The 144,179-nt window shown below is 48.6% G+C and overlaps 1 long non-coding RNA gene across 1 annotated transcript; it reads right to left on the reverse strand.

Moving 5' to 3' along the window:
• Positions 1–27,280: 27,280 nt before the first annotated feature.
• LOC140422746 (uncharacterized) lies at positions 27,281–116,797 on the reverse strand. The gene is made up of 4 exons (XR_011947577.1): positions 116,694–116,797; positions 56,496–56,550; positions 40,998–41,047; positions 27,281–27,461 (listed from the first exon to the last, which is right to left on the reverse strand). It is a non-coding gene; the product is annotated as an uncharacterized lncRNA (long non-coding RNA).
• Between the last annotated feature and the right edge of the window lie 27,382 nt (positions 116,798–144,179).

Here is a 144,179-nt window from a genome sequence, read left to right on the forward strand (position 1 = left end):
AACCAGGACCCGGGATCTGTCAGCCAATGACATCACGGCTTCACAGTCCCCCATGACCCCTAATGCATACTACCACACCGGGGGTAGCTCAAACTTCTCCTCCAGTGCCCCTAGGCTCGCAAATGTCCCGTCGATGAACAGGTCCCCCATTCTTCTAATCCCCGCCCGGTGCCAGCCCTGGAACCCCCCCGACCATCTTCCCCGGGACAAACCGGTGGTTACCCCTGATCGGGGACCACACCGAGGCTCCCATTGCACCCCTGTGCCGTCTCCACTGGCCCCAGATCCTTAACGTTGCCGCCACCACCAGGCTCGTGGTGTATTTTGATGGCGAGAGCGGCAACGGTGCCGTCACCAGCACCCCCAAGCACGTTCCTTTGCAGGATGCCATCTCCATCCTCTTCCATGCCGCCCCCTCTCCCTCCATAACCTACTTACGGATCATTGCCACGTTTGCTGCCCAGTAGTAGCTCCCTAGGTTTGGCAGCGCCAGCCCTCCTCGGTCCCTACTGCGCTCCAGGAACCCTCTCCTTACCCTCGGGGTTTTGTTCGCCCACACAAACCCCATAATACTCCTACCTACTCTCTTGAAAAAGCCTTTGGTGATCACGATGGGGAGGCACTGGAACACAAACAAAAACCTCGGAAGGACCACCATTTTTACCGACTGCACTCTACCCGCCAACGAGAGCGGCAACATGTCCCATCTTTTGAAGTCCACCTCCATTTGGTCCACCAACCTCGTCAGATTCAGTTTGTGTAGGGCCCCCCAGCTCCTGGCTATCTGGATCCCTAGATACCGAAAACTCCCCTCCGCCCTCCTCAGCGGTAGGTCCCCTATCCCTCTTTCTTGGTCCCCTGCCTGTAGTACAAAAACCTCGCTCTTCCCTACATTGAGCTTATAGCCCGAGAACTCCCCAAACTCCCTCAAAGTCTGCATAACCTCCACCATCCCCTCCATTGGGTCCGCCACATACAGCAGCAGGTCGTCCGCATATAGCGACACCCGATGCTCTTCCCCCCCCCCCGCGGACCACCCTCCATTTATTAGACTCCCTCAGTGATATGGCCAAGAGGGCACTCCTGCCTCGTTCCTCGGTACAGCTGAAGGTACTCCGACCTCCGCCGGTTCGTCACCACACTTGCCACCGGGGCGCTGTAAAGGAGCTTAACCCAGCTAATAAACCCTCCCCCGAACCCAAACCTACGCAACACCTCCCAGAGGTACTCCCACTCAACTTGGTCAAAGGCCTTTTCCGCGTCCATGGCTGCCACTATCTCCGCCTCTCCCTCCTCCGATGGCATCATTATCACGTTTAAGAGCCGCCGCACATTCGTATTTAATTGCCTGCCCTTTACAAATCCCGTCTGGTCCTCATGTATCACCCCCGGGACACAGTTCTCAATCCTCGTGGCCAGCACTTTTGCCAATAGCTTAGAGTCCACATTAAGGAGCGAAATCGGCCTGTACGATCCACATTGCAGTGGGTCCTTGTCTCGCTTCAGAATCAAGGAAATTGTCGCCTCCGACATTGTCGGGGGCAGGGACCCCTCCTCTCTTGCCTCGTTAAAGTTCCTCACTAGTAGCTGGGCCAACAGGTCCGCATACCTTCGATAGAACTCCACCGGGAACCCGTCCGGCCCCGGGGCCTTCCCCGCCTGCATGCTCCCCAAACCCTTACTCAGCTCCTCCAACCCGATTGGTGCCCCCAAACCAGCCACCTCTTGCTCCTCCACCCTCGGGAACCGCAGTTGGTCCAGGAATCTTCCCATCCCCTCTTCTCTCCCTGGGGGCTGGGATCTGTACAGCTCTTCATAGAAGGCCTTGAATACCTTGTTTATTTCCGTTGCACTCTGGGCCATGGCTCCGCCACCATCTTTGACTCCCCCTATTTCCCTCACTGCCACCCTCTTACGGAGCTGGTGTGCCAGCATCCGACTGGCCTTTTTCCGTACTCGTAGGTCGCCCCCTGCGCCTTCCTCCACTGTGCCTCCGCCTTCCCCGTGGTCAACAGGTCAAACTCCGTCTGGAGCCGTCGCCTTTCCCCAAGTAATCTTTCCTCTGCGTATCTCCTGTCCACTCGCAAAATCTCCCCCACTAACCTCTCCCTTTCCCTGCTCTCTGTCTTCTCCCTATGAGCCCTGATGGAGATTAGCTCTCCCCTGATCACCGCCTTCAACGCCTCCCATACCACCCCCACTCGCACCTCCCTGTTGTCGTTGGCCTCCAAGTACCTTTCTATACACCCCCTCACCTTCCCACACACCAACTCATCTGCCAACAGTCCCACATCCAACCGCCACAGCGGGCGTTGGTCCCTCTCCTCTCCCAGCCGCACTTCCACCCAGTGCGGGGCATGGTCCGAAACGGCTATGGCCGAATACTCTGTCCCCTCCACCCTCGGGATGAGCGCCCTGCCCAGCACAAAGAAGTCTATCCGGGAGTATGCCTTGTGCACGTGGGAGAAGAAAGAAAATTCCCTGGCCTGCGGTCTTGCAAACCTCCATGGCTCCACTCCCCCCATCTGGTCCATAAACCCCCTGAGCACCCTGGCCGCCGCCGGGCTCTTTCCCGTCCTTGATCTGGAGCGGTCTACTGCTGGGTCCAGCACTGTGTTAAAGTCCCCTCCCATTATCAGTCCTCCTATCTCCATGTCCGGGATGCGCCCCAACATGTGCTTCATAAATCCAGCATCATCCCAGTTCGGGGCGTATACATTTACCAACACCACCCACGTCCCTTGCAACCTACCACTCACCATCACGTATCTCCCTCCATTGTCCGCTACGATAGTCTTGGCCTCAAATGACACATGTTTTCCCACCAGAATTGCCACCCCTCTGTTTTTCGCGTCCAGTCCCGAGTGAAATACATGTCCTACCCATCCCCTTCTTAACCTAACCTGGTCCGCCACCTTCAGGTGTGTCTCTTGGAGCATAGCCACGTCTAGTGCGCGAACACTCGAGCCCTCTTCACTGGTCCGTTCAGGCCCCTCATGTTCCACGTTATCAGCCGGATTGGAGGGGCTCTCAAACCCCCCCCCCCCCCGCCCGACTAGCCATCTCCTTTTCTGGGCCAGTCCCGTGTCCGCGTCTCCCTCACCTCCGTCCCGGCCACCTCTTCTGTGTCCCATTCCCTTTCGGCCAGTGCAGCAGCAACCCTTTTTCCCCCTCCTCCCCCCCCTTCCCTCCCCCCCGCTAGACCCCTGTCTAGCTTTTTTGCTCCCCCCATATCACTCCCGTAAGTCAGCTGACGCCTGCTGACCCCGGCTTCCCCTGCCATCCCTTTGACCCCCCCCGTGTGGGAATCTCCCCATCAGTAGACGTTCCTACGCTCCACCTCCCCCTTTTCTTCCTGCGCGCGGGAGAAAAACCCCGTGCTTTCCAGAGCCTGCCCCGCCCCCCTGACGCAGCTTCTGTTGGGGCCTTGTCTCTCGTCCCCAGCCCATATAACATTCCCTGCGCGTACTTGCCCCCCTATATACAACCGCCATCATACTTCAACCCTCAAATACCCCTCACCTTCACAAACCCTCAATTAGAGTCCAACTTTTCAGTTAATATAAAGGTCCACGCCTCTTCGGCGTTTCGAAGTAGTGGTGTTGGCCGTTATATGTGACCCACTGTCGCGCTGGCTGCAACATTTCAAATTTCACTCCTTTCCGATGCAGCACCGCTTTGGCCCGGTTGAAACCCGCTCTCCGCTTAGCGACCTCCGTGCTCCAGTCCGGGTATATTCTAATCTCAGCATTGTCCCACTTGCTGCTCCACTCCTTCTTGGCCCATTTCAGGACCCTCTCTCTACCTGTGAACCGTTGAAATCTCACCATCATCGCCCTTGGCGGCTCGTTTCCTTTGGGCTTCCTCGCCAGCACCCGGTGCGCCCCTTCCAGCTCCAGCAACCCCGGGGGGGCCTCCGCTCCCATCAGCGCCCCGATCATTGTGCCCGCATATGCCGCGGCGTCGGCCCCCTCCACTCCTCCTGGGAGACCCAGGATCCTCAAATTGTTTCTCCTCGACCTGTTCTCCAGGTCTTCGAGTCTTCCTGCCCACGTCTTGTGTAGCGCCTCGTGCCGCTCCACTTTCACCGCCAGGCCCAAGAGCTCATCCTCATTCTCACTCACTTTGTCCTGGATCTTCACCTCGTGGGCTTTATGGGTTGCCCCAAGTCCTTCAATTATTGCCAGCAACGGCGCCACCATCTCCTTGCGCAACTCCTCGAAGCAGCGCTTGATGAATTCTTGCATCTCTTCTTTGTCCCCGGCCGCCGCCATTTTGTTTATTTTACCCTTCTTCTCCCGCTGCTCCAGTGCTGTTTTTTTGGCCATTTCGCTGCGGGTCCGGTCCATTCAGGTTAGTAGGGGACCTCTCTCCTCTCTTCCCCACGGGTTGGCTGTGTGAAAAGTCCCGTTGGGGCTCTTCTATCGAGCCCGAAAGTCCATCTTCCTGGGAGCTACCGATTCGTGAGGCTTAGCTCCGCATGGCCGCAACCGGAAGTGTCAGAAAGAGAGAAGTATTGATCACAGCTCAGGGAATAATTTAGATTAGAGAGAAGTATCACAAGTACATCATTAGTTAATATTAGATTATAGATTACTGTATTAATAGTTATAGCTCTGTAGAGTGTACAAACTCTATTTAATTTAATCATTATTCAATAAATTAGTTTTGCTTCAATCTAAAGATTGCTGGTTTCTTAATCATCAACTCGTCAGACAATCCTGGTATCACAAGGCAAAGAATAACAACATATTACCACAAAGTGTAATATTACAGGCTAAACTTAGTTTTAGTTTGCTGGAGAGTCTATTTTCCTCTGCTGTTTCAATCCCACGCCATTCCCTTCTGGCCTTTTCACAGGAAGGGTTGATTTTAGGTGATAAAGACATTCCCATCTCTTCTGAGGTTGGGGCTGCCATTGTGTGGACCACAGGAAATTTGAATTTCCTTCCCCACTCTGTTTCTGTGTGCTGGAATGGGCTTTGAAAGCCCCCCAAAATGAACTTCCTTGAGGGAGTTTGCAATCACTGGGGAGAACTGGCTGAGGAGTTAAGAACGTACTGACAGCTAAGTGTTAAATGTTTTGGACACCTTCAAATATTATTATATTTGCAGCATGGAAGCACATTGGTTAGCACTGTTCCTTCACAGCGCCAGGGTCCCAGGTTCGATTCCTGGCTTGGGTCACTGTCTGTGCGGAGTTCTGCACATTCTCCCCGTGGGTTTCCTCCTGGTGCTCCAGTTTCCTCCCACAAGTCGTGAAACAGGTGCTTTTAGATGAATTGGACATTCTGAATTCTCCCTCAGTGTATCCGAGCAGGCGCCATAGTGTGGCGACTCAGGGATTTTCACAGTAACTTTGTTGCAGTGTAATTACTAAATGCTCTATTACAGTCTTTTACAAACTCTTTTGCCCGGGACTTGTCATAATATACACCAGTATATCATGGTGCAGACACACACTGATGGACACATAGTGGGACCAATCAACATACACAACACCGCAGCCAATCACCAGTTAGAGCACACGTACTATAAAGACAGGGGGCATCAGAGTTTCCGCTCATTCGAGTAGCAGCTAGCTAGGAGGACAGAGCTCACAGCCTGCAACACAGACATAGATCATAGATCATAGAATTTACAGTGCAGAAGGAGGCCATTCGGCCCATCGAGTCTGCACCGGCTCTTGGAAAGAGCACCCTACCCAAGGTCAACACCTCCACCCTATCCCCATAACCCAGTAACCCCACATCACACTAAGGGCAATTTTGGACACTAAGGGCAATTTATCATGGCCAATCCACCTAACCTGCACATCTTTGGACTGTGGGAGGAAACCGGAGCACCCGGAGGAAACCCACGCACAGACGGGGAGGATGTGCAGACTCCGCAAAGACAGTGACCCAAGCCGGAATCGAACCTGGGACCCTGGAGCTGTGAAGCAATTGTGCTATCCACAATGCTACCGTGCTGCCCAGACATTCACCATGTGCTGAGTGCATCAATTGGTTAGGACAAGGCAAATGTCTTTAGTTAAAGCTAGTATACCCACAGTTCAAGTATGTTTAAATAGTTAACCTTTTAATAAAATAGTGTTGCACTACTTCAAGTGTTGGTGACCTGTATGTGATCCAGAACACCCAACACATCAGGACCCATTTTTACCAATCGGCCATCCTTCGGAACCCACGCCGGCTGACCTTTGCGACCCACGCCAGCCAACCTTCGTGACCCACCATTCTCACGTACATTTAATGTGACAGGTGAGCCTGCTTGGTCCTCACAACCTCATTTGCTTTGTTATTCAATGTTGCATTTCTGATAATGACTTCAGCTGATGATTGAAGATCTCACTGCATCCGTTCAAAAAAATCAAGAGGTTTATCCTCAAACTCGCCATGTTTAGCCTTCAAATGTCTTTGACATTTTGAGGGTTTTAAACTTTCATTTGCCAGTACTTCCCGGCACATAACACACATAAACTTTGAATGCTGATTTGCAGTGGGGCAATTAATAACCATTACCTCTTTATGCTGCTTTGTTCCTGTTTTCAGCTTCTTCTTTGTGGGTTGTTCACCAGAGTCCCAGGGTTTCACACCAGCACTGCTGGCAGCTGCAAAATGGAGGAATCTCTCTTGTGCCCAGAGCACTTGACGTTAGCGTATGGGTTGTGTGACCTGCTCTCTGCTGCCGCTTCCGGCGGGAGGATTTCCATCGTTTGCTGAAAAGAACTGGCCCTGGACAGTGTACTGTTGTCAGGAGGGGGCGGCCCAACCCACTGGACTCCAGGTCTGCGCACTGCTTAACCCGCATGCATGTGCGGGATGGCCGGCAGTCTCAAAAGTCCGTCGCAGACGGCATTTTTGAAAGACAGAGTGCTGCAACCCTCCCGAAAGCTGCCTGTTACCCACCCGAAGATCACAAACCACCCACTTGGTGCATCAAAACCACATGAACCCCTTCGATAGGGTAGAGTGGGGGTACTTGTGGGAGGTGCTGAAGAGGCTCGGGTTTGGGGAGGGGTTTGACAGGTGGGTTAGGCTGTTGTACGAGGTCCCGATGGCGAGTGTGGCCATGAACAAGAGGAGGTCGGAGTACTTTTGGTTGCATCGAGGGACGAGGCAGGGGTGTCCCCTATCCCCCCTGCTCTTCGCACTGGCGATTGAACCCCTGGCTATGGCACTGAGGGAGTCGAGGAGCTGGAGGGGGTTGGTGCGGGGTGGGGAGGAGCATAGGGTGTCGATCAATGCGGACAACTTGCTGCTGTATGTGGCGGACCCAGTGGGGGGAATGCTGGAGGTAATGAGGATCCTCAGGGAGTTTGGGGATTTCTCAGGGTACAAGTTCAACATGGGGAAGAGTGAGTTGTTCGTGGTTCACCCAGGGGACCAGGAGAGGGGGATTGGCAAGCTCCCACTAAAAAGTGCGGAGAGGAGCTTCAGGTATTTGGGGGTCCAGGTGGCCAGAAGCTGGGGGGCCCTGCAAAGACTTAATTTCACGAGGCTAGTGAAAGCCTAGTGAAAGGCACGAGGCTAGTGAAAGGCACTTACCTTTACAGGAGCAGCCCTTTGGATTTCGGCGGCAGCGGTGCGCAGGGGCCTTCTGGGAGGTGAGTACTTACTTTAAAAAGCCTTGCCTTTACAGGAGCAGCCCTTTGGATTTCGGCGGCAGCGGTGCGCAGGGGCCCTCTGGGAGGTGAGTAGCGACGTTAAAACCACTTACCTTTACAGGAGCAGCCCTTTGGATTTCGGCGGCAGCGGTGCGCAGGGGCCCTCTGGGAGGTGAGTACTTACTTTAACAAGCCTTACCTGGTCCCGTGTCTGTTCTTCTTTTCTGTTTTATTTGTTTTTATATAAGGCGGGAGCCGGAAGTTCGACCCGCGGACCTCTGGGAATCCCCCCCCCCCCAACCAATAAATTCTGGTGGAGAGGAAACCCGAGACACTACACGTGTAGTGTCTCCCACCCGCCCTCCTCCTCTAACCTAATAATAAGACCCATTGGTATAAGGTAAGTGCCATATTATATTATTATTATATTATTAGCATTGTGCAGGTCAAGGTTCGGAGGTGGAGGAGCAGTCTCTGTCAGCGAGAGAACCTGAGAACATCTAAGGCACTCAGAAGGTAAGAAGGTAAGTAAGTGATTTTTACTTATTTTTACTTTTATACCTTTTTTCAAATTGTGTGTGTCGGGGGGAAACTGAAGTGACATCACAGAAAAGCTGTGGCCAGAGTGGCTAGTTGGGATTCTACCCTAAATTTAAAAATATTTTGAGTATTTGGTAACTAATTAAACATAATAACTTAATTATAATTTAGAGGGATATCTAAGCCAGAGATCGGAGAGTATTATAGTTAGCTATCGCATTTCTATTAGAAATCTAGTGCTAGGAAACAGATAGTTGACAGTAACTTTGAAATTTTTATAAAAATATTTTTAAAAAAATAAAAATTTTAATTTTAATTTTAATTAATTGACGCAATGTCAGTTAGAGGGGTGCTGTGCTCTGACTGTGAGATGTGGCAGGTCCGGGAGGCTTCCAGCGTCCCGGATGGCTTCATCTGCAGAAAGTGCACCCAACTGGAGCTCCTCACAGACCGCATGGTTCGGTTGGAGCAGCAATTGGATGCACTTAGGAGCATGCAGGTGGCGGAAAGCGTCATAGATCGCAGTTATGTAAATGTGGTCACACCCAAGGTGCAGGCAGAGAAATGGGTGACCACCAGAAAGGGCAGGCAGTCAGTGCAGGAATCCCCTGTGGTTGTCCCCCTCTCGAACAGATATACCCCTTTGGATACTGTCGGGGGGATAGCCTATCAGGGGAAAACAGCAGCAGCCAGAGCAGTGGCACCACGGCTGGCTCTGATGTTCAGAAGGGAGGGTCAAAGCGCAGAAGAGTAATAGTAATAGGGGACTCTATAGTCAGGGGCACAGATAGGCGCTTCTGTGGACGTGAAAGAGACTCCAGGGTGGTATGTTGCCTCCCTGGTGCCAGGGTCCAGGATGTCTCCGAACGGGTAGAGGGAATCCTGAAGGGGGAGGGCAAATAGGCAGAGGTCGTTGTACATATTGGTACTAACGACATAGGCAGGAAGGGGCATGAGGTCCTGCAGCAGGAGTTCAGGGAGCTAGGCAGAAAGTTAAAAGACAGGACCTCGAGGGTTGTAATCTCGGGATTACTCCCTGTGCCACGTGCCAGTGAGGCTAGAAATAGGAAGATAGAGCAGATAAACACGTGGCTAAACAGCTGGTGTAGGAGGGAGGGTTTCCATTATCTGGACCACTGGGAGCTCTTCCGGGGCAGGTGTGACCTGTATAAGAAGGACGGGTTGCATCTAAACCGGAGAGGCATAAATATCCTGGCCGCGAGGTTTGCTAGTGTCACACGGGAGGGTTTAAAATAGTATGGCAGGGGGGTGGGCACGGGAGCAATAGGTCAGAAGGTGAGAGCATTGAGGGAGAACTAGGGAATAGGGACAGTGTGGCTCTGAGGCAGAGCAGACGGGGAGAAGCTGCTGAACACAGCGGGTCTGGTGGCCTGAAGTGCATATGTTTTAATGCAAGGAGCATTACGGGTAAGGCAGATGAACTTAGAGCTTGGATTAGTACTTGGAACTATGATGTTGTTGCCATTACAGAGACCTGGTTGAGGGAAGGGCAGGATTGGCAGCTAAATGTTCCAGGATTTAGATGTTTCAGGCAGGATAGAGGGGGATGTAAAAGGGGAGGCGGAGTTGCGCTACTTGTTCGGGAGAATATCACAGCTCTACTGCGAGAGGACACCTCAGAGGGCAGTGAGGCTATATGGGTAGAGATCAGGAATAAGAAGGGTGCAGTCACAATGTTGGGGGTATACTACAGGCCTCCCAACAGCCAGCGGGAGATAGGGGAGCAGATAGGTAGACAGATTTTGGAAAAGAGTAAAAACAACAGGGTTGTGGTGATGGGAGACTTCAACTTCCCCAATATTGACTGGGACTCACTTAGTGCCAGGGGCTTAGACGGGGCGGAGTTTGTAAGGAGCATCCAGGAGGGCTTCTTAAAACAATATGTAGACAGTCCAACTAGGGAAGGGGCGGTAGTGGACCTGGTATTGGGGAATGAGCCCGGCCAGGTGGTAGATGTTTCAGTCGGGGAGCATTTCGGTAACAGTGACCACAATTCAGTAAGTTTTAAAGTACTGGTGGACAAGGATAAGAGTGGTCCGAGGATGAATGTGCTAAATTGGGGGAAGGCTAATTATAACAATATTAGGCGGGAACTGAAGAACATAGATTGGGGGCGGATGTTTGAGGGCAAATCAACATCTGACATGTGGGAGGCTTTCAAGTGGCAGTTGAAAGGAATACAGGACCGGCATATTCCTGTGAGGAAGAAAGATAAATACGGCAATTTTCGGGAACCTTGGATGACGAGTGATATTGTAGGCCTCGTCAAAAATAAAAAGGAGGCATTTGTCAGGGCTAAAAGGCTGGGAACAGACGAAGCTTGCGTGGAATATAAGGAAAGTAGGAAGGAACTTAAGCAAGGAGTCAGGAGGGCTAGAAGGGGTCACGAAAAGTAATTGGCAAATAGGGTTAAGGAAAATCCCAAGGCTTTTTACACGTACATAAAAAGCAAGAGGGTAGCCAGGGAAAGGGTTGGCCCACGGAAGGATAGGCAAGGGAATCTATGTGTGGAGCCAGAGGAAATGGGCGAGGTACTAAATGAATACTTTGCATCAGTATTCACCAAAGAGAAGGAATTGGTAGATGTTGAGTCTGGAGAAGGGGGTGTAGATAGCCTGGGTCACATTGTGATCCAAAAAGACGAGGTGTTGGGTGTCTTAAAAAATATTAAGGTAGATAAGTCCCCAGGGCCTGATGGGATCTACCCCAGAATACTGAAGGAGGCTGGAGAGGAAATTGCTGAGGCCTTGACAGAAATCTTTAGATCCTCGCTGTCTTCAGGGGATGTCCCGGAGGACTGGAGAATAGCCAATGTTGTTCCTCTGTTTAACATAGAACATAGAACATAGAACAATACAGCGCAGTACAGGCCCTTCGGCCCACGATGTTGCACCGAAACAAAAGCTATCTAACCTACACTATACCATTATCATCCATATGTTTATCCAATAAACTTTTAAATGCCCTCAATGTTGGCGAGTTCACTACTGTAGCAGGTAGGGCATTCCACGGCCTCACTACTCTTTGCGTAAAGAACCTACCCCTGACCTCTGTCCTATATCTATTACCCCTCAGTTTAAGGCTATGTCCCCTCGTGCTAGCCATTTCCATCCGCGGGAGAAGGCTCTCACTGTCCACCCTATCTAACCCTCTGATCATTTTGTATGCCTCTATTAAGTCTCCTCTTAACCTTCTTCTCTCTAACGAAAACAACCTCAAGTCCATCAGCCTTTCCTCATAAGATTTTCCCTCCATACCAGGCAACATCCTGGTAAATCTCCTCTGCACCCGTTCCAAAGCCTCCACGTCCTTCCTATAATGCGGTGACCAGAACTGTACGCAATACTCCAAATGCGGCCGTACCAGAGTTCTGTACAGCTGCAACATGACCTCCTGACTCCGGAACTCAATCCCTCTACCAATAAAGGCCAACACTCCATAGGCCTTCTTCACCACCCTATCAACCTGGGTGGCAACTTTCAGGGATCTATGTACATGGACACCTAGATCCCTCTGCTCATCCACACTTTCAAGAACTTTTCCATTAGCCAAATATTCCACATTCATGTTTTTCCTTCCAAAGTGAATCACCTCACACTTCTCTACATTAAACTCCATTTGCCACCTCTCAGCCCAGCACTGCAGCTTATCTATATCCCTCTGTAACCTGCTACTTCCTTCCACACTATCGACAACACCACCGACTTTAGTATCGTCTGCAAATTTACTCACCCACCCTTCTGCGCCTTCCTCTAGGTCATTGATAAAAATGACAAACAGCAACGGCCCCAGAACAGATCCTTGTGGTACTCCACTTGTGACAGAACTCCATTCTGAACATTTCCCATCAACCACCACCCTCTGTCTTCTTTCAGCTAGCCAATTTCTGATCCACATCTCTAAATCACCCTCAATCCCCAGCCTCAGTATTTTCTGCAATAGCCTACCGTGGGGAACCTTATCAAACGCTTTGCTGAAATCCATATACACCACATCAACTGCTCTACCCTCATCTACCTGTTCAGTCACCTTCTCAAAGAACTCGATAAGGTTTGCGAGGCATGACCTACCCTTCACAAAGCCATGCTGACTATCCCTGATCATATTATTCCTATCTAGATGATTATAAATCTTGTCTCTTATAATCCCCTCCAAGACTTTACCCACTACAGACGTGAGGCTCACCGGTTTAAGAAGGGTAGCAAGGATAATCCCGGAACTACAGGCCGGTGAGCCTTACTTCAGTGGTAGGGAAATTACTGGAGAGAATTCTTCGAGACAGGATCTACTCCCATTTGGAAGCAAATGGACGTATTAGTGAGAGGCAGCACGGTTTTGTGAAGGGGAGGTCGTGTCTCACTAACTTGATAGAGTTTTTCGAGGAGGTCACTAAGATGATTGATGCAGGTAGGGCAGTAGATGTTGTCTATATGGACTTCAGTAAGGCCTTTGACAAGGTCCCTCATGGTAGACTAGTACAAAAGGTGAAGTCACACGGGATCAGGGGTGAGCTGGCAAGGTGGATACAGAACTGGCTAGGCCATAGAAGGCAGAGAGTAGCAATGGAAGGATGCTTTTCTAATTGGAGGGCTGTGACCAGTGGTGTTCCACAGGGATCAGTGCTGGGACCTTTGCTCTTTGTAGCACATATAAATGATTTGGAGGAAAATGTAACTGGTCTGATTAGTAAGTTTGCAGACGACACAAAGGTTGGTGGAATTGCGGATAGCGATGAGGACTGTCGGAGGATACAGCAGGATTTAGATTGTCTGGAGACTGGGGCGGAGAGATGGCAGATGGAGTTTAATCCGGACAAATGTGAGGTAATGCATTTTGGAAGGTCTAATGCAGGTAGGGAATATACAGTGAATGGTAGAACCCTCAAGAGTATTGAAAGTCAAAGAGATCTAGGAGTACAGGTCCACAGGTCATTGAAAGGGGCAACACAGGTGGAGAAGGTAGTCAAGAAGGCATACGGCATGCTTGCCTTCATTGGCCGGGGCATTGAGTATAAGAATTGGCAAGTCATGTTGCAGCTGTATAGAACCTTAGTTAGGCCACACTTGGAGTATAGTGTTCAATTCTGGTCGCCACACTACCAGAAGGATGTGGAGGCTTTAGAGAGGGTGCAGAAGAGATTTACCAGAATGTTGCCTGGTATGGAGGGCATTAGCTATGAGGAGCGATTCAATAAACTCGGTTTGTTCTCACTGGAACGAAGGAGGTTGAGGGGAGACCTGATAGAGGTATACAAAATTATGAGGGGCATAGACAGAGTGGATAGTCAGAGGCTTTTCCCCAGGGTAGAGGGGTCAATTACTAGGGGGCATAGGTTTAAGGTGAGAGGGGCAAGGTTTAGAGTAGATGTACGAGGCAAGTTTTTTACGCAGAGGGTAGTGGGTGCCTGGAACTCGCTACCGGAGGAGGTAGTGGAAGCAGGGACGATAGGGACATTTAAGGGGCATCTTGACAAATATATGAATAGGATGGGAATAGAAGGATACGGACCCAGGAAGTGTAGAAGATTGTAGTTTAGTCGGGCAGCATGGTCGGCACAGGCTTGGAGGGCCGAAGGGCCTGTTCCTGTGCTATACATTTCTTTGTTCTTTGTTCTTTGTAGTGGAGCAAATGGAGGAAGAGTTGAAGAGGTGGGACGTGTTGCCGCTGTCCCTGGCGGGTAGGGTGCAGTCAAGATGACGGTGCTCCCAAGGTTTTTGTTCCTGTTCCAGTGCCTCCCCATTCTTATCCCGAAGACCTTCTTTAGGCGGGTCAACAGGAGCATAACGGGGTTTGTGTGGGCACGAGGGATTCCGAGGGTGAGAAGAGTGTTCCTGGAGTGGAGTAGGGATGGGGGGGGGTCACTGCCCAACCTCTGTGGGTACTACTGGGCCGCCAATGTGGCGATGGTGCGCATGTGGGTGATGGAGGGGGAGGGGGCTGCATGGAAGAGGCTGGAGACGGCGTCTTGTGAGGGTACGAGTCTGGAGGCGCTGGCAACGGCGCCGCTGCTGCTCCATCCCATGAGGTATACCACGAGCCCGGTGGTGGCGGCTACCCTCAAAATCTGGGGGCAGTGGAGGCGGCACAGGGGAGAAGTGGGGGCCTCGGTGTGGACCCCAATACGGAGGAACCACCGGTTTGTCCCAGGGAGAATATATGGAGGGTTTTCGGGGTGGCACAGGGCAGGGATAAGAAGGTTGGGGGACCTGTTTGTGGATGGGAAGTTCGCGAGCCTGGGTGAGCTGGAGGAGAAGTATGGGCTCCCCCGCCGGGGAACACCTTTAGGTATTTACAGGAAAGGGCGTTTGCCAGGCGGCAAGTGGTGGAATTCCCACGGCTGCTGCCACGCACAGTACAGGACAGGGTGCTCTCGGGGGTGGTGGGTTCTATTTTATTTTTGTTTGTTTGCACTGGGGGATCTGAGGGGGTGTATATATTTGCTATGTTTGCTATGTTAATTCGGGGTGTTAATTTATTATTTATGTATAGGGGAGGGGGGCACGGGGGTTGTTTTATTTTGTTCTGTATTTAATTCTATTGGGTTCCTTTTTCATTTTGTTGTTGATATTTTGTGAAAACCTCAATAAAAAAAAAGAAACCCCATGAACCACCGGTTTGTCCCAGGGAGAATAGATGGAGGGTTTTCGGGGTGGCACAGGGCAGGGATAAGAAGGTTGGGGGACCTGTTTGTGGATGGGAAGTTCGCGAGCCTGGGTGAGCTGGAGGAGAAGTATGGGTTCCCCCCGGGGAGCCCATACAGCATCTCCCATGCTGAGAAAGTATGGTCGTTACCAGAGTGCTGACAGGACTACCCACATGCACACTGTGACTCGAGTATAGAATTCCCCCATTCCCCCACTTGCCCCCACTTCACCCCTTTTTACTCATACATGCTGCATTTGAACTTCCAAACTGGTATACGTTGCCTGCCATTCTGCTATGCTTAAAATAAGAGGTAAAATGGAGTACATGTGAAGTGGACATATGATTTACTCAGGTAAAGAACAGGCAGATTGACCAGAACCAGGAAATTTGAAAGTATCTGCCAATCCGCAAATCCCCCCCCACCGGGATTACTAACCAGGATTGACCTTGGGTCTTTTTGGACCACTTTTCTCACTGAGAGTTTCTGTGGAACAGCCTTCCAAGGGCTGGCCAATTTATGAGCTAAATATCCAGGGCTGGATTCTCTGTTTGCGAGACTAACTCCCCAAGCCGGCGTGAAAACGGTGCTGTTTTACGGTCTGGTTTCAAAGCCAGCGATTTAGCCCTGTGCTAAACAGCCCCTCGGTTACCCGCCTTTGGCCGCTCGCGTGCCCAGGACTGCCTGCCCATAGTGCCCCGAGCCCCGAATGAAGCCCCCCTGCCCGCGGGTCGGCCCTCCCCGACTGTGGCGGTGCCGGACTGAGTCTGCAGCCGCCATGCTGAGTTGACAACGGGTGAGGCCACATGTGTCCCGTGCCGTCGGGAACTCGGCCGGAGGGGGACGGAGCATCGCAGGGCAGGCCTCAGGCAATGGCCTGAGGCCGTGGATAAGGCGTGCGCTTTTCAGGGGGCGGAGAATCACGAATGCGGCGCCACCCCCGATTTTGACGTCATCGGGGATTCTCTGCCCCCCTCGCCGAACGTGATTTTGGTGCCGGGGATAGGAGAAACCAGGCCTCTAACTGTGTTTCAAATCACAGCCTGGAGAGGTAATCAGCCGGTACAACCTGAATACGCTTTGAAACATTTCGTTATAAAGATTAATTGCAATCGTGTTTTATTCTCTCCGAGGCTTGAGCAAATAATCCAGGCCAGGGCTTCCCAAGTGTGGGGGGGATCGCGACCCCAATGGTTCGCGAACTCTGAGGCAGCAATGGTTGCTGTGGAGCTAACAGCTAAGAGGCCCTTTAGATCCTGACGTTTTTACATAATAGTGTGCATGTTTTAACAGGCAGATCGTTCAAGGCCTGGTTCCTGCTGCAAGCAAAAGACTGTCAAAAGGTAGTGCTCTTCTTTAAAAACTTGCACGACAAACATTTCTCGCTGTGCTCAACTGTCTCCTCGCTCAGCAGCTGCAGGGCACCTCATCCACCCACCCAGCAGCTGCAGGGCACCTCATCCACCCACCCAGCAGCTGCAGGGCACCTCATCCACCCACCCAGCAGCTGCAGGGCACCTCATCCACCCACCCAGCAGCTGCAGGGCACCTCATCCACCCACCCAGCAGCTGCAGGGCACCTCATCCACCCACCCAGCAGCTGCAGTCACCCCCCCCCACCCCCCCCCCCCCCCACCCCCACCACCACCTCCCATTCAACAACCCCCTCAAACTTTCACTATGTGATTAAACAAAGTCTGGGGCATTAATGTTGAATTACAACAAGGAAACACCAGGAAGCAATGATCAAGGTTGATTCTTCACTGGCATATACCGAGGCAGTGCTGCATTGTTGGATTGGTGTCTTTTGGATGAGACTCCACAACCCTTTCGAATGGACGTTAAAGATCCCATGGCCAACTTGGAACAAGATCGCATGAGTCCTGGCCAATACCTCAACTAATATCGCTTAAAAGGCGCATTTATCTTTGCATTATCGCAGTGTTTATGGGGGCTTCCTGTCCACAAATTGCCTGCAGTGCATCGTACATTGTGATGGTGACTATACTTTATGTGGTAAACCACTGTATTGTATTGTATTGTGTTGTTGCATGCCTGGGCTTGTCCCTGCTGGCTTCGCCTGTGGCTCCTCCCCTCGAGCTCATGTATAAAGGTGACTGGTCTCCGCCTCTGATCCAGTTCGGGAAGGATCCAAGATCTACTCATGCACAACAGTACTACAAACTAAACTATCTCTAACGCTAACGCCTATACTTAACTTCAGGTGCCCACTTAGTCAGAGGAACAATGGCCGTTGTTTGGATCTGAGGCTGTTGGGTTCGAAGATATACAGCAGAACAGCTAAGGTCGTCTGTCTGGTAGCGAGCGTTGACCTTGGACTTACTTGCTTCTGGTGATGCTGGTGGACGGGTCTCTCCGCTTTGAGAGCCAAGAACAAGAGAGCGAATCTCTCGTTGGGGTTCCTTCTTATACTTGGAGGGGCTTCGCGCGCTTTTAGGCGGGCCTTAAACTTGGTCCCAATTAATTGGGCCGCTTCTCGATAACTGTTATCGATCTTGACCAATAAAGGGGTGGGTGCCCTGATGGCTGGGCGTGTCTTAGGTGGCCGTTGGCCTTGCTTTGCTTGTGCTTTTCGGTTGGGGAACTGGCGCCGGGATGTCTGCAATAGTATCGGTTACCTGAGTGTCATTCCTTTGTTTCCCGGAGATGGGCCATCAATATGCTAATCGACCCATAGTTTCAATTCTGTCTGGGAGCTGTTTCCCAAATATACATTCAAACTACATGTGCCTGCTTGTTTTCTAGCATTGTCCACAGTTCCCTCTTTGCAAGCGTCCATTTTGTATTCTGGAAGTGACCATCCCTGATGCCTACACCACCCGCCATGTGCGACCCATGGGCGCCGCCATATTCGCCGTCATCTTCAATTTCGGCCGCCACTTGCGACCCATGGGGGCCACCATCTTTAATGCCGTTTTGTACTTCACCCGCCACATGCGACCCATGGGGGCCGCCATCTTGGGACCACTCCGTAGCCTCCCGGGAGGTCTGCTCACCCGATCGTACGCTGGCCGCCGCTACCTCCGACCGGTCTACCCATCACCTTTTGAAGCTCGCCCCCATCACGCTCGACCAGTCCCGGCCTCACCACCTCACAAAATCGACGATGACCATCAGGATCAACGGGCCTGCCTTTTCGACTCCGAGAGCACAGACAGCTTCATACACCCAGGTACGGTAAGGTGCTGCTCCCTCCCAATCTTAGCCGCGACCCAGAAAATCTCCCTGGCTTCCGGATCACATGCAGTAGAAATCTGGGGGTACTGTGTCGCGACCCTTGCTGTACAAGGCGTAGAGTACACTAACTTCAAACTCTATGTCCTTCCCCATCTCTGCGCTGCCCTATTACTGGGGCTCGACTTCCAGTGCCACCTCCAAAGCCTTACTTTAAAGTTTGGTGGACCCCGTCCCCATCTCACCATCTGTAGCCTCGCGACCCTTAAGGTCGCCTCACCCTCGCTCTTCGCTAACCTTACCCCGTACTGTAAGCCCGTCACTACTAGGAGCAGGCAATTCAGTGCCCGGGATAGGACCTTTATCAGGTCGGAGGTCCGGCGACTCCTACGAGAGGGGATCATTGAGGCTAGTGTCATGTGAGAGTACCTTTATGAAATGGGTGTTTAAGAAATGTACCTTTAAGAAATGGAGCTGCTCATGTTACTGGAGTGATGTCAGAGTGTGGGTGGAGTTGGGCTCTACTTCTGCTTTTTAGTTTCAGTTTGAGAAAAAGCTTGGGTGTGTCTGTGTTTTTCAGTGAGCTGCATCTGACGTTTAAACAAAGAGCTGTACAGTTGATCTCTGCCATCCAAAGACTATCTATGGATCATTTGGTGAACCCAGAATTGTAAAAGGTCTCAGTATTGAATGTAAACCTAATGTGCTCCTGTTTGAAGGTTTGTTAAGTCTTTTGGATGTTAAATGGACAGCTTACAGGTTTACTTAGTGTTGTAGTCTTTGGGGTTGTATTTGAATTAATGGTTGCTTAGATGTTCACTGTTTTTTTAAAAAATGGTTAACTTGCGTTCATAGAAGAAACATTGTTTTGTTATAAAGAAATATTTATCCATTTCTGCTGTACCACACCTGTAGAGTGAGCCGTGTGCTCCCCATACCACAATCTATTAAAAGTTGTGGGTCAGGTGAACTCCATGATGCACGTTCCCGTACTTAGATAATGTCACCGTCTGCGGCCATGACCTGCAGGACCATGACGGAAACCTCCGGCACTTCCTCCACACCGCTAAACTCCTGAACCTCACTTACAATAAGGAAAAATGCGTTTTCCGCATAACCCGCCTAGCCATCCTTGGTTATGTTGTGGAAAACGGAGTCCTTGGGCCCGACCCCAACCGAACTCCCCCTCCCCCACTGTCCCAAGGCCCTGGAGGTGCCCGGGGTTCTTCTCCTACTGTGCCCAGTGGGTCCCCAATTATGAGGGCAAGGCCTGTCCACTTATTAAATCCACCGTTTTTTCCCTGACGGCTGAGGCCCGCCTGGCCTTCAACCGCATCAAGGCAGATATTGCCAAAGCCGCGATGCACGCTGTGGATGAGTCCATTCCATTCCAGGTGGAGAGTGATGCGTCGGACTTTGCGCTGGCCGCTACCCTCAACCAGGCAGGCAGTCCTGTGGCATTCTTCTCCCGTACCCTCCATGCCTCCGAAATTTGAAACTCCTCCGTTGAAAAGGAAGCCCAGGCCATGGGCCAGAGAATGATAGGTCTGGCCCAAGAGTTAAAATTCTTAATTGGGGCAAGGCCAATTTTGATGGTATCAGACAGGAACTTGCAGAGGTAGATTGGGGGAGACTATTGGCAGACAAAGGGACGGCTGGTAAATGGGAGGCTTTTAAAAATGTGTTAACCAGGGTGCAGGGTAAGCACATTCCCTTTAGAGTGAAGGGCAAGGCTGGTAGAAGTAGGGAACCCTGGATGACTCGAGATATTGAGACTCTGGTCAAAAAGAAGAAGGAGGCATATGACGTACATAAGCAACTGGGATCAAGTAGATCCCTTGAAGAGTATAGAGATTGTCGAAATAGAGTTAAGAGGGAAATCAGGAGGGCAAAAAGGGGACATGAAATTGCTTTGGCAAATAATGCAAGGGAGAATCCAAAGAGATTCTACAGATACATAAAGGGGAAAAGAGTAACTAGGGACAGAGTAGGGCCTCTTAAGGATCAACAAGGGCATTTATGTGCAGAGCCACAAGAGTTGGGTGAGATCCTGAATGAATATTTCTCATCGGTATTCACGGTGGAGAAAGGCATGGATGTTAGGAAACTAAGGGAAATAAATAGTGATGTCTTGAGAAGTGTGCATATTACAGAGGAGGAGGTGCTGGAAGTCTTAAAGCGCATCAAGGTAGATAAATCCCCGGGACCTGATGAAATGTATCCCAGGATGTTGTGGGAGGCTAGGGAGGAAATTGCGGGTCCCCTAACCGAGATATTTGAATCATCGGCAGCCACAGGTGAGGTGCCTGAAGATTGGAGAGTGGCGAATGTTGTGCCCTTGTTTAAGAAGGGCAGCAGGGAAAAGCCTGGGAACTACAGACCGGTGAGCCTAACGTCTGTAGTAGGTAAGTTGCTAGAAGGTATTCTGAGAGACAGGATCTACAAGCATTTAGAGAGGCAAGGACTGATTCGGGGCAGTCAGCATGGCTTTGTGCGTGGAAAATCATGTCTCACAAATTTGATTGAGTTTTTTGAGGGAGTGACCAAGAAGGTAGATGAGGGTAGTGCAGTAGACGTTGTCTACATGGACTTTAGCAAAGCCTTTGACAAGGTACCGCATGGTAGGTTGTTGCAGAAGGTTAAAGCTCACGGGATCCAGGGTGAGGTTGCCAATTGGATTCAAAATTGGCTGGACGACAGAAGGCAGAGGGTGGTTGTAGAGGGTTGTTTTTCAAACTGGAGGCCTGTGACCAGTGGTGTGCCTCAGGGATCGGTGCTGGGTCCACTGTTATTTGTGATTTATATTAATGATTTGGATGAGAATTTAGGAGGCATGGTTAGTAAGTTTGCAGATGACACCAAGATTGGTGGCATAGTGGATAGTGAAGAAGGTTATCTAGGATTGCAACGGGATCTTGATCAATTAGGCCAGTGGGCCGACGAATGGCAGATGGAGTTTAATTTAGATAAATGTGAGGTGATGCATTTTGGCAGATCGAATCAGGCCAGGACCTACTCAGTTAATGGTATGGCGTTGGGGAGAGTTATAGAACAAAGAGATCTAGGAGTACAGGTTCATAGCTCCTTGAAGGTGGAGTCGCAGGTGGACAGGGTGGTGAAGAAGGCATTCGGCATGCTTGGTTTCATTGGTCAGAACATTGAATATAGGAGTTGGGACGTCTTGTTGAAGTTGTACAAGACATTGGTACGGCCACACTTGGAATACTGTGTGCAGTTCTGGTCACCCTATTATAGAAAGGATATTATTAAACTAGAAAGAGTGCAGAAAAGATTTACTAGGATGTTGCCGGGACTTGATGGTTTGAGTTATAAGGAGAGGCTGGATAGACTGGGACTTTTTTCCCTGGAGCGTAGGAGGCTTAGGGGTGATCTTATAGAGGTCTATAAAATAATGAGGGGCATAGATAAGGTAGATAGTCAACATCTTTTCCCAAAGGTAGGGGAGTCTAAAACTAGAGGGCATAGGTTTAAGGTGAGAGGGGAGAGATTCAGAAGGGCCCAGAGGGGCAATTTCTTCACTCAGAGGGTCGTGAGTGTCTGGAATGGGCTGCCAGAGGTAGTAGTAGAAGCGGGTACAATTGTGACTTTCAAAAAGCATTTAGATGGTTACATGGGTAAGATGGGTATAGAGGGTTATGGGCCAAGTGCGGGCAACTGGGACTAGCTTTAATGGTAAAAAACTGGGCGGCATGGACTGGTTGGGCCGAAGGGCCTGTTTCCATGCTGTAAACGTCTATGATTCTATGATTCTATTGTAGAAGCTGTCCGATATTGGAGGCATTACCTGGTCGGCAGGCGATTCACCCTCCTCACTGACCAACGGTCGATTGCCTTCATGTTCAATAGCACACAGCGGGGCCAGATCAAGAATGACAAGATTCTGAGGTGGAGGATCGAGCTCTCCACCTACAACTACGATATCTTGTATCGACCTGGGAAGCTCAATGAGCCCCCAGATTTCCTATCCTGCGGTATCTGTGACAGTGCCCAAGTAGACCGACTCCGGGCCCTCCACAATGACCTCTGTCACCTGGGGGTCACCCGTTTTTTTTACTTTATCAAGGCTCGCAACCTGCCTTACCCTGTCGAGGAGGTCAGGTCCGTGACCAGGGACTGCCAGGTCTGCGCGGAGTGAAGACCGCATTTCTATCGGCCAGACAGAGCGCACCTGTCAAGGCCTCCCGCCCCTTTGAGCGCCTCAGCATCGATTTCAAAGGGCCCCTCCCCTCCACTGACCGTAATGTGTACTTCCTCAACATTATTGACGAGTACTCAAGATTCCCCTTCGCCACCCCGTGCCCTGACATGACCTCTGCCACCGTCATCAAGGCCCTGCACAGTTTTTTCACCTTGTTCGGGTTCCCCACTTACATCCATAGCGATCGGGGTTCCTCCTTCATGAGCGACGAGTTGCGTCAGTTCCTGCTCAGCAAGAGCATCGCCTCCAGCAGGATGACCAGCTATAACCCCCGGGGCAACGGACAGGTGGAGAGGGAGAACGCGACGGTCTGGACGGCCATCCTCCTGGCCCTACGGTCTAGACGCCTCCCAGTCTCCCGCTGGCAGGAGGTCCTCTCCGATGCGCTGCACTCCATCCGGTCGCTCCTGTGTACTGCTACCAACGAGACTCCTCACGAGCGTATGTTTGCCTTCCCCAGGAAGTCCACCTCCGGGGTCTCGCTCCCGTCCTGGCTGACAGTCCCAGGGCCCATCCTCCTCCGGAAGCATGCGAGGAGTCATAAATCAGATACCCTCGTCGAAAAGGTCCTGCTCCTCCATGCCAATCCATAATATGCCTGCGTGGCACATCAGGACGGGCGACAGGACACAGTCTCCCTTCGGGATTTGGCACCTGCAGGTTCCCCAGCGACCATCACCACCACACCCGACCCTAACCGTCTCCACCCACCTCTACCCACCTACTTCAAGAACTGGCACCTGCAGGCCCACCGGCGACCATCACCGCCACCCCCGCCCATACACCCCCCCCCCCCTCCACCGACTCAACAACTGGGTCAAGAAGAGGACAACACGCTCCCGCACACTGGTGCCCACATCACAGCCGGGACTGAGGCGATCACGGCGGAAGGTCAAGGCCCCCGACAGACTTGATCTTTAAGCCCACTTCACCCCCGCTGGACTCTTTTTTTAACAGGGGGTGAATGTGGTAAACCACTGTATTGAATTGTATTGTATTGTTACATGCCTGGGCTTGTCCCTGCTAGCTCCGCCTGTGGCTCCTCCCCTTGGGCTCAAGTATAAAGTTGGCTGGTCTCCGCCTCTGATCCAGTTCGGGATCAGAGGCCAGGAGGCTTTCTGTTTAGTGTATTAAAGCTCCAGTTACGTTCGCCACTCGCCGTGTGTTCATTGATGGCGTATCACTTTATAAGTACTTTTCAGACTGCAAAGTGCTTTGGAACATCCAGAGATTGTGAAAGGTGCTATTGAACTAGAATTCCAGCACCATTCAACACTTCACTCTAAAAATTAGTGATCTATGTGCAGCTATTGATTAAAGAAATGGATATCAGTTCTATAGAGTCAGTGGAATGGTGTAGAGATTGAGCAAATGGGATGCAGATAGGAACAGGAGTAGGCCATTCAGCCCCTCGAGCCTGCTCTGCCATTGAATGAGATCATGGCTGATCTGTGGCCGAAGTCCATATACCTGACTTTGGCCCATATCACTTTATACCTTTGCTTAATAAAACATTATCTCTCCCATACTTAAAATTAATAACTGATCGAGCATCAATTACCATTTGTGGAAGAGAGTCCCAAACCTCTATCAATCTTTGTGTGTAGAAGTGCTTCCTAACATCTCCCCTGAATGGTCTGGTTCTCATTTTTAATCTGTGTCCCCCTCGTTCAAGAATCTCCAATCAGTGGAAACAGTTAATCTTTATCTGTCCTGTCTTCTCCTGATGGTATCTTTAAGGCTTCGATCAGATCACCTCTTAACCTTCCAAATTCTGGAGAAAACAGGCCTAATTTGTACAACTCTCCTCATAACTTAACCTCTGAAGTTGAGGTATCATTCTTGTAAACCTCCGTTCGTCACCCTCCCTCTAAGGCCAAAAAATTCTTCCTAAGGCATGGTGCCCAGATCGACTCACTATTCAAAGTGGGGCTAACCAGGGTTTTGTAAAGCTGAAGCATAACTTCTGCGTCCTTCTACTCAGTCCTCTAGATTTAAAGCCAGCATTCCATTAACCTTCTTGATTACATTCTGCACTTGTTTGTGGCATTTTAAAGATCTATGCACCTGTATTTCAGGTCTCTTTGGACATCCACTGAATTTAGCTTCATTACCATCAAGAAAATATCCTGATCTGTCCATTTTTGGTCCAAAATGGATAACCTCACACAGTGCTTACATTTTAAATCCTTTTGCCACAGTTTTCCCCATCCAGCAGGTCTACCAAGAGAGGGCCGGTTTGTGTTGCAGAGAAAAGCCAGCAGTGCAGATTCAATTCCTATACCGACTGAGGTTATTCATGAAAGCCTGTCTTTGCAGCCTTGCCCTCACCTGAGGTGTGGGGATTCTCAGGTTAAACCACCACCAGTCAGCTCTCCCCCTCAAAGGGTCATCTGGGACTATGGCAACTTTATCTTACCTATTATATCCATATCCCTTTGCAATTTTATTTCTGTCATCTACACTGTCTACAATAACACCCAACTTTGTGTCATCAGCACATATGACTTTCTATGCCATTATCCAAGTTATTAATGAATAATGTGAACAATTGAGGCCCTAACCCAGACCCCTGTGGGACACCACTAGTCACATTCTGCCAATTTCTACCCATTATCTCTACTTTCTGTCACATGCCACTCAACCAATTTACCAGCCAAGTCAGTAATTCCATGGGTTTATACCTTCGTTTAGTCTCTTATGTGGGACTTTATCAAATGCTTCTGGAAGTCCATATAAACAAGATTCATAGACATTCCCCTGTCCACTACCTTAGTCACCTGTTCAAAATATTCAGTGAGGTTTGTCAGGCATGCCCTATGTGCGATGAATCCGTGTTGGCTCTCCACGATGAACTGAACATTTTCAAGATGTTCAGTTACCCCATCCCTGATTATAGATTCCAACAATTTCCCCACCACCAATGTTAGGCTAACTGGTCTGTAATTCCCTGGATTTCCTCTTTCACCTTTCTTAAAAAGCAATTTTCTAATCCAGAGGGACGGCTCCTGAATCTAGGGAACTCTGAAAGATTATTGTTAGGGCATCTACAATGTGCTCCCCTACTTCCTTTAACACCTTGGGATGGACACCCTCAGGCTCTGGGGATTTGTCACTCTTTACTTCCATTAATTTCTTCATTATCAATGTTTTGCTTACATTAAGTTTATTTAGTCCTTGTCCGTAATCCACTCTCAATATGCTTGATCCATATGTGGCCTTGAAATTCTCGACATATTTCTGTTAATGGTTTCATGGCTTCATCCAAAAAGGTTGGAGGATCCTGCAAATTTATGATAGCAAATTATGCAACTGTGACAGGAAATCCTTCCTTAAAGTCACACAATGCTCTAATTACTTGAGTTAGTGTTCAGCAGGGGTTCTTGTCACTGATCAGATCTGAATGAAAGACCTGTAAGTTATCCTTGCCCTGCAAGTGATCGACCTCATTGATGCAACCTCACTATTTGATTTGTTGTTTCATTTCTATCCATTTAAGGTTTACATTTAAGTAGCTGAGCACTACTGTTAAATAACGGTATGCTGTCTGTACCCTCCCTCAATGTACAAGTAATTATTTTTCAAAGAATCGATCTTGTAACTTATGATTTAAGAATATAAATAATAATGACCACCACAAGATAGCTCCAGTACATATGATTGCAGCTGCTCAGCATTTACCTATACCCAGACCCAACCCCACAGTGACTATTACCATTCAGGGTGCTGGCTTTTTACAGACCATGGGAGATTTATATCGCTTATCTCTCAGTTAGTTCCACAACACGATAAAACAAGTTTTTCTATAGGTTTTTCTGTGCCTCTCTTATAAACACTTTCATTTGCCCACAGTCCCCACTATTTTTAATCACCCATATTTAATTTGGGCGGCCGATTAAATCTGACAAATAAAGCAAACTATCTGCCATTAATGTTAATTATAAACTCACTGTTTACAGTGTGTTAAACATGTAGGAGCAGGGATTTAGCAAATATTTGCACTTTGTTAATGTGAAAATCCCTTGCATACTAATCACCTTGAAGTAGGAAGGGTTTCATTGAACCTCTCAAGCTTGCCTTATTTGCACAAGTAAACAGGACCATTTGATAGGTTAAAGCAGACAGAAATGTTGAACATAAATAAAAGTCTCAAAACGTATGGAGCTGGTGGGGGGGGGGGGGGGGGGGGGGGGCTGGCCGGGGGACAGTACGACAAGGATTTTTTGAATTCTACATGTTGTGACTGCAACCTAATGGTAGTTGGTGAGGACAGGCCTTTTGCATGACTGGGGGTTGCTAGGGATTTGGATGTGTTGAAGTTCGGAAAGGGGGAAGCTTGAATGGAAACCTGGGGGTCACTGGAGAAGCTGAGTCCGAGGTAAAGGGAGGGCCAGAGTTTCAGCATCAGTCAAAGTGACCTCGGCCTATTGCTCATCCCACAGCACTCTACCACAGGACACAACGGTCGTCTCTACTGAATTGACCTTCTTAACTCTCCAAGAACAGGAAATGGGGCAACACCTGTTTAACACAATTCTGTATGTCCATCTTCCACTGTCATGGGCCACCCAACCCCCACTGCCGCCCTTCCCCATCACCCAGATGTGATCAGAAAGTTACACACAAAATTTGGAGCATGATACTTTCGCACCTCTATTAAATGTGCCAGCTGACTGGCAACACAACACCTCAGATCTTTGAAAGCAACGTGAGACAAGGTTGGAATAGCAATGTGATCGCTAATCATCTTTGTGCAATATATTTGGCTGATCTTTAAATATGAAATGTTAAAACATGAAGATGCTCACGTAGGTTTTGTTTTGTATACTTCCTCATTTGGCCTGAGGCTGGGTGGCCCATTCAGGACCGAAGGGAATAGTACATCCCTTTTTGAAGACTTTGTTCATTTATGAAAGAAAGCTCTACCATTTAGCTGGAGAGAGACAAATAAATCACATCTGCAAGAATAAAATAATCAGTCAAGAATTGCATTTATTTGAACCTGAATGCAGATTCTCAGGCAAGATGTAAAGATTGAATCACAGCACTCAGTTAATTTTTGAATATAATTACAATTTTAGATGTATAAGTTAAAGTTGTCCATAATTTGGGGCACTGCTGCTTCACAGCGCCAGGGTCCCAGGTTCGATTCCCGGCTTGGGTCACTGTCTGTGCGGAATCTGCACGTTCTCTCCGTGTCTGCGTGGGTTTCCGCCGGGTGCTCCGGTTTCCCCCTACAAGTCCCAAAAGACATGCAGGTTACGTGAATTGGACATGCTGAATTCTCCCTCTGTGTACCGAACAGATGCCGGAGTGTGGCGACTAGGGGATTTTCACAGTAACTTCATTGCAGTGTTAATGTCAGCCTACTTGTGACACTAATAAAAATTATCATTACTATTAATTTCTGATTCACACATACTGAGTACACCTCGCTTTCCCCCTGACCAAGGCATATGTGTCGGTGGGTCTTTTATTTCCACCCCAATCTTTCCATTGTGCTTTTCTTATTCCATTTTGCATCTGTTGCAAAATGAATACAAATGAGGGAGATCATTCATCCATTAAGATTCTGTTTTTTGTGCATGGGGTGTTGAACAGCAATGCAAGGAAGTCACATGGAGTGTGTGTAAATGCCGATTAAGCCACAGTTGATGGAAGAAAAAAAGAAAGACTTGAACAAGGGGATATCCTGATGTAATTAATGGCCAATGAAATACTTTTGACATTTAGCCGCTGTTGTCATGAGGAACCCAGTTAAACTCTTCTGGACAACTTGTTACAGAAAGAGTTTTTGAGCCAACGAGAGAGCATAGTGAGGATTCACTATAAAACTAGGAAAAAGGTATGAAACAAATTTGAAAAATTGGGGCTTTTTCACTGAAGTAGAGATTGCCAAGAATTTAAGAGAAATCTTTATCGTTCTGAAAGGCTTGAGAAAGCAAACAGTGTAGGATTTTTCTCAGTGAATTATGAATCATTAACAAGTCTGGCATGGACTGGTTGGGAAGAATGACCTCTTTTAGTGCCATATATCTTATGTACGATTTTCACTAAAAGGGTAAAGGGTTAACTTGGAGATTTTGATAATGTAGCATGGAATTCTTAATCACAAGTCAATATAATTCCTAGTAAAATTTTAAATTGAATTGATAATTTGAAAGGAAATATAAAAGTGTACAAGGACAAAGAAGTACATCAGAGCAGATATTTTAAGCTAACATCATAGGTAATACACCTTCTTTGTGGATGTAATTTTAATGTTTTTATGAAATCAGGTTCATCCTTTCACACAAACCTATATTCCTCAATAAAGCATCCAAGAGACTCTTGAACATTTCCCAAATGTACAAACATGCTCAATGGAACTATTGCTTGGACACAGAATTAGTTAGGAATGTGAGTGATTTTTAAAAAAAAATAATTGAAAGTTTTTTCCAATTAAGGGGCAGTTCAGTGTGGCCAATCCACCTAACCTGCACATCTTTGGGTTGTGGAGGTGAGACTCACGCAGACATGGGGAGAATGTGCAAACTCCACACGGGCAGTGACCTGGGTTCGATCCCGACCCTGGGTCCTCAGCACTGTGAGGCAGCAGTGCAAACCACTGCATCACCGTGCTGCCCACAGGGAATGTGTGTGATGAGGAGGATATAAAGAGGCTTCAGGACAATTTAGACAAGTTGAATGAGTTAGGAAATACATGGAAAATGCAGTATGTTGTGGATAAGTGTGAAGTTATAAATTGGGAAATGTTGATGTACAAAGGGATCTGGGTGTCCTTGTAGACCAGTCACTGATAGCAAACATGCAGGTATGGCATGTTAAGAAGGTAAATGGTATATTGTCCTTCATTGCAAGAGAATTTGAGTACAGCAGCAAGGGTGTTTTACTGCAGCTGTTAAGACCACACCTGGAATACTGTGTGCAGTTTTGGTCGTCCTACCTAAGAAAGGATACACTTGCCCACGAGAGAGTGCAGCAAAGGTTTACCAGGCTGATTTTGTCACATGAATGTTGCATTACATTCACCCCCCACCATCTGGCCTTGGCTTGCGAAATCCTACCAACTGTCCTGGCTTGAGACAATTCATACATCTTCAATCTGGGGTTACCCCTATGTCTGGATCGGTAAAGACTTAATTACCTGCAAATGCTCGCATTCAAAGCATTGTCTTGCATCTTTGACTTTGTCTATATATATATATGTTTCTGGAACATACCTCTTCATTCACCTGAGGAAGGAGCAGTGCTCCAAAAGCTAGCGATTTGAAACAAACCTGTTGGACTTTAACCTGGTGGTGTAAGACTTCTTACTGTGCTCACTCCAGTCCAACACCGCCATCTCCACATCATGACTTAAGTTTAAGATGAGGATAAAAATATTCACTCAGAGGGTGGTGAACCCTTGGAAGCCCAGGGAAGCCAAATCACTGAATATATTTAAGAAGGAAATAAATACATTTCCAGATAATAAAGGTGACAGGGATATGGGGAGAGAACAGGAGTTTGGAGTTGAGATAGAGGATCAGCCATGATTATGTTGAATAGTGAACCAGGTTTGAGGGGCCTAGTAGCCTACTCCTGCCCCTATTTTCTATATTTCTATGACCTCTGTTTCACACTTAAAATCTGGGGGCGAGGAAGGCTGATGAAACAGCCAACGACCCACAGAAAGACCTAGACAATAAGTGAAACCATGGAAGATTCAGTAAGCACAAGGTGTGGCATGGTGGAAGAAAATGGAGTACTCGCACTTACTCAGTGATGGTATTGAGGTGCAAAGAGATCTAGGAACGTTGGTAAACTCAGCACTTACTATCTCTGGCTATTGCAAAGCGATGATCAAAAGAGCACACAGAATGATATCACATTCTCAGATCAGTAAAGCATAGTTTCCATTCTCAAATTTTAATCTGTATGTTTCCCTGGCTTTCCTCAGGATTCTCAACCAGAAGCTGTAAGGGGCTTGATTTTTCAATTGCCTGTGGGGCTCAGTCTTCTGGTGCCTCTGGAACGCATTGAACGCGTTTTCAAAGTGAGGGCCTGGGGTGAATGGGGAGGGGAGCTGGAAACGCATTTGCTTCCAATTAACTGCTCTTTTAAGCTCCTTGAAGAGTTGTTAATGGCGCTGGGCGTGCCAGAACATGATTTTCACATTACAGGTTGATAAAAGCAAACAGTCTGGTGCATCTTAGCGCACAACTGTCAGTGTTACATTCTTCTGTTTGACATAAACGTACGAATGCTATGACAAGAATTGGTAAAGTGGTAATGCGAGTTCTATATTCGAAGATCAGACGATATGCACAGATAGAGTGAACTGAGAGGCTGAATATTCATGTCTGACTTCAATGACTGCTGCTGTAGACTGAGTTCAGAGACCTGGGATTACTTAATCAACCCGTCTAGGTGATAGTGATTAATCGCAGTTTGAAGATATACATCCATAAAGTACATTAACATCACCATAGCATTTCCCTTTCTTCTGAACAATCACACTGTTTGGATGAAAGCAAAAGAAAATAACGTTATATTAAAAGCAAAATACTGTGTGTTTTGTTATGCTCTTGACATAGCATAAGCTGCTTCCTTGTTGTACACTCTGACAAAGGAAGGTTCAGACTTGGAGATAGCTTTAACACATTTATTAAACTGTTAAAAATTCTCCTACTTGGATTCGACTCTCCTGTTAATTCTACTATAGCTATTCAGACTAACTAACCAGTCTGCTACAATCCACGTGGTGGGTGTGATGTGTTTCAATCGACCTGTACTCACTAAGTGTCTCCACTGGAAAGAGAAAGATCATGTGTGCTGTGTCCTTATATATGAGTTGGTGTAATGCCCCCCTGTGGTAGTGTCACGTCTGGGAGTGTCGTGACTGCCCATTGGTCGTGTCCTATCTTACTGACCTATTGGTTGAATGTCTGTGTGTCATGTCTCTGGTGCTCCCTCTGGTGTCTAGCTAGGTGTAGTGTGTTCACATTAACCCCTTGTGTATTTACAGTGATGCATATCACCACATCCCCCCTTTTTTCATGTTACATATTTTCTGTACAGTGTTAAAGAAAATTGAACAAAATAGGTAGATAAGTGATGACATATACAAATCATGATGAGTGATGATTATACAATAAGTCCAAATCATATCTATGAGTCCAAAGTTCAGTAATTATTATGGTCGAGTGGCTTTCTTGTTTGGTTGGTGAGTTGGTGATGTTGATGGTGGCATGTCCTAGTGAACACCGTCAGCTTCCCTGTGAGGAAGGAACCAAGAAGTGGTCAAATCACTTTGTTGTCTGATTTGGACTCTTGTTTTCTTTCGATGCTTGTGGTAGCGATATATGCAATCTGTGTCGTCCTGCCATGGTATGTCATTGTACTGAGCTGAGCAGTAACAGTGTCCCGCATTTGCAGAGTTGTACCATGTCATACCAGTCGGAATTCCATTGTTGTTGTTTTTGTTGTGCTTGTTGTCGACGTTGTTACCTTTGGTATGCTTCTTGCTATTGTCTTTGATGTTGTTGTTGTGTTGGTTGGTTTTTTTGTCGTGTTTGCTGCGCTCAAGGACCACACTCTGTAGATAATACGAGTCCTTCACACAGTTACTCGTGTCAGCGTCCTTTGTGGCATCTGCTGTTTCCTTGAGCGTGCCGACACTGAGTTTGCGGTGCTCCCCGTCTGGAGTCATGTCCGGCTTACTGGAATCAGCTTTGGCTTGTCGTGCTCCCCATCTGGAGTCTGGTCTTTTTCACCTGAGTCAGTTTTGGCTTGTCGATGCTCCCCGACTGGAGCCCTTTCTGGTTCACCTGAATCAGCTTTGGTTTCTTGATGCTCACCGTCCGGAGTCATTTCAGATTCACTTGAATCTTCTGAGGTTTCGTGATGCTCCCTGTCCGGAGTCAAAACATTCAGGAATGCATTTGCTTGTGGAGAGGCTCGAGCGAATGAGGTTTGAATTAACGTGGCGTCACCGGAGTCACCAGTAGTCTCACTGTGATTGTCGAGTGCCTCAGTACACACTAGCTGAGGTCTGTCATGTTGCACATCTGGTATGGGAAGTGGGATGCAGTCGTCACTTGTCGCACATACAGTGAGTTGAGCCTCAGTGTCTTCTTGTTGTTCACTTGAGCTGGATAGACTGTCAGAGTCTTCTTCTGGTGGCTCAAGCAATTTGAGTGGACTGTCATAGTCGCTTTGTTGTTCACGTGAACGTGGTAGACTGTCATAGTCTGCTTGCTGTAGCGTGGCAGACTGTCATAGTCTTTCTGTTGTACACTTGAGCATGGCAGACTTGCATTGTCTGCTGCTGGTTGCTCAGAGGAGGTTGCTAGACCCTCATGGTCTTGTTCATGCAAGGACTGCGCTCTGGAGTCTTGCGTTCCTTCCATCGTGGAGTCTGTCCACGAGGTCGCTGTGGATGCTTGTGTCACTTCCTCTGTGGAGTTTTGCAGTGTTCCCTGTGTGGAATCGTGCATTGGTCTCACTGTGGAGACTGTCATCACTTCTTGTTCATGCAAGGACTGCGCTCTGGAGTCTTGCGTTGCTTCCATCATGGAGGCTGTCCACGAGCTCGCTGTGGAGGCTTGTGTCAATGGAGTCACTTTCTGTGTGGCGATGTGCAGTTGTCTCACTGTCACCTCTTGGTCATGCAAGGACTGCGCTCTGGAGTCTTGCGTTTCTTCTATCGTGGAGTCTGTCCACGAGCTCGCTGCAGAGGCTTGTGTCACTGGAGTCACTTTCTGTGTGGAGACGTGCAGTTGTCTCGCTGTGGAGTCTTTCATCGCTTTCTGTGTGGAGGCTGGGACCCTTCGTGGTGCGTGGACCACTGTCTGTGTGGAGTCGGGGACTCTTCGCGGTGCGTGGACCACTCTCTGTGTGGCAGCAGGCCGCTCTCTGTGGGTTTGTACCGCTCTCTGTCTCTTGTTGTCAGGCCGCAGCATAATCCTGCACTCACGAGTCGGGATGTCATATATGCTGGGCTGAACATCCTCAAATCCGACGAACACATCCGCGTCTGTGTCGCATTCGTCACTGTGCAACACATCTCGTCGCGGTTCGGATTTGGTAGTGGGGTCGCCATCTCCAAAGATGAACTCATCGTCTGCGCCGTAGTTTTCAAGGCCCATATCATCTTCTCGGGCGGTGCTAACTGTTTGTTGCAGGGTTCTGCGGAGGTTACTGGTCGAAGATCAGGCATTGTGCTGTCATTCCAGGTGAAAGAATCTTGTTTTGAGGCTTTAAAATTGTTTTTCTTGTTTTGGGACATTTCCCCTTTAAGTGGGCATGGTCCGGGGCCTCTGACTTCATGACACTTGTGACATAGAGAGTAGGAATGGATTGCGCATGCGCAGATGGCTGTTCCTTTACTTTGCGCCCTTCTCTCAACTGCGCATGTGCGGCACCTTTTCCAAGATGGCCGCCAATCAAAATTGTCCTTCGCTGCTCGCCTACCTCGGCCTCGAGGTTAGTATTGGCGCCTCTTTTACCGTTTTCTGTTGATTTCTTTGTGTTTTCCTCGCAGAATTGTTCGAACTTGTCCAGGACTGTCTGGAAGTCTCTCTTTTCTTGCCCTCTGGAGTACTTGAAGGTTTTGAAGATTTGTTCTGCATTTGCGCCCGCAATTGTGTGCAGAAGCTCTGTCTTTTCAGCATCGGCCACGTCTTGTAGGTCGGCTGCTACCAGGGAGATCTCAAACCTTTGCCTGAATGCAAGCCAGTTTGCACTGAGATTGCCGTGGCACCTGAGCAGCTGTGGAACTGGAATCTCGATCATCTTGCTGGTTGTCACAGTTTTCGGAGTTGAAACCATATGGATTTAAACAGTCACTCTCTGGTACCATGTTTTGTTATGCTCTCGACGTAGCATAAGCTGCTTCCTTGATGTACACTCTGACAAAGGAAGGTTCAGACTTGGAGATAGCTTTAACACATTTATTAAACTGTTAACAATTCTCCTACTTGGATTCGACTCTCCTGTTAATCCTGCTATAGCTACTCAGACTAACTAACCAGTCTGCTACCATTCACGTGGTGGGTGTGATGTGTTTCAATCAATCATGTCTGTACTCACTAAGTGTCTCCACTGGAAAGAGAAAGATCATGTGTGCTGTGTCCTTATATATGAGTTGGTGTAGTGTCACGTCTGGGTGTGTCATGACTGCCCATTGGTCGTGTCCTATCTTACTGACCTATTGGTTGAATGTCTGTGTGTCATGTCTCTGGTGCTCCCACTGGTGTCTAGCTAGGTGTAGTGTGTTCACATTAACCCCTTGTGTATTTACAGTGATGCACATCACCACAGTGTGCATGCCGGATATCTGAAATGAAAACAGAAAATGCTGAAAAGATTCAGCAGGTCTGGCAGCATCTGTGCAAGTTCATGTTTCGAGTCCACATGACTCTATTTTAGAGCTAAACATGGGCAGACATGCGATGGATTATATATTTGGTGAGGGGCTGGGGAAGGTTGAGCAGAATAGAAAGTCAAGGAAAAGTGGGTGTTCAGAGATATTGACAAAGATGTCATGGGCACAAGACAAAGGGAGTGTTAATGATAGTGTTAAAGAAGGTGCTGGTAGTGGCTGGCCTGAGGTTTGATGTCCCAGGATGAAGGTTCTGGGAATAGCATTCCTACAACGCTGCAGAATCTATTACACGTGATGCATTACTGTCTGATGATTGTTTTACTTCCAAACCAGCTCTTCAACTGAAATGTGAAAGGTTGAGGCTGCCATACTTCTCAATCAAACCTTCAAAAAACACACTGCTGCCATGTTCGATTCTTCCATCTGATGTAAATATACTGACAAGACCATAAGATGCAGGAGTTGAAGTAGGCCATTCGGCCCATCAAGTCTGTTCCGCCATTCAATGATATCATGGCTGATCTGATATAATCGTCAACTCCACTTGGCCACTTTATCCTCATAACTCTTGATTTCCTTACTGATTAGAATCTGTCTATCTCAGTCTTGAACATACTTCACGACAAGCTCTCTGCATTAAAGGATTCCACCCTCTGAGAGAAGAAATTCCTCCTCATCTCGGTCTTACTGAGATCATATCCTCTGGTCCCAGACTCTCCCAGAAGAGAAAATCACGTGACAAAGATTGGTAAACCATCAATGTGAGTTCTTTATTTGAAGGTCAGGCTGTGGATAGATAAAGTTAGCTGCGAAGACGTGTATTTGTGCCTGACTTTGACTGCTGCTGTTCAGTGAGTTCAGAGTCATAGGACACCAAATCAGATGCTCTGCCCCCTCAAAAACGGCATCATCGCTGAGTACGCCACACGCCGTTGGGACGGCCTTGGGGCATCACCTGAGGCCTTCCTTCGATGCTCCACACCGAAGGGCCGACTTCCCGACTACGTTGGTCGCAGTTTTCGGGGACCTCGCGTGGCGGCTGTAGATTGTGTCCAGCGCCGCCACAGTTGGAGGGAAGGGTGAGAGCCGTTCCACTGGCCAAGGGGGCTTCGGCAGGGGCTGGGGGACCGGTGGGGGTTGGCGAGGGGCGTTATTATCTGGCAGGCCGGGTCCGCGCGCGGCCGGCACCATGTTGTACGGCGCGGCCACCGCAGGTCGCTACCGTGCGCAAGCGCGGCCACGGACCCGGCCATTCTCCGTCCGTATCTGCAGGTACAGCCGGGGGCTTTGCATGGTGTGGCTGCTAGCCCCCCTCCAAGCAGAGCATTGGCACCGGGGCGGCGCCAACGTTTTGGTTGTAAGACCAGACACTTCCTTCAGACATAGCTGCAAAATAGGAGAATCCAGCCCTTAGTCACAGAAACTGAGAATCTCACCCATGATTATTCATTCAGAGTGGAGTCCCTACCTTTTCATTGACTGCACCCATGAGGCTGCTTGTCCTTTGATCCTGTGCCTGCTTCACTTCATAAGGCAACAGCAAACCCAGTCATTGCTGCCATCTGCATTTGAGCAATGCATTCAGAGTCAGTTCCTGCCTCCTGGCAGCACCCAGCACCACAAACTGGGTGCCAGGTTTACCTCATGCAGCACGATAGGGTATCTGCATTTTAACCAAGCATTTCATCAGCGACACAGATGTGGCGTGGGATTGGGACTGGAAAAGACTTTGGCACTGTGTCCCCAACCCTGGACTGAAATTCAAATCCCAGGCCCCTCTCTGTAAATTGCCTGCTGAAGTTTGAGTAACTTCAGTTGGACAATTTCTCTTTAACTATAATCTACATTAACTGTTCTACGCCCACTCTGGCGGTTAAACAATTCAAATGTCCACCCCCTCTGTGAAAACCAGAATGCATAGAACTTTTATTTCTACCTGTGCTTTCTGTCAGTCGCACTTCAGACTTCAATCCTATTGCATAATGCAAATTCCACACTCGGGGAAAAAAAAATCCAGAAAGGCAAGTTGCACAAAAATTCTCAAGAAGCAAAAATATCAGAGCCACAGCTCTGCATGTTCACCCTCTCACAAGCAAAACCAGGGTTCAGATCTCCAACATGAACAGCAATTAACCTGCACGTGAACTCACTCAGTGTTTACTTAGCACCAGTTAGATGTGTGGCTTTAATTAGCTGAGGAATATTACATTGAGATTCACACCGATTAACATCTTGTCTTCACAAATAGTGGCTCCTCTCATATCTAAGAAAATATTGCCGCAGAATGATTTTCGGGTACCACTACTCAAAGGTTCCAGATATATTTATGAAATACAAACTCAATATGAATTGAGGCTGAATTTGTTTACCCATGACAAACAGAACAAAGACATAAGTCATAATGGAATCAGCCATCATAATGAGATGGAAAACCGCCAAGTTCATATTTCTCAGAGTAGCGATCCTGATCATTCAAATGTGTGCTCTAATTATAGGTTGTGATGGCCATTACAAAGTAAATAATTTATCAGTATAATTATATGGAGGTTAAATACTTATTTTCTTCGGAGTAATCTTACAAGTTGAAGACTTGCAATTTCCCTTCATAACATTCTATCATTTGTATGCATTAATAAATTATTGGCGTATAGGGCACAGCCTCTTGATCTGATTTAATTCAGAGAGAACCCAGTAGTTAATGAACCGTGAGTCATGCTGTATTTGATCATTTTTAGTGATGTTCCAAGGGAATGCTGTCTGGTGGCACAGTGGTTAGCACTGCTGCCTCACAGTGCCAGGGAGCCGGGTTCAATTCCGGCCTTGGATGACTGTGTGGAGTTTGCACTTTCTCCCCGTCTCTGTGTGGGTTTCCTCCGGATGCTCCGGTTTCCTCCCACAGTCCAAAGATGTGCAGGCTAGGTGGATTGGACATTTGAATTGCCTCTTAGTGTCTAGGGTAGTGTAGGTTAAGTGGGGTTATGGGATAGGGTAGGGGAGCGTGCATTTGTTGGGTACTCTTTCAGAGGGTCACTGCAGATTCGATGTTCCGAATGGCCTCCTTCTGCACTGTAGGGATTCTGTGATTAGAGGTGTTGATTTCAATTTAAACTCAATAATAACAACTTGCATTTTCTGGCCACTCCTACCCCAACCCCCAACCCCCCCCCCCCAAGCATATTTTTGGCGGCACAGGTGACAGAGCCGATTTAGCATTGGCTTCTGACGGGATATTCCGGTCCCACTGATGCCTATGGCGATTTGCGCGGCTCGCCCGCCCTACTGCTGTAGAACCTGTCACGGGAGGGGGTGGGTCATAGGCAGCAGGACTAGAAGATCCCACCGCTGGGAAGGGCCAGAAAATGTTGTCCGCTGTCTTCAACATTGTTACGCATCCCGCAGAAGGGGACATACAGGCAAGTTACATTGGTTAAAGAGGTAGATTTAAGGAGAGGCTCAAAGGAGGAAAAACATGGAAGAGAGGTAAACAGATGGAGAGGTTGATGCACAATCAATAACTCTCGAGACAAGGGGGGTCATCTCTAATCGGCTTTATTCAGCTAGAACTGTACCCAGCGGCTTTGATACAGAAAGTGAAGGCTGCTGGGATGGCATGGGTTCTTATACCCCGCCTCTCAGGGTAGGGCCATGTACGTTAGCCAATGGTAGACTCCTAGGTCTAGCCAATGGTCATTCACCTCTCAGGTACTGCAATACCTGGTATTACCACAGAGGTTTGAGGAGGTAAATCCAGAATGAAGGACGTAGCATCTGGAGGCACAGTAGCTGATGGTGGAGGGGAGGCGGTGGCATAGTGGTATTGTCACCTGACTCGGAATCCAGAGAATCCCACCTGGCAGATGGTGAAATTTGAATAAAATAAAAAAGTCTGTAATCAAAAGTCTAATGATGACCATGAAACGGTTGCCGTAAAAACCCATCTGGTTCACTAATGTTCTTCAGGGAAAGAAATCTGTTGCCCTTACCCAGTCTGGCCTTCATGGGACTCCAGACCCAATAGCATTGTGGTTGACTCTTAACTACCCTCCTCTCTGAAATGGCCTAGCAAGTCACTCAGTTCGAGTAATTAGGGATGGGCAACAAATGCTGGCCCAGCCAGCGATGCCCACATCCAAGAAATAAAGAAAAAAAAATGAACTTGGGAATTTGGAATTGGAAGAGGTAGAGATCTCAAAAGCTTGTAGGAGGTGACAAAGGTAAGAAGGAGGGAGTCTGTAGAGTGATTAGAAAACAAGGATAGGAATTTTTATACTGAGGTGTTTTGGGACCAGGGAGATGAACAGAACTTGGTGTGAGTTAAGGTACTGACGTCAGAGTTTTGGATGAGTAAAATTTTATGGAGAGTGGGCATTGGGAGATCTTCCAGGAGAGCTGCGGAATAGTGACGTCTGGAAGTACCAAATGCATGGATGAGAGTTTCATCAGTAGATAAGCTAATTGGGGGAAGAGACAGGCATGGTTACAAAGGTAAAATTAGGCATTATTACTGATAAATTTAGGTATGCAGCTGTGTAGTCAGCAACTCATTTCAATATCAAATGCACCACTGATCTTTGAATTGGTCTGGTTGAGCCCCAAACAGTTGGCAGGAAGAGGGGTGGATTTGGTTGCCAGGGAACAAAGTTGGTGATGGGAACTGGCTTTAGTTTCCCCCAATATTTAGTTGAAGGAAACTTATGCTCATTCAATTTTTGGTATTACCAAAGCTCACAACAATGAGGTTACAAGAGGTGATGGTGAAGTCTAGCTGGGTGTCATTAGTGCAACTATTGATGTATTTTGGAATGATGCCACTGAGGGGCAGCATTTAGATATAAAATTGGAGGGAACCAAAATCTCAGGGGAAATCCTGAGGTAGCGGTGTGGATAATGGAAAAGAAGATGATCTTTTAGCTTATATAGCTAAGAATGGAACTAGTTAATGAATAAATTGATGAAGAAATCTGGAATAAAATGCTAATTTAATTAATAATTAATTTGTCGTTAAAAGCCCATCTGGTTCATTCCCCATTCAGGGGATGGAATCTGCGGTCTTTACCCTCTCTAATCTATATGCAACTTCACACCCATAGTAATGTGCTTAACACTTGGCTTCCTCTGAAATGGCTCAAGTCACTCAGATGTAACAAACTCTGCGACAGAAAAGTCAAATAAAGAATAAAACTGAACTGACCACCTGGCACTGGAAATGCAAAATCACCCCCCCTGCCCAGTCAATCCTGAAAAGTTCTCCTCACTAACAGACAGGATTTCTCCAAAGTTGGGAGAGCTGTCTCACAGAATTTCCAAGTAACAGCCTCACATAACGGTGCTCACCAAATCATACCTTACAGATAATATCACACTCCGCCATCACCATCACTGGGTATGTCCAGTCTCATTGCCAAGACAGATGCACCAGAGGCAATAGCACGGTGGTATACAGTCAGAAGGGAGTGGCCCTAGGGAATCCTCAACATTGACTTCGGATCACTTGAAGTCTCAAGGCATCAGGGAAAGCATTTCCTTTGAACTACCACCCATTGCCCTCTCTCAGCTGGTGAATCAGTGCTCCTCCATGGTCAACACCTTGTAGAAGACGGAGCGAGGGTAGCAATGGCACGGAATGTACTCTGGGTGGAAGACTTCCATGTCCATCGACAAGGCTGACTCGGTAGCACCACTACTAACCGAAGTGGCTGAGTCCTGAAAGAAGTATCTATACCAAACGATGCTGTGAGATCACTTTAAGAAAATATGCAAATGAGCCAAGTAACCAGGGTGTAAAACACTATGCGGCCAGTAGCGAGTATGGTTCGTGGGAATTGCAACTGCGCTGGCACTGTGAGTAATGTAAGAAGTCTTACAATACAGGTTTGTTTCGAATAACTAGCTTTCGGAGCACAGCTCCTTCCTCAGGTGAATGAAAAGGTAGGTTCCAGAAACATACAGACAAACAAAGACAATGATACAAGACGATACTTTGAATGCAAGTCTTTGCAGGTAATTAAATCTTTACGGGTCCAGACGGAGCAACTGGAGAGAGGGATAATCACAGGTTAAAGAGGTGTGAAATGTCTAATGCCAGGACAGTTGGTTGGATTTCGCAAGCCCAAGCCAGATGGTGGGGGGTGAATGTAATGCGACATGAATCCAAGGTCCCGGTTGGGGCCGCACTCATGTGTGCGGTACTTGGCCATAAGTTCCTGCTCGGTGAGAGATCCCCTATCTAACCTCCACAGAGACCCCTCTAACTAAAGGGGCAGAGATCTCTTAACGCTTAACTAAAGGAACACCCCCCCACCCCCCACCCCCACACACACACACACAGACCCACCAGAAAAGAGACCCCTGTCTGAAAGCTCAAGAGAGGGGCAGTGAAAAAAAATATTATAACACTCACCTGGGCAGACACCTGCTGGTTCAGACAGAGGCAGCCATCCGTGTCCATTTCTGGAAAAGAAAAGCAGTGACCTGTGTTCAAACACTTAGTGACTGTGCTTCACAAACACAGCTGTGAGCCTTGCTTCATTCATCTCCCTTCATGGATGAGTATCTCTGAAGTGCTGGAATCACAATGTTTACAAACATCAACCACTTCAAAGAGAGTTAAATGCATTCCAATCACTCCCTTCACACTTGAGTGATTTTTTGAGTGCTGAGTTGGAAATTGACAGCACCTAACTTGCTTTGACCATAACAGAGTATCCCAAACAAAGAATCCCGGCCAAGGCAACCATCTTTATCCAGAAGTGCCAAATAGATGATCGATTTCATGAAAAAAAATAAGTTTAGAGTACCCAATCATTAAGGGGTAATTTAGCGTGGCTACCCTGCACATCTTTGGGGTGTTGGGGTGAAACCCACGCAATCAAGGTTGGAATGTGCAAACTCCACACAGACAGTGACCTGGGGCAGGGATCGAAGCCGGGTGCTCAGAGCCATAGGCAGCAGTGCTAACCACTTGTGGGACCTTGCCGCCCTTAGGCTGATCTATTTCACCTCCTTCAGAGGTCCCCAGCACCATAGATGCCAGTCAACAGTGCGATGAAGTGTCATTTACACATCAATAACTTGCTTCAAATGCTCAGTTCCAGACATCATTCTCGACTTGTTGTAAGCAAGAACAAAAGAGCTGAATTCCAGAGGTGAGTTGAGAGTGACTGCCGTTGACATCAAGGCAGCATTTAAAAAATATATATTTTATTAAGGCATATATGTAAACAACAAACACAAGTAAGAGCAGAAACAAAATTGTAGAACATAATAAATAACCAGCACATTCCCTCCCGCCCTTTCCCATCTTCCATCCTGCCTTCTCCATTTGAACCCCTTTATCCTCCCCCTCCCCCATCCCCCTTTCCCCTCTGTTGCCACCTCAATCCTCCTTAAAGAAGTCAATGAAAGGCTTCCATCTTCGGACGAACCCATCAATCGACCTTCTCAAGACGAACTTGATCTTTTCCAACCGCCAGGTCGCGCCCCCGCCAGCCCCCCGCTTTCGGTGGCTCCGAGTCCCTCCATCCAAACAAAATGCGTCTCTGGGCTATCGGCTCCCTCCTTTGCACCCCCTTCCCCCCTAGTTGCTGGTCACAAACAGAATTTTAAAGAGGATGGTGAATTGTTTCCATGTATGGTGGAGTCAGTCATCTGACACCCTAATTGCAAATTTAATTTTTTTTAGCTTTAGGAACTCCGCTAGGTCGGAGAGCCATTCTGAGGCTCTGGGTCGTGCTGACTGCCTCCATCCATGGAGACGTCTCCGCCAGGCAGTCAGGGAGGCGTCAGTCCTTCTCCTTATAAAGATATCTGGATGCTCCGGCACCTCGAAGACTGCCATTGAAAGGCATGGCTTCATCTTTACCAACACCACTCTGGACAAGGCCTCGAAGAAGGCCGTCCAGTACCCGCTGGGTTTGGAGCAGGATCAGAATATGTGGGAGTGGTTGTTGGACAGACCCCCCTGACACCGCTCGCACCTATCCTCCACCTTGGGGAAGAATGCGCTAATGCCTGTCCTGGTTAGGTACGCCCTGTGCACCACCTTTAACTGCACTAGGCTCAGCCCTGCACGAGGAGGTGGAGTTGACCCTGTGCAGAGCTTCGATTTAGAGACCTCCCCCTATCTCCATGCCCAGCTTCTCCTCCCATTTTTCTCACATCTCGTCTGGTGGGGGCCTTACCTCTTATAACAGTCGTCCATATATGTCACCACATTTACCCTAACAAGGTTGGTGCTTGTAGTCTGTCCAGTGGTGTGTGTCCGGATCTGGTGGTACGTCGTGGTCTGCTTGCAGAGGAAGTCTCGCACTTGCAAGTCCGAAGCTCGTTCCCTTTCGGGCCCCCCAGGGTCGCTACTCTACCGTCCACATACATGTCCCTCACCATCAGAACCCCTTGGTGCTCCCTCCACGTTTTGAAGGTGGTGTCCATTTTTGCTGGAAAACATTTATGGTTCCTGCAGATGGGGGCCACAACAGACATGCCTCTGAGTTTGAGATGGTGCCTGAGCTGGTTCCAAGTCCTTAATGTGGCGGCTACCATCAAGCACTATGAGTATTTGGCTGGGGTGGCTGGGAATAAGGTGGTGGCCAGTGCACGGAGGGTAGAAGCGGTCTCCTCTATCTGAACCCATTTTGCTTCTGGCTCTCCCAACCACCCCCACACCCTCTCTTTGTCCGCTGCCCAGTGGTAGAATGGCTTCAGCAGAGCCAAGCCCCCCATATGTCGAGAATAGGAAGAGGAACCTTGGCACCGCATTCAATTTTATCGTCTGCAGTCTTCCCGCCATGGAGAGTGGGAGCGAGTCCCATCTCCGTAGATCCCTCTTCACCTCCTCCACCAGGCTGGACAGAATCCACTTGTGGAGCTGCGTCCAGTTCGTGGGCTATCTGTATCCCCAGGTACCAACTTGGTTTGGGCCAGTTTGAACGGCAGCATCCCCGGTTCTGTTCCTCCCTCTCGGTGGTTCACTGGGAAGATTTTGCTCTTCCTCGGGTTCAATTTCTATCCCAAGAAGGCTCAGAACTCCCTCAGGAATTCCGTTACCTTGCCCATGCTGGCCAGAGGGTTCGACACATAGAGTAGCAGGTCATCCGCATGGTGTGAAACTCTGTGCTCCCTGCCTCCTCTCTGAAGCGCCAACTTCCCCACCATGACAAATCTATGTGTGATTAGGCTTTGTGTAAGTGGGAGAAGAAGTAAAACTCCTCCGTTGGGTGGTTGAATCGCGACGGGTCCACATCCCTCCCCCCCAATCTTCTCCAGGAAGGTGGTTAATTCTCATGCCATTCCTGATTTGGCTCCCATTCTAGGGTTGGACTTGTCTGTTTTTAGGTCCTGCACACAGTTGATGTTCCCCCCCCCCCCCACCCCCCACCCTCTGCCCCCCATGATAAGTTGGTGGGAGTCTAGGTCTGGGATTTCTGCCATTGTTTTCTTTATGAATTCAGCCCCATCCAGTTTCAGGCGTATATATTTACGAGCACCACCGGGGTCCCTTCCAGGATCCCACTAACTATTATGTATCGTCCCCCTGGGTCTGTCACCGTGCGCGTCGCTGTAAAAGCTACTTTTCTGTTAAATATGCCCACCCCCCCTCGCCCTTGTGTCGAAGCATGCCTGATACGTCTGTCCCACCCAACGTTCTTCACCCTCACCTCAGTCATTCTTTTTCTCTTAAATGTGTCTCTTGTAAGAAGACTACGACAACCCGCAGACTTTTAAGATGGATGACGATGGGCAGCATGGCGGCGCAGTGGGTTAGCCCTGCTGCCTCACAACGCCGAGGTCCCAGGTTCGATCCCGGCTCTGGGTCACTGTCCGTGTGGAGTTTGCACATTCTCCCCGTGTTTGAGTGGGATTCGCGCCCACAACCCAAGAGGTGTGCAGGCTAGGCGGATTGGCCACGCTAAATTGCCCCTTAATTGGAAAAAATAGATTGGGTACTTTAAATTTATTTTTAAAAAGATGGATGAAGACTCTGGACCCTTTCACTGCCCATTGAGCCCCCTGAAGTTCCAGGTGACTATTCTGATGGAGGGGGTTTCTGTCTCTCCCCTCCCCTGCTGTGGGGTCAGCCATACTCGGTTCTGTGCCCCCACGTGGGTCTCTCTGATCAGGGGTCAAGGTTTTCCAATCCCTGAACAGGATAGTTCTCCCAACTTGGGTCTCAGTCGGAGCAACTTGTGTGCCCAGTCTACCTCTGGGGGCTTGGTGAAGCCCTCCTCCCCGACCAACTTTCCGAGCATCGATTACATGACAATCCGTCGGAACTGCCAGCGGGACCTGTTTACTTGGTCATCAACCTACCCTTTTATCGCTTTCTGGATCGTGACCTACCTTCACCTGGGCTTCGAGCATGGCGATTCGCTGCCCTGGTCCGTGGCTGCCTTTTCTAGATCCTGAACCATTGCCTCTTGGGCCCACAGTCTCCACTCCGCTCTGTCCACTGCCTCCTTCATGGGGGCCAATGCGGACTCTATCGCTGACCTCACTGCCACCATGCGGCCCCCTTTCGCCGCCTTTCTGTGTTTCTGGAATTCCCTTGTGATGGGATTAGCTTCTCTATCATCGCCTGGGTCGGCGTTTGTGATCCCGTTGGTTCCACCATTTTCGGTCCTGGGCTGCCCCGCGGGTCTCTCTGATCAGGGATCGAGGTTTTTCTCTCCCTGCTCTGACTGTATTTGCGGCCTGATTTCTGGTTTGTCGGCATCCTGGCAGATGAAGCGGTGGATGGGGGTTTAAACTGGGAACCGTTTGGTGCCCGGTGGTGGCTTTAAAAGGTCTTATCAAAAGTTCCCAGGAGAGAGACATCTTTCGTGCGACCGCCCAGCTCATGCCCGCCACCGGAACACCGAAACAGTGTTTTATCAATGTTTATCATACCTCCCTTGCTCTGATACTCAATGCCTCTATTTATAAAGTCCAGGATCCCACATTGTTATATTTCTTTGTTGCCACAAAGAGAAAAGGTCTAGAGGTGCCGACACTCATGATTCTTGTAAAAACACAATGAGAGGTTTATTAAGGGTGTTGCTCATACAGACAAGATGGTGATCTTGTTTCTTATTCCGCGCAAACACTGCTGACATCACTACGCAGAACCCGCAGGAATATATCCCCAGATACATAACACATATTCCCTTTTAATCACTTTCTCAGTCTGCCCTGCCACCTTCAACAATTTATGCACATAAACCCTGGGCCTCTCTCTTCTTGCACTCCCTTTAGAATTGTGTCTAGTTTGCAATTTCTCCTTGCCAGAATGTCTGACCTCATACTTCTCTGCATTAAATGTCTCTTGTTCACCCATTCCACGAAACACCCTCTTTTTTTCTGTCACTATCCTGGAGAGGACGTGGAGAGGATGTTTCCACTAGTAGGAAAAACCAGAACCCGAGGGCACAGCCTCAGAATGAAGGGACGGTCCTAAGGACTGAGTTGAGGAGGAATTTCTTCAGCCAGAGGGTGGTGAATCTTTGAAACTCGCTGCCACAGAAGGCTGTGGAGGCCAAATCACTGAGTGTCTTTAAGACAGAGATAGATAGGCTCTTGATTGATAAGGGGATCAGGGGTTCTGGGACAAAGGCAGGAAAATGGGAATAAGAAACATATCAGCCATGATTGAACAGCGGAGCAGACTTGATAGACCGAGTGGCCTAATTCTGCTGCTATGTCTTATGAATATATAGCCTTATACTCTTCATGATTCAGAATTTCTCCAAGTTTTGTGCCACCCACAAATTGTGGCTTGTACCCTCAAATCTAGGTCGGTCATAAATATGAAGAAAAGCATTGGTCCTCATACTGATCTCTGTGGAACATCTACTCCCAGAAAGCCACTGCTTGTGTTTCTTGTCACGCGGTGAACATTTTAATCGAAGCTGCCACTTTCCATTTTGTTCAGTTTTGCTGATGAGCTTATTATATGACACTTGATTAAATGCCTTTTTGAAGTCCATGTACACCACATCAACCACCTCAGGTCATTTTATTACGTTCAAAGTGCCATATAAATGCAAATAGCACTTGTTGTTGTTTCCATGTTCTCTTAGGTTTGGTGTACTACCAAACACTTCTTCTCTTGTTTTAAATCCTCATTAACTTAAAGATTTTGAGGAGCATATTCCCTTACTTAGGGTGGGATCTTTTGATCCCACCCCAGCAAGAGAAATTGTGACGGGAAAGAATGCTCAATTTGGCGCGAGGCCAAATATCTGTTTCCCGACCTTGGGATGAACTGTTGGAATTTTGTCCTTGGGGCTTTAAAGGTGGGTTAAGGGTTGGTCGAGCTTCCCAACAAACAATGTCAGGAAGGAAGCCTTTTTGCATTCACTAGCATGCCATGCATATTCATGAAAAGGCCACCACATTGGAATTAAGTTCCCTGCCAAATGAAGTTCTCCACCTCAGGGAAATTAAAACGCTCACTTTTATTACTGTACATAAGTGCCGTACAACTGGCAAACTTCACTTCTTGCTTGATTTTTAGGTCATTAGGTGCTGCTTTGAGGGCTGCTCAAATCTTCACTGTGAGCTGCTGGTAGCACAAGCTGTGCGAAGGCTCAAAGGTGGGGATGGGGAGGTGCGTTGGGGGGGGGGGGGGGGGGGTATTGTGGAATAGTGGAGCAGAGACTGGACCTGGGAGGCAGACTAAAGGTGGAAGGGAGGCCGTCCAGTTGCCCCTTAAAAATGGCACCCAGACCCTCGAGGTCATGAGGTAACAAGGGGTACGGCAATGTCCTATCCATCCTGCCAGGAGATTCACTGTACTCTGCATGGATGCCTAAGTAATGAATTGAGCAATGTGCATCTTAAGCCACCTGCCCCCCATCGAAAATCACTCATACTTCCACGCCCACCACCAAAATTAGGCTTCAGATAGGAAGATTTTCCCTCAAGTGTTGAACTTAACAGTATTTGATGAGCGAAATTTGAGTTTCTGAAAATACCTTTTCCAAAAAAACATTTCTCGAACTCTGATGTTTCTACAATGACGTCTGTCCCGGGTCAACGCTGGACATCTTCTGATAGCGACGCATTGTCTCTCTCTATCCTGCTCCAGAACCTCCTGCAGCCTTTGATCAGGTTGATCACACCATCCTGACACAATGCCTCTCCTCTGTGTTTTCATATTCTTCAAGCTGCCCTTGCCTGGTTCCACTTCTCCTTATATAAGACCCAACATAAATGCACATTGTTTATTTTTATATGCCCATTTATTTTGCTCTGTATAAGCAATGGAAGTGACCATGAAGGTGGCCCTTTGATCTGCAACTCCATTACCAACCATGACATTGACTGATAAAGACGAGTGTGGCTTGGAAGCGATATTTCATCCAGCAGATTCATGGCCATTTGCTATCACTCGCCGTCATTGTTGATGATGAATCTCCTGGTGATGAATCTCAGAGGACCATCATCGTAACACTTCAAATGCTGAAACCTTTGACATATGAGCGCATTATAACATTTTCCAATCGATCACTGGGTCTGCGGCACTGATATAAGTTCTCTTTTTAAGTATGTAAAAAGATCTCTGCTACGATCACTGACAGAGTTTCTAGTGTCGAAGGAGACTTCATAATTTTTCTGCTGGGTGACCAGGTCACTGCTGGCTCACTTGGGATAGGGTCGAAGCTCCCGGCACATTTTTGGCACATTGGCTCCTCTTTCCCAGGGAGCCGAGAAAGAGAGAAAATAGTCAGGCAGACCTGAACCGAGGTAGGTGTAGTCAGAGGCACGGACAACCAGGGGGGCTGCACTCCCACCAGTTAATACGTTCTCTCCCGAACACCCAGCCAGCAAAAGTGTTTCAGGTCATGGTCAATGACAGTCAGGCTTCAGAGATCCTTTGCCTCTAAGACACTCCACTCCTGATGGTTGCCCCTTTCAGGACAGACGGGGGCATCGCAGGAACTGGCAGTGTTGCAAGAGTGTACCAAAAGGCCGCAGACACCCAGGACTTTTCTTGCCTTTAAAAACTCGAAGAGCAGCCGAACTAGGAATAGAAGTGGCCCAGCACTATCTAAATGGAAAAGCTTTATCAGACGGCTCAGCTGTTTCCTGGCACAATCTGTCACTTCCCAGCATTCTTCAAAATCCTTCCATAATTTGAGAGCTGGCAGGACGTTAAATCCTCTTATTCTCCCTCGTGAATAATCATGAGGAAGAGATTTAAATGCAGATTAATCCCCGTTCAAAGATTAATGTAAGGACTTTGCCTTGGATCGCATCCAATATTTTAAAGATTGAAATATAAAAGTGAAATCAGATCGGACTTACTGCTTTTGATATGTTTTTTGAATTGATGTAAATTAAGTATATCTTACGGGCTTGGGACTACTGATTTTAGAGTGAGGTATAAAAAAAAACTTAAGGTTCTCTTATATTTTTAGTAAAAGCTTTCTAACAAGTGTAAATGTCTACAGATAGTGAATTGGCTCCTTGCCTTTGAATTTTAACTGTGCAGTTTATTTTGCACTTACTGAACACATTCAGCCACTTCTAAAGTACATGTTGGAATATAATAAATGATAAAGCTTCTTATCTTTCCAGTGTGGCCTCTAGAGATGCTCTTGCCCATAGGAGGTTACATTCTATCCATATCCGCTCTATCCAAACCTTTCATAGTTTTAAATACCTCTATTAGATCACTCCTCAGACTTCTTTTATCAAGAGGAAAGAGACCCCGGCTTGTCAATCCTTTCCTAATATGTATAACATGTATAGTATATATAATATGTATAATATATATAACATGTATAGTATGTATAATATGTATAATGGTTTAGCACAGTGGGCTAAACAGCTGGCTTGTAATGCAGAACAATGCCAGCAGCATGGGTTCAATTCCCATACCAGCCTTCCTGAACAGGCGCCAGAATGTGGAGATTAGAGGCTTTTTACAGTAACTTCATTGAAGCCTACTTGTGGCAATAAGGGATTATTCTAACCACACATTTCTGACATCATCCTTGTAAACCGCCTCTGCAACTTTTCCAGTGTCTCTGTGTCCTTTCCGAAATAGGGTAGCCAAAGTGGCACCCAGTACTTTTAAATGTCGTTTAACCAAGGTTCGATGCAGGATTAACATAACGGGCTTGATTTTCCCAACGTGCTGCCGATCCCGTTGCGTCGGGTGAATAACGAGAGTGGCTAAAAACGGGATTTGCGCAGTGCACCAAACAGTTTGCTATTCATCCTGCCTGATCCCGGTGGTGTAATCAAGATCTTGCCCAGAAATGGCCAGAAGCTGATAAAGACTAATTTGCAGTCATTTCAATCTCATTAGCGAGATTGACGTTGAATGGCGTGGCCTCCCGGGGGGTCTCCCACCCCTCCCACCTCACAGCGAGAGGTCACTTAGACTTGTTAGTTGTGATAACACTTCACAGTCCCTGAACTCTCAAGTGCCTTCTCGAAAGATCAGGTGACCTGTCTGAGAGGATGATTAGTGTACTGGACATCCTGCAACCTTTGATGCCTCCACAGTGTGCCTGTACTCTAGGGGCGTCAGCACCATAGAGGCAGCTGCCAACAATCAAAGAGAGCAGGGCTCCACAACTGAGGACCCTCTTGTGGCTAAAGGGTAATTATCTGTATGAGTGGAGGACAGCTGAGCATGCCCTCCTTAATGCTGCTGGCAGAGATCTGGGGTCTAGGGGCTCCTGGTCTGCCCGGAGTGGGGACGCAGGGTGTGCAAGGTTGCCAGCACAACTGGCTCTCTGGATGGCACCCTGAGAGAAAGCATGCTATTCATGATACGGGTGGGGGAGGCTTGGGGGTTTCCGGTTCCCAGGATGGAAGACTTAACTGATTGTCGGTCACTCTCCATCTCCAAATCCTTCCAGCGACAAAAATGAATGTTGGATTCACGGGCAACACGGTGGCGCACTGGGTTAGCATTGCTGCCTCACGGCGCCGAGGTCCCAGGTTTGATCCCGGCTCTGGGTCACTGTCCGTGTGGAGTTTGCACATTCTCCCCGTGTTTGCGTGGGTTTTGCCTCCCCAACCCCAAAAGATGTGCAGGGTAGGTGGATTGGCCACGCTAAATTGCCCCTTAATTGGAAAAAATGAATTGGGTTATCTAAATTTATTTTTAAAAATGAATGTTGGAGTTGAACCCGTGGAGGTTGCCCTTGTTCTGCTTGTCGCAGCAAAGGCGAGCAGATGTCGTAAAAGGCAGAAAGGCCAAAGGAAGCTGGAGGCGCCACTACATGCGCAGGGGGCTCAAGACGTGGCCACCCAACAGGCTGAGGAGGGGCCAGAAGGCGAGACCAACAATGTTCCAGGGTGTACAGGAGTTGTTGGTCATTCAATGAGTTGATGGGCAGCATATGCTGCAGAAGACTCAATAGGGAAACAGTGCAGCACCTGTGTCACACCCTTGCGGACATTACACCCCGTGGAGGAAGAGGACACCCGCTCCCGATGGCCATGAAAGTCACTGCAGCCGTTGATTTCCATGCCACTGAGCGGGGACCTGTGTGGTATTTCGCAATCATCGGCCCACAGCTGCATCCGGTGGGTGACGGGTGCTCTGTATGCTCGGGCATCAGACTATGGGCGCGATCTTCCCCAAAGGGAACAAAGTTCCCTAGCGAACGGGTTTAGCCGCCTATTTCCCGGCACTCGCAGTGCGATAAACACGTGGTGCACAGCCGAGGTTGCACAATAGTCCCGTTTTTTACAACGGGGAGCTCAGCATGCCAGAACTGCCTGTTGTAGCGAAAGGTCGGGATTCCATTTTTTAATGGCGTCCCAATCTCCAAGGCTTCCCCCCCAAAAAAAACCTTCTTCCCTCCAGCCTGAACACAACATGGGAGGGTACCCCCGATCCCTTGTACCCCTAACACCCACAGTGGGCAACCCCAGACCAATCACATATGCACAAAAAATGCCATCAAGGAGGATCCTGCCAGCTGGCAGTGCAACCTGGGCACCTTGGAAGTGCCAGGCTGGTACCCAGGTGGCACTGCCAAGATACCCATGTGGCACCAACAGTGCCAGGCCACCACCCTGCCCAAAGGGCATGCAGGAGGGGGCCTCCAATCCCCTTGGTGACCCCCACAAGTGCCATTGTTTAGTTCCTATTTGTGGAGACCAGCAACAAGCAGCACTCATCCAAGGTCCCTGAGGCAAATGGATTAAATCCCAAAGACTCAGGTACCTTGGAAATCTGCACATCAGAGTAAGGCTAGCTGCTTCGCTGTAATATGCAGATTTGCCAAAAAGTGATCCCGCCCTTTGTGGGCGGAATTCCCCCGACAATTCCGCGAGGCGTTGTGAATCGGTTGGATCCCGAGAGCGGGGTCTCCCGGCTATCACCAGCCACGTTGCGTCGCAGCAAGATGCTTTTCCAGCGCAGTGTGGCCGGAAGATCGCACTCGATATCAACCTTGGCCTGGACCAGGCCCACCAAGATGCCCAGGCTGCAGGGTTCACCGCCATCTCCAGGCTGTGCCAGGTCCAGGGGGTAATCGATGGCACCCATGTCGCCCTGCGAGCACCTGGGCATCAGGGATTAATAGGGAGGGTTTCCACTACATGAATGTACAGATCCTGTGTGACTACCGCTTAAGGATCATGCCCGCTTGTTCCCACTACCCTGGGAGCGTGCATGACAGCTACATTTTGGGCCACTCAGAGGTTCCTGCTGACTTCGATGACAGGTTGGCTTGTGGGGGACAAGGGGTACCTTTTTATGATGCTTGTGTGGTCTGAGATTAAATGGAGACCCATTACAATGAGGCCTATGCTGCCATCTGTGCTGTCAATGAGTGGTGCATCGGGCTCTTCAAAATTCCGTTGCCTGGACAGCTCTGGTGGTCCCCTGAGGTGCCTGCTGTTCCCGCCACAACCTGGCACAGCGGCGGGGCGACATGCTGGAAGAGGAGGAGGAGAGAAATATGTGGCTTCATCTGATGAGAAGGCAGGCCAGGAGTATGGAGGACAGGTGGCTGCAAGGATCGGACATACTAGGTGCACAAGGAAGGCCCTCATCTCCTTATTCACATGAGATGAGGCTGTGTGCTGTCAGCTCTACCCCTCCTCCCCATCACACTGCCCCCTCCCTAACTACCCTGTTCACACCTCCAAGGGTATAACATCGCTCCAGAGGAGTTGGCACAATCAGTGGATCTGTATACAAGGCAGGAGAGTGATGATAGCTCTGTGAGGAAAGCTCTAATTCAGGTTCTAATTAAATCAGATGTCTATCTTTCTGTTGACAGTGCACTCATACCCATCTTCATGGCAGAGTCTGCATCGGGGGTTTTTGATCTTGGACCACTGTGGTTGGGGTGCAGGGGGAACAGGGGGTGGGTGTTTGAGCAGGCCCACTGTGAAGATTAAAATGACAGAGGGTGTATATGTTTCCGGTGTGAAATGTTTTACTGATGAACATTTTACTGTGGTAGACTTCCACGCCCTGTGGCCTTTGATGCCCTTGGCTTTCGTCCTCTGGAAAGCCTGGATCCGAAGGGCCCAAGTCCACTTTCCAGTGTCATAGACATCGCCGTGCCACTCTGTTCTGCTCACTGCCCTTGAGATACGCCGGTGTCAGGAGGGGGGATTCAGAAGGACTGGAGACCACCTTAGTCGCCTTGGCGGAAGTCTTCGGATGGGCTACAGCGCTTCTTCCACCCTGACAATGCCCGTGGGCCCTGGGTGACACTCCTGGGTGGGATGGAGGGCAGCTGGAGTGGCACGGCCAGTCCTGGAGGCTCCCCATTGTCTGCACCATGGTGTCAATGCCCTCAGCGATGCTCCTCATTGACTGGGTCATGCCTCAGCAATGTCCACCTGTGCCTGGGACATGTCCCTCAGTGACTGAGACATGATATTGAGGCCCTCAGCCATGAACCATGCCTTGGCTCAGATGTCATGCTCCAGGCTTTCCACTGCGGTCATCACCATTGCAGTGTAGGCCTGGGTGTCATGCAATGCCGGCACCATCTCCTGCGCCTGAAGCCTTTGGGATTCCTCCAGTCGGCTTTGCAGCAACTGGACGGTCACTGACAACCCCTCCTGCATCTCATGGCTCTGGCCTATCATCTGCATCAGCTCTGGGAGAACCCAATCCAGAGGCTCGGCACTGATTGGGACTCAACTGAGCCCTGAGATCTAGCAGCTGCCTCTTTTGGATGTTCCTGCCTCCACCTGATGTGCATCAGCAGATGTGTCGCGCTCACCAGATAGTGACACAAGACTGTCTGCTAATGTCACCCCCCAAAGGTATGTGTCTCTGCGCTGGGGGAAGGTGTGGGTGTTAGCTTTGATGCATTTCCGGTGTTCTCCTCTGAGCTCTCCTCAGAGGTGGTCTCTTGGGTGGCGGGGGGGGTAGTGACTCCGAATGGCGCGGCCTCATCAGACGGTGACCCTGCGCGGCAATGGACATGTGTTCAGTGGGAGGGAAGGATAAGTTTGTGGGCCATCAACAATTCACTTGAGACAGGTCACCTGGGTGAAGGGGCAGTGGATCCTCACTTCACTGCCGCAGGCCAATCTCGCTGTGGGTCACTGCTCCCTCCTTAAGCAGCCCTGTGATCTCGAGTGCCCTTACCTCATAGGGAGTGAGGACTCTTGCAGCTCCAGGATTCCGCCACCACCCACCTTCAACCTTTCCCTCTTACTATGAGTTATCTTCTCCTACGGGGACAAAGAGAGGGCACCACATGTGTGGGCACCGCACCTAGACATGAAGGAGTTGTGATAGTAGGTGAGAGGGGTTTCTGAGGAGCAAACACGGAGGCCGGATGTTGAGAGGGTGCAAGGTGTCAGTCAGTGGATTGGTGCTGGGGGTCCGGAGTCGAGAAGTGAAGGGTGGCAGATGGGACGGGACTGATGCCAGGAGAGAGGTGGTAACTTACCCTTGCAGCTCGTAGGAGGTTGTTAATTTCCTTCCTACATTGGATGGAAGTCCTCCTGGTCATGCTGCCCACACACACTGCAGCTGCCACCACCTCTGAGGCGGCATTGCTCGCTCTGCTGCTGGTTATCACTCACCCCCCTCCCCTCCCTCCCCCCCCCTCGGGTTACAGGGTGCCCAGCCTCTCCTCCATGGCATCCAGAAGCCTGGCCAGGTCGGCATCTCCAAAGCAAGGAGGTGGTCTCCGCGCTGCCATCCTTGTGGTTTGACTGGGAATGAGTGCTGAGGGACTGTTTAATTGCACCTCCCGCTAGTTGGCTGCGAGCAGCTGAGCTGCTAGTCGGGCCACTCAAACGCCTGGGGACACAGGCATGGTGAGTTTCGCGTGGGGGCTTATTTCTTGCACTAAGTGTGGGTGAATACCGATCTCGATCGTGCCATTACAACCGGCGTACATCACCCAGCGAATCCTGCCCAAAATGCCATAGTCATTTTTCGGGTCAATCGTGCATAACCTCACGACTATGCAATTCAATTCCTCTAGAATTGAAGCCTCATGCTTGGTTTGCTTGTTTTTTTAATGGCCTCGCTACCTGTGGCACAATTTTTAGCGAGCGTTGTACTTCCATCCCAAGATTCCTTTGTTTCTCTACCCAACCAAAACCTTCACCTTCCAATTAATGAGTGACCACCCCCTCCCCCTCCACCACCCCATTCTTCCTGATAAAGTGTACTTCCACACATTTATCTTTGTTGAACTGAATTTGCCAATTTTTTGCCCTTTCTGCAAGTTTATTAATGTCCCCCCGTAATTTGTTGCAATCCTCCCCAGTCTTGATGGTTTACCCGATTTGGTGTCACCTGCAGATTTAGAAATTGTGCCATTGATTCCAAAGTCCAAATTGTTAAGTTAACTTGTGAACTGCAGAGGTCCCAGCACTGATCCTTGTAGAACACCACTTCCCACATCCTGCCACCCTGAATTACCCTTTATTCCCACTCTCTGCTTTCAGTCAGAAATCCATTTTGTCACTTCTCCCCTTATTGCACAATCTCTGTCTTTATTCAGTAGTTTGCTGCAGGGAACCTTATCATTGTTTGCTCTTTCTCTCACCTTCTCAAAAAACTTCAAGAATGTTGGTCAAGCATGATTTTTCCTATGAAGTTCATGTATTTTCTTTTCTGAGGGCGGACCCCCCTTACTGCACCAAACTAACTTCTCCACATCATCAAGGCATCCCCGGGCCCAATCCCTGGCATGGGCAACCTGGCATTCAGGTACCTTTTCCCTGTCAGCCTGGCACCCTGTCAGTGCCCCTGCCAGCATGGCAGTGCCAACTGAGCACCCTGGCAGGCCAGGGTGGCACTGCCAGGGTGATGATGCCAAGGCGACCACCCATCCCAGAGCCCGACCAGTCGAGGGTCTCTAATGGCTTGGGAAGACCTCCCAGGTGCTGTTACGCTTGGTCCGCCTTTGTGTGGCCGAGTGCGAAAATGGCGCCCTGTCGAGGACTCCCAGGCGAGGCCATTTGTTCTCGGGCCCTGGCAGAATATGGCACAGACATCTTTGAAGGCGAGATCCAGAACGCGATGTCTTGCGAGATCTCGTTAAATCTCGTGAGGCATTTTGAGCGTTGCAAATCTCACGAGAGGTCTCTCGCGAGATTAAACGTCCTCGTCGCATGACCAAGTCGGGTGCAACAAGGCCAGTAAATTGCACCCAAGATGTTCTTCTATTTTCTCCTTTAGGAGGAATTCCATTATTTTTCCAACTTCCAATATCAAACAAATTGGCCTAGAATTCGCTGGACTTGTTCTGTCCGCCTTATGCATTGGAATTACATTAACTATCTGCCACTCCTCTGGTACTGCACATTTTACTAACAAATTGTTGAATGTATGGAATAATGCCTCCGCCATCTCTTCCCTACACTTTTTTTCAAAATACGTGGCTGAAATGCATATAGACCAAGGATTTATCCTCTTTGAGTTTATTCAATACATTTAAATTTTTTAAAATGCGCTCACCTAATTTCTCACCTCATCATTCAATGTTAATCCCATGTCAATCTGCTCCATCTCCCTGGTAAATAGCAAAGTGAAATAATTATTTCATACAAAAACAGAAAATACTGGACAATCTTAACAGGTCTGACAGCATCTGTGGAGAGACAATGGAGCTAATGTTTCGAGGCTGGGTGACTCTTTGTCAAAGCTGGAGAGAACTGGAAATGGGGTCAGATTTATACTGTAGTGGAGGGGCATGGAGCAGTGAGGCTGGATAGGGGACCAGCTATAGGTGGAGATTGACAAAGCTGTTGAGGACAGAGGACAAAAGGCGTGTAAATGGGATGAATAAGGCTCAGAAGGGTGTTGATAGTGGCACTTAAAGAGATTAGAATGTATGAATGGCAGAACACAGGTGAGCAGTGTGTCAAAGGCAACGAGGAACAGTTGGTCAAGTGGACTGGGGGGGCGGAAAAACAGGGGGCGTGAACCACTCCGGCGTTGGGCCGCCTCAAAGGTGCAGAATCCTCCGCACCTTCAGGGGCTAGGCCCGCCCCGGAGTGGTTGGCGCCCCGCCGGTCGGCGGGTTAGGGGCCTGGCACCACGCCAACTGGCATCGAAGGGCCTCCGCCGGCCGGCGCGAGTCGACGCAGCGCGCGCTGGCATCATCCCCACGCATGCGCACAAGGAATCACTTCCACACGGGGAATGGCGGATGACCACGGCCTCCACTGCGGAAGGAACAGAGTGCACCCATGGCACAGGCCCGCCTGCGAATCGGTGGACCCCGACCATGGGCCAGGCCATCGTGGGGGCACATCCTGGGGCCAGATCCCCCCACCACCCCCCAAGAACCCCGGAGCCCGTCCGCGACGCCAGGTCCCGCCGGTAAGGGACCAACTCTAATTTACGCCGGCGGGACCGGCATAGAACGGGCGGGACTTCGGCCCATCGCGGGCCGGAGAGTCCGGGCAGCCCCGGGGCCCATTGAGTCGCGCCGGACCCTGCCATTCTCCGAGGCAGGCAGCGCGACTCACGCCGGGCCGGTTTTCGGGGGGGGGGGCGTGAGAATTGGGAGCACGGCTGGGACGGGATTCACGCCGACCCCCGGCGATTCTCTCACCTGGCGGGGGGTCGGAGAATCCCGCCCAGGGTGAGGGAAAAACAGATCAATGGAAGAAATGAAAATAAATGGATAGAAATAAAAATGGGGTGAAGATGGAGGAGAGAGCCAGCCACTTCATTCAAAGAATCCTCCTCCGCCAGTTCCGCCAACTCCAGCATGATTCCACCACCAAACACATCTTCCCCTCACTCCCCATCAGACATCCGCACGGTGTTCCCTCCGGGATACCCGGGTTCATCCTCCATCACCCTCAACAACTCACCCTCTTCCCACGGCACCTTCCCATGCAATCGCAGAAGGTGTAACACCTGCCCTTTTACCTCCTTCCTGCTCACCACCTCAGACCCGAAACACTCTTTTCAAGCGAGGCAGCGCTTCATGTGCACCTCTTTCAATCTGGTCGATTGCATTTGCTGCTCCCAATGCGGTCTAGTCTACATTGGAGAGACTAAACGCAGACTGGGCGACCGCTTTTCAGAACCCTTCCAGTCCGCCTGCAAGCAGGACCCAGACCTTCCTGCAGCTTGCCATTTCAATTCTATGATTCTATTAGGCCCACTGCAGGCAAATGGGTTTAGCTTAGATGGGCCTTTTGGTTGGTATAGACCAGTTTGGGTCGAAGAGCCTGTACCTGTGCCGTAGATTCTATGATTCCATGAACTCACCATCCTGCTCTCATGTCCACATGTCCGTCCTTGGCCTGCTGCAATGTTGCAGTGAAGCCCAGCGCAAACTGGAGGAACAGCAATTCTTCCGATTAGGCACATTACAGCCCCCCGGACTTAACCTTGAGTTCAACAACTTCAGACTGTGAACTCGCTCCTCCTGGGTAGCAGGCATTGTCGGCACTGCCTCCTGCTCCTGCAGGCGGTTGAACTCCTCCAACTGCACCTGCAGGCGCTGGAAGGTTGCTGACACCCTCTCATGTAGACCCTGGCTCTGCACCTGCATCTCCAACATTGATGGGATCTTCCTTTCCAGAAGCACGAGACTCGACTGGCTCCCTGAGGACTGGTGGATAGCCAATGCTGTACCATTATTTAAGAAAGGTTGCAAGGATAATCCGGGTAATTATAGGCCAGTGAGCTTGACGTTAGTGATAGTGAAATTGTTGGAAAAGATTCTCAGAGATAGGGGGCGGGATTCTCCAAAATGGAGGCAGAGTGTCCACGTCATCGCAAACGGCGTCGCGTTTTACGACGGTGCGAACAGGCCGCTCCCACGTCGAATTCTGGCCCCTACAGGGGGCCAGCATGGCGGCTGGAGTGGTTCGCGACACTACAGCCGCAGATCCCGGCGCAAACTGGGCGCCGCGGGATCCGCACATGCACAGTTGCGCCGGCGCCAACGATGACATGCGCAGTGGCGCCGGTGCCAACCGACGCATGTGCGGTAACCTCGCGGAGCGCTCCGGCCCCTCACCAACATGGCGCCGGGGTTCTGGGGCCGGTCACGCAAGGAAGTAGGCCTGGGGGGGTGGCGGGGAGAGGCCGGCCCGCCGATCGGAGAGCCCCGATCGCGGGCCAGACCCCATCAGAGGCCCCCTGCGGGAACGGAGCCCCCCTCCCCCACCTCCTCCCCCCCCCCCCCCCCCACCCACAGCTGCTCCCCAAGCCTTTGTGCCGAGTACCTGCCAGCAGCGACCAGGTGTGGACGGTGCCGGCGGGACTAGGCCGTTTACGCGCGGCCGCTCGGCCCATCCGGGCCGGAGAATCGCCGCTCGCTCGCCGTTTCCGGCGATTCTCCGAGCGGCCCGGCGCGATAATGGCAACGTGATGGCAGTAAGACAAAGATTTGGTGTAACCTGCGCAACCGAAGCCGATCACTAATCACAATCCCGTCCCACACCCAAAGACAGGTGTGAGCCAATTTTTGAACTCACGTTTTCAACTTACTGACCACAATGGCGGTCAGAAGGGACCCAATGACTTAATGTGGGGGAAGCTCTTTCCATCTTCTGGTGTTGCAATGAAAATTAACATGTTGTTTTGCATTGTAATCGATAGATTGCGACATGACAAAGCGTTAATTTTAGGTGTATTCTGGGGTGGCTGCTGGAATTGATCATATGATCGAACAAGATCTAAAGTTGATACTGCGTACGAAGTTAGAGAGCTAAAGAACTGAAAGAATTTAATGCTCTAAATATTAATGGTGATTTTTAAAATCATTTGATCAATCACTGCACTTAGGAGACCAGAAGAGTAACTTTTCGGCCCCCCTTACAGGGACCTGCAGTTGGCAGGACAAGTGTATCTGATACAAAACTTGAATTTGCTTATTGTTATGACTTCATGGACGAACCAGCAGGAAACACAATTTACATACAACAAGCATCAGTTGCTTTGGAAGTCTAGCCAAAATTCAGAACAGCTTTGAATCTTGTTTTTTCTTCCCCATCCCTGATGTTTATCGTGTCGTATCTGGAGGAGGAGGAACAGCTGTAGGTTTAGCCACCGGTCTGGCTAATTTAAGCTGTGTTCTTTGTTTGCAAGAGGAGCATCCTGTTCAAGCTCATGTCTTTTGAGAGGTTGAGGCGCAGGGGAGGAGAAGATTCACATCTGTTGCTCTCAGTTGGTTTTGTGCCATTGCTTGGCATTCGGCGCTGCCACTGTTTCATTACCTCAGTCCATCTGCTCGCATTCTGCAACCACGGCCACCCCAGTAAACCTTTTCCTCTCTCTGCATTAATTTGGTCATCATGCTCCATTCTGGACAGAAAAGTGGTGCGTGAACTTTCATAACTTGCACTGCTGCGTTCTGTTCACAACCTCGTCTGACTTGGCTTCAGTAATCTGCCGTGCTGTTGCTTTGGTGATTAACTTAATATTGTGAATCCATGCGGGACTGTGGTTATAATCTCAAGAGTTATTATTTCTCTGTAGCTCACGACGGGCACCTCACATGAATACAGAAGCCTGAATGATACCAACGCGTGCAACGTCCTCACTTTCAATTGATGCTGCCATCATTTACCATCAAAATTCAAACAGCTGGGAATCCGCAGGCACCAGAGTTAGTCTCTTTCCGTCCACTCTGGCTCATCAAATGTTTAATTTAGCGTAAGATTCTTTGGCTTTTAATTCTGACCTTAATCTTCATTGCCTCTTTGCCTCACTTGCCACCATCGTTTTGACCAGGCTGTGCTCCACTTCAGTAAGTCTCTTCCTGCAACGCAGGGTCATAGAGTCATAGCGTCACAGAAGTTTACAGCATGAAAACAGGCCCTTCGGCCCAACTTGTCCATGCTGCCCAGTTTTTACCACTCCGCTAGTCCCAATTGCCAGCATTTGGCCCAAATCCCTCGATGCCCAGCTTTCCCATATAACTGTCTAAATGCTTTTTGAAAGAGAAACTTGAACTCGCCTCTACTATTGCCCCTGGTAGCTCGTTCCAGACACTCACCACCTCTGTGAAAGAATTGCCCCGCTCGACCCTTTTGGATCTCTCCCCTCTTACCTTAAACCTTGGCCTCTAGTTTAAGACTCCCCTAACTTTGGGAAAAAATGTTGACTACCTATCTTATCTATGCCCTCATTATTTTATAGACCTCTATAAGATCACCCCGAAGCCTCCTACTGGAAATAAGTCCCAGTCTATCCAGCCTTTCCTTATTACTCAAACCATCAAGTCCCAGTAGCATCCTAGTAAATCATTTCTGCACTCTTTCCAGTTTAATAATATGGTGACCAGAACTGTACTCAGTATTCCAAGTGTGGCCCTACTAATGTCTTTTACAACTTCAGTAAGATGTCCTAACTCCTGTATTTAATATTCTGACCAATGAAACCAAGCTTGTCGAATGCCTTCTTCACCACCCTGTCCACCTGTGACCCGACTTTCAAGGAGCTATGTACCCCGAGATCTCTTTGTTCTATAACTCTCCCCAACTCCCTACCATTAACTGAGTAGGTCCTGCCCCCGTTCAATGTACCAAAATGCATCACCTCACATTTATCTAAATTAAACTCCATCTGCCATTCATCGGCCCACTGGCCCAATTGATCAAATCCCATTGCAATCCCAGATAACCTTTTTCACTGTCCACTATACCACCAATCTTGGTGTCATCTGCAAACTTATTAACCATGCTTCCTATACGCAGAGGTTTGCAGCCTTACACTCACCCCATCTTTATAACCGTCTATTGTTTATCATTCCCCACTACCACTTTATTATTTATCCAAATGGCATGAATGGCTTCCATTTATCTTTCCCTTTGTTCTTTTTATGGTGTTGACATTGTTTCATAACCAATGTTTTGGTGTTTATTGTAATGTGGCATTTTGGTCCATTTATTGAATGATGTTGTGCTACCCAAGGTTTCACCGCAGAGTACTATGCAAGCTACTTTCAAACCTCTCAACAATCTTGCTGATCCTACACACATTCCTCTTAGATTGCATGGTAAATTATTTCTTGCTGATGGTGCAATCGGGTCTGCAGCACGATGCATGCATGTGGAATTATTTACAGGGGATCTTCTTCAGCGCTTCTGTGGATCCTTCGTCATAACTTCGGAAGACATCTGTTGGAAACACCACTTGTGCTTATGATCGCGCTTGTCGTTCAACTTCCTCCAAAGCTTCAACAACGGAGCGAGAGGAGGCCCGAGGAAATCTATCCCATTGTGTTATCTGCCAGAGAATTAGTCTGCATAGGAATAATAGGAACAGGAGTTGGTTGTTTCAGTCCCTGAAGATTGCCCTGCAGTTGACTGATCTGCACCTCAACTCCATCTCCCCACCTTTGCTCCACATTCCTTGTCCTCTTGTGTGATTGTCCCAGCATCCGTAGACTTTTGTGGGAGAGAATTCCAAATGTCTCTTTCTACAATCTTATTTTGTTTAGGTCCTGCATATAGTGGAAAGTTTTGTGCTCTCGCCTTCCCCTTAAGGATTCTCCCAAAACTTAACCTTTAAATGGGGAGAATTCTAAGACCATGTGGTCTTTTTTTACTTTAGAAAGATTCGATTATCTATTATATGTTATGAATACGCTGTTAAATCAGGAACACATTTCTATGGGAGATCAGGCTTTGTCGGATTTACAGTATTGTACAGCTTATTTTTACATATGACACAGTATAATCTCCTAAATAGCCATATACATCACTCTTCAGTATTTCAACTATACTTTCATAGAGAGTAGACTCCTCAAAGAAGGTCTGTCTCTCATACATAGATAGGCGATGTGAATGATGGGCAAGTTATGGACAGGGGAGAGAGACAAACTGTTCTTTATTTTCCTTATGTTTGTGTAATCAGTGGTCTTTCAATTTTTGAAATAGGCTGTGGTGTGTTTCCCCAAATCCTTTGTCTGTGAGGCCAATTTTTAAGCGATATGCAGCAACCTCTCTTTCAGATTAAATCAAACATGGGGGCGATTTTCCATCCCGTTATGGGTGGAAACTCGTGAGAGGACCATAGCGGGATTTGAGATCGGCGGATCCAGCGCGGGCGTGAACCTGATTACCATTAATTTACATACATTTTAATATTCAAAATCTTCCAGGAACACCGATGTTCCCAACCGCTGGCTTGTAATAACCTCACCGGGAATCACTGCTGGCCGGAGGCTAGTGTAGCCCCAGGTGGTCAGGGTCATGGCAGGAGAGGGGTTGGTGCCCCGAAGACCCGATGCCGGTGATTGAGGGGGTGTGGGGGGGGGGGCATGCCGTTGATGATTAGAAAGATGTGGGGCAATGCCGGCGATGATGGGGGTGAAGGGTCATTAACCAGGATTTGGGATTGAGGCACTCAAGTCTCGACACTCACAACGATGGCGCAAAACACGCCTCCCTTCTAAAAGATGGCAAAGTCTGGCAAGAATTCTCTGGGGTGAAACACGCTGGTTTTCAGCCAGAACCTGACACTTTGGTTGGAATTCTTTGGACCCGCTGCAGTGAATAGAGTTTTTGTTGAGTGCCAAATTCTCCGTTCTCACTGGCAGCAGTGGCGGGGCAAATGGGATTGGTGAATCCCAGCCTTTGCCTCCTTTTTGGGAAAATTCCGCTCATTACTTATTCATACATTCAAACCCAGGGGATGATCGTGGCACCTTGATCGCACACATGAGCGCAGAAGAAGGAATTAGGAAAGAAAAGAGTTTAACAACGAGGAATAACTTAAAAACAAACCAAAGATATGGACATTAATTCATGTGAATTTCAGAGGCTAGTGAGAGTTTATTCATGTTGGAGTTAAATTTAGGTGGATCAGCAGGAGCTTCAGAATTCCTTTAAAGTTGGTGATGCACAGAAAGCTGAGGTTGGTACCCAGAGATTTGGTCCACTCTTCAGAAAATGGCAGGAATCTTCCAGAGAACCAGGCTTCAAGGAGGTTTACACTTGAGGCAGGTTTTGTTGTCAGCCTGAAGTCTGACTTTGATGTTGTCAGGCTGGATGTTAACAGCAGACTGGGAGTCCAGGAATGTAACATTAAAACTTTCCAAACGGCAAAGGAGATAAGGTACTGTGGTGTTGCCCATTGATGACTCAGTTTCAGGTGAACAACCAGTTTCTACGTCTCTGATCAAAATCCATTCTTTGCCTTAGGAAATAGATGGTGGCTATTAGCACATCCTCGGGTATAACAGGTTTTGATGGTTCTTTTATGTCCAGGCTGGGGGTACAGTCTTTCTGCTGTTCGCTTATTTCATTGATTGCAATGGGTCCACATAATGATAGGTGTGAGATGCCACAAGGATAAGGTTTGTCCTGTAATACTGTAGGGCAGCACGGTAGCACAAGTGGCTAGCACTGTGGCTTCACAGCGCCAGGGTCCCAGGTTCGATTCCCCTCTGGGTCACTGTCTGTGCGGAGTCTGCACATTTTCCCCATGTCTGCGTGGGTTTCCTCCGGGTGCTCCGATTTCCTCCCACAGTCCAAGACGTGCAGGTTTGGTGGATTGGCCATGCTAAATTGCCCTTAGTGTCCAAAAAGGTTGGAGGGGTTATTGGTTTACGGGGATAGGGTGGAAGTGAGTGCTTAGGTGGGTCGGTGCAGACTCGATGGGCCGAATGGCCTCCTTTTGCACTTTTTGTTCTATGTTCTATGACATTTCCAGAACTGTAGCCAACTTGCAAATCACGTGACCTGTAGCAGCCATGTTTTTGATTCCGCAAAGTCAATTTTTAAATAAGCAGAAAGTAATGTTTGATTGAGACATTTTATGATCTCTTTCATGTCTTACGGGCATGGCAAAATAATATGCATTTCGGAGCTTTCTCAGGAGGTCTAAATTATTTTGCAAACAATGAGTTACATTTGAAGTCTATCGTTTTGTAGGCAGGCACATCAATTAATTTGCACACAGCAAGATTCCACAAACATCACTGAGATCATTGAGCCGTTCATGCAATGCGATACTTTGGATCTTTTATTTTGAACAATTGAGTTGAAATGCACCATTCAAATAGTTTTCTTATAAAATAAAGTACCTGACCCAGATTTTGAATTACAAAAATCCTTCAAGATCTTTTGCATGTTTCTCTCCAATTCCATCAGTCTGTGGTTTCTTTCAAGAAATTGTAGAGTTTTAATGTAGTTGAGACTTGCAGTAAATATAATTTGGAACAAACAATTGGGAAGGAGATTTGTCTGCTTTTGTAATACACTGTAACCTCTCTAATCCAGAAATGTTATGTTCGGCATCACCAGGGACGGATTCTTCTTTCCGGGGACTAAGTCCCCATGGCGGCGGGAAAACCGGCGCGAACCACTCCGGTGTCAACTGCCCCGAAAGTGCGGAATTCTCCACAGTTCCGGGGGCTAGGTGGACGGCGGAGGGGTTGGTGCCGCGCCAGCCAGCGGCGGAGGGACTGCGCGAGTTAGCACATGCGCCGAAGGGCCGGCGTGATCATGTGCATGCGCGGAACCGCCGGAGTGGTTCCGCTCATGCGCAGACCGGCCGGCGTTTTCTGGGGCATGCGCAGGAGGTTGTCCTCTCTGTGCCGGCCATGGTGGAGCCCTACAGGGGCCGGCGCGGAAGGAAGAAGTGCCCCCACAGCACAGGCCAGCCCGTCGATCGGTGGGCCCCGATCGCGGCCAGGCCACCGTGGGGACCACCCCCCCCCCCCCCCCCCCCCCCCCCGAGGACCGCCCCAGCCGACTTACCTGCCAGGTCCCAATGTGTGGGACCATGTCTAATCCACGCCGGCGGGACTGGCCAAAAACGGACGGCTGCCCGGCCCACCGGGGCCCGGAGAATTGCCGGAGGGGCCGCTGTTCCGCGCCGCCCCCGGGGATTCTCCGACCTGGCGGGGGGTCGGAGAATCCCGCTGCACTTGTCCGGAAATTCTTTGAGTGGACCCAAGCAACTCATGGCATCATTTTAGTGCAGTAAATTGGGAGCAGGAACATGGAAGATACAAAGCTGGATAAGAAAAATAATTTTTAATCATTGTTTTACAATAATTTTTTCACTATGCTTAATGCTTCAGGTAAATATTTATATCCATGTTTTTTTGTGGCTCACACACTTGTGGGGTCAGCATGATAATACTATTCTGTAATCCAGAAAATTAAGAGTACCAACAATCTGCAGTAACTTTTTTGAGAAAGCTTTATTCAGAGAGAGCGAAAGAGAGAGATGACCTAAAAGAGTGTCATATCATTTTTATTCAGGTAGTGGCATGAAAAGTGATAAATTATGCATTTTCATAGAATCCCTACAGAAGGAGGCCAATAGGCCCATCAAAAGAGCACTCAACCCAGGCCCACTCTACCCTATTCCCGTAACCTAACCTGCCCATTCCTGGACACTAGGAGGCAATTCAGCATGGCCAATCGCTTAACCTGCACATGTTTGGACTGTGGGAGGAAACCAGTGCACCCAGAGCAGATATGGGGAAAAAGTGCAAACTTATTCAAGGCCGGAATCGAACCCGAGACCCTGGCGCTGTGAGGCCGCAGTGCTAACTACTGTGCCACCATGCCGCCCATTTTGATGTGATTTGAATTGGTGTATTGCGTTTAACCACTGGATGGCAATGGATGGGCCAATACTTCCAAACATTGACAAAGCTGAAGCCAACTTTATTGCTCCTTTATCTTCAACTCAATCAAATGCATTGGCCAAGATTCTCCCCTCTGGGGACTAAGTCCGCACGCCGGCGGGATAACCGTCACCAACCACTCCACATTTTCGGGGGGGGGGTGGTGGGTGGAAGGTGGACTGGTTGGTGCTGCTCCAGACAACACCTAAGTAATGTCGCGAGTTCGCACATGTGCCGAAGGGCCGGCGTGATCTCACGCATGCGCAGAACGGCTGGCGTGGTTCCACTCATGCGCAGACCAATGGCCTTATTTTGGCACATGCGCGGGGGGTTCTCTTCTAAGCACGGCCATGGCGGAGGCCTACAGGGACCTCGCGGAAGAAAGAACAAGCCTGCCCGCAGGTCAGTGGGTCACGATCGTGGGCCAGGCCACTGTGGGGGACCCCCCAAGGCCGGATCCCCCCGCGGCCCCCTGAGGACCGCCCACGCATACTCACCTGCCAGGTCCCGCCGGTGCGTGAGGTGAGTGATTCACGTCGGCAGGACTGGCCAAAAGTGGATGGCCGCTCGGCCCATCGGGGCCCGGAGAATCGCCAGGGGGGCCGCTGTCAATGGCCTCTGACCGGCGTGGCGGGAATCCCGCCCCCACCCGATAAACAGCGTCGGAACATACGGCAGCCGGCATCATGGCGGCGGGGCGGGATTCGCGCCGCCCCCCGGGGATTCTCCGACCCGGCCGGGGGGAGGTCGGAGAAACCCGCCCATTATCTCAGGCTGGGTCAGGAGCAGCAGATCCTTGTTGTACTTCTAAACCCCTAGTCAGCTTCATATATGCTCTGGTGCCAAGATTAATTCTTCACCTTCTGCCATATGCCTGCCCCCATTCCATCTCTACTACTGCCACTGCGGTCTTGCTCCATGAGCTTTGACTTTTCCAATTGGCCCCACCAGCTGGCTCCTTCACAAGTCATAACTTTATCAAAACACATAACTGCTTTCTCAACTCTAAGAAGTCACACGATTTCGTCATCCTGCATCAGTTTTGAGCCCCTGCTCTTCCAGATGTACATTAATGACCTAGACTGTGGTGTTCGGGGCATGATTTCAAAAATTGCTGATGATACAAAGATTGGAAACATTGTCAACTGTTATTGGGATAGTCCCAAACTTCAAAACCTAGACATGTTGGTGGTTGGACAGACAAGTGGCAGATGAAGTTCAATACAAACAAGAGTGAGATGATTCATTTTGGCACAAAGAATATAGATGACAGCGTAAAATAAAGGGAGAAACTCAAAAGGAGGTGCAGGAACAAAGGGGCCTCAGTGTATATATACATAACTCATTGAAGGTGGTAGCACATGTTGAGAAAGCAGTTAATAAAGCATATAGTAGCTTAGGCTTTATTTATAGGGGCATTGAGCATGAGAGTAAGGACGCCATTTTGAACTTGTATGAGACACTGATTGGGCTTCATTTGGAGGTTGCATCCAATCCAGGCTCCATTCTTGAGGAAGGGTTTGAAGACAGAGGAGGGAGTACAGAGATTCACAAGAATGACACCAGGGGTAAACAATTCACAGAATCCTCATAGAATCCCTACAGTGCAGAAGGAGGCCATGCGGCCCATCGAGTCTGCATTGACCCTCTGAATGAGCGCCCTGTCCTAGGCCCAATTCCCCACCCTACCTTTGTAACTTCACCTAGGGACAATTTAGCATATCCAATTCATCTAACCTGCACATCTTTAGACAGTGGGAGGAAACTGGAGCACCCGGAGGAAACCCACGCAGACACGGGAAGAATGTGCAAACTCCACATAGACAGTCACCCGAGGTTGGAATTGAACCCGGGTCCCTGGCGCTGTGAGGCAGCAGTGCTAACCACTGTGCCATCGCACCGCCCCCATTGCTAAGGAGATAGATTGGAGAGGTTGGAGCTGGTCTCCTTGGAGAAAAGAAGGCTGAGAGGAGACTTGATTGAGGTATTTAAGATCCTGCGGCATACTGGCAGTCAGAAACTGTTCCCTCTCGATAGAGCACTAATGAAAATGAAAATGAAAATCGCTTATTGTCACAAGTAGGCTTCAAATGAAGTTACTGTGAAAAGCCCCTAGTCGCCACATTCCGGTGCCTGTTCATGGAGGCTGGTACGGGACTAGAAGGCAGAAATTCAAAATAATTGGCACAAGGGTGAAAAGTAACGTGAGGAAAATTATTTTCTCTGAGGGGGTGGGTGGAGTCTGGAATGAACTTCCTGGGAGGGTGGTGGAGGCTGGTTTGATCAAGGTATCCAAAAGAGAATTGAATTGCCATCTAAAAAGAAAGAATGTGTGAGGTCACACAGATAATGCAGGGGAGTGGGACTAAGTAGAATGCACTTCCAGGGAGCCAGTGCGGACTCGATGGGCCAAATGGCCGCCTTCTGCACTGTAAGATTCTGTGATTCTGTGAAGTTCTCTCTTCACTGGCTCCCTAATACACAATGTGTTGACTTCAAAATATTTTTACTTGTTTTGAAATACCTCCAGGCTTCACACACCCTTCTCAGCCCTACTTCACTCTGAATCTTCCCCGGTCTAACACTCGGCATATGAAAATCTAATCTTCAGCTACAAGTCTTGTTGCTATGCTATGCTCCTTTACGCTGGATCCTTGTCATCTCCCTTACTACCTCATAAAAGCTGCTTTAAATCTTTCTATTCAACCGTGCTTTCTCCTTCCACCTTAAATCTTTCTGGCACCCTATACACCCTAGGCTATGAAGATTTCTTCCCATGTGCGAAGAGCACCATAGTAATTTTTATTCATATGGTTGAGGAAACAATTATGGTTCAATACTAAGGTTGACAATCCATGCAAAAGCTTCAGCTGACACAATGTGAATGGTTGTGATGCCACCCGGACTGGGTCTCTCAGGGCAGAGGTTCAGTATTGTGGGTGGGCGATGGCCTGGCTTGGATAAGTACAGCCACAATCCTTTGACAATGGGCTGCTTTGTTTGCTGTAAGCAGGAGAAAGTCTTTGAGGAGGATGTTCCCTGAAGACATCAGGGGCGTCATTCTCCGACCCCCCGCCGGGTCGGAGAATGGCCGTTGGCCGCCGTGAATCCCGCCCCCGCCCCCGCCGAAGTCTCCGGTACCAGAGATTGGGCGGGGGCGGGAATCGGGCCGCGCCGGTTGGTGGGACCCGGATGGGCCGAAGTCCCGCCCAGAACCCAGAAATTGCCTGTCCCGCCGGCGTAAATCAAAGCTGGTATTTACCGGCAGGACCAGGCGGTGTGGGCGGGCACCGGGGTCCTGGGGGGGGGGGGGCGCGGGGCGATCTGACCCTGGGGGGTGCCCCCACGGTGGCCTGGCCCGCGATCGGGGCCCACCGATCCGCGGGCGGGCCTGTGCCGTGGGGGCACTCCACCATGGCGGAGGCGGAAGAGACTCTCCCCACTGCGCATGTGCGGGAAACTGTCGGCGGCCGCTGACGCTCCCGCGCATGCGCCGCATTTCTGCACCAGCTGGCGGGGCAACAAACGCCATTTCCGCCAGCTGCTGGGGCAACAAATGCCATTTCCGCCAGCTGGCGGGGCAGAAATCACTCCGGCGCCGGCCTAGCCCCTCAATGTTGGGGCTCGGCCCCCAAACATGCGGAGCATTCCGCACCTTTGGGCCGGCGCGATGCCTATCTGATTGGTGCCGTTTTTGGCGCCAGTCGGCGGACATCGCGCCGTTGGGGGAGAATTTCACCCCAGGAGTGCACAGGAATCCAAGTGAGCTGTGTTGATCTCAATATGCCAGAGATTATCTTCACGATTTCCCACAGGTACATATTGACTATATTTATGTGGCAGCTCCTGTGCCAGATTGAACATAAGAGCATAGTAATATAAGAGCTATGAGCAGGAGTCAGCAATTCAGCCTCCCAAGCACGCTTCACCATTCAATACAATCATGGCTGATCTTATCTTGGCCTCAACTCTACTTTCCCACCCATTCTCCATAATCCTCCGACCATTACTAATTAAAAATCTGTCTATCTCTTCCTTAAATTTATTCAATGCCCCAGCATCTCCTGCACTCTGGGGTAATGCATTCCACAGATTCACGACCCTATGAGGGAAGTAATTTCTCCTCATTGCTGTTTCAAATCTGCAGTCCTTTATTCTAAAACTATGACCTCTTGTACTAGATCGCCCCACAAGAGGAAGAATTCGCTCTACATCTACTTTGTCAATACTTTTTATCATCTTATATACGTCAATTATATTCTCCTAAACTCTGGAGAGTATAGTCCTAAACTGCTCAATCTCTCTGCATAAGACAAATCTCTGGAATAAATGTAGTGAACCTTGTCTGAACTGCTTTGAATGCAACTACATCCCTCCTCAAGTAAGGGGACCAAAACCATACACAATACTCCACGTGGTCTCACCAACACTTCCCTACTTTTATTCCTTTAGCTAAAAAGGTTAAATTTCCATTTGCCTTCCCTATTACCTGCTGTACCTATGTACTAGTTTTCTGCAATTTATGCATGTGGACACCCAAATCATTCTGTACCAAAGCACTCTGAAGTTCCTTTCCATTTCGCTAATAAGTTGCCTTTCCATTTTTCCGACTAAAATGGACAATCTCACACTTATCCACTTTAAATTCTATCTGCCAAATTTAGGCCCATTCACCTAACTTATCTATATCCATTTGTAAATTTCTTATTTCCTTATTGCAACTTACTATCCCACCTATTTTGGTCTCAACTGCAAATTTGGCTATCGTACCTATCCTGGCATCCAAATTATTAAATAATTACTTCTTGCCAACCAGAAAAAGACCCATTTATCCCGACTCTGTCTTCTGTCCGTCAGCCAGTCTTCTAACCAAGATAATAAATTATCCCTAATCCCATGTGATATTACCTTGTGTATTAACCTTTTGAGCAGCACATTATCAAATGCCTTCCGGACATCCAGATACATTGCATCTATAGGATCACCATTATCCACTTTGCTTTTTAAACCTTCGAAGAACTCTAGCAAATTAGTCAAACATGATTTACCCTTCATAAAACCATACTGACTTTGATAGATTGTGATTTGACTTTCCAAGTCCCCTGTTATTACTTCCTTAATAATTCTAGCAATTTCCCAATGACCCATCTTATAGTTTCCTATAGTTTCCTACTTTCTGCCTCCCTCCCTTTTTGAATAAGGGCGTTACATTAGCATTTTTCCAATCCATTGGAATCCTTCCTGTGCCCAGGAAATTTTGGAGTACTATAATCAATGGATCCACTATCTCCACTGCCACTCCCTTTAAGACCCTAGGATGTAGGCCATCAGGCACAGGGAACTTGCCCGCCTTCAATCCCAGTAGCTTGTTTAGTACTTTTCCCCTATTGATGAAGATTGTTCTAAGTTCCTCCCTTTCTATTATCTCTGCATTACCTGTTATTATTGAAATAGTACTAGTGTCCTCCGCCATGAAAACTGATGCTCCACCATGAAAACCCTTACTCACATTTGCCCAACCCGTACTCACATTGCCTTATATTACCATCCATACAATCAAAGCCAAAACTACACTAGAGCCTGCGGAAGGTACAAGATTAATTCAGTCGATACTTCAAGACCATCATTGGCCAGATCCCACCCCTCCCTGAAAACTATAACTGCTTTCCCTGACTTCTCAAACCGGCAGTCATGAACATGTTTAGCACAGCTGCCTCACAGCGCCAGGGACCTGGGTTCAATTCCAACCTCGGGTGACAGTGTTGAATTTGCACATTTTTTCTGTGTCTGTATGGGTTTCCTCCGGGTGCTCCCACAGTCCAAAGATATGCAGGTTCGGTGGATTGGCCATACTAAATTGCCCCGAGATGGGGTTACAGGAATCGGGTGGGGGATTGGGCCTAGGTAGGGTTCTCTTTCAGAGGGTCAGTGCTGACTCGATGGGCCGAATGGCCTCCTTCTACACTGTAGGGATTCGATGATTCTATGAAACCTGTTCCCCAGGGCGTCAGAAAAAACTGTCAGCCCCTGGTGATGTCCAGAAAGTGAATGCTCCCTGGAAAAATACATTGAAAATGAAACACCAATGTGGCAACAGCAGTCTTTACGAGTCCTCCTCGAGTCCTTTGGTGAAGGACACATTTTAAAATGCCTGGAAATATTGGAGAATATTGACTTCATGCATTCAAGCTAAAAGGTCTGGAAACCCCCACGTTGACAAGCAACAAGCCATGGCCCAGAATCAATCCTGATGCGTTGTTCACCCTCCTAATAAACTCAAAGATACAAGTCTGCAAGATAAGCAAAGAGTAAAACTTTCTAAAGGGACTTCCCCAGAGCAGACAGTCTTCTCAAGACCTCGGAGGAAGAGGCCTGACGGCAACCAAGTCAGGTTGTATTTCTCCATGGAAACCTCATTTTCTAGGCTTCACCAGGGGCTGACAGTTTTCTCTGAAGCCCAGGGGAGCAGGTTTCATAGAATCATAGAACTCCTACAGTGCAGAAGGAGGCCATTTGGCCCATCAAGTTCCCACTGACCCTCTGAAAGAGAATCCTACTATGCCCAATCCCCCACCCTATTCCCGTAACCCCATCCAAGGGCAATTTAGTATGGCCAATCCATCTAATCTGCACATCTTTGGACTGCGGGAGCACCCGGAGGAAACCCACGCAGACACGGGAAGAACCCCCCCAGGACCCCGGAGCCCGCCCGCGCCGCCTAGTCCCGCCGGTAAGAGAAGTGGTTTGATTCTCGCCGGCGGGACAGGCATTCCAACAGCGGGACTTCGGCCCATTGCGGGCCGGAGAATCGCCGGGCGGGGGGTGGGGGGTGGGGTGGGGGTGGGGGGGTGGGGGGTGCCTACCGGCCCCCTGCCGAATATCCGGTGCCGGAGAATTCGGCAACCGGCGGGGGCGGGATTCATGCCAGCCCCCGGCGATTCTCCGACCCGGCGGAGGGGTCGGAGAATTCCGCCCCATGTTGGTGACTGCCGGTTTGAGGAGGCAGGGAAAACAGTTATAGTTTTCAGGGAGGGGTGGGATCTGGCCAATGGAGCAACAAAGCAGCAGGAGCTGATGGCATTTTCCCAGAATTCCAGAAGAGCATTGCTCCCAAATAATTTATAAGGTCCTGGAATGCCTCTTAAACAGTCCCACCGAGTCCCACCCTGGAAGCAGGAGTACTCCCCCCAAAAGGTAGGTTTTCACACAAAATCTCTGAGCAGGTCCTGTCACTGATCCCACACATTGAGGCCTGTTTCCAGAAAGGCCCGAGGACATGAAGCACCTTCGTTGACTTATTCTGCTCCGATGAAACATTGTGGCACACACCCATGCTACTGTAACTCTTCAAATTCATCTGCTGTGGGAAAATCCCTACAACTGATCAACTCCATGATCAGTAACTGACAATTTGTGTTCACGTTAGAGATCAAATCAGCTGTCCCTACACAACCACAGTGGGCTCCCACAGGAATCAGCCGTTACACTGGTTCTCTTTAACATATATATCAGTGATCTCCCCTCCACAAAGTTATGCCTCTTTGCCAATGCTGACAACTTTTACCCTTTTGGCTTTCCAGGCTAAAGACCTTCAAGACCTTGAGAAAACATTCACTGACCATCGATGTTCTGAAGCCTACTTCAGAAAATGAAGACTGTGGTAGTGCCAGGTATTGCGGTACCTGAGAGGCTGATGACCATTGGTTAGACCCTGGAGTCTACCATTGGCTGTATTGCGTAGCTCCGCCCTGAAGGCGGGGTATAAGAGATGGTGCCATCCCAGCAGCCTTCACTTTCTGTCTCGAAGCTGCTGGGGAAAAGGTTCCAGCAGGTTGAAGCCTTCAGTTATGGAATCATTTTGTCTTGAGTGTAATTGATTGCGCATCAATTTAATCTGCTACAACTTAAGTTGGAAGGATGGATCTCCGCATCAAACCGGAGTGCCTCCAGCTCAGCCCCCACGCGGATAACTCTGCTGCTATTTTTAAACACTGGCTGGAGTGCTTTAAGGGCTACCTCGACACGGTCGTAGGCACCCCCATGGAAAGACAGAAGATGCATCTCCTGCGCTCCCGGGTCAGCCCTGGGATCTACCCCCTTATCGAGGAGGCGGAGAACTATTCTGCCGCTATCGAACTGCTGGAAGGACATTACATCCGCCTGGTAAACCAGGTCTACGCTCGTCACCTGCTTGCGACTAGGCGGCAAAGCCCCGAGGAAACGTTAGAAGATTTCTACTGGGCGCTACTGGTGCTGGGCCGAAACTGTGGCTGCCCGCAGGTTTCGGGGAGCGAGCACACGGAACTTTTAATCAGGGATGCTTTCGTTGCAGGAATGGCCTCCCCGATATCCGCCGAAGGCTCCTAGAAAGGGACACTCTGGGACTCACAGAGGCACGGGCCCTGGCAGAGTCCATGGACGTTGCCTATAAAAACGTGCAGTCTTTTGCACCCGATCGCGCGGCGGCCCCCTGGGCTGCATGGCACCACGCAGCGGCAGCCGCTCAGACCTTCCCCCTGACCCCGCAAGCCTGCGTGGCGAGACGGCCCGCTAACGCCGCCGGACCCCGCTGTTTCTTCTGTGGGCAGGTGAATCATCCCCGCCCACGCTGCCCGGCCCGCACCGCCACCTGCAAAGGGTGCGGCAAAAAGGGCCACTTTGTGGGGGTCTGCCAGGCCCGCGCCGTGGCCGCGGTCTCCAGCGACTATGGACCGCGGCGGCAACCCTCCCTTCAGGCCCCGACCAGCCAGCGCCCACCGCCCCCCCCCCCTATCCTAACGCCACCTGCGACCCAGGGGTGCGGCCATCTTGCCCCCCGGACTCCACGCTGGACGGGTGGGCGCCGCCATTTTGTCCATTGCCGACGCCATCTTCTTCATCCCCGGACACCATGTGCGAATCATGGGTGACGCCATCTTGGATGGGGCCCCAGGCCCCCAGCTCGGTCGACTACACGCTGCCCGACCAGAACTCGCAACTGCTTCATCTGGCCTCGGTGACACTGGACCAAAGTCGACCTCGGACACTCGCAACGGCTACAACGATGGGTCTCATCAACGGCCACGAGACGCCGTCCCTGATTGACTCTGGGAGCACGGAAAGCTTTGTTCACCCCGACACGGTAAAGCGCTGTTCACTTGTTACCCACCCTGTAAATCAAAGGACCTCCCTGGCCTCCGGGTCACACTCGGTGGAGATACAGGGGTTCTGCCTAGTGGCCCTCATTGTCCAAGGCAGGAAATTCAACAATTTCCGCCTGTACGTCCTGCCGCACCTCTGCACGGCTACCCTCCTGGGGCTGGATTTCCAATGCCATTTGCAAAGCCTGACTTTTAAATTCGGTGGCCCTATACCTCCCCTTACTGTCTGCGGCCTCGCGACCCTTATGTTCGACCTGCCTTCCCTATTTGCAAACCTCACCCCGGATTGCAGACCCGTCGCCACCAGGAGCAGACGGTACAGTGCCCAGGACAGGACCTTCATCAGGTCAGAGGTCCAAAGGCTGCTGAAGGAAGGGGTCATCGAAGCGAGCAACAGTCCCTGTAGAGCTCAAGTAGTGGTGGTATAGACCGTGGAGAAGCATAGGATGGTCATAGACAACAGCCAGACCATCAACAGGTTTACGCAGTTGGATGCGTACCCTCTCCCCCCATATAGCCGACCTGGTAAACAGGATCGCACAATACAAGGTCTTCTCCACGGCTACTTCTCAAGTCCGCCTACCACCAGCTACCCCTCCGTAATAGTGACCGCAAGTACACTGCCTTCGAAGCAGATGGGCGGCTCTCAATTTTTAAGAGTTCCCTTTGGTGTCACTAATGGGGTCTCGGTCTTCCAGAGAGAGATGGACTGAATGGTTGACCGGAACGGCTTACGCGCAACGTTCCCGTATCTGGATAACGTCACCATCTGCAGCAATGACCAGCAGGACCAATACACCAACCTCCGCAAATTCCTCCAGACCGCGAAAATCCTTAATCTGACATACAATAAGGATAAATGCGTGTTTAGCACCGACCGTCTAGCCATTCTAGGCTATGTAGTGCGAAGTGGATTCATAGGCCCCGACCCTGCGCGCATGCGCCCCCTTATGGAGTTCCCCCTCCCTCACTGCCCCAAGGCCCTGAAGCGCTGCCTCGGGTTCTTCAGCTATTATGCACAGTAGGTTCCCAATTACGCAGACAAAGCCCGACCCCTGATCCAGTCCACAACCTTCCCCCTGTCGACGGAGGCCCGCCAGGCTTTCAGCCGCATCAAAGCAGACATTGCAAAGGCCACAATGCGCGCTATCGATGAGTCCCTCCTCTTCCAGGTCGAGAGCGATGTGTCTGACGTAGCTCTGGCTGCCACCCTCAACCAAGCGGGCAGACCCGTGGCCTTCTTCTCCCGTACCCTCCATGCTTCCGAAATTCGCCACTCCTCGGTCGAAAAAGAAGCCCAGGCCATAGTCAAAGCTGTGAGACATTGGAGGCATTACCTGGCCGGCAGGAGATTCACTCTCCTCACGGACCAACGGTCGGTTGCCTTCATGTTCGATAATGCACAGCGGGGCAAGATTAAAAACGACAAGATCTTGCGGTGGAGGATAGAACTCTCCACCTTCAACTACGAGATCTTGTACCGTCCGGGGAAGCTGAACGAGTCTCCTGATGCCCTATCCCGCGGCACTTGTGCCACTGCACAAGTGGACCGCCTCCAAGCCCTCCATGAGGACCTCTGCCACCCGGGGGTCACTCGTATTTTCCATTTTGTCAAGACCCGCAACCTGCCCTACTCCATCGAGGAGGTCAAGACAGTCACCAGGGACTGCCAAATCTGCGCGGAGTGCAAACCGCACTTCTACCGGCCAGAGAGGGCGCACCTGATAAAGGCTTCCCGTCCCTTTGAGCGCCTCAGCATGGACTTCAAAGGCACCCTCCCCTCCACCGACCGCAACACGTATTTCCTGAATGTGATTGACGAGTACTCCCGGTTCCCATTCGCCATCCCATGCCCAGACATCACCACAACCACCGTCATCAAGGCCCTCCAGGGTATCTTTACACTGTTCAGTTTCCCCGCATACATTCACAGTGATAGGGGGTCCTCTTTTATGAGCAACGAACTGCGTCAATTCCTGCTCAGCAAGGGCATTGCCTCGAGCAGGATGACCAGTTACAACCCCCGGGGAAACGGGCAGGTAGAGAGGGAGAAGGGAATGGTCTGGAAGACCGTTCTACTGGCCCTCCAGTCCAGGAATCTCCCGGTCTCCCGCTGGCAAGAGGTCCTCCCGATGGCCCTCCACGCCATCTGGTCACTGCTCTGTACAACCACAAATCAGACGCCTCATGAACGTCTCCTTGTTTTCCCCAGGAAGTCCACCTCTGGGACCTCACTCCCAACCTGGCTAGTGACACGGGCGGACCCATCCTGCTTCGGAAGCACGTGCGGGCGCACAAGTCGGACCCGTTAGTCGAGAGGGTCCACCTGTTGCATGCTAACCCCCAGTACGTCTACATGGCGTATCCTGACGGCCGGCAAGACACAGTCTCCCTTTGGGACCTGGCGCCCACCGGAACCCCACGCGCACCCGAGCCATTGCCCCCACCCCCGCCGCCCCCACAGCACCTCACTGGAGGGTCAGTATTCCCGCTGCTCCAGCTCAGGCCCGACCACCCACCGACGCCCTCTACAGGCGCCCCACCTCCCTGTCAATTTTTTGCCGCTACAGCGCCGCCTAGGGGTGACGAAGCTGCCAGGGAGGATGACACCATGCTCCCGGAGTCGCAACCGCCGGGCCCCCCATCAGAATCACCGCCGAAGCCCACACGCTCCAGAAGGACGACCAGGCTGCCCGATCGACTGATTGCTGCACTATGAACACTTTGTACATAACCTTGACATCACGGTACCTTCATACCTGGTCATACCATGCTACAGGCGATTATTAACGCTGGCCACCACCCCCGCCGGGCTCTTTTTAACAGGCGGTGAATGTGGTAGTACCAGGCATTGCGGTACCTGAGAGGCTAATGACCATTGGTTAGACCCTGGAGTCTACCATTGGCTGTATTGCATAGCTCCGGCCTGAAGGCGGGGTATAAGAGACGGTGCCGTCCCAGCAGCCTTCACTTTCTGTATCGAAGCTGCTGGGGAAAAGATTCTAACAGATTAAAGCCTTCAATTATGGAATCACTTCGTCTTGAGTGTAATTGATTGCACATCAAAGACTTCGACCATAATAATGAAAAGTTGTCATTTCTTTGATTATTCCTAGTTCCAACAGCAAATAATGCAATCCGAGATTTAAATATTGTGACACATTATTTTGAGCTATGATAAATATGAAACTCAAAATAATGCCAGCTCTCAAACTGCCAAACAGGATTGCAATGCCACTGAATGCCACTGTGGCCATTTCGGAGACATGGATAAGCAGGGACAGGAATGGTTGTTGCAGGTGCCAGGATTTAGATATTTCAGTAAGCTCAGGGAAGGTGGTAAAAGAGGGGGAGGGGTGGAATTGTTAGTCAAGGACAGTATTACGGTGGCAGAAAGGACGTTTGATGAGGACTCGTCTACTGAGGTAGTATGGGCTGAGGTTAGAAACAGGAAAGGAAAGGTCACCCTGTTAGGGGTTTTCTATAGGCCTCCGGAAAGTTCCAGAGATGTAGAGGAAAGGATTGCAAAGATGATTCTGGATGGGAGCGAAAGCAACAGGGTAGTTGTTATGGGGGACTTTAACTTTCCAAATATTGACTGGAAACGCTATAGTTCGAGTACATTAGATGGGTCCATTTTTGTCCAATGTGTGCAGGAGGGTTTCCTGACACAGTATGTAGATAGGCCAACGAGAGGCGAGGCCATATTGGATTTGGTACTGGGTAATGAACTAGGACAGGTGTTAGATTTGGAGGTAGGTGAGCACTTTGGTGATAGTGACCATAATTTGATTACGTTTACTTTAGTGATGGAAAGGGATACGTATATACCGCAGGGCAAGAGTTATATCTGGGGGAAAGGCAATTATGATGCGATGAGGCAAGACTTAGGATACATCGGATGGAGAGGAAAACTGCAGGGGATGGGCACAATGGAAATGTGGAGCTTGTTCAAGGAACAGCTACTGCGTGTCCTTGATAAGTATGTACCTGTTAGGCAGGGAGGAAGTGGTCGAGTGAGGCAACCGTTGTTTACTAAAGCAGTCGAAACACTTGTCAAGAGGAAGAAGGAGACTTGTGTAAAGATGAGACATGAAGGTTCAGTTAGGGCACTCGAGAGTTACAAGTTAGCTAGGAAGGACCTAAAGAGAGAGCTAAGAAGAGCCAGGAGGGGACATGAGAAGTCTTTGGCAGGTAGGATCAAGGATAACCCTAAAGCTTTCTATAGTTATGTCAGGAATAAAAGAATGACTAGGGTAAGAGTAGGGCCAGTCAAGGACAGTAGTGGGAAGTTGTGCTTGGAGTCCGAGGAGATAGGAGAGGTGCTAAATGAATATTTTTCGTCAGTATTCACACAGGAAAAAGACAATGTTGTCGAGGAGAATACTGAGATTCAGGCTACTAGACTAGAAGGGGTTGAGGTTCATAAGGAGGAGGTGTTAGCAATTCTGGAAAGTGTGAAAATAGATAAGTCCCCGGGGCCAGATGGGATTTATCCTAGGATTCTCTGGGACGCTAGGGAGGGGATTGCTGAGCCTTTGGCCTTGATCTTTAAGCCATCTTTGTCTACAGGAATAGTGCCAGAAGACTGGAGGATAGCAAATGTTGTCCCCTTGTTTAAGAAGGGGAGTAGAGATAACCTCGGTAACTATAGACCAGTGAGCCTTACTTCTGTTGTGGGAAAAATCTTGGAAAGGTTTATAAGAGATAGGATGTATAATCATCTGGAAAGGAATAATTTGATTAGAGATAGTCAACACGGTTTTGTGAAGGGTAGGTCGTGCCTCACAAATCTTATAGAGTTCTTTGAGAAGGTGACCAAACAGGTGGATGAGGGTAAAGCAGTTGATGTGGTGTATATGGATTTCAGTAAAGCGTTTGATAAGGTTCCCCATGGTAGGCTACTGCAGAAAATACGGAGGCATGGTATTCAGGGTGATTTAGCAGTTTGCATCAGAAATTGGCTAGCTGTAAGAAGACAAAGGGTGGTGGTTGATGGAAAATGTTCAGACTGGAGTCCAGTTACTAGTGGTGTACCACAAGGATCTGTTTTGGGGCCACTGCTGTTTGTCATTTTTATAAATGACCTGGAGGAGGGCGTAGAAGGATGGGTGAGTAAATTTGCAGATGACACTAAAGCCGGTGGAGTTGTGGACAGTGCGGAAGGATGTTACAAGTTACAGAGGGATATAGATAAGCTGCAGCGCTGGGCTGAGAGGTGGCAAATGGAGTTTAATGCAGAAAAGTGTGAGGTGATTCATTTTGGAAGGAATGACAGGAAGACTGAGTACTGGGCTGATGGTAAGATTCTTGGCAGTGTGGATGAGCAGAGAGATCTCGGTGTCCATGTACACAGATCCCTGAAAGTTGCCACCCAGGTTGAGAGGGTTGTTAAGAAGGCGTACGGTGTGTTAGCTTTTATTGGTAGAGGGATTGAGTTTTGGAGCCATGAGGTCATGTTGCAGCTATACAACACTCTGGTGCGGCCGCATTTGGAGTATTGCGTGCAATTCTGGTCGCCGCATTATAGGAAGGATGTGGAAGCATTGGAAAGGGTGCAGAGGAGATTTACCAAAATGTTGCCTGGTATGGAGGGAAGATCTTATGAGGAAAGGCTGAGGGACTTGAGGCTGTTTTTGTTAGAGAGAAGAAGGTTAAGAGGTGACTTAATTGAGGCATACAAGATGATCAGAGGATTGGATAGGGCGGACAGTGAGAGCCTTTTTCCTCGGATGGTGATGTCTAGCACGAGGGGACATACCTTTAAATTGAGGGGAGATAGATATAAGACAGATGTTAGAGGTAGGTTCTTTACTCAGAGAGTAGTAAGGGTGTGGAATGCCCTGCCTGCAACAGTAGTGGACTCACCAACACTAAGGACATTCAAATGGTCATTGGATAGACATATGGACAATAAGGGAATAGTGTAGATGGGCTTTAGAGTGGTTTCACAGGTCGGCGCAACATCGAGGGCCGAAGGGCCTGTACTGCGCTGTAATGTTCTATGTTCTATGTTCTATGAATAACCATGTGAATGATTATGTGAACATCCTTCCATCCTCCATAAACTTAACTTCATCCAAAATCTGCATTCCATACTCTAAGTTGCACCAAGTCCTGTTCGACCATCAGCCTCGTGCTCGTTGACCTGCATCAGCCCCTGGTTAAGCAGCGCCTCAATTCTCATCATTGTTTTCAAATCCCTCCAATGCTTCACCCTTCCCTACCTCTGTAACGTCCTCCAACCCTGCCACCCCTCAAAGTCTCTTCCCTCCTTCAATTCTGGCCGCTCGAGAATTCCTGATTTGAATCCTTTCTCCATTGGCAGCTGTGGAGATTCCAAATTTTGGAATCCCCCCCCCGCCCCCACTCCCCCACCGAAAAACCTCTACTTTAAGATTCTCCTTAAAATTTACCTCTTTAACCAAGCATTAAACCATCGGCCCTAATATCGCCTGATCTGGTTCGCGTCAAGTTTTATTTGATAAGGCTCCTATGATGCTTTATCATTGTTTGAGGTGGTGAGGCACGGTGGCACAGTGGTTAGCACTGCTGCCTCACAGCGCCAGGGATCCTGGGTCAATTCTGGCCTCAGGTGACTGTGGAGTTTGCACTTTCTCCCTGTGTATGTGTGGGTTTCCTTTGGGTGCTCCGCTTTCCTCCTACACTCCAAAGATGTCCGTGTTTTGTGAAGTGGCCATGCTAAATTGCCTCTTGGTGTGCAGGTTAGGTGGGGTTATGGGGTTGGGGCGGGTGGGGGGCCTCGGTAGGGTGCTCCTTCAGAGGGCCGGTGCAGACTCGATGGGCCAAATGGCCTCCTTCTTGGGGTTCAGTGGATAAAATCATGTTGTTGTTGCTATTGTACAATTTTCAATTTATTGCTCTTCAGTGAATAGTTCCATTAAATAATATTTCCATACAAATACAATTTAGCAGAAGCAATTACAATGGATAAGAGCATTGGATAATAGACCTAATGAAGTGTAGAGTCCCTTCTTTTAGCATCATTACATAAAATTACATGGAATATACAGCAGAGAAACAGTCCATTCAGCTGAACCAGAATTGATGCTCCATTCGAGATTCCACCTTCTTTATCTAACTCTATAAGCTTAACCTCAATTCCATTCTCTCTTATATGATTATCTATCCTCCTCGTAAAAGCATCTATGCTATGCACCTCAACCGCACTCTATGCCAGCAGTTCCACATTCTCACCATTCTCTGAGTAAAGAAGTATCTTCTGAGTGGCCTATTTAATGTTGTTTGGCTGTCTCATATTGGTGGCTTCTAATTTTGCTCTTTATAACAAGTAGAGACACTGGGCTGAATTTTACCAGCTCTTCGTTGACAGGCTGGCAGAACAGGGTGGAGGGTGGGTGGGTGGGGGTTGGTAAAATAGACGGCATTGGGAGGAAACCCGACACATTCCCACCATCATATTGTCAAATTGTCAAAGGTGGCAACGGCAATGGCGTAGTTGCACGCCAATCAGAGACAGGCGGCCAACTAATGCAATGAATTGGCCAATCGATGTCCACTTCCCGTCACCGATAGCATTTTACTGGTGTAGGGCCTGGCCTCTGCCATGCTGGGAGACTGCCACGTTAACCGTGACGTCCTCCCAGCCAGTTGCCGGGGATGTGGGGCCTTCCCGGCTGCATGGTCCATGGAGTGGCCCAGTCGGTGGTCCCACAGCAGCTGTGGTCTTTCTCCCTTCTTAAATGCAGGCCTAGTGTCAGCTATCTTCATGCCAGTCTTCTGACATGACAATTTCATCCAACAAATTATTAACTGATTGCGATATTGCCTCTGCTATCTCTTCTCTAGAGTACTTTAAAATGCACGGATGTAACCTGTCCCGACCAAAGATTTTAACCTTTCTGAGTTTGATTAGTTTACTTAGTAATTCTGCTTTTCTATTTTTAATCATTTCTGATCTCATCTTCTGATGCCCTGTCCATCTCATCTGTCTCCCTGGTAAATACGGCAGCTAAGTAATAATTTAATATGTCTGCCATTTCACTACTCCTGCCGGTGATTTTACCCTGCTAATCGCACAGTGGTCCGATTTCCATCTCCACTTACATATTCATTGCTGTGTCTGAAGAATATTTTACTACATTCTTTTATGCTCCTTGGGAATTTTACTTCATATGTTCCCAATTGTGTCATGATATTCAAGTGAACATCACAGCACATACACACATACATAATGATAGACCGAGCAACGGACCAATTAGCACACATAACACGACAGCCAATCACAGACAAGAGCATACACAGTACAAAACAAGAAACACGACACTTCCTGGGCAGTCCATCAGGAGACGGCACAGGGCAAGGACCTCAAAGCCAGACACTCACACAGTCACCACGTGCTGAGTACCAAGTTTGTTATATAAATAGTTTAAAGGAATAAAACTGCGTTGTACCAATCGCAACCGTGTTGGTTCGTCTGTATCTCAGAGCACCCAACACATCATGGTACCAGAAGTGAATCAAAACCTACCCACAAATATGCCATCCTGTGCCATGGACACCGTCAACACACCGCAGCCGTTGCAAGTCGTTGGGAACCTTGGCATAAATTGGACGCTGTTCAAGCAGCGCTTCGAACTCTTTATGGAAGCCAACGAAAAACAGGGCGCCTCGGACAAAAGGAAGATCGCCATCCTCCTCACCACCGCAGCTCAGCACGCCATCCATGTATACAACTCCCTGGTGTTCGCGGAAGGCGAGGACAAATCTAAATGTGACACGGGTCCTCCTCAAGCGACCAACACTTCAACGTTGAGGTCAACGGGAGCTTTGAGAGGTATGTCTTCCAGCAGCACCTGCAAGGTAAGGATGAGCTCTTTCAGTCCTTCCTGACGCATCTCCGCATACTCGCACAGTCCTGCGGTTACGATACCACCTCAGAGTCCATGATCCAGGACCAGATCGTTTTTGGGGTTGCCTCAGGCAGCCTACGCCAGCAGCTTTTAAAAATAAAAGGCCTGACCTTAGCATCTGCAGTTGAAGCCTGTGTCCTGCACGAGAACGCTACTAGCCGCTATGCCCAATTTCAGGCGACCGAATCGGCGCGGAGGGGGTCATATGCGACCGGATCGGTGAGCCAGGTGCCCCACGAGGCCGAACGGGTCCAGGCAATCGAGTTTCTCCCGGCCCGCGGCCCGGACGAGGGCGGCCGTTTCGGGCGCTATTCGAGGCCTCCCGCGCTTGTGCGCGCCAAAACCTACGGCAACACTGAGGGACGTGATTTTTTTAAATATGAAATGAAATGAAATGAAAATCGCTTATTATCACGAGTAGACTTCAATGAAGTTACTGTGAAAAGCCCCTAGTCGCCAAATTCCGGCGCCTGTTCGGGGAGGCTGGTACGGGGATCGAACCATGCTCTGGTCTGCATTAAAAGCCAGCAATTTAGCCCAGTGTGCTAAACCAGCCCCTTAGGTCTTTCCTTATATGTCTGTGCGGTCTCTCTTGTCATGGTCTTCCTTGCTGTCCAGGTTGTTAAAGAATATCTTCCACTGTGCTCAGTTTTCCCCTTATGGCTGGGATTATCCGGCCCTGCCGTGATGGGACCCGCCACGAGAGATTCGGTGGCTTCACCAAAAGTTCATTTACTTTCGATAAGACTGGGTAACCCCAATGGGGAGAGGGGCTGGAGAATCCCTCTCTATGGGTGGAATGTTCAGGGGGGGATTCTTCGTTTCTGAGTGTTGATGCTGGGACAGGATTCATGGACTTCCACGACAGCAAAACTGGTGCCGAACCTGGACCGATTCAGCGACTGTGGAGGCACTGGCACCAGTGCCACGTGGAACATAATCGATTCCAATGAGGAACAATGCGGGATTCGCCGGGTCCGTCATTGACACTTGGGGGGCTGACAAGCTGCAGCCGCATATACATGCGTCACTCCCTGTGGTAATACCAGGTATTGCAGTACCTGAGAGGTGGATGCCCATTGGCTAGACCTAGGAGTTTACCATTGGCTAACGCACATAGCTCCGCCCTGAGAGGCGGGGTATAAGAACCAATGCCGTCCCAGCAGCCTTCACTTTCTGTATCAAAGCTGCTGGGTACAGTTCTAGCTGATTAAAGCCGATTAGTATGACTCTCCTTGTCTCACGAGTAATTGATTGTGCATCACTCCCCACACTCACCATTCCAGGCAACAAGTTGCGCAGAGCACCCATCCCGCTGATGGGTTGGCTGGGGTTAGAGGGCACCTAAGGGGGTGCCCTGGGGTGACCCCCATACCAACTGTGGCCCTAAGTTCACAGTGGGCAGACAGCAGCGTGCGCATCTGCATGGTTGCCTTTCAGGCCGTGGCAATGGTGCTCCTTGCCAGTCCACCCCATCCCCACAGCCCACCTCCTGGACACCTTCTGCTACTCCCCGCAACCCTGGCACAAGCCCCCTCCCTCCCCCCCCCGGTCAGCGGCACAACTGTCAGCAAACTATGGCGATGTTGGACAACTTCCGTATCCCCTCCCTTTCCCTCCAGCCGCAACGGCCGGTTTCACGCTTTTTAAAAGTACAAGTGAACCTCGCCGTCGGAAATTCGGCCCATCGGAGGCAGAGAATCGCGGAGGCCCCATCTTTCTATCTCTCGTGTCACAGCATCCTCTTGGCTAAAAGCCTGAAATAAATGACACAATCTTGACAGACAATGGGTGCGTGCCAATGGCTCACTGGGTTGTTTTGCAGCGCCTGGTTCTCTCGTTGTGGTGTCATCCCATGGTTTGCCAGCTGCTTCATCTCCTCCCTTTGCCACTTTTCACTCCCTCCTTCACTGCTGTTCACCAGCTTTTGCGATTGCTGAGAATTTGCTCCCAATGCTGTCACAGGACCTCATGTCAAATTTGCAGATGTCTTTGAAGTGAAGGGATAAGTGGCAAGTGGGTCTGGTGCTGGTGGCGAGCTCGCTGCAGAATACTTCATTGGGGATTCTGCCATCCACCAAGCGGCTCACATGTTCAAACCATCTCAAGCGCGGCTGGTTCAGTATGGCGTACATGCTGGGGATGTTAGCTACCTTGAAGACTTCTATGTTGGAGGTGCGTTGCTGCTACCTGATCATAGTATTTACAGTGAAGAAGGAGGCCATTTGGCCCATCGAGTCTGCACCGGCCCTTGGAAAGGGCATCGTACCTAAGCCCACATCCCCACCTTATCTATGTAACCCAGTAACCCCACCCAACCCAACCGTTTTGGACATTAAGGGGCAATGTAGCATGGCCAATCCACCTAACCTGCACATCTTTGGACTGTGGGAAGAAACCGGAGCACCCGGAGGAAACGCACGCAGACACAGGGAGAAAGTGCAAACTCCACACAGACTGTGACCCAAGCCGGGAATCAAACCTGGGACCCTGGAACTGTGAAGCAATTGTGCTAATCACTGTGCTCTGTGCCCCCCTGATGCCGAGGCGTTCATTGAAGGCATCGATGATGGAATATGTTGAGGTGGCATTTTTGACTGACATACATTGTCCAGGCCTCACTGCTGTAAAGCAGGATACTGAGGACACAGGCTTGAAACACCTGAACTTTTGTGTTCCATGTGAGTACTCCATTTTCCCATACCCTTGGTGAATATGTACATTGCAATAGATGCCTTTCCAATGCACCTGTTGATCTCTGTGTCAAGTGACAGATGGCTGGTAATAATTAAGCCCAACTCTTGGACCACTTCCATAGTGTTGTCACCAATGTTGATGAATGGAGCATTTCTCACGTTCTGTCCCATAATGTTCATTTTCTTGTGACTAATTAAGCTGAATTCATTACACATAGCCACAAGCCTGTCGATAAGTCTCTGCAGACACTCCTCGATGTAAGATGTTAATGCAGCATCGTCTGCACAGAGGAGTTCCCTGACGAGAACTTTGCATACTTTAGTCTTCGCTCTAAGGCAAGGTTGAACCGGCTGCTACTTGATCTTGTGTGAAGGACAATTCCTTCTTCTGGAGACTTAAATGTATGAGCGAGCTGCCGGTCTTTGCTAATCAATTGAGGAGACCAGGGGCTGGATTCTCCGTTTTCGGGACTATGTCCCCACGCCGTCGTGAAAACTGTGGTCTTTTACGCCAGGAAAACTAGCGTCAACAGGCCACAGATTCTCCGTTTTGCTGGGGGCTAGCAGGCAGCTGTCGTGGAGCTCGCAGCTCCAGCTGCCAATACTGCCCCCTGCACTTCCGGGTCAGAGGCCGCGAATGCGCACGGCGGCAGCCTCCAGCGGCAGCGCCGTTCTTCATGGTGGACTCAGCCTGCGGTCCTGGGCCCCCCTAATAGTGTCCCACGTCGGCCGCTCACCTGGCCCGGACAGCCCTCACACATAGCCCCCAGTCCGGAATGAAGCCCCCCATGCCCTCCAATCGGCCCTCCGCAGCCGCCATGCAACGTTTCCGAATGGCAGGGACAGTTTAGAACCACGCCGTCAGGCAATGGCCTGAGGTGGATACTTGGCGCGGTGTACTCCCCGAGTATGCCGCTTTTTTTGGGGGGGGGCAAAGAATAGCGGAACTGGCGCTGATCCCGGTTTCGTGTGGGGAAAATGGATTCTCCGGCCCGTCGCCGAATGCGATTCGGCATCGGGGTGCAGAGAATCCAGCCCCACGTTTGCTGATGAGGCCAAAGTCTTTGGTAAGATCTATGAAGGCAACATCGAGGGACATCTTTTGTTTGCAGCATTTCTCCTGCAGCTGGTGAAGGGAGAACAAGCTGTTGATAGTGGGTCTGTGTGCATGCAAGTCTCACTGTGCCTCAGGGCAGGCACGATCAAGCAGCTTCTGAAGACAGTTTAAAATGACTGAGTCATTGAGGTCTACAGCACAGAAAAGGCCTTTCAGCCCATCGCATCTGCGCCAATCAAAATCAACCACCTAACTATTCTAATCTCATTTTTCAGTACTTGACCCATGGCCTTGTCTGCCGTGGTATCGCATGTGCACATCAAAATACTTCTTAACTGTTATGAGAGTCTCTGCCTCTATCACCATTTCAGGCAGTGAGTTCCACACTCCTCCCACCCTCTGGGTAAAAAGATTTTTCCTCACAACCCAATCATCCTGAAAGTTCATGGTGTGATGTAGTGGCCTCGGTGACAGCTGGCCCTGTAATTTGAGCACTGTCTCCTCCAAAGCGGTCAGGAAATGTTCTGTGCAACCTTGGCCTGCAAGAGAGCAGGGTGAATGTCAGCGACGGCGTCATGACGTGTCTGGCTTATATTTCTTCCGGCACCTTCTTTCCACTATTAGGGACTGTGGAAACGACCTCATTATCATGAGTGACCCTTTATTATCTTTTGTTTCGATCCACATAGATTCTGTTTTTGACTTGCTGGTAGCTGTGTCACTTTGCTCTCTGGCTATTACATTATCTCTAATAAACACAGCGCCATCTCCTCTTGTTCCTTATCTATCTTTTCTAAATATGTTGTATCCAATTCCCAGTCTTGATTTTTCCGTACCAAGTCTCAGTAAGCCCGACTATATTAGGTTCCTCACAGCACCTCATTGTCTCCAGTTCTCCTGTTTTATTATGGTCACTGTGTGTACAAACAGCTTAACTCATCCTTTTATAGCAGTCACTCTCACTTCACTTTAACCATTCCTCTTTACATTCCTGTCCTACAACTCTATTTATTTCTTAACCATTTATGTCCTCACTTAATTTAGTTTGTCCAGTGCTCTGCCTTCCTGTTTCATTTCTAATTAGTCTTGTTTCATTTCTTGTACCCTCCACTTTTCCATCTGACTAGATTAAAGCATTTATCCCCTCCCTTTCTACCCATTACGCTAGGAACTGGTTCCATTCTGGTTCAGCTGGAGCCTGTCCCACCAGAACCCCTCCTACCAGTATGTATGAAAAGGAAGGTCCTTTATGCGCGCCAGTCATTTAGCCTAGCTTATTCTCACAATCTGTCTGTATGTCCATATGCAGATTGTGCGGGCAATAATCCATGGATTCCTAGCCTTGGGGATCTGCTTGTTAACTTATTTCCCAGTACTTTCCCAGCAGGACCTCCTGTCTGGTCCTACCGATGTCGCTTGCTCCAAAATGGATCACCACCACTGGATTTTCCCCCTCCCTTTCAAAATCCTTGTCCATTCACCTTGGGATATCCCCTAGAACCTGGCACTGGGTAGACACACCTTTCAAGACTCTGATCTGTGGCTGCGAAGGATGTTCTCTGTCCCTTAAATTGACTTTTAAAAATTCATTCAAAGGGGCATCTATGTCTTCACCAGCATTTATTGACCAGCCCAAATTGCCCTACTGCAGTCTATGTGATGTGCACTCACCGTGCTGTTAAGGAGGGGGTTTCAGGGTTTTACCCAGCGACAGTGAAAGAATGGTGATATATTTCTAAGTCAGGATGGGGAGTGACTTGTGGAGGAAGAGGGGGGCGGGGGGGGTGTTGGGGGGGGGCGGGGGGTGAAACCTCCAGGTGGTGAACTTCCCTTCTTTTCGATGGCAGTGATGGGGGTTTAGAAGGTTCTGTCTCTGGTGGCTTGGTGAGTTCCTGCAGTGCATCTCGTAGATGGTGCACACTGCTACCACCGTGCTTCGATGGGGGAGGAGTGAATGTTTGTGGAAGGGGTGTCAATCAAGCCGGCTGCTTTGTCCTGGATGGTGTCAAGCTTCATGAGTGTTGTTGGAGCTGCAAGTAGATAATCATTACTAAACTGGATACATAGAACATAGAATGGACAGTGCAGAAGGAGGCCATTCAGCCCATCGAGTCAGCACTGGCTCTTGGAAAGAACACCCTACCTAAGCCCACAGCTCCACCCTTTCCCAGTAACCCCACCGAACCTTTTTATTTTTTTGAACACTAAGGGACATTTTGGCATGGCCAATCCACCTAACCTTCACATTTTTGGACTGTGGGAGGAAACTGGATCAACCGGAAGAAACCCACGCACACACGGGGAGGATGTGCAGACTCCGCACAGACAGTGAACCAAGCCGGGAATCGAACCTGGGACACTGGAGCTGTGAAGCAATGGTGCTAACCACTATGCTACCTTGCCGCCCATACATCTTTAAATATTAAACAGCAGGCGCTTCAAACTAAAACTTAGCTTGTAAGGCAAACATGACTAATGTTGCATCCAAAATAGCGCTATAAGAAGGTGATCTAACCCAAGGGCCAGTTTTGAAAAGAAGCTAAAAAGAACTTGCTTTTTCAATAAAATGTTAGCATCTCTCAGAAATCCCAAAGTGCTTCCCTGACAATAAGTTACCTTGAAGTGCAGTTACTGTTATGCAGGTAAATGTAACAGTTAACTTTCTCCCCAAAAGTAAATTCAATGGTTGGCCAATGAATCTGCTATTCATTTGTTGGTTGTGGGTGGAATTTGAACCAGAATATTTTGGGAACTTTCTTCTATTCTTCAAGTAGATCAAATAGTACAACTAATGAGGCAGAATGTCTCAGTTTAATGTCTAATTCAAAGAGCTGCAACTCCACCACAAAAAGCTGAAGAAATCTAATAGCCTTGAGCAAACTGTTTAAAGCTGTGTGCTGTAGCAAGACTCAAAAACGGCTTTGAAAACTGGGGCTATTGCTGCAATAGCTTATAGTTAGCACTTGCTATTGGACTTCTACTTATAAGGAGCTTTGAAATTTCTTTTAAATGTAAAATCGCTTTTCTTGGTTTTAAAAAAATTCTACCAATTGATTCGGACGTCACTGGGAAGGCCAATATTTTTTCCCCACCCCTACTTGCCCTTGAAGTGAGTCGCTTGTTAGTCTATGTCAGAGGGCAGATACGAGTCAACCATGTTGCTGTGATTCTCGAGTCACAAGTAGGCCAGACCAGGTAAGGATGGTGGATTTCCTTCCCCACAGGACATGAGTGAACCAGTTTTTTTTTTGACAACAATCAACAATGGGTGCATGGCCATCATTAGACGTTTATTGAAATCAAATTCCATCATCTGCTATGGGGTGGGGGGGGGGGGGGTGGGGGATTTGAACCCAGTCCATTACTCTGGATCACTGGATTTCTAGTCCAGTGACAATACCGCCACACCACTGCCTCCCTTTGGAGCCTCAGCCTATATTTTGTTTCAACATTTTCCAATGGGGCTTGAATCCACAGTTATCTGTTTGGAGAAGCGAATGCTACCTCTGAGCCGGGCTAACTGAATAAAACAACACATTAGTCGACACTTATATGTGAAATATGAATGTATGGAACTTGAGGACTTACAATCTACAAGTCAGCACTTCCATATGGCTGTACACCGGGTAACCTTCCGTGTATTGCCACCTTGCTGTGGTGGAGTGGCTTGAACATTCTGTTGATCCCAAGAGTGATACCATCAGGAGTCTTAAACTCCTGGCAAGGTCACCCATGGCGGTAAGGTCAAAGGGGAGGAACTAGACAAGGCACGATCCAAAACAAGTCCGCAATGGCGGATCAGATGGCGTGTACTCATATGGTATCAATGGTTGCGATGCCGGATGAAGGCTGAAGCAGGAGGGAGATCCCCAGTCATCAAGGTTCCACAACTCAACAGCCCTCTTCAGAATCCACTCTGCTCACCCTGCATGGGGAAAGTGTTAGAAAAGGTGCCCTACAAATAATCTGTTCTGTCCCCAGCCTGGCTGGAAATCACATCCTGCAGGCTCCATCTATCTGCTGTCAGAAAATCAAAGTTAACTTTAATTTTGGAACCTGGGGAACCTGGAATGTGCAAACCCTCATGGATAACAAGCAAAACAATTGACCAAAATGGAGAACTGCCCTTGTTACCTGTGAACACAGTCACTTCAACATTGCCGTTCCTGTCCTGCAACAGACTCGAAGAGTGGGGGAAGAGCAGCTGAGGGAAGATGGTGGTGGTTACATCTTCCTCTGGAGAAGAAAACCCGAGGATCAATCAGGATACATGGAAATAGATTCACCATCAAGAACAAGCTTGTCAACCAACCTTTGGAGTTCCCTGTTGGCATCAATGAATGCCCCATGACTAAGTCAGCAACTTGCCAAGAACCAGCAGGCAACAGCTGTGAGTGCCAATACACCTTGATGCCAATGATGAGTTCAAAGAAGGCTTCTACTCCACCATGAATAGCATAATCAGCACAGTAGGCTAAATAGCTGGCTTGTAATGCAGAACAAGGCTGCAGTGGGTTCAATTCCCGTACCAGCCTCCTCGAACAGACGCCGGAACGTGGCGACTAGGGACTTTACACAGTAACTTAATTGAATCCTACTTGTGACAATAAGCAATTATTATTATTATATTATTATTAATCTCCAATATTCCTAAGGAATATACGGCCATCTACCTTGGCAGCTTCAATGCCAGGGTTGGAAAGGACTTTCAACTCTGGGAAGGAACTATCGGAAAGGAAGGAGTTGGGAATTGCAACACCAACAGGGTTCTCCTGCTCACCAAATACGTGGAACACCAGCTTGTCATCACTCACACACTGTTCCACCAAAAGGACAAGTTCAAGACTTGCTGGATAAATCCACGGTCAAATCATTGCACATTATCGACTTTGTCATCGCCGATCCCGAGAGGAAAAGGATGCCCTCATCACCAAAGTGATGGCCAGTGCGGTTGACTGCTGGAGAGATCGCGGGCTCATCCACTCCTTTAGGTCCATCAAACTCCACCAGAAGCAGCAAAAGATGAAGAAACAGCTCTGAAAAAAGATCAATGTTGAATGGCTTCAAGAGCTAAGCATGCTAGTGAACTTCCAACAATGTCCTCATCAAAATCTCCAAAGTGTTCATTCTAACGGAGTGGAGGAAAACTGGAAAGAGCCAAAGATGCCATCATCTCAAGTTGTGAAGAATCCATTGGGTAGAAGACCAGGAAAGATCAAGGCTGGTTTGGCGAGAATGACCACACCAGTCAAGATCTCAAGGCAAGAAGGGGAAAGCTCTTCGCATATGGCAAAATGACATCACTAGCAAAGCAAAGAGGAGAACTCATCAAACAGCAAAGGCGGAGGTACAAAGAAGAACGAGGAAATCAAGAACATATGATAGACTAAGAAAGCTAAGGAGCTGCAACTCATTGCTGATAAGTACAACATCTGGTGTTTCCAATATACGGATCCAAAACCTGTGCCTCAAACCAGGGTAAGGATGGAGACAGAGAAAAAAAAAATCGGCCTTCGATGGAGAGAACACTTGAAAAAGCTCCTATACCGTGCTACAATCATAGATTTTTTTTTGAAAAACATTTTATTAAGACATTTATAATTTTATAATAATAACTATACAAATATAAACATAGTGCAAAGACTGCCTTCCGCCCTCACAAGTCCCACCTGCTACATTCATAGGTGAGGACGTGGTCAAGCAAATCCCTAACTCCCCTCAAAGATGATCTTGGACTCCCACTAAACACATGAAGGATGGATTAGCCGCATCTGGACGGGATTCCAGTGAAGAGTTTCAAACTTGGAGGAGAAGAGGTCACCTGTCATCTCCATCAGCCGTTCCTGAAAGTCTGGGACAGAAAAGAAATTCCTGCTACCTCAAGGGTGACATCATCACCACCATCTCCAAAAAAAAAGGGGGCAAGTGGACTTTGGGCACTCCTGTGGAATCTCTCTACCCTCCATCACTGGGAAGATCATTACCCGAATCCTCACGAGCCGCCTTCTTGAAATTGTGGCTTCCGATCAAACTGTGGAAAAGAGGGCATAGGTTTTACTGCTCGGCAACTTCAATAGATATGCCAGGAGCAACATCAACCATTCTCAAGAGGAGGGCAAAGGAAGTGCTTCAAAGACATCCTGAAGGCTTACCGCAAGTAATGCAATACCTGGGAGACCCTTGCTTAGAAGAGACGACTTGGAGGAGCCTCTTGACTGAAGGGTCACAATTCTTTGAGAATACCTGACGGCAAGAGGAGATCCGGGGAAGGAGACTAAGAAAGGAATAGCAGCAACCTCGAGTCGAAGGATCAATCCCACCTCCCGGCAACACCTGTCAACTGTGCGGTTGGACATGCAACTCTAGGATTGGGTTAATCAGCCATGTATGGACCCACAGAAGGACCCATAACCAATGATGCGGAGTACCTTAGGTGGACACTCATACCCATTAGCAAGTGATTGCCAAAGAAGAGAAGAAGAAGACATAGTGTAAGTGAACACCAGTGGGCTTTATCTAGCCTATCTATCCCGGCATTGAAAAAGAACGGGACACCTAAAATATACCTAGTAATAATAATAATCTTTTATTGTCGCAAGTATGACGTTACTGTGAAAAGTCCCTAGTTGCCACATTCCAGCGCCTGTTCGGGTAAGCTGGTACGGGAATTGAACTTGCGCTGCTGGCCTTGCTCTGCATCACAAACCAGCTATCTAGCCCACTTCTCTGCATTAAGTTTCATCTGCTATGTATCTGCACGTTTTAACAACCTATGTGCTCCTGAAAGCTGTTCATGTCCTCCTTGCTATTTCCCATTCCAGTTTTGTGCCATCTACAAACTTTGAAATTATGCCCTGTATCCCCAGATCCAAGTCACTAATATATATCAAAACGACCAGTGGTCACAGTGCGTGCCCTGGATAGCCACTGTATACTTCTATCAGATTTGAAAAACCACCATTCAGCACTATTCCTGGCATTTTGGCCTTTAGCCGATTTCACACAGCCACTGCCCCTTTAATCCCATGAACTTTAATGTTGCTAACAAGTCTATTTTGTTGACCCAAAAATAAAAAGAAAAGTGGATAAACTTGAGTGACTGTTTTCAATGTGCCAAGTCTGCAGGGGAATCTTTTGCATTCTTTAAAAGTGGGGGGTGAAGGTTTCCAGCTCCCTCCCACTGCAGTCTTACCTAATTGTGAGCTCTCCAGAGTTCTGGAACCTTGGTTTAGCATGGGGAATCTATTTCCTGTGGCAATTGTTTCACTGCGTTGCAGAATCATAGAAACATAGAATTTTACAGCACAGCAGGAGCCCATTCGGACCATCATGTCTGCACTGGCTCCTGAAAGAGCTCCCCAGCTAGTCCCATTACCTAGCCCTATCTCGGTAGCCCACTAAATTTAGCACTTTCAAATATATATCCAGCTCTCTTTTGAAGCCGCCTATGGAATCCACCTCCACCACTCTCCCAGGCAGCGCATTCCAAACCCCAACAACTCTTTGAGTAGAGAAGTTTCTCCTCCACCTCACTCCTAGCTCTCTCGCTGACCATCTTGAAATTGTGATCCCTAGTCACTGACATACCAACTAGTGGAAACAGAATATCCTTCTTTACCCTATCAAAATTGTTCAGAATTTTGAACACTTCAATGAGATCACCTCTTCATTTTCTCTGCGCCAAGGAGAATAAACCCAATTTCTCCATTTTTTCTTGGTAACAACTCACGTTTGACAGTCCATCCGGGTAGGGCCGGGTGGATCCTCACTTCTGCGGGATTAGGGGGAGAAGGCAGGAGAATGGGGATGAGAAAAATATCAGTCATGATTAAGTGGCGGAGCAGATTCGATGGGCCGAGTGGCCTAATTCTACTCCTATGTCATATGATGTTATGGTCCTCCGCCACCCCAGTCACCACCAGGACCTGTTCCTCGGTCGCGATGATTCTTGGGTCTGGCACCCCTCCGCTAGTCTGGGCCCTCCCGATTATTATGGGAGAGCTTCTCCTACAGAGACACAGAGAGGGCATTGTTAGCCACATGTGCGGTGCCCATTGGTGGGGTGGGGTGGGGTGGTAGTGTGAAGAGAGGGTTGTGGTGAAGAGGGGCTGGGGCAGGGAGGGGGGTGGAGGGAGATGATGGGAGGGTGGGTGAACGAAGGAGGTGGTGAAGAAGGGGGATAAAGGGAGGGGGATAAGGGAGGGCATGGTAAAGGGAGGGGTGTGAAGGGTGGGTTTGAGGGCAAATGAAGGGTTGGGGGGCTGGTCGTGTTAGGGGAGGCGGGGCCATGCTGCCCGGTGTAGGTTGTTGACTTTCCTGTGGCACTGGTGGCCAGGCCTCCTGGTCACGCTTCCCGAGCTGACGGCTGCTGCCACTTCAGCCCAGGTGGCACTGGCTGCCCTGTGGCTCACCGTCCAGGACCCTCGGGGGAACAGGACATCCCTCCTGGCTTCGACCGCATCTAGGAACCTCCCCAGGTCTATGTCTCCAAACTATGGGGCCGGTCATCTCGGCGCCATGACTGCGAGCTGAGTGAGGTTGGCTTTGCAAGTGCTGTATAAGTGCTGCTAAACCTTGTCAGAAGGGGGTTGGCATGCATAGTTCCAGCAAATCGGCTGGCGAGCCTTCATTTGCAGCGTGAATCCCATGGGGCCCCCTGATTAAAGTTGAACTTCATTGCCGGCCTCGCCAGGGCGAGTGCTGGGAAGCATGCGGCAGTTTCCCCTCGCTACCACATTTAGAATTCTTTCCAGAGAATTGCACCCAATATAGCCTCCTACTCGTTAGCCCCCAACTTCCCCCAAAACACATTACCTCACATTTCTCTGCATTGAAATTCATCTGCAGGTATCTGTCCTTTCGTCCATCTCTAAGTTGTTTGTATAAGTCAGAAAAAGCAAGGGTCCCAACATGGAGCCCTGGGGAACAACACTTTCTTTTTTTTTGAAAATGTTTCTATTGGCATTTTTACACTTAATATCCAAAATTTGCAGAACAATACAGAAACAAAAATAATAACTAACACAATAACAACACCAACACAGGTATCACAAACTGTCACCACGTCTGTGACAGCAGTCCCAGTTCTATCTTTTCCCTACATTATTTACATTAGTGTGTATCATATAGTTTTTTAAATGTGTTCCTACTGGGACTCAGCATTTAGTAATAAAAGTTACCCAAAACTTTACGTACATATTTACAATTATTGCCAGGACTCTTTACATTGTTTAGAATAACGTTTGTTTTGCTGGGGTAGGAAGGCCTGCTCCCCCCTTGAATTCTCGGGGGAGGTTAGACTGGTCCGTCCGCCCGTTTTGGCACATGTGAGAGGGATCTGTGTCCCCTCCTCCGGCGAATAGCCTTCCGCCCTATTCCTTCTCTGCTATATGCGGGCTCCCTTTTATCCAGGCAGTGTTCCCTGCCCCCCTTTGTAACCCCCCTTCCTATCCCTCCCCCATCTACTCCCCGCCCCTCCCAGTTAGTTATTGGTTGCGAACAGGTCTGTAAATAGGTTTGTCAACTTCTTCCATGTATCGTGGAATCTCTCCTCGGACCCCCTTATTGAGGATTTTATTTTTTCTAGTTGCAGCAACTCGACCAGGCCTGAGAGCCACTAAACTCTAACAGGACTAGACAGGGTCGATGGAACAGGGATGTTCCAGATGGTGTGAGTGCCCAGAACCAGGGGTCACAGTTTGAGGATATGGGGTAGACCATTTAGGACAGCGATGAGGAGAAATGTTATCACTGAGAGAGTGGTCAGTCTGTGGACTTCCCTACCACAGAAAGTAGCTGAGGCTAAAACATTATGGGCTGGATTCCCCGTTCCTGAGACTAAGTGTTGACGTCTGGGCAGGGTTAGGGGAGTTCTACGACAGCAAAGCTGGCGCCGCACCCGGATCAATTCTCTGATCATTAAGGGGCTACCACTGGTGCCATGTGGCAGACGATTGATTCCAATGAGAAATGGTGTCAGATTCGCTGGGATTGGAACTCAAGAGGCTGACAAGCTGCAGCCGCACATTAGCACTCCATTCCCCATACACCAACACTCATCCCAGCCAAAACATGGTACTGGTTGCGTTGGAGCACACCCATCCTGTTGATGGGTCGGCTGGGGCCAGAGGCTACCTCGGGCGGTGACCTGGGGACACACACGCATACGAACGATGACACTAAGTTCACACCGGGCTGTCAGCGGTGTGCGCAACCACATGGCTGCCTGGCAGGGTGCGGCAATGGTGTTCCGTGCCCCTCCACTTCGACCCCACAGCCCACCTCCTAGCCACCCCCTTGGCTTGGATTGGTTTGGATTGGTTTATTGTCACGTGTACCGAGGTACAGTGAAAAATATTTTTCTGCGAGCAGCTCGACAGATCATTAAGTTCATGAAAATAAAATAAAATAAAAAGAAAATACATAATAGGGCAACACGAGGTACACAATGTAACTACATAAACACCGGCATCGGGTGAAGCATACAGGGGGGTAGTGTTAATAACGTCAGACCATAAGGGGGACATTTAGGAGTCTGGTAACAGTGGGGAAGAAGCTGTTTTTGAGTCTGTTCGAGCGTGTTCTCAGACTTTTGTATCTCCTGTTCGATGGAAGAATTTGGAATGGTGGAAGGGGTCTTTATTATGTTGCCCACTTTCCAAAGGCAACGCGAGGTGTAGACGGGAGGCAGGATTGTGTAATGGACTGGGCTGTGTTCACGACTCTCTGACGTTTCTTGCGGTCTTGGGCCATACCAGGCTGGGATGCAGCCAGATAGGATACTTCCAATGGTGCATCTGTAAAAGTTGGTAAGAGTTAATGTGGACATTCCGAATTTCCTTAGTTTCCTGAGGAAGCATAGGCACTGTTGTGCTTTCTTGGTGGTAGCGTTGATGTGGGTGGACCAGGACAGATTTTTGGTGATGTGTACTCCTAGGAATTTGAAGGTACTAACTATCTCCGCCTCGGCCCCGTTGATGCTGACAGGGGTGTGTACAGTACTTTGCTTCCTGAAGTCAATGACCAGCTCTTTAGTTTAGCTGGCAATGAGGGAGAGATTGTTGTCGCGACACCACTCCACTAGGTTCTCTATCTCCCTCCTGTATTCTGACTTGTCGTTATTTGAGAACCGGCCCACTATGGTCGGATCATCAGCAAACTTGTAGATGAAGTTGGAACCAACTTTTGCCACGCAGTCATGTGTGTACAGAGAATATAGTAGGGGGCTAAGTACCCAGCCTTTTGGTGCCCCGGTATTGAGGACTATTGTGGAGGAGGTGTTGTTGTTTATTCTTACTGATTGTGGTCTGTGGGTCAGAAAGTCGAGTATCCAGTTTACTGTACATGCGGAGTGGAATGCATTGACGCCACTGTCAAGTTACTGGAGAATTGCGATTTGGCGTGAAACCAGCGCCCGCCATCATTTCAGCGTAAAAACCGATTCTCCACCCAAACGTGCTTCGCAACTCCGGCATCGGCCGATGGAGAATCCCGCCCTGTATGTTTTCAAGAAGCAGTTAAACTTCGCGCTTGGGGCGAAAGGGGTCAAAGGACTTTGGTGAAGGTGGAATCAGGCTATTGTGGTGGATGCTCAGCCATGAACATAATGAATGATGGAGCAGGATCGAATGGCTGAATGGTCTCCTCCTGCTTCTATTATCTATGTTTCTATGAGAAATTATGTTTCACTCAGAGTGTTGACCATATTTTATCTGGATTTTAAAGTCACCATCTGACAGATCTGAATTCTTCAGTCTGTGAAAGCTTCACCGCCGATAGCAAGTTTAATCTTAATGGTTATTTTATCTGGTTCGAAAATATTAAGACCCAGAAAACATGGCTCTAGGCATTATTTGAACAAAGTAAATTCAGACAGGAGCCTGTTGCTTTCTAATTGAGTGTTAGAAAATTTGTGGTTGTCTGCGGCTTTTTGCAGAATTATTAGGAATATCTGGAACAGCTATTCAGGCTTTTCAAAGAACAAAGAAAGAACAAAGAAAGGTACAGCACAGGACCAGGCCCTTCGGCCCTCCAAGCCTGAGCCGACCATGCTGCCCATCTAAACTAAAATCTTCTGCACTTCCGGGGTCCATATCCCTCTATTCCCATCCTACTCATGTATTTGTCAAGATGCCCCTTAAACATCACTACCGTCCCTGCTTCCACCACCTCCTCCGGCAACGAGTTCCAGGCACCCACTACCCTTTGTGTAAAAAACATGCTTCGTACATTCCTCTAAACCTTGCTCCTCTCACCTTAAACCTATGCCCCCTAGTAATTGATCCCTCTACCCTGGGATAAAGCCTCTGACTATCCACTCTGTCTATGCCCCTCAATTTTGTATACCTCTATCAGGTCGCCCCTCAACCTCCGTCGTTCCAGTGAGAACAAACCAAGTTTATTCAACCTCTCCTCATAGCTAATGCCCTCCATACCAGGCAACATCCTGGTAAATCTCTCCTGCACCCTCTCTAAAGCCTCCACATCCTTCTGGTAGTGTGGCGAACAGAATTGAACACTCCAAGTGTGGCCTAACTAAGGTTCTATACAGCTGCAACATGACTTGCCAATTCTTATACTCACTGCCCCGGCCAATGAAGGCAAGCATGTCGTATGCCTTCTTGACTACCTTCTCCACCTGTGTTGCCCCTTTCAGTGACCTGTGGACCTGTACACCTAGATCTCTCTGACTGTCAATACTCTTGAGGGTTCTTCCATTCACTGTATATTCCCTACCTGCATTATACCTTCCAAAATGCATTACCTCACATTTGTCCGGATTAAACTCCATCTGCCATCTCCCCGCCCAAGTCTCCAAACGATCTAAATCCTCTGACAGTCCTCATCGCTATCCAAAATTCCACCAACCTTTGTGCCGTCTGCAAACTTACTAATCAGACCAGTTACATTTTGCTCAAAATCATTTATATACTATGAACAGCAAAGGTCCCAGCACTGATCCCTGCGGAACACCACTTGTCACAGCCCTCCAATCAGAAAAGCACTCTTCCATTGCTACTCTCTGCCTTCTATTACCTAGCCAGTTCTGTATCCATCTTGCCAGCTCACCCCTGATCCCGTGTGACTTCACCTTTTGTACCAGTTTGCCATGAGGGACCTTGTCAAAGGCCTTACTGAAGTCCATATAGACAACATCCACTGCCCTACCTGCATCAATCATCTTTGTGACCTCCTCGAAAAACTCTATCAAAGTTAGTGAGACACAACCTACCCCTTCATTGCCTGAGTTGCAGTACCTTACATGGCCACCATCATGGCTGGTCATTGCTTGGCTGCAATGGTGGCACTATTGAGTTGTTACCGCTTTTCCTCCGTTTAGGTTAAGCCATGGCCGCAAAATAGTGATTTTGGTATGAAATTGAACTGCCTGCTTCAAAAGTCAATTTAACAGTTAACATATATAGAGTTGTTTCCTTGTTTAAATATTTTTAAATAGTACAGATTAATATGGAATTTACATCATGATGGGAGACTATTTTTTGATGTGTTCAGATTGATCCTCTTGCGAAAATCATTGATGTTTACGTTATCTAGGGGTGGCATGGTGGCACAGTGGTTAGCAATGCTTCCTCACAGTGCCAGGGACACGGGTTCAATTCTGGCTTCAGGTGACTGTCTGTGTGGAGTTTGCACATTCTCCCTGTGTCTGTATGGGTTTCCTCTTCGTGCTCTGGTTTCCTCCCACAGTTCAAGGATGTGCAAGTTAGGTGGTGTTACAGGTATAGGGCTGGGATTGGGCTTGGGTGGGGTCCTCTTTCCGATGGGCCAAATGGCGCTGTAGGAGTTCTATGAAATATGTAAAAAAGCTTTTGTCAGCCTTTTTTATCTGTTTGGAGTTGTTATGAATGGACTCTTCTTCTGTAGCCCAATATCCTGTGTTCTAATCTCCCTCAACCTCCTGTCAGGATAGTAAGCAGCAGTAACGTATTTGCCTGCATGTGGAGTCCTGCTTAAAGTTAGACCCTGATAAGTAGATGCAGCCTGGTTACCATGGAGACTGGGATCAAGCCAAGTCCTATTGAAACCCAAATATCAGATTTAATATCTGCACACATAGACAGAATCAGTTGGACTAGGTTTGTGCAGTTTTACAGACTCTCAGATTTACTGACCTAGAAACTCTGGGCACACAGAGAGAGAAAGAGAGACAGGAAAACAGCAGCTGTTGTGAATAGCAGGGGAAAAAGTTGTTCCTTTTTAGCTATCAGGTAGAATGCAGGTGGGAGCTTGTACTCTGGTTGAAGAGACAAAACTTACAGAGATTTAAGCACACTAAAGATTCCCACACTAAAATGTGGCTGGGAGAAGGAAACATTGGAGTGTAACTTACTACTTATTATTATTATTATAGTTGAAGATTGTTTGGTGATTTTCAGAAGAAAGAGGAAAACAACCTTTTGACGGATACTGGATGTTGCAACTTACTCAAACATGGAGAAGCGAATCCATTGAAATCTGGGAGTATCGTTGCATTGGTTTCTGTACATAGGAACATGGGAACATAGAAAATATTACAAGACTACATGTAAAGACTACAATTTGTAGAGAATGCAGTATAATATATAAACGTGGCATGGAGTTTCTGGTTGTGTTTGGAAGTTCAGGGGGGATATATTTTCTGTAGTTCAGTGTATTATTGTCTATTAAATAGTGATTTTAATTTGTTTGTTACCGTTAAAGTCTTAAACCATTAAATCTTGCCATGTGATCTTTCAAGTCGGTCACTGGGAATTCAAATCTTTATGGGGAACATCAGAATTTATTTTCCACAGATGTACAGTTGTGTTCTTGTTTAAATATTTTTAAATAATATAGATTAATATGGAATTTACATCATGACGGGAGACTAGTTTTTTATGTGTTCAGGTTGATCTGCCTGTGACTCTCCTTGATGATTACTGCAGATACTTGTGTTGAAAGTGTTGGAAGAGACCTGTGATGTTTTCTGACAAGCATGTACACACTAGACATGACTCGGTTTTGTACAAAATGTTCGATTCCAACCTTTTAAGGAAGATTCCTGTCGCAAGATTTGTTCAGGGAGCAGCAGAGTTTGAAATGGCTGCTTGCAACATATATTTATTATATGGCACCTTTAAAGTAGTAAAATATCCTAAGGTATCTCAAAGAAGTGTTATTAAACTAATTTGACACTGAGCCACGTCAAGAAATGTTGGGAGTGATGACAAATAGGTTTTAATGAGTATTCTAGTGAAGGAAAGAGCAAGGGAGAAGTTGAGAGCTATAGAGAGAATTCCAGAGCTTCAGGCACAGCCACTGTTGGGACTCTCGTTTTACCTTCTTCTAATAAGAGTCGGTTGACCAGTTGATTGGAGGCGTCGGAAGTACGACTTTATTGCTAATTATTCACTTTAATACACTCGCATTAGAACTGAATCAAAACTTAGAAATGAAATATCAAACAATACACAAATGGGTCAAAAACATGGCACAAAAGCATTAAACATAAAAGCATAAAGAAATCACTTTAAATACAAACAAACTGATAGATAATCCAAGAATTCAGGAAGGCAGGAATTCAGGAACAAGACCTTGACCACGTGGTCGTACTATAAGGGAATCCTTATCTATGGTCTAGTCCCTCATTTACTCTCATTGGTTTCTAATTCTCAGCTGAGACCTCCTGATTTGTTCAAATGGATGTCTATTTCTTAGAGGATGATTTATTAATCAAACATTGGCCATTACTTAAGATTGACTGGTGTCCATCAAAGTTAGTTCAGCGTCTACATGTGCAGTCTCATGAAAATAGGTTTCTCACGCCACCATTGGCCATAGACCTTGCTGTAACTAATTAGTTGATAAATTCTTATTGCTAAATGCACTGAAATACCACAGTCAATTCATTATATGAAACATTCACCAAAACAATATCTAAATTTCCACAGACAAGACACTAGAATTCAATATACAAGACAATATAATTCAACTTATTCTCACAGTCAATGCATTTTTAATAATATCACTCTTTAGCTATGCACTCAATTCGCACATGAATGGATCAATAAATCAATAATCTATCAGCCACCAATGATGGAATATTTGCAATTGGGTTGGTCAAAGGACCAGAATTAGCTGAGTGATATTTTGGAGGCTTGTGCGGGTGGAGATTAGAGAGATAAAGAGGGATTCGATAATGAGGGATTTGAGAATTTTATAAGTGGGGCATTGCGTAACCATGAGCCAGTAAGTTAGCAAGCACAGACATCATCAACAAACAGGATTTGGTGTGAGTTAGAACCCATGCAGCGATTTATGTATGACCTCAAGTTTATGGCGTGTACAAAATGAATGGCCAACCGATATTGGGTTGGAATAGCCAAGTTTCCAGGTAAATCACTTTATTCTGCTACACATCAAATTTGGGCCCCGTAACTAAGGAAGGATGTGCTGGTCTTGGACAGGGTCCAAAGGAGGTTCACAAGAATGATCCCTGGAATGAAGAGCTTGTCATATGAGGTGCGGTTGAGGACCCTGGGTCTGTATTCGTTGGAGTTTGGAAGGCTGAGGGTGGATCTTATTGAAACTTACAGGATACTGAGAAGCCTGGATAGAGTGGACGTGGATAGAACATGAGAGCATAGCCTCAAACAGTTTTAAAGGACGATCCTTTAAAACTGAGATGAGTAGGAATTTCTTCAGCTAGAGGGTGGGGAATCTGTGGAACTCTTTGCCACGGAAGGCTGTGGAGGCCAAATCACTGAGTGTTTTTAAGTCATAGTTAGATTCTTGATTATTAAGGGGATCAAAAGGCGGTACAGTGACGCAGTGGTTAGCATTGCTGCCTCATGGTGCTGAGGACCCAGTTTCGATCCCGGCCCTGGGTTACTGTCCGTTTGGAGTTTGCACATTCGCCCCGTGTTTACGTGGGTCTCACAACCACAACCCAAAGATGTGCAGGGTAGGTGAATTAGCCATGCTAAATTGCCCCTTAATTGGAAAAAAAGATCAGGGATTATGGGGAGAAGGCAGGAGAATGGGGATGAGAAATATATCAGCCATGATTGAATGACGGAGCAGTCTAGATGGGCCGAATAGCCTAATTCTGCTCCTATTTTTGCTCCTATTCCTGTTTTATGAAGATGTTCCCAGAAAGCTGGTAGGTAGGGAGCACCAGGTTAATCAAGCAATGATGAAGGAATGGCGATGAAGGGTATTATATGACTTATCAATGGTTGGATAAAGCTGGTAAACGGTATTAGAATGAATAGACTTTAATTTAAAAAAAAAATTTAGAGTACCCAATTAATTTTTTCCAATTAAGGGGCAAGTTAGCGTGGCCAATCCATCTAGCCTGCATATCTTCGGGTTGTGGGGGCGAAACCCACGCAAACATGGGGGGAATGTGCAAATTCCACACGGACAGTGACCCAGAGCCGGGATCGAACCTGGGACCACGGCGCTGTGAGACAGCAGTGCTAACCACTGCACCATCGTGCTGCCCCATGAATAGACTTTAATAAATATGTATTGTCTTTCCTACAGTGATCTTACAGATATTAAGCAGACAAATCTGAAAAGATAAATGTAAACTGAAACCAGAATAACAGGCTCTTTAATTGGGCAGCATACAATTATCCATTGAAAGTTAGCATTTTTGTCCCTTATGGCAGTTGTGCAATTAGTGCATCTCCATTCGATGATACCATAGAAAGGAGTCTGGCTACTCAGCTTACCATTTTCTTCAAGATTTTGTATCAAAAGGATCTTGACAGACATTTCATTCACACCTTGTCATGTGTTTTCAAGAATAGAAGCCAAAAACAACAACTTGTTTTTTGCGTCTTAACAATGTCATACTTACAAAGTAAAAATAAGAAACACAGTTCCGTTCAAATAGCACAGCATATCCGAATCTTATATTCATATAATTATTTGTATTTTTTCTTAAAGTTAAAATGATGATAAGGTGATGACCTGCTCCAGTATCATTTAAAACAAGTTGTTCTGGGATTATGGGTGTCATTAGGAGGAACAGCGTTTGTTATCCATCCTTAGTTGTGCTTCGGAAGATGGTGTTTGAGTCTACTTGGACTACTGCAGCCAGTGCACCCATTCTGCCGTTATAAAGGGATTTCTAAGATTTGGACCCACAGATGACGAAGTAATGGCGATATATGTCGAAGTTGGCATGATCCGAGACTTGGAGGGGAACATGGGGACGATGTTGTTCTCCATCTTTTCCAAACCCTTCTGCGCTTCAGCAACCAGCAGGATCAGATTTGCTAGAAATCTAGCTTTGTGCCTAAACTACATGCTGTTTTGCCTAAAATACAAAAAGCCTATTCAAAGAAAAACCTTTTACTCACCGCTTCCTATTGTTATTTCATTTCTCGTTCTGCGCTCGTGTAGGTGTGCGTTTATGTATGTGTGTTTTCATTTGTGTTTCTCTTTGTTTGTATTTGTACTGTTTGCTGGCAGCTGTTTGAAGTAGAGTATTGATGATTGTTCCTTTAAGATTGCATTACTCTGAGACACCATTACACAATGACGCCAAAGTAACTTGCTTTAGATGTGCCAAGTAATCATCTGCTAATGTTCTCAATCATACTTTTGTGGCTACAATTTCACTTTTCTTATAACATTCAAGAAATAAGCCAGGAAAGTATATGAAGTAGCGGCAGAGTATTTCTAAGACATCCTTAACTTTTCCATGCATTACAGTGACTGATTCTACCAAGCAGAGATTTGCGGCAGAAATAAATTGAGTACGAAAAGGATTCTGTTTTACTCACAACAAATTACAATTACAATTTATCAGGATGGCTGGCACAGGAAACAGGCGAATGTTCTGTCCTCGCCTTAAGGTTGGAGCTCCAGGTTGAAGCCTGTTCAGGATTGTGTGACTGACACAGCAACAGTTTCCAGTATTAAACTGTCACAAGTAAAATGAGTGTTAGTGGTTTTGGCCTAATCTTCAATGTTCACAAGATTGCGATTTACCAGTGCCAGTTCCACTACATCTGTGATAAATATACTGAATTCACTATTAGCAGAGGGTTCTAAGGTTGAGTTGAAACTAAATACTGGAGACTTCCTAACTCAGCCTTTCCCCTGTATCATAAAAAATAACACCTTTGAATATGATGAATACTGTGGAACTGAATGCAGAAAAATAGCTTCTGTCATCCTCCCACTACTAGTTGAGCTACTTATGATGATTAATAGTTATTATCAAGAACTATTGCACACCTTAACATGGAACACAATGCTTACTGGAAGAAATAAGCTATATTTAATGCCTTTCAAGATCACTGCATGTCCAAAAACACTTTACAGGCAATTAAATACTTTCTGAAGTGTATTGGATGTTACTTTCTAGGAGACGTGTCAGCCAACTGGCACACAGCAAGATCCCATAGACAGCAATAAGATGACAATCGGTTGATCATTTTAGTGATGTGAATTGAGAGATAATTGTTGGCCAGAGCTCTGCTGTTCTTCTTTAGAAAGTGTTGTGGAATCTTTCATTGGTGAAAGTTATTATTAATGAAAGTAATCTCATGAAAAAGTATTTCCCATTGTCTGAAGCAGTATCAATGCTGCCATATGAGGTGAAGTAAGAGCTATTGGATAATGCAGCTCTGGTATTCACATCTCATGTTCCTAGATATATTGGGGCAAATGTCTTAAATAGTCACAAACAAAATTATTTTCTTTCCAGGTAAAGACCTTTATTTCTTTGGAGTACAGAGTCTGCCTAGCATGTGTAGTGATCTCTGTAGGTGCATGCACACAAGGGGGTAATGGATAAATAGCTACACCACATGATCACTAGAGAGCTGGACCAACAGGGGTATAAAAAGCAGCCACACGGGGTCTCTCTAGCTCTCTCTCATGGGTATACTGTGAACAGGGTGGCATCAGAATAACATAGATAGTTAGTGGAGTTACGTTTAGTTATTATTGTTAAATCTTGTTAACCAATTCCTAGTTTCCATGTTAAGGTAAAGAACTCATGCATTTACAGTTATAGTTACTCAATAAATCTTTGTTGTTACTGGACGAGTTCGAGTCTTCTTCAACAAGATTCAGAGGACCTCTCACCATTAACCAAGGATTGAGTAACACGTGTTATCGACCACGCAGGTAACACAACATGGTACCAAGTAGTGTTGGCCTTAACAATAAAAACAGAAACTAGCTCGATTAGGTTGGACAGACAAGAAAAAGAAAAAACTCGGATAAGATATTCAGCCAAGAAAGGGAAATGCCCGAAAATTGCAAATAAGAGATTGAAAGCTACAAACCACAGATTTTTTTCCTCGAATTACAAAATGAAGCCCGAGCCTCCACCCCCAGCTACAGGTTACCTCCGCAGCAGCCTGGAACAAGCAGTTTGCAACACCCAAAGAGGAGAGCACAATGACAAATCCAAAATAGAAAGAGAGGATTTGCTCATTGATGATTACTGCTCAGACATGGATGAGTTATTCGGAATTGATGATTCACGGTTGAAAAGCTCAACACAAATCTTCTCATGGTAGATGAATCCAATACCATGATGCCATGGCAGATCGTCGATACATTGGATGACAGCAATACCCAAGAAGAAGGCGATGCCACACAGAGCGCACAGATCGACTCCACAGAGACAACACTGCAAGACTCCACTGAGGGAGTGATATCGGCCTCCATAGCGAGCTCATTGACAGGCTCCTGAATGGCCGCAAGCAGTGACTCCAGAGCGACAGCAGTGCATGAAGAAGACGATGAAGGTCTATCCATCTTGTCTGAGCAACCAGCAAAAGACTGAAAGTCTACCCAGCTCATTTAACCGGCAAGAAGACACTGAATGTCTACCCACTGTATGTAAAAAGAGTGACAAAGTGACCGCACTCAGCATACAGAGTGTGCAGGATCACAGCGAGACTGACAGATCTCAGCTCGTCTGTACAGAAGCACAGAGTAGGACTACCCTTGGGTCCAGTGAGACCATGTCAATTGAAATCTTGAAGATTTTAATTCCTGAAGAGGAGCATAAAGAGATCACAGATGATTCAAATGTACCGGAAATGTCTCCAGCAGAGGAGCACCAAGGCAGCAACGTACAGCAATCAAATCTACCACAAGTGACTGATGTCACCAACATCAATATGACATCAGATCATTCTCACAGTTCTCAAGAAGAAACGCTCAATGTAACTGACACCAACTGTGACAATTACACAAATTATCCACATGGAACACACATTGAGCGCAACAAGAGTACAAACATGCCATGGCATGGCAACAAATCTCACAAATTCGCATTTGCTCCACAACAAACAACTAAACCAGCTTTCAAGAAAAATGCAACACAGAATCGCTACCACAAGCATAAAAAATAGTATAAATCAGACAACAAAATGATTCGACCATTCCGATGTCTCGATGTCCTCACGTACACACATAAACACTGATGGTGGTCTCAACGACATGATGACATCAACACTGCCACCTCAACGACAGGCGAAGAGATCAACCCACCTGATCAAACTCATACAGTCTGGACTCACAAAGTTTTTCGTTAGGATTGGACTTTTTAAACATTGATTGACTTTGTACAGTCAATATACCATCACATTCTGTACACAGCGTTACTTGTTTTATCTGTTCCCAGTTGACTTAATTCATTATGTTTATTCAATTTTCGTTACACCATACAGAAAATCTGTAACACATTAAAAAGGGGGGGATGTAGCGATCTCTGTAGGTGCATGCACACAAGGGGGTAATGGATAAATAGTAGCACCACATGATTACTAGAGGGCTGGACCAACAGGGGTATAAAAATCAGCCACAAGGGGTCTCTCCACCTCCCTCTCGTGGGTGTACTGTGAACAGGGTAGCATCAGAATAACATAGATAGTTAGTGAAGTTCCATTTAGTTATTATTGTTAAATCTTGTTAACCAATTCCTAGTTTCCATGTTAACTTAAAAAACTCATGCATTTATAGTTACAGTTACTCAATAAATCTTTGTTGTTACTGGATGAGTTCAAGTCTTCTTCAACGAGATTCAGAGGACCTCTCACCATCAACCAAGGATTGAGTAACACGTGTTATCGACCACACAGGTAACACAACAGCATGGATCGACATCTACAGAGGCTAAGCTATTGCAGAATCATACATGTGCATATTCACTCGATTAAGGTCTTTCATATCCTTAATGTGGATCAAAAATTCTCAAGCTCACTGAAGCAATCACCAACTGACAAACAAAACCGATGCCCAACTATAGAGATACTACATCCCTATTTGGCAGGTTTCGATCTTCTGATCCCCTTACTAGAGGGACAGTTATCAGGCATAATTATTGTAACATAAAGGGAGTGTGATTTACATGAGATTTATGCTTTTAAAAATTCATTTTACGGGATGTGGACTTCACTGGCTAGATCAGCATTTTTATTGCCCATTCCCAGTTGCCCTTCAGAAGATAGTGGTGAGTTGCCTTCTCCGACTGCTGTAGACCCTGAGTGTAGGTACACCCACAGTGCTGTTAGGGAGGGGGTTCCAGGATTTTAACCCAGCGACAGTGAATGAACGGCAATATATTTCCAAGTCAGGATGGTGAGTGGCTAGGAGGAGAACTTCCAAGTAGTGGTGATCCCAGGTATCTTCTGGCCTTGTCCTTCTAGATGGCAGTGGATGTGGGTTTTGAAGGTGCTGCCTTAGGAACCTTGTTGAGTTCCTGCAGTGCATCTTGTCGATGTTACACACATCTGCCATTACTCATTGGTGGTGGATGAGTGCATGCTTGTGGAAGGGGTAGCAATTAAGCACGCTGCTTTGTCCCAGATGGTATTGAGTTTCTTGATTGATGTTGAAGCTGCACTCGTCTAGGCAAGTGGGGTGTATTCCATCACACTTCTGACTTGTGCCTCGTAGATAGTGGACTGGCTTTCGGGAGTCAGGAAGGGAGTTAATCGCCACAGGATTCCTAGCCTTTGATCTGTTCTGGTAGCCCCAGTATTTAAATTATGCAATCCATAGAATCCCCACAGTGCAGAAGGAGGCCATTTAGCCCATCAAGTCTGCACTTACCCTCTGAAAGCGCACTCTACTTAAGCCCCACTTCTCCGTCCCATCCCTGCAACCTAAACTGCACAACTTTGGACTAGTCCAGTTCAGTTTCTGGTCAATGGCAACCCCTAGGATGTTGATAGTGGGGGACTCTGTAATAGTAATGCCATCAAAATGGGTGATGGTTAGATCCTCTCTTGCTGGGGGAATGGTCATTACTTGACACTTGTGTGGCACAAATGTTACTCGTCAGCCCAAGCCTGGATATTATCCAAGACTTTCTGCATTTGGACATGGTCTACTTCAGTATCTGAGGAGTTGCTAATGGTATTGAATACTGTGCAGTCATCAGAGAACATCCCCAGTTCTTACCTTATGATGGAAGGAAGGCCATTGATGAAGCAGCTCAAGATGGTTGGGACCACACCATTACCCTGAGTGATGTCCTGGGACTGAGATGATTGACTTCCTAAAGCTATCTCCTTTATGCTAAGTGTGAATCTGACCAGTGGAGGGTTTTCCCCTGATTCCTATTGACTCAAATTTTGTGAGTGCCTCTTGACTCCACCTGGTCAAATGCTGTCTTGATGTCAAGGGCAAATCACACTTATCTCTCTTCTTTAATTCAACTCTTTTGCCCATGTTTGAACCAAAGCTGAAATGAGGTCAGAAGCTGAGTTGCCCTGGCGTAACCCAAACTAGGTGCACTTGAGCAGGTTACATACATCGATACATACATAGAAGACAGGAGCAGGAGGAGGCCTTTTGGCCCTTCAAACCTGCTCTGTCATTCATCACGATCATCGCTGATCATCCAACTCAATAGCCTAATCCTGCTTTCTCCCCGTAGCCTTTGATCCCATTCTCCCCAAGTGCTATATCTAGCCGCCGCTTGAATATATTCAATGTTTTATTATCAACGACTTCCTGTGGTGATGAATTCCACAGGCTCACCACTCTTTGTGTGAAAAGATGTCTCCTTATCTCTGTCCGAAATGGTTTACCCTGAATCCTCAGGCTATGGCGCCTGGTTCTGGACACACCCACTATCGGGAACATCTTCCCTGCATCTACCCTGTCTAGTCCTGTTAGAATTTTATAAGTCTCTCTGAGATCCCCCCCCCCCCTCATTCTTCTGAACTCCAGCGAGAACAATCCCAACCTAGTCAACCTCTCCTCATATGACAGTCCCGCCATCCCTGGGATCAGGGATGGCTGTGCAAGTGCCACTTGGCCGCACTGTCGATGACACTCTCCATCACTTTCCTGGGTTGAATTTGTCCTTGGTTTTTTTTGTGGGCAAGAGATATCTGTGAAATTTTGCATATTCTTGAGTAGACGTCAGTGTTGTAGATGTACTGGAACAGTTTGGCTAGAGGCCTGGCTAGTTCTGGAGCTCAAGTCTTCAGTACTATTGCTGGAACGTTGTCAGCTCCTGTAGCCATTGCAGCATCTTGTGCTTTCAGTTGTTTCTTGATATCAGGTGGAGTGAATCAAATTAGCCGAAGACTGGCATCTGTGCTGCTCAGGAGCTTAGGAGGAGGCTGAAATGGAGCAACCATTTCACACTCCTGGCTGAAGATTGTTGTAAATGCTTCAGTCTTTTGTTTTGCACTGATTTGCTGGGGCTCCCCCATCATTGAGGATGGGGATACTTATGGGGCCTCTTTCTCTGGTTAACTGTTTAATTGTCCGCCATCATTCATGGCTGGTGGGAGGACTTCAGAGCTTTTATCTGGTCTGTTGGGGTTGTGGGATTGCCTAGCTCTGTCTTTTGCATGCTGCATCCATTGTTCGGCAAGTAATCCTAAATTAAAGTTTCACTAGGTTGCCAGCTCATTTTTAATATGCCTGTTGCTGTTCTTGGCATGCCCTCCTGCATCATTGTAATTATGAGGCAGCTTTTCATTAAATGGTGTGCTGAGGACAATACAATTTCAATGCATGTTGAAATGAAAGACTATTTGCTGACTATTATGTCTAGGTCAATCCTCATCTAATTGAACAATAGAAAGAAATTATGCATTGTTACATTAGTGATAATAGTGTATGTGTTAATATATTGCACAGCTCCAATTTAAAACAGTAATCGACCATGTGTTAATCTATTGTGTTTGTTCAATTTAAATCGGTGGTTTCACAATGTCCTAGCTTCCAATGTGCGCTATCAGCAGTGTGAAAATAATTGATGTCTCTGTGATATCCATTAGAATTTAATTTGTGCATTCCTAACTCATTTAAACGGATCACACGCTGACCTCCCCTGGCGTGGCTCACAGGCAACTTGAGGTCTGGAGTATAGTTGGAGGTTTAATTTTTCCATCTCCACTTCTAAACTGCTAGATTATGGGTGTTTACCCATTCATTTCAACAAGGAATGGAGCACAGCTGGTGGCAGAGGGGTTCAAAGGAACTAGTGTGGAGAATGGGGAATGGTACATCCTGGTAGCCTGGGGAGTGGAGAAGACCACATTGGAAAAGGAAGGAGCAAGGCACATTGGAGCACTAAGTAGCAGAGTGCAGTGGGTGATTTTGCAATGAGGCCTTATCCAAAGATACAGGATATTAACATTTAAAATTAGATCTCGGCAGAAGGAGATTTGTTTTGTTTGCTCAATTTGAATATTAACATGCATTATTAACTTTTTTAAATGATTGAAAGAAAGACTGACTAATCACAACTTGAGTCATGGATTCCAGTTTGCAAACTGCCCCGATTGTAACAAGGCTTGGCACTGTAATTTTATATACCTATGTCATCGTGGCTAATTCTTAAAATTTTAAAACTGGATTACTAACTTTTTTTAAATGACTGAAGTCATATCTGGCTGTTACCTTTGAACAATTGGCACAAATCTGGCAGTATATAAGGAGTTTGTGCCTTTTATCTCTGAAGATGTGTCAAAGACCCCTGTGGGTTGCAGAGACCAATTTGAAAGGGAATTATACAAAGGTTGTCTGCATTTCATGAACCAGGAAGACCACCAGAGTTTTTTATTAGTGGTTTGATAGAACTGAGTGACTATTTCAATGGAGATTTAAGAGTTAAACCCATTACTGTGGATCTGGAGTCACATGTAAATTCTATGATCTATGATCTATGTAGGCGAGACCATGTAAGGACAGCAGATTTCCTTCCCTAAAGGGCATGAGTGAGCCCCAGATGGGTTTTTACGACAATGGTTTCATGATCAACATTAGACTTTTAATTCCAGATTTTTATTGAATTTAAATTCCACTATTTGTCATGGTGGAATTCAAAACTAGGAGGGCAGGATTCTCCGACCCCCTGCCGGGTCGGAGAATTGCCGGGGGCGGCGTGAATCCTGCCCCGACGCTGGCAGCGGCCCCCCCCGACGATTCTCCGGGCCCCGATGGGCCGAACGGTCGCCCGTTTTTGGCCGGTCCCGCCGGCGTAAATCAAGCCAGATTCCTACCGGCGGGAGCTGGCTCTACGGGTGGCCTGCAGAGTCTCGGCGGGGCGCGGGGGATCTGGCCCTGGGGGGCTGACCCCACGGTGGCCTGGCCAGCGATCGGGGCCCACCGATCAGCGGGTGGGCCTGTGCCATGGGGGCACTTTATCCCTCCGCGCCGGCTGCTGTCAACCTCCGCCATGGCCGGCGCGGAGAAGAACCCCCCTATGCATGCAATGGGATGACGCCAGTACACACTGGCGCTCCTGCGCATGCGCCAACTCGCCCTTCCGTGCCGGCTGGCACAGCGCCGACCTAACCCCTGAAGCGGCAGAGGATTCCGCACCTACTGGGCGGCCCGACGCCGGAGTGGTTCACGCCACTCCTCGGCGCCGGTACGGTCACCCTGCCGGGTAGGGGAGAGTCCCGCCCGAGATCCCCAGAGCATGATCGTAGATGTCTGGATTGCCAGTCAGGTGATTATACCACTATGGCATTACCACCCCCAGCCTGCTAGGACAAAGGACCCTGCACTCTTTCCTTCAAATTCTTAATAGTTGGAACAACCACAGGAGGGCAGACAAAGGAATATATGCCCTCTGTCTAGGCCTAAGTGGAGAGGTGGCAGTTATGCGATGTGACTCCCCCCAGCTGGGAGGACCAGTATTAGAGGCCGGGCTAAAAACGCAGCTAAGTGTTGACGCCGGCGTGTTTTACACCGTCGTCAACAGGCCTCTTGGTAAGATTCTGTAGCCCACAGGGGGGCCAGCACGGCGCTGGGGTGCTCCGCGCTGCTCCAGCTGTCGTGCACGGCCCTGCAATGCTCGCCGCGGGTCTGCAAATGCGCGCGGCGGCCACCTCCCCGCCGGCACCACGCAACATGGCAGAGCCACACAGCGGGCCAGTGCGGAAGAAGGTAGGCCTCCCCCAGATCGCGTGTGCCCGCCGATCAGTGGCCCCCGCCCCGGGAGACTGATCCACCCCGCCACGACGCTGAGCTCCCGCCGGTTGGAACCATATGTGAACCACGCCGGCGGGAACTCGGCTGGTCGACCCTGGATAATTGACGCGGGGGCCTCTTTTAATGGCCCCCGACCGGCGCTGCGTCGACTGCGCACGCGCAGCTGATGCCGATTCTCCGGTCGGCAGAGAATCATGTCCTGGCATCGGACCCGATCGCGGGTCTGAGGCCCCATTCTCCGCCCCCGCGCCGAGTGCCATTTTGGCGCGGAGGCTTGGAGAATCCCGGCCACTGTCTTACTGGACACTGCAAATCAGTCTTCCGTCTTCCATCTACCAAGCAACAGCACAGAAAAAAGTCTCTGTCCAGGTTTGAACGCCTACCCTCAGTCTTCACTGTTTCTCCTGGAACATCTGAAATTCTGAGGGCAATTCTCCGAGCCCCGCACCGGGCTGAGAATCGGCGCATCAGTTTTCAACCTTCTGACCTCTGCGAAGGAATACACCATTGGACTTTGGAACCCGATTCTGGACTCACGTGAAACAATAAGTCTTTGTCCTGTCAGTCACCCCTTCTCTATCTCAACTTGACTGCATGATTGAAAAGGAGCCCGCGATGCGGCACTCATCACACAGTTGAGTGTGGGCAAATAAACTAACCCTCCGAGCTTACCCAAAGCTTTGTTGTGGGATTATTAATAGAAGTTGGATCACACCAAACCCAAGGGGTTGGGAAATACGCCACCGCTTACAAAGGGAGAATAAATTCAAACACCTTTCTGTTTATGGATAGGTGTGGAGAGGAGAAATCGGGGCTGTTTAAATTAAACCCCCTCCGGCCTGAAACACTATCTATTGAAAGCTCAGTAAAAATAATATGCTACCTGGTTGAAGCTCATGGTTGAGGAATGCAAACTCCAGAGTTGAAGCAGGAGACAAGCTGCCAGGTGGCGAAACGAGTCCGTGTTGGGCCGAATTCTTGGAGACCTTTCTAACATGCAATGGCTTGCTGCTTTGTATTCACAGAGTGATTACGTTTTTATGTATTACTGTTAGTTCAAGTCACGGGTAGTACAGGGTTTGCATTGTTTATTGGGATCCCACTGCTCTCTATGGCAGTGGATCATTCATCACTTTAGTCAAGCAGATTCGCTGAAGAAATACATCACCTTATTTCAAACAAGATTAAAATGTTGCATTCCTTACTGATGCAGAATGAGACAAGTTTCACTGACATGCTCTCCGTAACACATTTATCACATTCATTTATATTTAAAATGCCAGAAACGTTATCCTTCCTTTCCAGCAATTCTTTTTATCTCCCTGATCAGCCAGGCACAGCTGAAGTGCATTGCCAGGAGGTTCAAATGTAAGACTCTGCAACTTACAGCTGGGGATGTTATTATGCATTAGGAGAACTCGGGTGGAGCAATCGATCGATGATCATAAAACATTGAGGATATTTGGCCATGTTGTACAATGTTGTGTCAAATGCAAAATGCATTTGACACAACATCCCACAATCTTTGTGGCTGCCTGGTTGCTTTGCATCTCAATTGAATGTGCCACTGGAGAAGTGACAGGCACCCTAGGCTGCAGGAGAGGCCCTCCTTCGTCTCAATGGGTCGCAAGATTGAAATGAGGCATATTCATTAACTATCACCCTCGAATAAGATTGAATGCATTTAATTCAATTCAAATATTTCATCACAAGTTACAGGAACTGCATAATCATTCATATATTAATAAAACTGTCATCAACTTCAAGGGGTCAAAAACAAAATAAATATTCATGTTCGGTTGGTCACAGGGGGAGTGCATGGCTCTCACAATCAATGTTGTGTGTAATCAGCACGCACCTCATTGCACGTGACCTTGGTTTACGTGTCTATCATCTCAGTTATACCGGTCGGAAAAAAACTTTGCAGATGGGCAACGGTCAACAAAGTGTCTCGTGGGCCGCACTCAGTCCCTGATGAGATGCCCCATTATGTGGCGCCTGTCATAATATACATCTATGTATACAATGGAGTGCAGACAGGCAGTGATTGACACACAGGATGACCAGTAAGCACACAGAACAGAGCAGCCAATCACCAGACAGGACACGACCACCATAAAGCCACAGTGTTTTCCTGCTCTCTCGGGACCCAGCCTCTGAGACGGTCAGAGCTCGTGAGCTAGCCAGTGCCTACACTATGTGGTAGTTAAGTTAGTCTGGTCAGGCTAGTGTCAGGTCTCCAGTCAAATCAGCATAGCGTCGACCCACAGTTGAACATGTATAATAGTTTGGATGTTGAAAAAAATCGTGTTGCATTTTATCAAGAGTTGGAGGTCTGTCTCTCGCTACACTGCATCAAGTGCAGTTCACCTCGACCCAGCCTACCCAACACATAAGCGCACTGTGCGCAACCGAGGGTGTCTTCATCAGCTTTAGAGAAATAAACATAGGGTTTGATCTCAACGGGAGGGCTTTTCCAGCCGTTCCTGTTGGCGGGATCTCCTAGACCCGCCGAATGCGACCCCTCGCCATGAGTTCCCCAGCGCCAGAGGATATGAGCAATGGGGAAACCATTGACAGCAGTGAGACTTGAAGATTCCGCCACCAGGCAACGGTGGGCCACTTCCACCACCGCAAAACATGCCTCGGTGGTGGGGAGTAGAACCCGGCCCAACATGTTGAACTTAGTATGATATCTTGGGTGCAATTTTACGGAATCATTTCTACGTGTCATTTTGGGCGCGATTGTTGGACTGTTTCTTGACGGCCTCGTTGGCGCGATCGCAGTAAAATATTTAAGGACACTTAGTGCCGGAAATGAGCCCCCATGGGCTTCTCGCCATTACTGGCTGTCTCACCGTCTCATTCGGCAGACTTACACCTCGGCGTCTCACCACTAACAAGGGGGAGCTGCTTTTGAACACTCCCGCACCACTCACCCCCAGTAAACGCACAAGCATGGCAGTGCTCAGACCTGCTCCTCACAAGGCTTCTCGACACTGTCAATGTGAGACACAACATCCTGTTCCGCCGAGGGGGTCAGAGGACCAGCAGCAGGGTCACCAATATTGTCTGGGAGGCAGTGACAGGAGCTGTCATGGCATGAAAAGGAGGATCGCCGTCCAATGTCAGCTGGGTCCCAGTCAGATGTCGAGCCTCAAGACAAGATTATCCCAGAGCTGATGCGGAAGCTAGGACACAGCTGTGAGATTCCGGAGTTCCATAGCTGATTGGAGGAATTCCAAAGGCCAGGGACGCGGGAGGTGCTGCTGAAAATGCGTGGCACTGAGGCCAACACCGCTAGAGTGGCAACCGCTGTGGAAAGCCTACAGCACGAGGTCAGCATCTTGAGCGTTGGTTCCCAAAGCATGACTCAGTGTGTGATGACCATGGCTGAGGGTCTCGACATCATTTCCCAATCGCTGATGGACATAGAAACAGAAAATAGAAGCAGGAGGAGGCCATTCGGCCCTTCGGGCCTGCTCCTCGATTCATTATGATCGTGATGATCATCAAGTTCAATACCCTGATCCCACCTTCCACCTATACCCCTTGATCCCTTTAGCCCCAAGAACTATACTTAATTTGTTCTTGACCTGTTCTAGATGCAGGTGTCTGGCCGCCTGGGCTGCCAGCAACACCAGGGGGTTATATTCTGCTGGACTGACACCACCATCCATTTTGGTATCTGTAGGGGATTGGAGAAGGAGAGAGACCAACAATGAGTTAGGGTTTCCACCCTGGGACACTCAAATCCCCCAAACCTCCCCTACCCTTACGTATCCCACCTTCTCTCAGAGTGCTCTCCATTTGAACCAGTTGTGGTGGAAAACCTCACTCTGCACACTCACCTCCGACAACAGTAGATAAGAACATAAGAACTAGGAGCAGGAGTAGGCCATCTGGCCCCTCGAGCCTGCTTCGCCATTCAATGAGATCATGGCTGATCGTTTGTGGACTCAGCTCCACTTTCTGGCCCGAACACCATAACCCTTAATCCCTTCATTCTTCAAAAAACTATCCATCTTTATCTTAAAAACATGTAATGAAGGAGACTCTACTGCTTCACTGTGCAAGGAATTCCATCGATTCACAACCCTTTGGGTGAAGAAGTTCCTCCTAAACTCAGTCCTAAATCTACTTCCCCTTATTTTGAGGCTATGCCCCCTAGTTCTGCTTTCACCCGCCAGTGGAAACAACCTGCCCGCATCTATCCTATCTATTCCCTTCATAATTTTATATGTTTCTATAAGATCCCCCCTCATCCTTCTAAATTCCAATGAGTACAGTCCCAGTCTACTTAACCTCTCCTCGTAATCCAACCCCTTCAGCTCTGGGATTAACCTAGTGAATCTCTTCTGCACACCCTCCAGTGCCAGTACGTCCTTTCTCAAGTAAGGAGACCAAAACTGAACACAATACTCCAGGTGTGGCCTCACTAACACCTTATATAATTGCAGCATAACCTCCCTAGTCTTAAACTCTATCCCTCCAGCAATGAAGGACAAAATTCCATTTGCCTTCTTAATCACCTGTTGCACCTGTAAACCAACTTTTTGCGACTCATGCACTAGCACACCCAGGTCTCTCTGCACAGCAGCATGTTTTAATATTTTTCATTTAAATAATAATCCCTTTTGCTGTTATTCCTACCAAAATGGATAACATTTTGTTATCAAAATGGATAACAGTACCAAAATGGATAACAGTAGTAGCCCCTGGACCCCATTCCGGGAACATTAGGGGGATTGTGCTCAGGTGCCCTCCCCTGATCCACACTGTGGTAAGCCATATTATATGTATCACAGTACCTGTGTTGGAGGTACTACTGTATTAGAGATATGTGGGTAAATCCCTGTCTGCTGGCTCCGCCCAGTGGACGGTATAAAGAGGTGTTCATCCCCGGCTGCAGCCATTTTCTGTTACGAGCTGCTGGAGAACACATCTTGTCTATTAAAGCCTTCGATTATTCTCTAACCTCGCTGTCGCAATAATTGATCGTGCATCAATTTATTAGACAAGATATTGAAAGATGGAGCTCCGCATCAAGCCGAACCGTCTGCAACTGAGCCCCCACGCATCAAATGCTTCGGCCACCTTTGATCACTGGCTGGCCTGCTTCCAGAGCTACACCAGGACGTCCACAGACCCACCCACGGAGGACCAAAAGTTACAGATCCTCTACCCGAGAGTGAGTCCCGAAATTTTTCCACTCATCAGGGACACACCTAACTATGCTGAAGGTATGGCACTGCTGAAAGGGCATTATATTCGCCCGATGAACCAAGTATATGCGAGACATCATCTGGCCACCTGACGCCAAATCCTGGGGGAATCCCTGGACGATTTCTACCATGCCCTGATAGCCCTTGGTAAGAACTGCGACTGTCGGCAAGTTTCGGCTACCGAGCACACTGAACCCTTCGTTCGGGACGCCTTCGTCACAGACATGCTGTCCACACAGATCCGCCAGCGGCTGTTTGAAGGAGGTACACTAGATCTTAAGGAGGCTAGGAGACCCGCGAACTGTTTAGAGTTGGCCTCCCGTAACGCCCAGGCGTACGCCCCCTGCAGTGTGGCACCCCCATGGACAGCGTGGACCCCACCTGCTTCCGACCCGACCTCATCCTCCAATTCACCGCAAGCCTGCACCGCGTGGCAGCCGGTCAACCCCGGGGGGCACAGATGCTACTTTTGTGGGCAGACCATACAGCCCCGACAACGCTGCCCGGCCCGATCAGTGACGTGCAAAGGATGCGGTAAGAAGGGGCACTTTGTGGCGGTATGCCAGGCCCGGTTGGCCACCGCCATCTCCGCACACCCCGCGGGCAACCCGGTCCTGCCGCCATTCTCCCCCTCGCAAGCCGCGTGCGGCCCGTGGGCGCCGCCATCTTGTCCACCGACTGCCATGTGCGACCCATGGGGGCGGCCATCTTGGACGCACCACAGGACCCTGACCCGACTGGTCGTTTATGATCTGCTGCGACCTCCTTCACCGCTGTTCAACCCGGGGCCTCCCAGCATCTGCCGCATCTCGCCTCCATTACTCTGGACCAGTCTCGGCCACGGAACCTCACGACCGCGACAATGATGGTGGAACTCACCGGGCACAAGACGTCCTGCCTTTTTGACTCCGGGAGCACGGAAAACTTTGTTCACCCCATCCCTCATGGTACACCCCGTTAACCAGAAAGTCTCCCTGGCCTCCGGATCCCAATCTGTGGAAATCCGGGGGTATTGCATTACGAACCTCACTATCCAGGGCATAGAGTTTAACAACTTCCGGCTCTACGTCCTCCCCCACCTCTGCGCTGCCGCACTTCTGGGCCTGGACTTCCAGTGCCACCTCCAGAGCCTGACTTTTAAATTCGGCGGCCCAATACCCTATGCTCACCGTCTGCGGCCTCATGACCCTTAAGGCCGACCCGCCTTCCCTGTTTGCAAACCTCACTCCGGATTGCAAACCCGTCGCTACCAGGAACAGATGGTACAGTATCCAGGACAGGACCCTTATTAGGTCGGAAGTCCAATGGCTGAGGAAGGCATCATCGAGGCTAGCAACAGCCCCTGGAGAACCCAAGTTGTAGTAGTAAAGACTGGGGAGAAGCACAGGATGGTCATTGACTACAGTCAGACCATCAACCGGTACATGCTGCTCAACGCGTACCCCCTCCCATGCATATCTGATATGGTCAATCAGATTGCACAGTAACGGGTCTTCTCCACAGTGGACCTAAAGTCTGCCTACCATCAGCTTCCCATCTGCCCTGACGACCGCTAATACACTGCTTTCGAAGCAGATGGCCAGCTCTTTCACTTCCTTAGGGTCCCCTTCGTTGTCACTAATGGGGTCTCGGCCTTCCAACGGGAGATGGACCGAATGGTTGACCGGTACGGATTGCGGTCCACCTTCCCGTACCTAGATAACGTCACCATCTGCGGCCACGATCAGCAGGACCACGATACCAACCTCCGCAAATTCCTCCATACCGCCAAACTCCTTAATCTCACTTATAACAAGGAGAGATGCGTGTTCAGCACCGATGGCCTAGCCATCCTTGGATACGTAGTGCAGAATGGAATAATAGGGCCCGACCCCGACCGCATGTGCCCCCTTATGGAATTCCCTCTTCCCCACTGCCCCAAGGCCCTGAAACGATGCATGGGGTTTTTCTCTTCTTACGCCCAGTGGGTCCCCAATTATGCGGACAAGGCCCGCCCACTAATCCAATCCACAGTTTTTCCCCTGTCAGCTGAGGCGGACATCGCAAAGGCTACGATGCACGCTGTCGATGAGCCCCTCCCCTTCCAGGTCGAGAGCGACGCATCGGACGTAGCTCTGGCAGCCACCCTCAACCAGGAGGGCAGGCCGGTGGCCTTCTTTTCCTGCACCCTCCATGCCTCTGAAATCCGACACTCCTCTGTCAAAAAGGAGGCCCAGGCCATTGCAGAAGCTGTGCGGCATTGGAGGCATTACCTGGCCGGCAGGAGATTCACACTCCTCACTGACCAACGGTCGGTTGCCTGCATGTTTAGTAATATGCAGCGGGGCAAGATAAAAAATGATAAGATCTTGAGGTGGAGGATCGAGCTCTCCACCTACAATTATGAGATCATGTATCGTCCTGGGAAGCTCAATGAGCCTCCGGATGCCCTATCCCGCTGTACATGTGCCAGCGCACAAGTGGACCGACTCAAGATCCTACACGATGACCTCTGCCACCCGGGGGTCACCCAGTTCTTCCACTTCATCAAAACCCGCAACCTGCCCTACACCATAGAGGAGGTCAGGACCGTCACCAGAAACTGCCAAATCTGCGCAGAGTGCAAGCCGCACTTCTCCCGGCCAGATAAAGCACACCTGGTGAAGGCCTCCTGCTCCTTTGAGCGCCTCAGTACGGACTTCAAAGGGCCCCTCCCCTCCACCGACTGCAACACGTACTTCCTGAACGTGGTCGATGAGTTCTCCCGGTTCCCCTTCGCCATCCCCTGCCCCGACATGACTGCTGCCACCGTCATTAAAGCCCGCCACAGTATATTCACACTGTTCGGTTTCCCCACCTAGGTACACAGCGATAGGGGGTCCTCCTTTATGAGTGATGAGCTGCGTCAATTCCTGCTCAGCAACGGCATTGCCTCAAGCAGGACGCCCAGCTACAACCCCTGGGGAAACAGGCAGGTGGAGAGGGAGAACGGGACGGTCTGGAAGGCCGTTCTGCTGGCCCTACGGTCTAGAAATCTTCCCGGCTCCCGCTGGCAGGAGGTCCTCCCCAATGCACTCCATTCCATACGGTCACTCCTGTGTACCACAACTAATGAAACGCCCCGTGAACATCTTCTTGTTTTTCCCAGGAAGTTCACCTCCAGGACATCACTCCCAACAGGGCAGGTATCTCCTGGACCCGTCCTGCTCCGACGTGCGCGGACCCATAAGTCTGACCCTTTGGTCAAGAGGGTCCACCTTCTTCATGCTAACCCGCAGTACGCCTACGTGGCACACCCCGACGGATGCCAGGTCATGGTCTCCCTCCGGGATCTGGCACTCGCTGGATCCCCACCCACGGCCCCCTCACCAACCCCTCCACCCGAACCATTCTTCTCTGCTCCAACCACTTCCCCACCAGCGCACCTCACTGCAACCCCTGCCCCAGGAGGATCCGTCCTCCCACTGGTTACCTCCCAGAGGTAACGAAGCAGAGGACTGCATGCTCCCGGAGTCGAAAATGCCTGAGTCGGTGCCTGCATCATCACTGAGACTGCGACGGTCGCAGAGGACCATCAAGGCCCTCGATCGATTGATTTCTTTGTTGTAATTGTTACTGTCGTTGTTATTGTTAATGGCTTTGCCACCACCGCCGTCGGACTCTTTTTTTCAGCAGGGGGTGAATGTGGTGGACCGTATTATATGTATTACGGTACCTGTGTTGGAGGTACTACTGTATTGGAGATACGTGGGTAAATCCCTGTCTGCTGGCTCCGCCCAGTGGACGGTATAAAGAGGTGTTCATCCTCGGCTGCAGCCATTTTCTGTTACGAGCAGCTGGGGAACACATCTTGTCCAATAAAGCCTTCGATTATTCTCTGATCTCGCTTTCGCAATAATTGATCGTGCATCACACACACTTACCCGATGGTCGCGAGGATATCCCCAGCGCTGAAGCCCAGCTCTTCAGTGTTTGATTGTTGGCTGCTGCCTCTATGTTGCTGATGCTTCTCGCGGTCAGGCAAACTGTTCAGGCTTCAAAGTTTGATTGAAATGCGATGCAATAATCATTGTTTGAGACATGGCCCGGTTACCCACAAGAAGCCATTTGAGAATATTTTATTTATTAAATAGTCAACAGGAACAAAGATTTGAAAATCAACTACGTAACATTCCACATACCACACTAACCATTAAACAACAAGGAAACGTCACCGTCCCATATTGATACAAATACAAAGCTGTATCAGCTCATTTTCACATAAAAAACAAACAAAGGTTTCATTCCTTGCATCTTCCTCAACAGAAACGGAGGATAAACCTGAGAATGTGTGATTATATCCAGAACCTTGTCGCAGAAATGATTTGTCCATCAATGTGTTACTTGTTCCACATATCAGTGCCATTCTCCATCCAGGAACCCACAGGGCTCAATCTCACCGGAACCGAATCCTGGCATCCATCTATCCCACTGACGCTGAAGGTACAGTTGAAGATCCTTGAATTTCAGGGAATGACATGGCCTTGACATGCAGCACTCACCACACTATCAACAAAAGCATCACCAGTCTGCGAAAGCGTTTCTCAATGGCGTTAACAGGTGGCCTATTTGCAACAATGTCGCGCACCAGGTCCCACAGTGTCTTCTTGCTTCAAACTGGATTGCCTTCTCGACTCATACGTTCCCCGAGTCCAGGACCCAGGTAGCTTAGAAAAAATTATCCTTCTTTCTGGCTACGGAAAAGGAAGGAAACAGCAACAGCAGCCTCCAGGCATTTACAGCCTCCAGCAGGAGCAAGCAGCAAACGCAACCTGCAGCTGTGAATTACTCACAGAACTAACAAGGCCAATTCCTCATCAGCAATAGCTTTCGGCTGTGAAACTAGAGGCTCCTCACAGTCAAAGGGAGATAAAGTGCCCTTCAGCATAGAACCAAGAACTGGGCTCGGTCCTGGAAGTATTTTGTAAGACAGGTAGTCGTAGATGCCCCTGTTATGGGTAACCACAATATTTAAAGATGGCTTGAAGGCCTCCCAGATGAAACGCCCCTCACCAACCATGGCCCCCACCCCTGCCAACGCCAGGCTCAGGGGCAACCCACCCGACCTGGAATGTTTCAGCATCCCGACCAAGCCGAATCCCCTGAGGAGTTCCCCGACCCCCCCCTATCCGAGCACTGGGGCAGCAGCTCTGTAGAACAGAACACCTAAATTTTAAAAAGACATTCTTTTCCTGACATATGGTAAAAGTTATCGCTCTTAATTGTCTTCTTATCGGTGAGAATGAGTTAGAATGTTGATATGGATCGTTTACAATAGTCTGCGATATCAATGAAAGGATGTAACATTGTCTGTACAACTGCTCTGTATCTGCGAGGGTGTGTCATTTGTTTCAAATGGTCTGTAGCTCCATGGTCTTTGGCCTGTTTGACTCCAGTTACAGAGGCGGGGTGACACCTTCTGGCCCTCACCCTCAGCCAATGAAAGAGGCTCATATGGACTTTTTTCCTAATAAGGAAGAGAAAGAGTCAGAATTAGGGATAAAGTTGGAAAGTCAGAGATTTTGTTGGCACGGTTTGCATCATGGTTTCTGGTATGATTCTTCTGAGACATAATTCAATGTAACATCACTTCAACAACAGAAGAAGAAAGGCTTCACCTTTGCTGGCAACTTCGAAGAATCCAAGGGTTGTGAGGGTTGTCTTCACTGTTTTTGTTCAGTATTTGTAACATGTAGCTTAATAAATTGCACTTGATTTATAAATTCAGGCTCTACTGAGGACCCCATTATAAATGAAAAACTACAGATCTTAGATAAAGCGTTTTATTCTTCAAAAACCCCAAAACTTACACCACAATCTCTTCTGCCTTACAGTGTTTTCTGCGGATAGAAATGAGGAAGTGAAACCACTTAGCTGCTTTGAAGTGATCAGCAGCAGTCAATCATAACATTGCTGTTTGGATCAATGGAGGGTACTGCAGATGCATTTAAGCCTGAAAGGAAAGATAAATAAACAAACCTCCTGACAGCTGTGTTTAAACTATTAAGCTGTCAATTAAAGGTAAGTTAAAGGTACTGCATTGCTAAAGTGAATGAATGCTTGCATTTCAAAGGATCTCAGGGGATTTCAAGCTTGTTCAAATGTTGTGGGATTTCTGGACACTTCAAAATGCAGGAGTTTCAAAAACATAGGGCTGAGAAGCAGATGTGAGAAAAGGGAAAGTGTTCCTGGCTTGATACTTAACTGATCTGTCTGGTCCGCTCATCAGCTCTCAGGCAGAGCAGTTCGGAGTGAGAAGGCCACTTCAGAGTTTGAACAGATCAGACCAGGATGAAGATCTTGAACAGAGCGCTACCTGAGATCACCATGTCAAGAGTGATCTGCAGGTTGTCCAGGATGGGTAGGGGCAGTCCAGACTTGGGACCCCCATCCCAGGATAGGGCTCTAGGGTCAATTGTGAGAAGCTTGTGTTGTGGTGGGTTGGAGACGTCATCTGAAGTTGCAGTCACTGTCTTTGACTTTGACTGTGAGGTCATTAAACTACTTGTGGCATTACTGCCAGGTCCTCCGGTTCCACACTGGAGGAGCTAATTGTCCTGGGCACCTGTCCCCCTACTCCCTTCTGAGTGTGGGGCTTGAGGGCCTTATGGTGCCTCACATAATGATGGCATCACCCCTCCCACCCACCACCACCATACCTCCAGTGCCCCAGCCCTCATCCTGGTATCACTCTGCCCTGTTATTTACTTTGCCAAACTGCATCAATATTCTTCAGTGCATATATTCTTTAGGAGGGATAGTCTTTTAGAAGAATGGCTACCTCCCTTGGTTTCTGAACAATGTTAGTGGCCATCCCTATTGAGCGCAGAGGTAGCTGGCAAGACTGAAGAAGAAGGCACCAGCAGGGTACCTGCCCAGCTAGGCACTACAGTCATTCATAGATTACATAGAATTTACAGTGCAGAAGGAGGCCATTCGGCCCATCGAGTCTGCACCAGCTCTTGGAAAGAGCACCCTACCCAAGTCCACACCTCCACCCTATCCCCATAACCCAGTAACCCTACCCAGCACTAAGGGCAATTTTGTACACTAAGGGCAATTTAGCATGGCCAATCCACCTAACCTGCACATCTTTGGACTGTGGGAGGAAACCAGAGCACCCGGAGGAAACCCACGCACACACGGGGAGAATGTGCAAACTCCGCACAGACAGTGACCCAGCGGGGAATTGAACCTGGGACCCTGGAGCTGTGAAGCAATTGTGCTAACCACCATGCCACTATTGAGGCGGGAACATTACTGCCCAGTGATCCATGCTTGAAAAATGGGAAGACTTTGGGTGAGGAGGATTGTGTCCAACTGTGATGGTCACTCACTTCAAGCTCAAGGTGACTGGTGTTGAGTAGCAGAAGGCAAAAAATATCTATTGGACAGTGTCGCAAACATCAATACACACCGTCAGGAGAAAAGGGCGTGAGAAGGGGATACAGGGGATGAAAGCAGCTCGAGGTTGGTTATAGCGATTGATACAAAGCCAAGGTAGTGTGAGATTACTGTGGTAATGAGGAAGATAAATCTCGGGAAGAATAAATGAAAATTAAATCCAAGCTACACTCAAATAGGCTTTGAACATTTAGATATAAGCAACTCACAAAAACAATTCCTTCACAAAATACTAAGCGGATGAACCATGACACATTTCCATAAGTATATAAATCTGCAGGATAAAATTGTTAATAATAAATAAATTAAGCTTCTCAATGGCTCATTACATTGATGCAATGATTAGCTGAACTGTGCAGAGCAGGAAGATTTCAGGTTTGATCTCCAGTCTGTGTCGATGTTTTTCAAATAGCAATCTATCTGATCATCACTAACTGTGAAATATCATTAAATGCCAATTAGGTATATTGTGCAAACCCTATATCAGGGGAAAGAGGGAGAAAAATCAATCATGCGCTGGGAATGATGCCTGAACAGAAACCTTTTTCACCTCCATTAATATTCAGAGAACTCGAGGTTACAATGTAAAATTGTGATCTGCTTACATCAAGTCACTTGTCACAGGCTATTTAAATATTTCTTGGATTTAATTTTCATTTTCTGTTCTGAAGATTTATCACCCTCATTAATGGACTAATGTAATAAACCAAAAAGCAAGCAGTTAATGAGACTTAAGGGCACAATAAGTCATAACTTAGCCGGTAAGGACTGTCAGATGGAGTCAGCCACTATAGGGAAAGAACAATGAAGGGGACAAATATGTATTATGATAGAGAACATAGCATCATCGCCTATTATAATATAAGGGGAAACTTCCCCCATTTGAGATATGTACCAATATCATAGATTTGGTTTTTTTCAATCTGGTCTTGTTTACAATTACACCTATAAGTGAAAACAAAGAAAGTTTTCTCTCGTAACATCTAATGATGAGTCACCAGCTGCAATAATCATTAAAATGGGCTCCCTACAAAGGCTTTTAGGACAGAAATTATGAATGGCAGTGCTCTTATAAGATGTTTAATCGATGCAAGGTAATGATTGCACTGGAGCAATGCAGAGAGGAATTTGTTATGGCTACCTCAAGTATTCTAATGAGAAGAGAAGCAATTGTAATTTCTGCTTTTCATCCGTTCAAAGTTCACATTAATTATCGTTCACTTATTTCAATCAACATACTACTGACATCATTTTACATAATCTAAAGACAACTGCAGGACTCTGGAAAGTACACAGGTTGTGTACTTCCAATCAGATTCAAGACGAACGTGATTGCATATCATTCCAATCTTATAAGTTGGAAATAACTGTCGGTGGTAATTGTGCATTCCCGATTTATTTCACCTCATCACTGGTGGCCATGCCTTCAGTTGTCCAGGACCCAAGCTCTGGAATTCCTTCCCTGAACCTCTCCAATATACTAGCCCTCTCTTCTCCCTCAGGATGCTCCTTGAATTCTACCTCCTTTCACCAAGCATTCGATCACCTGTTTTAATATCGCTTCAAGTGAATCAGTGTCAAACTTTGTCTGATAAATACTTCAGTAAAGCTCCTTGGGACATTTTAATACATTAAAGCTTTAAAAAAGTGTAAGTTGTTAGTGTTGGTGGAATAATGGGCACATGCATTCACAACAGAGCTGTTAATTAATGGTGTTAGACCCATCAGTGGTTGGTAGCGGTTGCATATCGCTTAAAGTGGTGTAACTAATAACTGTAACTATTTAGTTAATGTTTACTTGCAGTGCATCCAATAGGTATACAGTAGAGAGAAGAAAGCAGCACACCCAAGGGCACATGCAGATTTAAAGGCAGCCATCAATCGACAGAGAAACTTCCATAGTCATTCTCTAAAGACCTCAGAGTCGTCCTGTGAACAATCAGCTTTTGACTGACCTCAGGATAATCCCTATTCACAGCAGCTAGACTTTGTGATTGTAAATTCATACACTATTTGAACACAGCTCCACCATGGTCACACATCAAAGCATGGTATAATACTCCAGTCATGGAACTGTATATTCTTTGGCTGCAATTTTCCAACCCCGCCGTGGCAGGACCTGCCGTGGGGGATGCCATAGTCCAACCAAAAGGTCCATTGCCTTTCAGAGGGACCAGAAGGGTGACGGGGCCAGAAAATCCTGGCCTTTGACATTCGCAAAGCAATTTCATTATATATTGTGCTATACTTGACAAGAATGACCATAATCCTTTTGAAACCTATTTCCCTGTTTGTCCTTCATATCTTTTTCAACTTTACTTTCACTCTTTGCAAAACATTAATGCGCAACAGATGGGGGAATAGACCCCTGACTTTAAGAACTCATCTGAAGAATTATTTTTCAAATTATGATTAGAAGGTGACAATTTAGTGGTTGCAGTCTAATCATTTCTTCAACAAACGTCACATACAAATGAACAAGGAGTGAGGGGTATAAAACGAATGGATATAGGCCAGAAACAAAACCCTGCCAAATAAAGCCTTCCTCCAAACAAAAGTTGGACAGGTAATTTACCAACTTCTACAATGCTTCCTTTCTTCATAACCAACTGCAGTTATAAGTGGCAGAATTAAAATATTCATCCCACTTTTTGAGAAGAGGGCTCATTCTGTAACCACGTTGTTCTAGTACAGCTACAACAGTGGAATCTAACCACTGGAAAGTGGAAAATTCCCATATATATCATGTCCAGAAAAGGCTGGACAAATTCAATCTAGCGAATTATCGACTCATCAGTCTATTCTCAATCATCTGGAAGGTGTGAATGACAATATTAGTAAGCAGTGCTTATTCAGCAATAATCTGCTCGCTGATACTCAGCTTTGGTTACCACCAAGATCACTCTGTTTCAGACCTCATTACAAATCTGGGCAAAGGAGCTGAATTCCAGAGGTGAAGTGAGAGTGACTGCCCTAGATATCAAGACAGCATTTGAACAAATGTGACGTCAATGGGTCTTCGTAAAAGTGAATTCAATGGGAATCAGGTGAAAACTCTCCACTGATTGGGGTCATACCTAGCACAAAAGAAGATGGATGTGGTTGTTGGAGGCCAATCACCTTAGCGCCAGAGCATTGCTGCAGGAGCTTTTCAGGGAAGTGTCCTGGATCCAACCATCCGCAGTTACTTAACCAATTCATCGTAAAGTCAGAAGAGGGGATTTACGCTGATGATTGCATAGTCTTAAGTTCCATTCACAACTCCACAGATAATGGAGCAATCTATGCCAACATACAATAAGACCTGGGCAACATATAGGTTTGGAATGATCTGTGGAAAATAACATTTGTGCCAAACAAGTTTCAGGCAATGACCATCATTAACAAGATTGAATCTGAACACCTCCCCTTGACCTTTAACACATTACCATTGCTGAACCCACCACATCAAGATCTTGGGGCTACCATTGACTAGAAACTTAACTGGACCAGCCATGTGAAAACTGTGGCAAGAAGAGCATGTCAGAGGCTGGAAATGCTGCAGTGGGTAAATTGCCTCCTGACTTCCCAGAGTCTTTCCACCATCTACATTGTAGGGCAGCACGGTAGCACAGTGATTAGCACAGTTGTTTCACAGCTCCAGGGTCCCAGGTTCCATTCCCGGCTTGGGACACTGTCTGTACGGAGTCTGCACATTCCCCCCGCGTCTACGGGTGCTCCGGTTTCCTCCCACAGTACAAAGATGTGCAGGTTATGTGGGCTGGCTGTGCTAAATTGCCCTTAGTGTCCAAAAGGGTTAGGTGGGGTTACTGGGTTACGGGGATACGGAGATAGGGTGGAGGTGTGGCCTTGGGTAGGGTGCTCTTTCCAAGGGCCAGTGCGGACTCGATGGGCTGAATGGCCTCCTTCTGCACTGTAAATTCTATGATCTCCGATCTACATGACGCCAGTTAAGGCTATGATAGAATATTCTCCACTTGCCTGGGCATTCACAGCTCTAAGAACACGATACCATCCAGGATGATGCAATCTGCTTGATCAGGAGCCCATCCACCACCTTAAATATTCATTCCATCTGGCACCATTGCACAGTGGCTACGGTGTGCACCATCAACAGCATGCATAGCAGTAACTCATCAATGTTTCTCCACCAGCACCTATCAAACCTGTGACCTCTACCACCTTAAAGAACCAGCGCAGCAAAGCACATGGGAACACCACTACCTGAATCCCCTTCTCCAAGTCACACCGCATGCCACTTTGGAAATCTAGTTCCATTCATTCATTGCGTTGGAACAAGATCCTTGAAATCCCTCCCCAATTGCCCTGTTGGGTACCTTTACTGCATAGATTGCAGCAGTTTAGAAAGGGGGCTCACCAGCACCTTGTCAAGAATGGATAATAAATGCTGCCCTTCCCAGCAATGCCCAAATTCCATGACTGAATAGAAAAGAAAATGGCTTAATTTATAGTTTTAATTCATGGACAAAATTAAAATTGCTAATTTAGTTTGGCATACGCTGCAATCAATTTTACAAATGCAAAGAACATATTTGAGAAAGAGGCATCCCCTTTATGTAGCTGTTTCTATTTCCTGGTTGCATAGTTAGATTCAGCACGTTGTGACCTTGTGTTAAAAGATATTAAAGATGAATGAATCTTGGTCTGATAATAATGTGCGGGTCCTGTCCTTACATTGCAGCTATGATTGAGCATTTATATAGATGAGATGAAGAGATGATTTAAATGTATTGCAGTTATCTTGGCATGCTGAAATGAAAATAGCTTCCTGTGGGCATTCTAAAACAAGCAGCTAAATAGACTGATGATTAAATATAATGATAGTTATACATAGAGTGAGACTTAATGCTGCACTCAGATGAACATAATAACACATTTGACTTATGGCTTTGAAAAATAAATGTAAAAAGGACCAGCAGCATTAAAAAAATTGATTTACCATGGGGAAACAGAACTTAGAAAGGATGTACTTCTGGTATGCTGCACTCCCAGTATTGCTGAACTCACAGAGCCTGGATTGGAGTGAGCATTGAAGCACTGGAGCCTCGATACTCTGCCTACATTTTCAGATGAGCATAGCACTCGACTAGATGCATGGGATCATAAAATTGTCCCTTTAACCTTGTCAACAGGTCATTTTCTATAAGCTTTTCCATGATTACTGAAGAACAATATGGATGGTCCAGCAATACAGACATCCAAATATTTTGGGGAGGATTCTGCCTTTGGGAGAAGTTCTCACGCTGGAGCTGAATTTCAGTAGTTTTACGACCAGCTTGGTTCCACACCATGCTGGGCAGCACTGTTGCTTCACAGCGCCAGGGTCCCAGGTTTGATTCCCGGCTTGGATCACTGTCTGTGTAGAGTCTGCACGTTCTCCCTGTGTCTGAGTTGGTTTCCTCCGGGTGCTCCGGTTTCCTCCCACAAGTCCCGAAAGACGTGCTGTTAGGTAATGTGGTAGTCACTACTGTTGTATTATATTGTATATATGGGTATTACGGTAAGGCCCCTGTACTACAGGTACGGGGGTAGATCCCTCCCTGCTGGCTCCGCCCAGTAGGCGGAATATAAATGTGTGTGCTCTCTGAACAGCAGCCATTTTGTAAGCTCCGGTTTAGGTAATAAAGCCTCGATTACCCTCTACTCTCGTCTCGTAATTGATAGTGCATCAATTTATTACACAGAGATTTTTCAGAGATTGACCTCCGCATCAAGCCAGATCGTCTGCAGCTGCATCCTCAAGCAGACAACGCCAAAAAGGACTTCCAACATTGGCTAGCTTGCTTTGAAGCATACATCGGATCTGCGCCAGAACCAATCTCAGAAGCACAGAAGCTCCAGATTCTGTACACGCGGCTGAGCTCCAACGTTTTTCCCCTCGTCCAGGAGGCGCCTACCTACGCAGAGGCCATGGCGCTACTGAAGGAGAATTACGCTCAGCAGACCAACAAGATGTACGCCAGGCACCTCCTGTCCACGCGGCACCAACTTCCCGGTGAGTCTGTGGAAGATTTCTGGCGTGCCCTGCTCGCCCTGGTGAGAGACTGTGACTGCCAGGCCGTTTCGGCCACTGAACATTCGAACCTGCTAATGAGAGACGCGTTCGTTACGGGCATAGGGTTGGCTACATCCGCCAGCGCCTCTTAGAAGGGGCTATGCTTGACCTCGCGGCGACCAAGAAACTAGCACTCTTGCTCACGGTAACCTCACGCAACCTACAGGCGTATGCCCCCGACCGCACGGCTCACCCCCCCTGTGCATCGTGGACCCCACCAGCGGCCACCCCATCGTGGACCCCATCAGCGAACACCCTCAGCCAACCTCACGACTGCGCCGCGCGGCAGCCAACCAACCCCGGGGGACCCAAGTGCTACTTCTGCGGACAGACAAAACACCCACGACAGCGCTGCCCGGCGCGGAGCGCGCTCTGCAAGGCCTGTGGCAAGAAGGGACATTTCGCTGCAGTGTGCCAGGCCCGCTCAATCGCCGCTGTTGTTCCGGCACCCCCCACATGCGGCCAGTAGGCGCCGACATCTTCCTCTCCTCAGACCATGTGCGGCCCGTGGGCGCCGCCATCTTGCTCCACTCACAAAATGTGTGGCCCGTGGGCGCCGCCATCTTGCTTGCCTCAGAACCAATGGGCACCGCCATCTTGCCTGCCCCAGGACACGTGCGACCCGAGGGCGCAGGCCATCTTGCCTGCCCCAGGACACGTGCAGCCCGTGGGCGCCGCCATCTTACCTGCCTCAGGACTCCTGCCCGTCGAGCACCTCATCAGGCCGCTCATCGCCTGCAACCGCCAATGACCAGCCGCGTCTCGCCTCGATCACGATCGACCAGTCTCGACCGCACAACCTCGCGACCGCTTCGACAAAGGTGAAGTTTGACGGGCACGAGATATGCTGCCTTCTGGACTCTGGGAGCACTGAGAGTTTCATCCACTCGGATACGGTAAGGGGCGATCCATGGGTACTGCATCGCCATCCTCATCGTCCAGGGCGTAGAGTTCAGCGGCTTCTGGCTCTACGTCCTCCCCAACCTCTGCGCTGCCTTGCTACTCGGCCTGGACTTCTAGTGCAACCTCCAGAGCCTAACCCTGAAATTTGGCGGGCCCCTACCACCCCTTCTGGTGAACAGTTCTAGTCAATTAAAGCCTTCAGTTATGATACCACTTCGTCTTTGATTGTAATTGATCGTGCATCAATTTAATCGACTAGACTTAAGCTGAAAGGATGGATCTCCGAATCAAACCGGAGTGTCTACAACTCAGCCCCCACGCGGAGAACTCGGCGGTGATATTTAAGCACTGGCTGGCGTGCTTTAAAGGCTACCTCGAGACGGCCGGAGTCACCTCCTCAGGAGAACAGAAACTGCATCTCCTGCACTCAAGGGTAAGCCCTCGGATCTTCACCCTTATCGAGGAAGAGGAGGATTTCAATGCTGCGATCGAACTGCTGAAAGGACATTATATCCACCCTGTAAATCAGGTCTACGCATGTCACCTGCTTGCAACTAGGCCGCAAAGCCCTGGGGAATCATTGGAGGAATTCTACCGTGCGCTACTGGTGCTGGTCAGAAACTGTGGCTGCCCGCAAATTTCGGGGAGCGAGCACACGGAACTTTTAAACCGGGATGCTTTTGTAGCAGGTATGAGCTCCTCAGAGATCCGCCAAAGATTCTTGGAAAAGGACACCCTGGGACTTAGAGAGGCACGGGCCCTGGCAGGGTCCATGGATGTTGCCTCCAGAAACGCGCAGTCCTATGCGCCCAACCGCGCGGCGGCCCCATGGGCTGCGTGGCATCCCGCAGCGGCAGCCCCACAGACCTTCCCCTTTTCCCTGCAGGCCTGCACCGTAAGATGTCCCACTAACTCTGTCGGGCCCCACTGTTTCTTCTGCGGGCAGGCGAAGCATCCCCGCCAGCGCTGCCCGGCCCGCACCGCCACCTGTAAACGGTGCGGCAAGAAGGGCCACTTTGTGGGGGTCTGCCAGGCACGAGCCGTGGCCGCAGTCTCCAGCGACTCCGGACCGCCGCGGCAACCCTCCCTTTGAGCCCCAGGCAGCCAGCACTCACCGCCACCCCCCTATCCTAGGGCCACGTGCGACCCACGGGCGCGGCCATCTTGCTCCCCGGACACCACGCTGGACGGATGGGCGCCGCCATTTTGTCCATCCCTGCCGCCATTTTGTCCATCCCCGACGGAGACGCCATCTTGGATGGGGCCCCAAGCCCCAGCTCGGCCGACGACACGCTGACCGATCAAAACCCGCAACTGCTTCAACTGGCCTCGGTGACTCTGGACCAAAATCTACCTCGGACACTCGCAACAGCAACAACGACGGTCTTCATCAACGGCCACGAGACGTCTTGCATGATCGACTCTGGGAGCACTGAAAGCTTTATACACCCCGACACGGTAAGGCGCTGTTCACTTGTAAACCAAAGAATCTCCCTGGCCTCCGGGTCACACTCAGTGGAGATAAAGGGGTTCTACCTAGCAAACCTCACTGTCCAAGGCAGGAAATTCAACAATTTCCGCCTTTATGTCCTGCCGCACATCTGCGCGGCTACACTCCTGGGGTTGGACTTGCAAAGCCAGACCTTTAAATTCGGCGGCCCTATACCCCACTTACTGTCTGCGGCCTGGCGACCCTTAAGGTCGACCCGCCTTCCCTGTTTGCGAACCTCACCCCGGATTGCAAACCTGTCGCCACCAGAAGCAGATGGTACAGTGCCCAGGACCGGACCTTCATCAGGTCAGAGGTCCAAAGGCTACTGGGGGAAGGGGTCATTGTAGCTAGCAACAGTCCCTGGAGAGCGGTGGTGGTAAAGACCAGGAAGAAACATAGGATGGTCATTGACTACAGTCAGACCATCAACAGGTTTACGCAGCTGGACGCGTACCCTCTCCCCCGCATATCCGATCTGGTAAACAGGATCGTGCAATACAAGGTGTTCTCCACGGTGGATCTCAATTATGCCTACCATCAGCTACCCCTCCGTACTAGTGACCGCAAATACACTGCCTTCGAAGCAGATGGGCGGCTCTATCAATTTTTAAGGGTTCCCTTTGGTGTCACTAATGGGGTCTCGGTCTTCCAGCGAGAGATGGACCGAATGGTTGACCGGTACGGCTTACGCGCAACGTTCCCGTATCTCGATAATGTCACCATCTGCGGCCATGACCAGCAGGACCACGACACCAACCTCCGAAAATTTCTCCGGACTGCTAAAATCCTTAACCTAACATACAATAAGGATAAATGCGTATTTAGCACCGACCGCCTAGCCATCCTCGGCTACGTAGTGCGAAATGGAGTTATAGGCCCCGACCCTGAACGCATGCGCCCCCTTATGGAGTTCCCCCGTCCTCACTGCCCAAAGGCCCTGAAGCGCCGCCTCGGGTTTTTCAGTTATTACGCCCAGTGGGTCCCTAACTATGCAGACAATGCCCGACCCCTAATCCAGTCCACAACCTTCCCCCTGTCGACAGAGGCCCGCCATGCCTTCAGCCGCATCAAAGCAGACATTGCAAAGGCCATGATGCGCGCCATCGACGAGTCCCGCCCCTTCCAGGTCGATAGCGATGCGTCCGACGTAGCTCTGGCGGCAACCCTCAACCAAGCGGGCAGACCCGTGGCCTTATTCTCCGGTACCCTCCATGTTTCCGAAATTCGCCATTCATCGGTCGAAAAAGAGGCACAAGCCATAGTAGAAGCTGTGCAACATTGGAGGCATTACCTGGCCGGCAGGAGATTTACTCTCCTCACTGATGCGCGATCAATTACAATCAAAGACAAAGTGGTATCATAACTAAAGGCTTTAATCGACTAGAACTGTTCCCCAGCAGCTTCGGTACAGAAATGAGGGCTGCTAGGACGGCACCGGTTCTTATACCCTGCCTGTCAGGGCGGAGCTACGTACCAAACAGCCAATGGTAAACTCCTAGGTTTAACTAATAGTCTTCAGCCTCTCGTACTGTAATACCTGATAACACCACATTCACCCCCTGTTAAAAAAGAGGCCGGCGGGGGTGGTGCCAGTGGTAACAATCTCATCTAACATGGTATGATCAGATATGGAGGTACCGTGATACCTCCTTACAGAGTTGTCGAGAATATTTACATGCAGTGCTCGTTTACAGTTAACGTTACAGTGAAGCAATCAGTCGGTCGGGTGGCCTGGTCATCCTCCTGGATCGTCTGGGCTTCGGTGGTGATTCTGGTGGGGGTCCGGGTGTCTGCGACTCCGGGAGCGTGGCTTCGGCCTCCATGGCAGCTTCGTCACCCCTAGGCGGAGCTGGTGGGGCAAACGGTTGACACGAGAGGGGGGCGCCTGTAGGGGGCGTCGGTGGGTGGGAGGGCCTAGGCAGGAGTGGCGGGAGGACTGACCCTCCTGTGAGGTGCTGTGGAGGGCGGGATGGGGTGGGGGTAATGGTTCGGGTGCGCGTGGGGTTCCGGCGGGCGGCAGGTCCCGAAAGGAGACTGTATCTTGCCGGCCGTCAGGGAATGCCACGTAGGCATACTGGGGGTTAGCGTGCAGCAGGTGGATCCTCTCGACCAACGGGTCCGACTTGTGCGCCCGCACGTGCTTCCGAAGCAGGATGGGTCCGGGTGTCGCTAGCCAGGTTTGGAGCGAGGTCCCGGAGGAGGACTTCCTGGGGAAGACAAGGAGACGTTCATGAGGTGTCTGATTGGTAGTTGTACAGAGCAGAGACCGGATGGTGTGGTGGGCCTCCGGGAGGACTCATGGATCGTCGGGCCAGTAGAACGATCTTCCAGACCGTTCTGTTCTCCCTCTCTACCTGACCATTTCCCCGGAGGTTGTAACTGGTCGTCCTGCTTGAGGCAATGCCCCTGTTGAGCAGGAATTGACGCAGTTCGTCGCTCATAAAGGAGGACCCCCTATCGCTGTATGTAAGCGGGGAAACCGAACAGTGTAAAGATACCCTGGAAGGCCTTGATGATGGTGGTTGCGGTCATGTCCGGGCAAGGGATGGCGAATGGGAACCGGGAGTACTCATCAATCACGTTCAGGAAATACGTGTTGCGGTCGGTGGAGGGGAGAGGGCCTTTGAAGTCCATGCTGAGGCATTCAAAGGGACAGGAACCGTGCAGATTTGGCAGTCCCTGGTGACTGTCCTGACCTCTTCAATGGACTAGGGCAGGTTGCGGGTCTTAATGAAGTGGAAAAAACGAGTGATCCCTGGGTGGCAGAGGTCCTCGTGGAGGGCTCGGAGGTGGTCCACTTGTGCGGTGGCACATGTGCCGCGGGACGGGGCGTCAGGAGGCTTGTTTAGCTTCCCAGGATGGTACAAGTAGTTGTAGGTGGAGAATTCTATCCTCCATCGCAAGATCTTGACGACCAGGCCACCCGACCGACTGATTACTTCACTGTAACTTTAACTGTAAACGAACACTGCATGTAGATTTCTTCCACGCTTGTAAATACTCTCGACAACTCTGTAAGGAGGTATCACGGTATCTCCATATCTGATCATACCATGTTAGATGAGATTGTTACCACTGGCCACCACCACCGCCGGACTCTTTTTTAACAGGGGGTGAATGTGGTATTATCAGGTATTACAGTATTGCAGTACCCGAGAGGCTGAAGACCATTGGTTAAACCTAGGAGTTTACCATTGGCTGTTTGGCACGTAGCTCCGCCCTGACAGGCGGGGATAAGAACCGGTGCCATCCCAGCAGCCCTCATTTCTGTACCGAAGCTGCTGGGGAACAGTTCTAGTCGATTAAAGCCTTCAGTTATGTTACTACTTCGTCTTTGATTGTAATTGATCGTGCATCAGCCATCAAGTCCTGTGTTGGGATTCAGACCAGGAGCTTCGGGCTCAGAGGCAGTGACGCGTCACAAGGCCTCTTTTATGAATGTATTAATGTCAAAAATACTGATGGTTGCCAATTTTGCATTTCAAAGAGCTCTGGCTATGAAAATACAATATTGCAGAAATGTTAATATGCAGCTGTAGATTTAACTCTGTGTGTAGATGGCAATTGTATTTAAAACCTCTTGTGGCAGGAATGCAGATTTTTAAACTGCAAACCAATCTTCATGAGTTATCCCTACTTATACACACTATTCACCTGGTGTCTCTGCTCTTGGCTGCTATTTCCAGTCACATTAGTAACACGCAACCTCCATTCAACCTCAGAAAGCACTCGAGAGAAGGCAGGAATGCTTTAATTCTCCCTTGAGAGAAAGTAGCCATTTCTGCCAACATCAGCAAGGCAAGTAGACACTTTAAAGCCATTCCCATATGTTTTAAACTCTCAATATTTACATGAAGTGCTCTGTTGCTGCTCACCAATCCTCCCCTGCACTTTCCACAACCTGGTCATGGGTTGGCAAGGATAACCTGTGTCTTCTTTTCTTACTGTCCTTCTCCTTTGACCTCTTCCACCACCCTGGGCGGGATTCTCGGATCGCCGATGCAGAAATTGCGTTTGCCGATCGGCCGGAGAATATCGGTTTCTGACGAAATCGGGGGCGGCGCCGCTTTCGCGATGCTCCACTCCCTCCAAAGCAGGGTACTCTAGGAGTACGCCACAAGCCAGATCGACGGCTTCAGGGCCATTGTCTGAGGCCCTCCCCCCGATGCTCTGCCCCCAACCAGCCGAGTTTCCGACGGCGTTGGTCGCGTGTGCTATTCATTATCGGGAACTCGGCGTGGCGGCTGCGGACTCAGTCCAGTACCGCTATAATCGGGGGAGGGCTGATCCGTGAGCAGTGGGGGCTTAGGCAGGGGCTGGGAGCACTGTTGGGAAGGGTGGTCCAGTGCTCGCGGGCCGGCTAAAGGGGCCATTTTGCAGTCCGGGTCCGTGCGTGGCCAGCGCCATGTTGCACGGCGCAGCCGCATGCGCGGCCACGGACCCGCAATTGTCCGGGCCGCATCGGCATCCAGAGACGGGTGCTTTACGCTGCCTTCATGCTAGCCCCCAGCCAAATGGAGGATCGTTGGCTGTTTTGCGCCAAATTTTCCGTCATAAAATGGCCCCATTCCCATGCCGGTGTCAGGACATAGCCTCAAAATCGGAGAATCCAGCCCCATATCTTTCTTCTGTTCTGCTCCCCACCTTCTTTCTATCTATCCGTCACACTGCCTCCACTCTCCACCTGATCTCCCCTTCTGTAATAACCCTCACCTTCTCGGAACTCCTGAAGATATTATACCTTCTTTTACTCCTTTCTTTCCACCTTGGTCACCTCTGCGTCGCCTGACTTCTGTGCCTCTCCTTCTTATCTTCCTCTCCACCCTCTCCTGACCTTGCTCTCTAACCTCACCTCAACTGAATAAGGTCCATGGTCCTGACTCCCTGCGTAAAATACCACGGCAGATTAATTCCTTCATACCTGTAAGCCACAGCTTTCCTTTTGAGCACATCAATTTTGAGACAAACCAAGGTTGCCATTTAATCATTCTACAGCAAATCTACTCAAATGATGAAAATGTACTGAAGTAAATAATTATCTCCTGAAGTGAGGTGCTGAGTGAATTCAGAATTGTTGTGTGTCTCTCAGATGATGTTAAATCGGATGATATGTTGGATGAACCAGTTTGTGTAGGTGAAAGCTGGAGGCTTCCATCTCTGGCAGAAGATATTTTTTTAAGCCAGACCAAACCAAAAAAAAAAACCTATGAAAATCATCTAATTTCAATCTGTAAAGCCAGTAATTTGCTATAGCTGACAGAAATTAAGGCACAACATGTAGATCTAGGGGTGGTGGCGCAGTGGTTAGCACTGCTTCCTCATGGCACAGATGACCTGGGTTCAATCCCGGCCCCTCCTGGGTCACTGTTTGTGTGGGGTTTGCACATTCTCCCCGTGTCTGGAGCATATGTCTCACCCCCACACCCTGAAATTCTGCAGGATACGTGAATTGCCCCAGAATTGGAAAACTAAAAAAAAAAAGTTATGAGATCTGAAATGCACATAAAATGCTGGAATCAGAATGAGACTAAGCTTATGAGGTTTTCCCTTTCATGTGGCAAAAGCCCTCTGAAGTGTTTATTAATGGATTGACACTTATCTAAAGCTGCAGCATCTCCTTTGGTAGCTGCGCAAACTTGGTTAGCTCACTGGTCGAAGCTTGCACCATCTTAGCCAACGAACATAACACTTGAGAAAACTGTTGCATGTGATACCTGGAAGTGAAGTCTGTGGACGGGACCTACTTTAGCAGCTTCACACATAAAAGTGTTTTAAATAGCCAAATCTGGAACTCCTCCCCTACTCCCACACAAATGCCAGAACAAATTTGAAGCTTTCAAGTCCAACACTGCTTGACTTAATGGTATCAAGGTGTCCAGAAATATGGAGAAAAGGTGGGAGATTGAACTTGAGGCCTGATTTGCCAGGAGCCAAACTCAAAGGGGTGAATGGTCTACTCCTGTTCCTGTTTCAACTTTATACCTCATGAAAATGGTTTCAATTTACAAAGTTCCTTTTATTTCTATTTAAAATGGTTTCCTTACCAAACAATATTGGTGCTCGCGGTGGTGATTCCCTATGGCCGTATCGTCAGTGGAGTGGTCAGGTTTACCTGCTTTTCTGCTGCCACAATTCCAGGTCAGGATTTTCCGTGTTTCCCTTTTCTGCTACTCTTCTGTTCTGGCAACCTCTTTTTAAGACATTTTTTTGTTTCTTTACTTGCCCTTTCGCATTGTGTCTTTCTCCCTTTTGCTACTTAATCACTACTGGGCCGGTGTGTTCCAGCTCCTCACGCCGCCCGGATCTTCCAGTCTCGTTGATGTGACTGGAGATTTCAATGGCTCGCAGGCCCTGACGAGGGAGCTGGTGGAAAGTTCCAGCCCTAGTCTCCACTCTATCAGAGACCTTGGGCTGGATTCTCTGCACCCCGACCCAGAAATCGCGGCCAGCCTGGGGGTGTAGAATCCATTTTCCCATACAGAACCGGGAATGGCGTCGGTTACCCTATTCTGCGAGCCCCAAAAAGTGGCATTCTTGGAGAAGTGCCGTGCCACCGAGGATGTACCTGGGGCCATTGCCAGAGACCCGCTCCACTATCCTCCACCCCCGACCGGCCGAATTCCCGATGGTGTGGATCTAATGTGATCCAGTCGGCCGCAGACTCGGTCCGTGGCCGCGCTGGTCGATGGGAGGGCGGTTGGGCCTTATAGCCTTATAGGCGGCCGGGAAATGTTTATGCGGGCATTGAGGGTCGAGCGCGCAGCTGATCGGGCGCCTTATTTTTAGAGTCCAGCTCCGCGGTCTGAGTCCGCCATGGAGCACGGCGCGGCCGCCGCTGTGTACATGCGCGGCCTCCGACCCGGAAGTGCGGGGGACCGTATCTGCAGCAAAAGCTGCTGGATCTACGCCGGGTCCCTGCTAGCCCCCTGCAGGGCTAGAAATATGTGGCCCTTTCATGCCAGTTTTTTGTGGCGTGAAACTCCCCAGTTTTGATGCCGGCCTGGGGTCATAGTCCCAATCATGGAGAATCCAGCCCCTTGCCTTTTTTCACTTTCCTTAAATCCTTTTCCACTGGCTTTGAACTACTTAAACACTGCTTTATCTGTAACATCTGCCAGTTCTAACGAAATGTTATTGACCTGAATTATTAACTCTGAATTTCTTTGATCTATCTGACTGCCTGAGAATTTCCAGCGTTTTATGGTTTATGCCAGATTTCTAGTATTTACAGTATTTTGCTTTTGTACTACA

The sequence above is a fragment of the Scyliorhinus torazame genome, chromosome 5 (assembly GCF_047496885.1).
Source record: "Scyliorhinus torazame isolate Kashiwa2021f chromosome 5, sScyTor2.1, whole genome shotgun sequence".
Taxonomy (NCBI): Eukaryota; Metazoa; Chordata; class Chondrichthyes; order Carcharhiniformes; family Scyliorhinidae; genus Scyliorhinus; species Scyliorhinus torazame.